Source organism: Microcebus murinus, chromosome 16, assembly GCF_040939455.1.
Source record: "Microcebus murinus isolate Inina chromosome 16, M.murinus_Inina_mat1.0, whole genome shotgun sequence".
Lineage (NCBI taxonomy): Eukaryota > Metazoa > Chordata > Mammalia > Primates > Cheirogaleidae > Microcebus > Microcebus murinus.
This window is the reverse complement of record NC_134119.1, coordinates 29,674,993-29,804,044: the sequence shown is the minus strand read 5'-3', so window position 1 is coordinate 29,804,044 and position 129,052 is coordinate 29,674,993. Positions and strand designations below refer to the sequence as shown.

Genomic DNA, 129,052 nt, shown 5'->3' with positions numbered 1-129,052 from the left:
CCGCACTAGACAAGGCCAGGCCACCCCCTCTAGCCCACCTGAATTATCTGGCCTTTCTGCTTCCATTCTTTTGTCCAGCTCTGGCCTGCAATTCATTTTCGCCAGGGGCCAAAGTAATGATTTAAACACATAAAACAGATCATGCCAGTCCCTGGCTAACACCCTTTAATGGAGTCCTACCACTCTTAGAATCAAAGTCAAAGTCCTTAGCACTTCCTACAAAATTGTTAAAACTCTTCCAGCCACACTGGCCTAGAAGGCCAGGTTCCATCCCCCTTAGGAACTCAGACCTGTTGTCCCCCACTAAATAGAAACTCCATGAAATCAGAGTCTCCCTTTGTTCACTGTTATATCCACCGTGTCTAGAACCAAGCTTAGTCCATAGTAGGTGCTCAATAAACATGTATTGCTTCTTGAATGAGTGAATACCAGGATTGCTCTTCCCCACCAACCCCCCTGCTTTTTACCTGGTGTGGCAACTATTGCTACTTGCTCTGGGAAACGTTTCTTCTTGCTCCTGGACACATAGCTCTACTACATTCCCCAGCCTTCCTTGCACTTCAGACCAAGTTCTGGCCAATTAAATGTGTGTGCCATTCTCAGGCCTGGCCCATAAAAACCTCCCATACAATTGTATACACTTTCTCTATTTTAAAGTGAAGTATTTTGCTGGGTGTGGAGGCTCTTGCCTATAATCCCAGCTACTCAGGAGGCTGAGGTGGGAAGATCCCTTGAGGCCAGGAGTTTGAGGCTGCAGTGAGCTATGATTATGCCACTGCACTCAGCCTGGGTGACAGAGTGAGACTCTTGTCTCTAAAAATACAAATAAATAAATAAACACATAAAGTGAAGGATTTTAAAGGACTCTGAGGCCCCAGGAGATGGCTGAGCTACAAAATGGGAGGAACCTACATCAATCAGATACCCCTTAAAGGACAACTGGCCAGAAAACCAACCAACCTGGATCATCCAAGTTGGAAGAAAATAAACTTTTATTGGATTAAGCCATTGGGATGTGGAGGGTTTTTTTTACATCAGTTAGCTGGCACCAACTAAGATGCCTAACTCTGAATCATCTATTGAGTCCCAGTTTACTTCTCTTCCCCTAGTAACCCACCCTACTCCTACACACCATTATTCTAATTATTAAGTCAATAAATAATATTTCCCTTTTAATGATTGCAGATATTATCATATATTGAGCCAAGTAATGTATGTATTTATGTTTACATTTCATTCTACTTATATTTCCTATCTTTCACATCTTTTGGTATTTTCTGAGGCTAATAACTGCCTCAATTTGTTTCCATTTTCATTGGTTTTCTTTGTAGCTATTGGTAATATTTCTCTGTATGTCCAATAAATCAGGTAAATACTTAGCAGTGATTTTTTCCAGATGCTAAACACAACAAATAGTCCATGAGTTTGTTTTGTTTTTTTCTCTTGAAGATATCAGCTCTAATCCAGACTGGTCCTCTCCAGGCCTACTGGAGATGCTGGGACTCAGTTTCCTCATCTGAAAAATGGAGCTAGAAATGCTACTGCTGAGGTTGGTTGTGAGGATTAAATAAGACATAGTGTGGGACAATGCCGGGCACTTAGTAGGTCCTCCATAAAGGATGGCTCTCTTTCCTTCCTTTATTGGGTGGGGTCATGATGTCCTCCAGTGAAACAATAATTGTAAATGTCAGGAGTCATGCTGGTAAGAGAGTTTAGTCTTCTTGGAGATTTAATGCCATTTGGGGAGGAGGGCTGAAAAGGGGTTGTGTAAAAAGACTGCAAGGGAATAATTTATTAGAATGCACGGAGGTGGCATCCCAGCGTCTATTTCAGGAAGAAGCAAGATGCCAGGCTTGGACTGAGGCCAAGCACCTGAGATGTGCCTGGTGGTTGTCACTTGGCTGAGTGCCCAGCTTCAGTATGATGGGACTCTGGGACCTGAGGGAGGCTTTAAGGGCTGGGAATCAAGCTAATGGCTTCTAAATTCACATCTTTGATGTTTTCTGATGAAAGCCAGACAGGAGTTGGCGGCTAATTGCTTCCTCCTCAGGCACTTAACTGGCTGTGCGGCTCTGGGTAAGTTAGCTCACCTTTCTGGACCTCATTGCCCCACTTGCCTCCTGCAGGGTTGCTGTGAGCATTTACCCTGGGAGTGAGTGTGAAATGATTTCCCAGCTGCAAGGCACTTAAATGGTGAGAGATGCAGAAAACAATGATATTAAAATCTTACAGCCAGAAGGAGGTCATGAAAGCCCCTGGCAGAACCAGGACTAGAACGTAGGTCCCAGGACTGGGTTATGTCTAACTTATTTCCATCTTCTATGCTTAGCACAGTGGCTAGTGCATAGCAGCACATAACACATTTATTTAAAAACATATATTTGGCTGGGTGAGAAGGCTCACATTTGCAATTCTAGCACTCGGGAGGCCGAGGCGGGAGGATCACTTGAGGTCAGGAGTTTGAGACCAGCCTGAGCAAGAGCGAGACCCTCGTCTCTACTAAAAATAAAAAAATTAGCCAGGTGTAGTGGGCATGCCTGTACTCCCAGCTACTTTGGGAGGCTGAGGCAGGAGGGTCACTTGAGCCCAGGAGTTTGAGGTTGCAGTGAGCTATGATCATGCTACTGCACTCTACAAGGGTGACAGAGTGAGACTGTTTCTAAATAAATAAACAAAATGAAAACCTCGTTGGGAATAGCAAAATAAGCAAATAAATGAAAATAAAAAATAAAAACATATTATGGCCAGGCGCGGTAGCTCACGCCTATAATCCTAGCACTCTGGAAGGCCAAGACAGGCAGATCACTTGAGGAAAGGAGTTCGAAACCAGCCTGAGCAAGAGTAAGATCCTGTCTCTACTAAAAATAAAAAGAAATTAATTGACCAACTAAAAATATATATACAAAAAATTAGCCGGGCATGGTGGCACATGCCTGTAGTCCCAGCTACTAGGGAGGCTGAGGCAGGAGGATCACTTGAACCCAGGAGATTGAGTTGCTGTGAGCTAGGCTGATGCCATGGCACTCACTCTAGCCTGGGCAACAAAGTGAGACTCTGTCTCAAAAAAAACAAAAAACAAAAAACATATATTATCATCATTCATTTCTCAAATTAGCAGATTATTTTTAAAAGCGTAATACCCAATGTTGGCAAGGAGGGAAAGGAGAGTACTTTCATCCCACTGCTAATGGTAGTGAGAAATTGGCACACATTGTAAGAAAAATTAACATGATGACTAAAAACTATTTGAGTCAGCCTATTCCATTTCTAGGAATCAATTTTGAAAAAATGAGATAATGAGATGCTCACTCCAGCTTCATTTGCAACAGGGAAATATTACATCCAACATTAGAGAAATGGATAGAGATGGCAGTAAGAGGGAATATTAGGCTGTATGAGGTATGTAGACTAGTCAAATTCATGGAGACAGAAAGGAGAATAGTGGTTGCCAAGGGCTGGGGAGGGAAAAGCATGGGAAGTTGTTTAATGGGTACAGAGTTTCAATTTTGCAAGATGAAAAGAGTTTCTGCAGATTGGTTATCCAAGATGGTAAGTTTTATGTTATGTGTATTTTATAAGAAGAAGAAGGAGGAGGAGAAGAAGCAGCAGAAGCAGCAGCAGCAGCAGCAGCAGCAGCAGAGGCAGGTTCTTTTCATCCTACTCCACTCGCCATCCTCAGCAAGTTCTCCTTTTGTCCTTGCACTTTTAACCTTGTGGTTGCACGATGGCTGTCAGGCATCACTCACTCACACCAGCATCTCAGACAGAAAGAAGCATGAGGCTCCTTCTTTCTATCCATGTAGGGGAGCCCTCCCCCACATCTACCACTTGTGTTTCATTGGCCAGAATTGGATCACATGCACACCTCCAGGACTGTCCAGTAGAACTTTACACAGGACAGAAATGTCCTATATCTGTTCTGTCCAATATAGTAGCCAGTAGTCATGAGTGGCTTTTGAACATTGGAAACATGGCTCCTGCAGCAGAGAAATTATATTTTAAATTTTATTTAATTTTAATTAATTTAAATGTAAAAAGCCACACATGGGGGATGGTAACCATATTGGACAGTACAGCAAAACAATATAGAAGCAGAATGAGATTGTTATGATTGGTCCACACCAGTCATGATTCATCTCCCAGGACAGGCTGAATTAAGATCAAGGCAACAACACGACTACCTAAAAACAAAATTGGAGTTCTGTGAACAGGGAAGAAGGGGGTGTGTGTGAATTGAATAGATAATCAACAGCGTCTGCCAGCTAGGTATGTTACTCTAGCTATTTCATGACCACACATTGGGTTTAAAAAGAAAAGTATGTGTGTGTGTGGACATGTATGAGCATGTGTGCTGGCATAAAGAAAACCGGAGGGAAATACATCAAGTATTTATAGTGGTCATGATCTTTGGGTATTAGAATTATAGTTGATTCCTATTTTCTTCTTAACACCTTTTCATATTTTCTAAATTTTATATAGTACACAAGAATTATGTGTATATATATTTTTTGAGACAGAGTCTCACTTTGTTGCCCAGGCTAGAGTGAGTGCCATGGCGTCAGCCTAGCTCACAGCAACCTCAAACTCCTGGGCTCAAGCAATCCTCCTGCCTCAGCCTCCCGAGTAGCTGGGACTACAGGCATGCGCCACCATGCCCGGCTAATTTTTTTTATATATATTAGTTGGCCAATTAATTTCTTTCTATTTATAGTAGAGACGGGGTCTCACTCTTGCTCAGGATGGTTTTGAACTTCTGACCTTGAGCAATCTGCCCACCTCGGCCTCCCAGAGTGCTAGGATTACAGGCGTGAATTATGTGTATTGTTAAAATGAAGTATTTGTTTGTGTCTTAATGAAGGTCACCATTAGTAACTCCACCATCTTGGATGTGGTGACTCTCATCCTGGGGTGGCCACCACCTGGAGAGTCAGGAAAGTCCATTAGGTTATGGTCACTTCCCCTTCCCTTCCCAGAACAGCAAGGCCATTTCCAGTGCTTTAAGCACAACCAGCCGGGCGCGGTGGCTCACGCCTGTAATCCTAGCTCTTGGGAGGCCGAGGCGGGCGGATTGCTCAAGGTCAGGAGTTCAAAACCAGCCTGAGCAAGAGCGAGACCCCGTCTCTACTATAAATAGAAAGAAATTAATTGGCCAACTGATATATATATATAAAAAAAATTAGCCGGGCATGGTGGCGCATGCCTGTAGTCCCAGCTACTCGGGAGGCTGAGGCAGAAGGATCGCTCGAGCCCAGGAGTTTGAGGTTGCTGTGAGCTAGGCTGACGCCACGGCACTCACTCTAGCCTGGACAACAAAGCGAGACTCAGTCTCAAAAAAAAAAAAAAAAAAAAAAAAAAAGCACAACCAGACTTAGGCTGTGCAGGAAGCTGGCATGGGACACAGGAGGGGCCAACCCATTAGGAAACATTTATTGAAACAACTGTGTGGAGGACATCACTTTAGGAGCAATGAGGCCCTTTAAAGTGGCTAAAATGTGGAGTTTGCAGAGGGCTAGGACTCTAGAAGCATGGAGAGTCTCAGATATACCAATTCTATGTGGATTTGGACAAGTTGTTTTCTCTCCCTGAGCCTTCGTTTCTTCATCCATGAATTGGGAGTCACTCCTGCTGGACGACCTCAGAGAACGTCTGCAATCCAGCTGATAATGGAGAGCTGCAGTGAAATGCTCCAGGACTTCATGGCCACGTGGGAGCAGCAGGTGATTCCCCTAAAGGGAAAGTGGAGACTGGGGAGTGCAGGGCTGGGGAGATTCGCCAGGGCTGGCTCCCAGACCTGCCACCCACAGCGTGGGGCCTGGGCCAAGAAACTTGCTTTCTCACAGCCGGTGAGTAGTGGCCCAAAGAGCCCAGTGTGGTATAAAAGTTCATGAGCTTGACCCGGATTCAGATCCGATTCTACCATTTATCAGCTGGGCGTGACCTTTTGAGTTTTTTCCAAGGAGCATCAGAAGTAAATAAATTCAAAGGTACATTCTTGGCCCACAGGAAAGTGGGCTCAGGGGGTAAAAGGGAGAGCACGTGGGGTGGAGGGGGACAGATAATCCACAGACGCAGTGTGGTGGCTGAGGGCAAGGACACCAAGAAGAAGGCCACTGAGAGAGCTGAAGTTCCCACAAACGGCATGTGTTGAGCACACGCTCCCCTCTGCCTATACCCAGGTGGCTCCAGCGCAGTCCCTTCCCCTCTTTAAAGTCCTCTGCAAATATTCGGTGTATCTCTAGGGCAGCAAGATAAAAAAGTTCCTGTTCCCCTCCTCCCTGGAGGCTCCCAGACTCGCAGAGAGGAGACACAAACACCTAACTAATTTGAGACAGGAAGCACATTCAGCACGTTCAGTGCCTTGCAAACCATGCTCGTTCTCGGCTATCCCTGCCTGTTTCTGCAGAACTGCCCTGCTCAGAACTGCCTGGTGGCTTCCCACTAGCCAGAGGAATAGGCTGTCAGTAGCCTTCTGTCAATACCAGGCCCTACCTCATTGTTGGCTCTATTGCCCTTTTTTCTCTGATTAGGCGCCGTGAGCTCACCAGCCTCTATACACCTTTGTGTGACAGAGACAGAGTCTCACTCTGTTGCCCAGGCTAGAGTGAGTGCCATGGTGTCAGCCTAGCTCACAGCAACCTCAAACTCCTGGGCTCAAGCAATCCTCCTGCCTCAGCCTCCCGAGTAGCTGGGACTACAGGCATGTGCCACCATGCCCGGCTAATTTTTTCTGTATGTATTACTTGGCCAATTAATTTCTTCCTATTTATAGTAGAGACGGGGTCTTGCTCTTGCTCAGGCTGGTTTCGAACTCCTGACCTCGAGCAATCCGCCCGCCTCGGCCTCCCAGAGTGGTAGGATTACAGGCGTGAGCCACTGCGCCCGGCCTGCATTTTTAATAATTAAAAACAGGCTGGGCATCTAGCACCCTAGGAGGCAAGTCAGGAGAATTGCTTGAGGTCAGGAGTTTGGGACCAGCCTGAACAAGAGTGAGACCCTGTCTCCACTAAAAACCGAAAATATTAGTCAGACGTGGTGGTGCATACCTATAGTTCCAGCTACTGGGGAGGCTGAGGGAGGAGGACCACTTGAGCCCAGGAGTTGGAAGTTGCAGTGAGCTATGATCATGCCATTGCACTCGAGCCTAGACCTCAAAACAAGATCCTGTCTCAAAAAAAAAAATCCCCCAAACCTTGGGATGTACCTCAACCACTCTTATCAAAAATGACCTGTGAGCCGGGCGCGGTGGCTCACGCCTGTAATCCTAGCACTTTGGGAGGCCGAGGCAGGTGGATTGCTCAAGGTCAGGAGTTCGAAACCAGCCTGAGCAAGAGCGAGACCCCGTCTCTACTATAAATAGAAAGAAATTAATTGGCCAACTAATACATATATATAAAAATTAGCCGGGCATGGTGGCGCATGCCTGTAGTCCCAGCTACTCGGGAGGCTGAGGCAGCAGGATTGCTTGAGCCCAGGAGTTTGAGGTTGCTGTGAGCTAGGCTGATGCCATGGCACTCACTCTAGCCTGGGCAACAAGCGAGACTCTGTCTCAAAAAAAAAAAAAAGGCCGGGCGCTGTGGCTCACGCCTGTAATCCTAGCTCTTGGGAGGCCGAGGCGGGCGGATTGCTCAAGGTCAAGAGTTCAAAACCAGCCTGAGCAAGAGCGAGACCCCGTCTCTACTATAAATAGAAAGAAATTAATTGGCCAACTGATATATATATAAAAAATTAGCCGGGCATGGTGGCGCATGCCTGTAGTCCCAGCTACTGGGGAGGCTGAGGCAGAAGGATCACTCAAGCCCAGGAGTCTGAGGTTGCTGTGAGCTAGGCTGACGCCACGGCACTCACTCTAGCCTGGACAACAAAGCGAGACTCTGTCTCAAAAAAAAAAAAAAAAAAAAATGACCTGTGTAGTGGCTAGGTGTTGTGGCTTATACCTATAATCCCAGCACTTTGGGAAGTTGAAGTGGGAGGATCACTTGAGGCCAGGAGTTTAAGACCAGCCTGAGCAACATAGACCCCATCTCTACAAAAAAATTTTTTTAAAAAAATTAGCCACATGTGCCTGTGGCTAATTTTTTAAAAAATTGGCCACAGGCACAGACCTGTGGTCCCAGCTACTTGGGAAGGCTGAGGCAGGAGGAAACCATAAGAATTCTAGAGGAAAATGTAGGAAAAACTCTTCTAGATATTGGCCTAGGCAAAGAATAAGACCCAAAGGCAATCACAGCAACAACAAAAATAAATAAATGAGGCTGGGCGCCGTGGCTCACGCCTGTAATCCTAGCACTCTGGGAGGCCGAGGCGGGTGGATCGTTTGAGCTCAGGAATTCGAAAGCAACCTGAGCAAGAGCGAGACCCCGTCTCTACTATAAATAGAAAGAAATTAATTGGCCAACTAATATATATAGAAAAAAATGAGCAGGGCATGGTGGTGCATGCCTGTAGTCCCAGCTACTCAGTAGGCTGAGGCAGCAGGATTGCTTGAGCCCAGGAGTTTGAGGTTGCTGTGAGCTAGGCTGACGCCACGGCACTCACTCTAGCCTGGACAACAGAGTGAGACTCTGTCTCAAAAAAAAAAAAGTCTAAAAACGATAGATGCCAGCATGGTCACAGAGAGAAAGGAAGGCTTATACACTGTTGGTGGGACTGCAAATTAGTACTATCTCTATGGAAACAGTATGGAGGTTCCTCAAAGAACTAAAAATAGACCTACCATTTGATCCAGCAATCCCACTACTGGGTATCTATTCAAAGGAAAAGAAGTCTTTCTATCAAAAAGACACCTGAGGCCAGGCGAGGTGGCTAATGCCTGTAATCCCAGCTCTCTGGGAGGCCGAGGCCAGAGGATTCCTCAAGGTCAGGAATTTGAAACCAGCCTGAGCAAGAGCGAGACCCCATCTCTATTAAAAATAGAAAGAAGTTAATCAGCCAACTAAAAATATACAGAAAAAATTAGCCGGGCATGGTGGCGCATACCTGTAGTCCCAGCTACTCGGGAGGCTGAGGCAGAAGGATTGCTTGAGCACAGGAGTTTGAGTTGCTGTGAGCTAGGCTGACGCCATGGCACTCTAGCCCAGGCAACAGAGCAAGACTCTGTCTCAAAAAAAAAAAGACACCTGAAAAAAAAAAGACACCTGCACTTGTAATGCAGCACAATTCACAATTGCAAAGATGTGGAATCAACCCAAATGTCTATCAAGTCATGAGTGGATTAATAAAATGGAGTATATGTATACCATGGAGTACTACTCACACATAAAAAGGATGAGTTAATGCCTTTGGTAACAATTTGGATGGAACTGGAGACCATTCTCCTAAGTGAAGTATCTTAATATTGGAAAATCAAACACCACATGTACTCATTATTAAATTGGAACTAACCAATAAGCAATGAGCACACATGTGCATAGAAGGGAGTAAAACTCAGTGGAAATCAAGGAGGGTGGAGAGGGGAGGAGAAGAGGGGCAAAAATCTCCCTAATGGGTACAATGAACACTATTTGGGTGATGGGCACACTTATAGCCATGACTCAAACATTACAAAAGTGATGTATGTAACCAAAAACATTTGTACCCCTTTAATATTTTGAAAAAAAATATTAGCCAGATGTGGGGGCACATGCCTGTAGTCCCCAGCTACTTGGAAGGCTGAGGCAGGAGGATCCCTTGAGCCCAGGAGTTCAAGGTTACAGTGGACTAGGATTGCACCACTACACTCCAGCCTAGGTGACAGAGCAAGACCTTGTCTCTTAAAAAAAAATTACTTTTGTAGGTAGAGCTGGGATCAGTGGATGGAAGCCTCAGAGAAGCCCTCATAATAGTTTATTTATTTACTGCAGTTATTTAACAATGCATATTTATTTATAAATGTTCATTTGTTTGTTTATAGCACTGTATCTATTGGGTACTTCCTGGGTGTCAGACACTGTGGTAGGTGCTTTATAGACTATCCTACTTTTCACATATTTGCCTCTTTAAGAGGTAGGTGCTATTATTATCCCCATTTTACAGATGAGAACTGAGGCTACAATTAGCCAATGAGTAAATTGCAGAGTCAAATTCAAACTCTGTTCTAACCCAGCTTCAAAGCCTATAACTGTGGCCTCCTTGGGGCTCAAAAACCTGTGAACTGTGGGCAGCATCTGCCTGCACCTGTGTTTTGTTTGGCCTGCTTAGTGTTTTATAAAATAGAGAATTAATTGCCAATGTTTAAAAACCAAGAGATTTCCCATAAAATTGGAATGTTTAGCTTCTCCTGAAATAGCCAAAGACCTGGGTTTCCACATGGCAATACTTGGCTGGAAGGAAGAGCAGTTGCTCTTGTTGAACAGGATGTTTGACTCCACTTTGACATATGTCCCCCATCCCCTTCCCCACTGCACTGACCTGCCTCATTCATTTTTATTGCCTGTCTGGCCCTTGGAAGCATTTGCAATTGTGACTGTTGGGTCTGTATTTTCTAACAATTGGTATTGCCTTGCAATGTACTGAGCTCCCCACCACTGGAGATGTGCAAACTGAGGCTAGATGGCTACTTGGTAGGGGTGCCAAGGAGGGATTTCAAGAGCCAGTAGGAAATTAGATCAGATAACATATATAATTCTTCCCAGCCCTGCAATGCCAAATATTAACTTAAGATTCGCGGTATATAATTTTAAGAACTAACTTCCCCTCTGGTTTCAACTTACTGTTTCAATCTTCCTTTTCCCTTTCCCTTGGTTTCTTGACCTATTTATATATTTTTAATCATATGATTATACTGTGTGAATTCCTGTATGCTTCCTCAAATCCTTTTTGGAATAAGGCATGGGGAACAAATAAATCTATACATAAATATTTACCCAAAGGGCTTGGTTCCAGGTACTGAAAAGAAACAAAAAAAGAATTATAAATTGCAACTGCCAACTTATCACAGGTTCTCTGAGACTATCGGGCTCAAGGAGGTAAAGGACAGAAAGAGCTAAGAGTCTGGGATGCGAGCATGTGCCTAGGTGCGCCCAACCCACTGTCTCAGGAAAGGCAGCCTCAGAGTTTTATCTCCTACTCTTTGTTTAAAATAGATTTTTAAATTCTATAACTAACTGTGGCAGTTTTAAAATAAATGGCTGCAAATTCCTTGACATCCTTCCATTGTGGGGTAATCTGTGTCCTCTTTCCTTGAATCTGGGTAGGCCTGTGGCTGATCTCACCAACAGAATACAGCAGGAGTGATGCTATGTGACTTTTGAGGTTGGGTCATAAAAAGACACACAGCTCTACCTGGTCCTCTTGGAATACTCTCCGGTTGCTTCCGCCTGGCACACTTCCTCTTGGAACACAGCTTCCATGCTGTGAGGAAGCCCAAGCCACACCGAAGGCCATTTGTAAGGGTCCTAGTTAATGGCTCTAGCTGAGCACAACATACTAGTCATCCAAACCCAGCCACCAGAAATGTGAGTCCCTGCCAGCTGTTCTAGTCTCCCATCTCGGAGCCAAGACAAACCAGTTCTGCTGTGCTCTGTCCAAATTCCTGACCCATAGAATCTAGGAGCAGAATAAAAGGATTGTTGTTTTATGCCACTAAATTTGAGGTGGTTTGTTATCTAGTAACCAGAAAATTAGAATAGTAACCCAAGAACACACTATAACTGCAAACAATTCAACCACAAAGAAAAGATATAAAATAAAAATGATAGATTCCCTTTTTACAATATGCCTTTTTATAATATTCCATCTCCCTTTCCAGGGGTGACACTGTAACAGTTTAAAGTATATCCTTCTAAATTATTTTTCTATACATGTACATATGTATGTATAATAGAAATATATAGGTGCTGTGCTTTTTAAAGTGAGCTTATATAAAAAGGCAACTTGCCATTTTTCTATTAATAATATGTCTCAATGACCTTTTTAAATTTGCAAAAGAACTTGAATCTGTAATACATTCACATGCTTCCAAAATGGCCTTCAATGACATCCACCTCCTTGTATTCAAATCCTTCAGGAGAGAATATTCTCAAGCTACATATCCAATAAAAGGCTGGTAACTAGAATCTATGTAGAACTCAGGAAAATCAGCAAGAAAAAAATCAAACAACCCCATTAAAAAGTGGGCAAAGGATAATGAACAGAAAATTTTCAAAAGATGACAGACTAATGGCCAACAAACACATGAAAAAATGCTCAACATCTCTAATCATCAGAGAAACGCAAATCAAAACCACAAGGAAATATCAATTTACTCCAGTGAGAATGGCTTTTATCAAAAAGTCCCAAAACAGGCTGGGGGCGGTGGCTCACGCCTGTAATCCTAGCATTCTGGGAGGCCGAGGCGGGCGGATTGCTCAAGGTCGGGAGTTCGAAACCAGCCTGAGCGAGACCCCGTCTCTACCAAAAATAGAAATAAATTAATTGACCAACTAAAAGTATATATACAAAAAATTAGCCGGGCATGGTGGTGCATGCCTGTAGTCCCAGCTACTCGGGAGGCTGAGGCAGGAGGATCGCTTGAGCCCAGGAGTTTGAGGTTGCTGTGAGCTAGGCTGATGCCACGGCACTCACTCTAGCCTGGGCAACAAAAGTGAGACTCTGTCTCAAAAAAAAAAAAAAAAAAGTCCCAAAACAGTAAATGTTGGCATGGATGCAGAGAGATAGGAACACTCATACACTGCTGGTGGGACTGCAAACTAGTGCAACCTCTGTGGAAAGCAATATGGAAATACCTCAAAGAGATACAAGTAGATCTACCATTTGATCCAGCAATCCCATTAATGGGCATTTACCCCAAGGAAAGCAAGACATTCTATTAAAAAGACATCTGCATTAGAATGTTTATAGCAGCACAATTCACAATTGCAAAGATGTGGAAACAACCCAAGTGCCCATCCATACATGAGTAGATTAATAAAATGTGGTATATGTATACCACGGAGTTCTACTCAGTCACAAAAAACAATGGTGATTTAGCACCTCTTGTATTATCCTGGATAGAGGTGGAGCCCATTCTACTAAGTGAAGTATCACAAGAATGAAAAAACAAGCACCACATGTACTCACCATCAAATTGGTATTAACTGATCAACACTTACGTGCCTATATGGTACTAACATTCATCAGGTATTGGGCAGGTGGGAGGGCAGAGGAGGGGATGGGTATATTCACACCTAATGGGTGCGGGTGCACCCGTGTTGGGGATGGACATGGTTGAAGCTCTGACTCGGGTGGGGCAAAGGCAATATACGTGACCTAAACATTCATACCCCCGTAATATGCTGAAATTAAAAAAAAAATCCTTATAAAGCCCCTTTCCACACTGAACCAGCATTGGCCTGTGAGATCAATAAAATATGGCAGAAATGATGTTATATGCCACGTCTGAGATTAGGTTATAAAAGATACTGCAGTGTCCATCTTGGTCTCATGCTCTCTCTTGGGGCCCTTGTTGTGGGGCAAGGCGGCTGCTGTATGGAGAGCAGTCCCAGAGAGGCCCACATGGGAAACAACTGAGGCCTCTGGCCAACAGCCAATAGCCAGGTGAGTGAATCTTAGAAACAGACCCTCCAACCCCAGTCAAGCCTTCAGATGACTACAGCCATGGCCAATGCTTTGCTTGCAACCTCATGAAAGACCCTGAGGCAAAACCACCCAGCAAGGCCGATTCCAGATTCCTCACCCTCAATAACTGGGTGAGACAATAAATGCTGTCCTCAGATGCTGAGTTTTGCTATAATTTATTTGCAGCAATAGATTACTAATGCACATGGTTCAAATTTTGTTAAGGTCTAAAAAAAAGGGATGTAGCAAAAGCTCTTTGTCATTCCTACTTCTAAACGCCCTTTCCTTCATCCTCTGCCACCTCCTCCATCCAATTTATGGTAAGTCCTTGGGAAATGTTCAATTTATTGCCTTGGGCACAGAAGCAGACGTCCCCTTGAGTCCTCTCTCAGATCGTCTAACCCAGGACATGCTGTAGCAGTGTGACATTCCCTTCCAGCTGCTGCAAATCATACCTTCTTTCTCCCCAGGAACTGAGCTGTTGGCCTTTTCAGGTTAGATGCCACCTTCTCTGCCAGCGCTGTAGACACCTACAAGCTCCCACATCCTGTCTCAGGGCTGGGGGTGGGGGCTTCCTCCCCCTTGCACACTAGTGGAAAATATTACCTGGCCTTTTTCTTCAACCCACAGAAATCAGAAACCAACCACTCACCTCTCAACGTCCAGGCCCAGCCCATTTCCCCGGCTCCTCTCATGGTAATCACCCTGCATCCTGCCCAGCCTTGCACCTTGAACTTAAGAATTCCCAATGTTTTTGTTTTTGAGACAGAGTCTCTGTTGCCCAGGCTAGAGTGCCGTGGTGTCAGCCTATCTCACAGTAACCTCAAACTCCTGGGCCCAAGCAATCGTCCTGCCTCAGCCTCCCGAGTAGCTGGGACTACAGGCATGCGCCACCATGCCCGGCTAATTTTTTCTAGATATTTTAGTTGACCAATTAATTTTCTTCCTATTTTTAGTAGACACAGGGTCTCTCTCTTGCTCAGGCTGGTTTCAAACTCCTGACCTTAAGCGATCCTCCCACCTCAGCCTCCCAGAGTGCTAGGATTACAGGCGTGAGCCACTGTGCCTGGGCTCAGTCTTAGACTTTCTAGCTTCTGAAAGTTTAAGAAATATATTTCTGTTGTTTATAAACCACCCATTCTATGGTATAATACTTTGTTATAGTAGCCTAAATGGACCAAGACACAGCTCTATTCACAATTTCCCCACATTGGAAACAACTCCTTCAATGGGTAAATCAATAAACAACCCATGGTGTATCCATACAACGGAACGCAATTCGGCAATAAAAAGAAATGAAGTATTGATACAACAACTTAGATGAATGTCAAAGGCATTATTTGGGCCAGGCGCAGTGGCTCACACCTGTAATCCTAGCACTCTGGGAAGTCGAGGCAGGTGGATTGCTCAAGGTCAGGAGTTTGAGACCAGCCTGAGCAAGAGCAAGACCCCATCTCTACTATAAATAGAAAGAAAATTAATTGGCCAACTAATATATATATATATAATTAGTCGGGCATGGGGGCACATGCCTGTAGTCCCAGCTACTCGGGAGGCTGAGGCAGGAGGATGGCTTGAGCCCAGGAGTTTGAGGTTGCTGTGAGCTAGGCTGGTGCCACAGCACTCTAGCCAGGGCAACAGAGTAAGACTCTGTCTTAAAAAAAAAAAGGAATTATTTGGAGTGAAGGAAGTTTTAAGTCTATGGCCATACCACTTTCAAAAGGTTACATACTAAGTGATCTCATTTGTATGACATTCTCTAAAAGACGAAATGGTAGTGATGGGTCTATAGTTACTATAGGTCGAGGTGGGAGGAGCGTGTCACTACAAAGGAAACATGAGGGTTTTTTGAGGGTGATGAAACTGCTCTCTGCATCCTGTTTGTGGTGATGGTTACGCAAATGTACTCTTGTTAAAATTCACAGAACTATACACGTATATGCCAAAAGAAGGAAAAAAAGGAAAAGAGTTAAATTTTACAGTATGCCAACTAAAATAAAACACTTGTGGCAGCCAGCCTCTCAGATGGTCCACAGTCATCCTCACCTCTTCCCTGTACCAATGCCCTCTCCCATTGAATAGGGCTAGCCTGTGTGACCAATAAAAATGGCAAGAGAGGGCCGGGCGCGGTGGCTCAAGCCTGTAATCGTAGCACTCTGGGAGGCCGAGGCGGGCGGATTGCTCGAGGTCAGGAGTTCGAAACCAGCCTGAGCAAGAGCAAGACCCCGTCTCTACTATAAATAGAAAGAAATTAATTGGCCAACTAATATATATATATAAAATTAGCCGGCGTGGTGGCGCATGCCTGTAGTCCCAGCTACTCGGGAGGCTGAGGCAGAAGGATTGCTTGAGCCCAGGAGTTTGAGGTTGCTGTGAGCGAGGCTGATGCCACGGCACTCACTCTAGCCTGGGCAACAAAGCGAGACTCTGTCTCAAAAAAAAAAAAAAAAAAAAAATGGCAAGAGTAACAATGTGTGACTTCTGAGACTAGGCCATAAAAGACGGACGTTGCAGCTTCTATCTTGGTTTTTTGAGTCACTCATTCTGGGAGAAGCCGGCCACACTGCTGTGAGGACCTTTGGGAAACCCCATGGAGGGGAACTGAGGCCGTCCACCGACAGCCAGCCCCAACTGGCCGGCACAGGAGTGAGCCACCTTGGAAATGGAGCTTCCAGCCACAGTCAAGCCTTCAGATATCGGCAGCCCCGGCTAGTATCTGCCCACAACCTCCAGAGAGACCCTGAGTCAGAACTGCTCAGCCAAGCCACTTCCAGTCCTGACCCACAGAAGCTGTGAGAGATAAAACATGATTATCATTTTAAGTTACTACCTTTGGGGGTTACTTGTTATGCAGCAATAGACAAATAATATAAAAGTTTAATCAGATACATCACTCCTGTCTGCCCCAAACCTTCCAATGGCCTCTCGGGTCACTCACAAAAAACCAGACGCAAGGTCCACTATGATCTGGCCTCACCTCCTGTCCCCCTCCCTGTCCTTGGAACATGCCAAAGTCATCTCCGCTTCAGGCCTTCTGCACTGGCTGCTCCTTCTACCAGGACTACTCTCCCCCAGTATCCACATGGTGCACCCACTCACCTTTCAGGCCTCTGCTCAAATGTCACCTGGACACAGAGGCTTTCCCTGGCCATCCCAGTCACTTTTTCCCCTCTTTACCCTATTTCATTCTTCTTCAATCTTCATCACCTCCTCACACATATTTATTGGTGTCTTATCTGTTTCTCCTCCACTAGATGCAAGTTCCACGGGAAGAAGACTTAATTCATAATGGTGCAATGGCTTACTATGTATTCCCATTTTACAGATGTGAACACTGAGTTCCACATTTATACGGTGGATTAATGCTAAAGCTCCGTCTTGCACCCACACCTTTAGACTCCAACCTTAGTGCCCTTTCCAAGGGGTCACGCAGGTGAAAATCGCCCTCACTTTACAGTTGAAGAGGAGCTGAGTTCAGAGAGGGCCAGAGTCTGCCACAAAGAGGCAGTTCTCAGCTTCTGCCCGCCCCCTCTGCCCAACATCATTGGCCAGGGCCTTGACTCCCTCTGAGCCCTACTCCTCTGAAGCCTGATCCTTTGGGTGGGGGGCTGGTTCTCCTGCTGGGCTGTCTTCCCTGCAGGCTAAGTGCTCAGGGTCCTGTTTGCTCACTGGCGACAGCTGGGAGAAGATGGTTTCACTGTGAGCAAACACGAGCCTCGCAGGGCTGCCAGAGCCCAGTAAAGCTTAATCTCCAGTATCTGAGGCCCTCCTAAGACTTGCAGAGCATTTTCATGCACTTTGAAATCTCTCTGGCAGGCCAGGCAGGGTAGCTCACAGCTGTAATCCTAGCACTCTGGGAGGCCAAGGTGGGAGGATCATTCAAGGTCAGGAGTTTGAAACCAGCCTGAGCAAGAGCAAGACCCTGTGTCTACTAAAAATAGAAAGCAATTAATTGGCTAACTAAAAATACATAGAAAAAATTATCCGGACATGGTGGCGCTTGCCTGTGGTCCCAGCCACTCGGGAGGCTGAGGCAGGAGGATTGCTTGAGCCCAGGATTTAACCAAAAAAATAAAAGTACAAAAAAGAAAAAGAAAAAAGAAATCTCTCTGGCAGCCCTGTACCAACCGCTGGTTCACAGTTGAAGAAACTGAGCCTCAGAAAGGCCATACAATTGTGCTAAATAATAACACACTCTTATTATTAAGCATGTGCTATGTATTAAGTACTATCGCAATATTAGTTCTTTAAATTTTCACAACCCTACAATGTAGAATGGAGTTATGTCATATATGAGTTTAACACATTAGAGCAGAAAGAATAAATTTAGTCTTGAAACTTTAGGACCTGTCTTTAAAGTAAAATGAGACTTAACACGAAAAACCAGGCACTATGCTGGGGAGGGGTATGAAGGGGCACAACTTCTTTGGAGGCCAATGTGGCCATGTCAATCAGAATGACAAACACGCCATACCCTTTTGACCCACCAATTCCACTTTAAGAAACATATCTTTTGTTTGTGATGGCTAAAAACATCAAACTTAAATGTCTTACAATAAGTTAAATGCGTTACAGTCCATTCATATTATGGAATATTATTGATATGTAGCAGATAAAGACTGAAAAAGATCTATATATCTGATATGCAAAAAGCTCTAAGGTATGTGAAAAAAGTAAGAGCCAGACAATACATTGTGTGTGCGTGTGTGTGTTTAAAGGATATACATACACATGGCCTACACATGGCAGGGGAAACTTCTGGAAGGCATACAAGAACTGTTAGCAGTGTTTGCCTTGAGGGTGTGTCTGGACTAGCAGGGAGCACTTCTTTTTCACTCTACAGGTATACTCTTTTCCACTTTTTGAATTGTTTACCGTGTACATGAATTTATTTTCAAGAAAATTTTTGAATAATTTACACAGCCAGAGCGCTGCCTTTTGGCATTGCCCTCGAGGGGCACTATGGGGACCCTCCACTCGTAGATGCCTCAAGTGGCCCCTTGGTGAGCCCCCCAAAGCCCCTGCTCCCCCCTCACTGCATTTACTGGCCCTGGACCCAGAGACAACCCCTGATTGAATACCCTCGGTTTAAAAGCCTCTTCTGGCTCCCCAAGGGTAATGGCCAAACCCTTAATTTGGAGTCCCAGGCCTTTGACACACAGCTTAAACTTCCCAGGTCACCTCATCTCCCGTCCCCACCGCCCTAGACCCACGTGTGGCCCTGCTTGCTGCTCCCCACGGACTCAGCTCCCAAGACCTTAGCTCGTAGCGCCTTGATTCATGCAATTCCTGCACCCAGAATTCTTCTCCCCACATGTAGGTGTTGAGATCACAGTCGCCATTCAACTCAATTCTTACCTCCTCCGTGAATCCTCTGTGATGCCAGAGGCCAACTCCCCTGCCCAGACCTCTTTTTCTGCATATTCATTTGTTCATCTCATCTGTAAGGGACACTGGTATAAGCCAGGCACTGGGTTAGGTGCTGACACACGGACATACATGAGGCGTGGTTGCTGGTCTAGGTGGGGAAACAGGTTAGCTGACAATGTTGCCCACCAGGCGACGTGACACCAGAGGCTGCATGGTGCAGGGCTGCACGGTGCCAACTCTCGCCCCAAACTGCCAAGGCCTGAGTCCCAGCAAGCGCTATGACTTTAAAGTAGGTGCTTCACCTCACTGCACCTCCGTGCCCTTGTCTATAACACGGACATCATAAGAACAACCTCTTAGCTTTTCCCTAACAAGGTGAGTCAACTTATATAAAGGGCTTAGAGTGCAGCCTGGCACATGGTAAATGATACGTGTCAGTTATTGTAATACATGTTTATTATTACAGTTTCAAGGTGCTAAACATTAATGAGTATGTTGTGAGCAGGGGGAAAGCCTGGACAATAGCTGGAGATGAGAAGAGTGAGCGGGGTTTCGCTTAGGAGCCCCTTGGGTCCTCTTTTGCGGTGATCTGGCTGAGTGAGGGTCAGGGTCTGGCTGAGTGTCTCCCAAACTTCACCTCCATAATTCATGCCATATCATGTATTTAATATTTTTCTCTGAACCAACTCACTTTTTGTAACCTAAATAAGCTTCTTAAAAGGAAACTTTAAACCATATTTGTTGGAAAAAAATAAAATAAGCCATATTTGTAAGTGTAAAAGCATAAATACAAAATACCAAAAAATAAGCATAATGAAAACAATGTCATTGAATGCCAGCTAGCTAAGGTCGTCTGACCCTGAGGTTGGCTCTCTCCACTACAAGGGCAGCTTATTAGCAAGCCACATAGAGGAGTGAATGACACATTGGCATCGAACTGAAACTTTCTCTTTGTCGTTATTAGCAGGACTTAGAAAAACTGCAAAGATACTTCTTGCCTTCTACTAGTGCCTTCTACTAGCACCTTGTACCTCCCAGGCGTGGGGAACCTGTGGCCTTGGGGCCACATGTGGCCTTCTGGATCCTCGACTGCAGCCTCTTCGCTGAATCCAAATTTTACAGAACAAATCCTTTTATTTAAAGGGGTGCAGCAGAGAAAGATGAGGCTTTTCTTCCCTCCTTTGGTGCTTAAAAAAGATTAATCTTCCAATCAGAAGGCTGCAGGTTCCAGACCTAAACCCTCTTGCAGGCTGTTAGAGAAGGGATACATTCCCCATGCTGGAGGGGATGAATGTCAAATGGATCAGTGGGTTGCCATTTTTTTCTTAGAAAAGTGGATTTTCAGAGAGGGATGGGGTATCCTCTCTAGGGTGCCCCCTCTCCCTAGATGGGCTTTGTTCCCCCACTTCTGAGTCACTGTACTTGGGGAAGGAGGTTTCTGGGAAATGCCTTTTGTTGCTTCCCTTCTCACTGTTTACCTGGTTATGCTTGGCATCCTGGGCTAATGATCAATAAAGGATTAGACGTAAAAACAAACCAAACGTGCCTCCCTTAAATAATGTCATTCCAAGGGAAAGGTCTCAACCCTGAAAGAAACCAAGTTTCAAGCAAGAATTTGAATTAATTTTGATGGCATAATCCAGACAGCAGGATTTGCCTTCAGGCTATGAGTTTTGTTTTTTTTTCTGTCAACTCTACTGGGATAAAAAGAGAACTGAGGAGTGGAAGGGATCTTTATTTTCAGGCCAGTGAAAGCTCATTATTATTGTTGTTATTATTACAAATTATTAAATGAGCTTCTTTGAAGCAAACAGAAAATGGAAATGAAAGTTCACCTTTCTTTCTTCCTTCCTCTGTCCTCTCACTTCTTCCTTTTCTCTTCCCTTTCTCTCTCTCCCCCTTCCCTTCCATATTTCTGGAGATCTATGATGTTTTAGGACAGTGTTTCCCAGCTTTGGTTCCTTTGAAGAACAACGTCTCCATTTCTGCCTTAATCCACAATCCATCTCTATTAGTACTTAACTTTTAAAAAATTAATTCCCTTTGTTTACTTATATATATATATATATATATATATATATATATATATATATATATATATATAAATTTGGTCTCATCCTAATACAACAAAAGGTTTGACCATCTAGTTGTATATCCCAGTACAAAGGAAATGTGAGTTTGGCTGGGGGAGGTGGCGAATGCCTATAATCCTAGCACTCTGGGAGGATGAGGGAGGATTACTTGAGGTCAGGAGTTCAAGACCCCATCTCTACTAAAAAATAGCTGGGCAACTAAAAATAGAAAAAATTAGCTGGGCATGGTAGCACATGCCTGTAGTCCCAGCTACTTGGGGGGCTGAGGCAGGAGGATCACTTGAGCCCAGGAGTTTGAGGTTACTGTGAGCTAGGTTGATGCCACAGCACTCTAGCTTGGGCAACAGAGTGAGACTCTGTCTCAAAAAAAAAAAAAAGAAAAAAAGAAATGTGAGTCAATGCCAGCTGAGCAGTAGGCACCTCTTACAGCCACCTTGCTGATCACACTTGGTGGAACCAGAGATGCTGCCAGGAAAGGGCTGCAGAAGTGCTCCGTGACTGCTTGCTGGCTGTCCGCATCATAATTCCCCACTGCCTTCAGATCAGTTGTGCTCACACCTTAGCTCCTGAAGAGCTTGTTAGGACACACTGCTGGGCTGCATCCCCAGAGATCCTGATTCAGCAGATCTGGGCTGGGGCCTGGGATTCTGCATTTCTAAACAAGCTCCCCCAGGTGATGCTGATGCTGCTGGTCCAAGGACCACAATTTAAGCAGGTCTTGGGCCACTAGGCACCATCACTTGTAGGGGCTTGTGAAAATGCAGATTCCTTGGGCACTACCCACTAGACATTTTGATTCTTCAGTTCTGGGGTGGCTACCAGGAATCTGCCTTATCAACCAGCACTCCTAGGAATCTCTGAAGACCAGCTGCTGAGAAACACTGCCTGAACCACCATTAGCAGCTGTAATGCAGAGGTGAGGTATAGGGAAGTGAAAGGATCGGCTTGAAAGTCACTCTGCAAGTCAGGAACAACTTCTCCCAATTGCTTGAGCCCTAATCTTGGAGCATCCTGGACTCCTTTTCCCCTCAAACCCCATTCAGTATGTCAGCAAATCCTGTTGGTTCTCCCTTTGAAATGTATTCAGATTTTCTTTAAGACTCCAGCAAACAAACAGACTTAGTGGTGGGAGAGTAAATAAAATTAGACTGGTAAAATGTTGATAATTGTCAAAACTGTGAGTTCATTTTATTACTCACAATTTTTAATGTATATTTAAAGTTTTCCATGATAAAAAGGTTTATTTTTAAGTCTTTGATCCAACAAATCCACTCTTGGGAATTTATCTTAATGAACATTTTAAATAAAGAAAAACCCTTACAAATAATATATTTAAAATAATAACAGTGAAAAAATGGGAACACATTAAGTTCTCAAAATAGGAAAAAGATATACTATTGAGCATCTCTCAATGGAATCTTATGTAACTAAATGCATTTATTTAGGATGTATACCAACAAAGAAAATGATATACTATTACGTAAAAAACTAGGACATTAAATTGTATATACTGCATGATTAAAACTATGCAAAGATTTACATCTTTAAAAAAGACTGAAATTTAAAAATAACTTTATATATCTAGAATCTGAACATTCCAACCTTCAATGGAATGGCCTTTGCCTCTTGGGAGAAGAGAGCACTGGAGTTCTAGTCTAGGGGACACCTCCCCATCATCTCTTTCCTGTATCCCAGCAACAGCCCCACCGGGTCACTCTGCTTCCACCCTTCCTCCTCTCCTCAACCTCCTCTCCACGTGCTGGCTAGAGGGACTCAGAACCCTCTTCTGAAGGGTTCAGAACCCTGGGAAGGCTTCCCCTCTCTCTCCCACTAAAAGTCAACTCTAGACCCTCCAGGCTTTTGGAGCGTCATCCTGCTTGCTCTGTTCCCTGCCTCTCCCGGCCTGTGCCTGCCACCCTCGCCATGCTGGCCTCCTTTCTGCTCTTCAGGCACACACTCCAGCCTCAGGGCCTTCGCTCATGCTGTTTCCTCTCCTGGGAACGAGCTACTTCCAGATATCTGAACAGTGTGCTCCCTCTCTAAGGGCAGCTTTTCAGAGAGGCCTTAACTGGCTCTCGCTCTACACCCCCATACACTTTATTTTTCTTCACGGCAATTATCAACACCTCCCACGGTACATTTGTTTATGTCTTCCACTTTCTAGAATACAAATTCCTTGAGAACAAAGACTTTATGTTTGATTCTCTGCTGCATCCCTAGTACCTAGCACAGAGCCTGGCACATAGTAGTTGATCAATAAACATCTGTTGAATGAAAGAATGTCAAACGAAATAACTATCCAAGAGAGACTGTTAAGCTTCAGGTGGGCTGTGTCTGGGGTAAACTCCCCCTCCTGAAGCCTCCTGGCAGTGGCAGACCCTCAGCAGGTGCCCAGTGGAAGCTAAGGTGGTTGAGCGTTTCTCCCTTGGAGGCCTCCGTGGCATACAAGGTGTAAAGTGCTCTCTGTGAGCTGGAGGCCGTAGCGCATGGTGGCTGACAGAGCTGGCTTGGGAGGTCAAATCCTAGCTTTACACCACCAGCGGGGCAGCCTGGGGAAAATTATGAGAATTCTCTGAGCATTAATTTTTCCTTGTGCAGAAAGAAAAGAGCTCCTAATTCCCAGGGCTGGGACTAAACAAAGCAATGTCTGTAGAGTGCTCAGCAAGCACAGTGCCCAGCATGGGTAGGTACGCGAGGAGAGGCAGGCAGACTGATCGACAGCCACGTACACGCCTTTGTCTCTTTCAAGTTTACTGCGTGCTCTTATACACACACATTAGCTGATTAGAGCCTTTCAACCCTTCAGTTTTATCAGCACTTTATAGATGAGGAAACTGGGTCAAAGGGTAAAGTTATTGCCCACAGAACACAACTGAATCTGACTAGAACTCCAGCGTCCTTTCTTCCAGAACACAAGCTATTATTACTGCTGATGCTGATTGAGATGGTTTGCATGGCCCACTGGAGCCCCAGACTCTAAAGCGTGTGCCTCGTGTAAGGCTGTGGGTGGCAAATGAATTCAGAAATGGAATCAGCCATCAAGCCACTCACTTGCACCACCTGATAAAGGCAGGGGTGCCTGGGCTTCCTTGTCAGCAGCCCTTTCTCTGCATGAGGCTTGAGGACAAGTCTGGACAGGTGAACCATTTCTCTCAGTCCACCCAGGATTTAAAACATTTCACTGTTTTCCCAAGAGGGAAAAATACAAAAGCACTTCCTGTAGTTTCTCCTGCTTAGCATTGTGCAGCAAATGCTGATTTCAGTGTTTTGGGGGCCTTGATACCTCGAGATCTCTGACCTCTGACCCAGTCTGCCCTGACAAAGTGTTTCCTCTCAAAAGTAATTAAAGGAGAAGCCCCTGCATGGAGCTTGGGGCCTGACTTTCGGGGGAAGGCTCTGCCACCTTTCCAGGATCAAAGGCTGAATAGGTCACATGGCAGGGAAAAGATCTGCAGGTGTTAGATGTTGAAGTTTAGAACCGCAAGGTCAAAAAATCACGGGATCTCAGAAGTCATGGATTACTAAAACTGCAGCATCTGGAAGACAAAGAAATTCCCGACTTACCACACCGTAAGCCTCATAGCACTGGCAAGGATTACGTTGGGAAAAAAGGAGCAAAAGTTGCTTCCAACTGGAAATTCCAATGGCTCCTAGATCCTGGGCATCTTCTATGTGGTCAGAGACCTAGCAAAGACTCCCTTGTGAGAATATGGTCTGAGGGCTCCAGCTGCAGGAGGGAGGCTAGGAGAACAGGCTTTGGATACCAACCCCTGGGCGTGAGAGATCAGAAGGGGAGAGGGAAGACTCCAGAAAGATCCTGCCAGGCCAGTAAGCCTTAACCCCCAGTGACGCATTCCGCGACTCTGATGGTGCCAGGTTTGTGGCAACCACCAACCTCCGAAGGACTCTGAGAGTAATATCATGATCATCTTGCTTGACGGCGTGTGCTCCTTGCCAGGAACTCGCTGTGTGACTGGCATTTCGCCGCCCTAGCAGCACCATATAGCATCATGATTGTTAACTTCCACTTGCATAGTGTTTACAATGGGGAAGAGTATTCATGCCTCAAGCCCCAGAAATGGCCTAGGAAGTGGGACAACTACGGCTCTGGCCAGGCAGTGGGGATGGGTCTTGAGGGCCACTTTGGGGGACACCTGGAAAAGTGGCCGATAGACCCACCCAGCCCTGGCCTTATCTACATTCAGTTAAGGTCACTTTAGGTACCTACCTTAATGGACTTGACTGATATTTAAAAATGAAGGACAGTTCTAAGGTAGTCATGATCTTGTATCAAAACTATAAAAATCTGGCTGTAGTGGCTCACGCCTGTAATCCTAGCACTCTGGGAGGCTGAGGCGGGAGGATCGTTTGAGCTCAAGAGTTCAAGACCAGCCTGAACAAAAGCATGACCCTGTCTCTACTAAAAAAATAGAAAGAAATTAGCTGGACAACTAAAAATATATAGAAAAAGTTAGCCAGGCATGGTGGTGCATGCCTGTAGTCTCAGCTACTTGGGAGGCTGAGGCAGGAGGATTGCCTGAGCCTAGGAGTTTGAGGTTGCTGTGAGCTAGGCTGACGCCACGGCACTCTAGCCCAGGCAACAGAATGAGACTCTGTCTCAAAAAACAAACAAACAAAAAAAACTATAAAAATCTCTCTATATATGAAAAAATCTCTCTGGAGAGAGTTCAGCATCCCAGGCCATCCAGAGCAGGGCAGACCAAACGACAGAGGATGGACTGCTTTGCTGATGAGAAATTCCCAGGAGAAACAGCAGGAAGCACATGAGATGGGGAGATGCTCCTGCTCCTAGGAGCTCAGAAGTCCTAAGCCCTGGAGAGAGGGAATGTTTCCCTCCTCCAGGAAGTCCCTGGTAACTTTCTCCATCTCTAGCGTAAGAAGAGGAGCTTGCAATCCGGGGAGCACCACTGGCTGCCTGGCCCGGCTGGAGGGACCAGCTCAGACTGGTGGCGTGCTGCAGCCAGGATCAGAACTCATCCCGCAGCTGAGGGGGCTTGTCCATGCCGAAGAAAGAGGACGGCCTTCCCTGGAGGTCCCGCTCCCGCTTCACAAAGGCGGTGAAGGAGGAGACACAGTTGCCAATAAAGTGGTCGGCTTGGCCGAGGATGTACAGGTCGACCTGGGCCACCTCAGGGTTCAGGCTCACCACCTTCACCTGCAGGAGGAAGGGCAGAAAGTATCAGCCAGTGTGGCTTCAGGCCAAGGTGGCTGCCTCAGCCAAGCCCACAGTTCACACCCCAACCTTCTTCCCCTGGGCTGAAGTTACAGACACAAAAGGAGGAGCGGAGAGGATGAAGATGTGGGCTCGGGTGTCTAAGAGCAGTGGTGCCCAGCTGCTGCCAGGCCACCCCCCGCCCCCAATCTCCAGAAGCCAAACACCATTCACACTTCTGTGCCCTGGTTTGTGTTGTTCCCTTTGCCTGGAATGTCATTTTCCCGCCCATTCAAGTCCCTGCCAGACTCTCAAGGCTCAGCTCACGTTCCACCTTCTTCCTAAAGCCCTACCTAGCCTGCCAGGCTTCCCCCACCAAACCAGAGATTGGACCAAATGGGGCCCCACCGATCCAGTTCTGCTGCTAGATGCTTCCTTCTCCCACATACCCCAACTCCAAGCCCAACATCCTGTCTGATCTACCCCTGAGATATTCCCCAAAGGCGAACCCTTCTCTCGAGGGATTGCAACTCCCTGAGCCCAGCCACCACCATCTCTTGCCTGATTACACAGCCTCTTACCTGGTCCCCTCCCTGCCTGCCTAATCACTATACCAGCCTTTTCTCTGGTCCCCTCCCTGCCTCTCCTGGCTTTCTCACCACAGGCAGCCAGAAGAAACTTTTTGAGACACTGCCACTCTTGTCCTTCCTGCCCCAAGCTCAACATCCTCTAATGGTGCCCTTCAGATGAGCGTGACAAATTGTGAATGTGGTGTGCCTACAAGGTCCTGCTTGGGCCTCCTCTCATGCTACCCCACCATCTCTTGAGCTCCAGCCACTACCTACCAGGCTCCCCCCTCCTCAGGACCTTTGTACATGCTGTGCCCTCTGTATGGGGCACACCCCCCTTTAGCTGATTAACTGCTGATTATTCTTCACTTCTCAGCTTAAGGGGCACTTCCTTGGGGAAGCCCTCCCTGACCACTGGTCAGGGCTCTCTGCTCTGCACATTCACAGAACCTTGTTGCTCTACTTTGGAGCACACATCTTGGTTTATTGTTTTCACTCCTTAATGATTCTGATTAGCACTGTCTCCTGTAGCTGATTGGGGTGGGGCTGTGTTGGTTTGCTCTCCACTCCTGGCCAGGCCCCGCACAGAGCTTGCCACAGTAAACACCTACTGACTATACAAGTGAATGAACGAACCTACCTACCTCCCCACCACGCTCCTGAGCCTCGCTTGTGGCCCATGTTACGGCTCTCTGCAAAGTCTCTCTTCCTAGGTCTGGCATGTGAGCCCTGGAGGGCAGGACCACATCCTATTTGTCAATATCCTGACTCACCACTGGGACAGCTTGATGGAGGAGCAAGGCTTAGTTGGAGAGTAGGATGGATCTGAGCCCACAGCAAAGGGGGCTGAGGAGTGGGGAGTGTGAAAAGACTAGCACAGGAACAGGAAATAGGAAATGGCAAGAGACTCAAGGCGTACAAATACATAGGCTTGAAAAACTCATAGAAATCTCCCTGGGACTCTCCAAATGCTTCAACTTCGACTTAGTATAGAGGTGTATGGGGGGGGGAGTGTGGGCACAGCTGGGGCTGAAAGTGCTTTGCTGTTCCACAGAGATGACTGAAGTAAGAAAAATTATCATCTTGCTATTTGGATTGTGTAGCAAAGAAATAATACCAGTTTGTTTAATCATGACCAAAATCCCCCAAACAATTCCACCCATACCCTGAAACTTACCCTCTCTGTGTCATGCCCACTATAATTAGCTCTGGGACATCTTGGGTAAATTCTATCCTTTCTTGCAACTTTGGTTTCCTCAACTATAAAACATATGGGTTGAGCCGAGTGTAGTGGCTCACACTCGTAATTCTAGCTACTCGGGACACGGAGGCCAGAGAACTGCTTGAGCCCAGGAGTTTGAGAGCAACCTCGACAATACTGCAAGATCCTGTCTCTTGAAACCAACAGCACCCAATGTCTGCCTCTTAAGGTCTACACAGCACACTCAGTTTTCATTCATTCAAGAAAGTCTTATTGAATGCTTGCTATTAATTCAGTCATTTTATCGATACTCATTACATATTCTTCAGTGATACAGTAAGCATCGGCCAAGAACATTCTATCATGTATTCATGTACTGAATACCTACTATTCACGGCTTCTTTAAGCATTTACTAAGCACAAAAAATCCTTTCCTTTATTTATCAAGAATAAATTTCTGCAATGGATAACATCTAACTTTACTGAGCACTTATTTTGTAGTAGGAACTGCTTCAATTTCTTTATATTTGATCTTCACAATTGCCCTATGACATAGGTACTATGCAGTCTCATTTTATGGATGAAGAAACAGAAGCACAGAGAGATGAAATAATTTCTGCAAGGCTGCACAAGTTCTCTGACTCCAGACTCTATGCTCTTAGCACCTCTGCCACACTGGCTCTCTCAGGTACTGTCCTAGACACTGGTGATGGCAAGGCAGGGTCTCAGCCACCAAAGAGGTCAAAGCACCAGGCTAGACACCAACAGGCAACAATGATTGAGCCTTGGCTCCTGCCTTCAAGGAGCCCACAACTCATGTGGGGAAATAAGACATGTTTCTACACTAGCCTCTATAGCTTAGAAAGTACCCCAAGAGAAGAAGTGATTCAGGCCTATACAGCTCCCAGGAGAGACACACGAGCTACAGGAATGGAGGAAAAACTGGAAAGACTCTGCGGAGGAGGTGTTGGAGCTGGGGCCTGAAAGAAGGGGAGGAAAAGGAGAGGAACTGGAGGAAATGTCCAGGCAAAGGCTGATGGGGAACCCATGATGCAAGCAGTGGGACCTCCCTGGCACTTTCTTTTCTTCCTTTCTCCCTGCATTCCCACCTGGCCCACGCATACCTTCCCTTTGAAGAGCTCTTGGATCTCGGGCACATAACTCTCAGAATCAGTGGCGACGTAGACTGACTGGGCATTCAGTGTCCCCACCCAGAGCTGCACGGCCCGGCTGATCTCGCTGAGGTCAGGCAGGCACATAGTCATGGTGAGGGGGGCCGCCGTGCTGCGGCTGTAGCCCACACACTGCGGAGAGGCCATGAAGTGTGAACCTGCAGTCCCGTCCTTCAGCATGGCGCAGGCGTTCCTCTACGCAGAGCAGAGGAGAAGGTTAAATACCAGCAACTGCCCTGGAACTCCAGGAGCAAGAATTGGCAAGTGGAAAAAGACAGGCTATACTGTAGGAGCCCAGCTATATTTAAGAAAAGAAAACATTGAGGGAAGAGAGGGAAATGCATCAAAACACTAACAGTGGTTATTTCTGGGTGGTAGGACACTGGCTTTTTGAGAAAAATATTTTTTTTCTTGGTCTTACTGCATTATCTGGGATGTCCAACTGTAGAATTCTGAACAGTGGCAGTGATAACAAGCAGCCTTATCTGATTCCTGACTTCAGTGGGAACACTTCTGATAGGTCCCATGAGGTGCACTTTGCTGTGGGTTTCGGAGAGATAGGCTTTATCAAGCTAAGGTGTGTCCATTCTATTCCTGGCTGTGAGTTTTTATCATGAATAGGTGCTGACTTTCATTAAATGCTTTCTTGGTCCTTAATGAGATGATCATATAACTTTTGTTCCTTGGGTGTTAATATAGTGAATTTGATCACATTCTTGGGATATACTTTACTTGTTTGTATCATATGTTCTTTAATGCATTATTGGATTTTTTACTTAGGATCTGTGCATCTGTGTTTATAAGTGAGAATTGTGTTGACCAATCTGATGGTGGTATTAGTGTTATGCTAGCTCTATAAAAAACAGCATCTTATATCTCTTGATGTTCTAGGAAAGTATAAATGGGAACTATCTATTCCCTGAATGTTTGGCTGAAACCACTCATAAAATTCCCTGGGCCTGGTTCCTTCTCTTTGTGGAAGGGGGAAAGGGTGAAAGCCTAGTGGGTAAATGTGAGATTACCTCATCAATTGGTTGTGAATTTTAATTTCAGTATTTTTCAAGTTTTCAACAATGCATATTTCTGACGTATCTATCTTTTTCCATAAATTAAGAAGACTGACTACATTGGATCTGTTATTTTCACACAGAGGGAGAAACCCCATCTGATGAGGTATCTGTACATTTAAAGAGCCTATAAATTCTGGGAAGATGACATATTCATTTCTCGGGAGCTGCACCCAATCTCAATAGTTCGTTTTTCAACAAGGAGTCTACTAGCTAAACCGTAAGCTGGGACAGAGGACTCCTGGGCCACTCTGGCTTGACAGACTAAGCCAAGCGAGATTCTCTGCTTTGGCTGGGACTTGGGGCCAAATGCTATAAGCTCGGGCTCTGCTCAGGGACACGTCCAAGTCAGCCAGTGAGAGGAAGGGGGAAGTTACCCAGTCGGAGCCAATGCGCAGATGAATGCCCACGTAGGGCCGGATGAGGTGGGCACGGATCTCGGCCTCTCCTGTCCTCACCATCTCGTCTGACCATACCACGTACTTCTGGAGCAGCCTATGTTCCTCCAGGACAGGGAACTGGGCTGGGGCCCCTGGCAGGGCGAGCACTGGATGTTCTTTCGGAGAAAATCTAGGCATGAGATGGGATGAGGGGAAGTCAGGCAGAGGACGCACAGACAGCTGGCTGCCACCCCCACGGGAAAAAGGATGGTGTTGCACCATGCCCTAGAGACCCTGCAGAGGGGCCCCTGTACCATGCAAGAAGCACAAGAGGTTGTGAAATACCAACGGGCTGATAAGAAACCTTGGCGGCGGCAACAGGCACAATAAGCAACACTGTCCCGCCGCACGGAATTTACAACCCTTTTTGCTTGTTTAACAATTAAAAATTTACAGTAGAGCATTCCAACCTTTTATATGTCATGCTGGCTTCCAATCTGTGGTGTGGTAATTCACTCCAGGGTGGGGTGTCTGGACCAGGCCTCTGCCCTTTTACCCACATGACAGGACTGGGACATGCAGCTGCTTACAGAGCCAACAGCCAGGTCACACTCATAGGGACTGTGCACACTGGATTGGATCATTCATTCAAAATCTAGCAAATATTTATTGATTGCCTACTATGTGCTGGGACCTGGGGGAGAACAAGACAGGCATGGTCCCTGCTGCATGCAGACCAGAGGTCTGCAGATGCCCCTATCACACCCTCCCAAGAATCTCCTGCCCCTTTTGTCCACTGTACACCTTGTAATCATTTCACGCTTGTCTTTTCCGTGGGACTCAGGCCTCTGAGGGCAGCACCTCTAGTGTGCCTAGAACAGCGTCTGGCACATCTAAGAGCTCAGTAAATATTTGTTGGCTGAATGAATGAGGAACAAACCTGTGTTCCCTCTTCAGCTAAACCCAGACTATATGTCAGCAACATGAAATATCTTGCTGTTCCATAAACTTGCAATGCATTTTCAAACTCCAGATCTCTGCACACTTCTTCCCTCCACCTGGAATACTTGCCCTCTGCCAGCCAAAGTTATGAAATAGGCATTCTGGAAAACAGTTTGGCAGTTAGGTTCTTATAAAACTAGACATGCAATTATCATATGACCGAGCAATTGTATTCTTGGCCATTTATCCCAGGGAAATGAAAACTTATGTTTACATACACACTTGTACACAAATGTTCATAGTAGCTTTATTTATAACAGCCCCAAACTGGAAACAGTTCAGATGCTGCTCAACAAGTATTATAAATAGCTAAACAAACTATGGTACATCCACACCATGGGATATGAAGCAAAACAGGGAATAAATTATCAATGCAGACAACTTCGTTGGATCTCAAAGCAATTATCCTGTGTGAAAAAAGCCAATCCAGGCCGGGCGCGGTGGCTCATGCTTGTAATCCTAGCACTCTGGGAGGCCGAGGCGGGCGGATTACTCGAGGTCAGGAGTTCGAAACCAGCCTGAGCAAGAGTCAGACCCTGTCTCTACTATAAATAGAAAGAAATTAATTGGCCAACTAATATATAGAGAAAAAATTAGCCGGGCATGGTGGTGCATGCCTGTAGTCCCAGCTACTAGGGAGGCTGAGGCAGCAGGATTGCTTGAGCACAGGAGTTTGAGGTTGCTGTGAGCTAGGCTGATGTCACGGTACTCACTCTAGCCTGGGCAACAAAGCAAGACTCTGTCTCAAAAAAAAAAAGCCAATCCTAAAAATGTACATAGTGTATGACTCCATTTCTATAATAACATTTTTTAAATGAAGAAATGGAGAAAAGAACAGAAATGGAGATGAGATTAGTGGTTGCCAGGGGTTAGGAATGGGGTGTGTGTGTGTTTAGGGAGGGAGGTGTGGTTATAAACTGGTAACGCAAGGATCCTTGTGATGATGGAACTGTTCTTAACTGTGGTGGTAGATACATAAAGCCACACAAGATAATAGTGAACAGAACTAAACACAAATATTAATACAAACACATACACATACATAGAAATACAAGGAAAAGTGAAGAAATCTAAAGATGGGTGAATTGTATCAATGTCAATATCCTGGTTGTGACTGACAGTTTTTAAAAATTATATACATTTAAGATGGACATTATGTTTTGATATACATGTACACAGTTAAATGATTAGTGCATTCAGGCTAATTAATAAGTTCATTCATTGGGCTGTTGAGAGGATTAATAAAAGCAAAGCATTTAGAACAGTGCTTGGCACAAAGAAAGCTCTCAGAAAATTCTGGCTATCATCATCTTCATCCTATTGCACGTAACCTAGGTCAACTTTTTAAAAATTCAACTTTCTGTTTTAGAGATTTGGTCATGTTACTTGGTTGTGTTAGCTTCTCTCGAAGTTGCACAAATAAACAGCAGTTCGCTTATCTATTCCCCTGCTGGACGGTGAGGTCGTTCCGATCTTCCCCTCACACAGCAGCGCGGCAACAGACATGCCACGCATTCTCCACACCCACCCCAGACATCTTGCTCAGCAAACACCTCCCAAACCTCCAAAATTGGTTGCCACTCCCAAGCCTCAGCTCCTGTCCCACTTCTTTGCCGCCCTCTGCACACTGTTGTGCTCGGCAGCCAGCCTCCCTGCTCATGGGACTGTCAGCTGGTGAGGGTACAGACCCTTGTGGCCTGTTTACCATTATTCCCACACACGCTGGTCCAAGGCCTATGCCAAGGAACCAGCAAGCAAGTGTTCCTTGATGGCCTGGCACTGTATGACAATCATCTTGCCAAACTCTAATTTTCTGGTTTTATGTACATACATGTACATTGCTCATTGGGCCTTATTATGTGACAGGCAATTCCCCAACTGCTTTATGTATAATTTATTTGATTTCCACAAGACCTCTTGAGGTAAACGTCACTATTATTCTCATTTTGCAGATGAGGAAACTGAGGCACAGACATGTAAAGTAACATGCCCAAGGTCACACAGCTAGGAACTGGTGTTTGAGTCCAGGCAGTGTGCTCCAGAATCTATGTTCTTAATTACTACACTTCACTGCCATCTCCCTACCCCAGTCAATAAGCATCTCAAAAGCTGTGGCTTATTCTTTTGATTCCTAGCCCCTAGCATAGGCCTTAACACACACAGGAGATACAATAAACATTTTCGGAATGAATGAGAGGAATTCGGGAATCTCACCAGAAAGACCAGATCAGGTTGTCAGGGGTTAGAGAAAGAAGAAGTTAATATTATCTGCACACCTACTATGGGCCAGATGCTCTCTCAAAGGATTTTAAAAGGAAAGCAAGAGATGTATATCCAAAAGAAGGGAATTCAGTATATTGAAAACATATCTGCACTTCTGTTTACTGCATCACTATTCACAATATCTGGAATTAACCTAAGTGTCCATCAATGGATGAATGGATAAAGAAATTTGTGGTACAGGCCGGGCACGGTGGCTCACGCCTGTAATCCTAGCACTCGGGGAGGCTGAGGCGGGCGGATTGCTCCAGGTCAGGAGTTCAAAACCAACCTGAGCAAGAGTCAGACCCTGTCTCTACTATAAATAGAAGGAAATTAATTGGCCAACTAATATATATAGAAAATATTAGCCGGGCATGGTGGCACATGCCTATAGTCCCAGCTACTTGGGAGGCTAAGGCAGGAGGATTGCTTGAGCCCAGGAGATTGAGGTTGCTGTGAGCTAGGCTGACACCATGGCACTCACTCTAGCCTGGGCAACAGAGTGAGACTCTGTCTCAAAAAAAAAAAAAAAAAAAGAAAGAAAGAAATTGTGGTACATATACACAATGGAATATTATGTAGACATAAAAAATGAAATCCTGCCATTTGCAACAACATGGATGGAACTGGAGAACACAATGTTAAATGAAATAAGCCAAGCACAGAAAGACAAGTCTCATATGTTCTTACTCATAGTGGGAGCTAAATATTAAAAACAATTGATGTCATGGAGATAGACAGTAGAATGATGGTTACCAGAGACTGGGAAGGGTAGCGAGTAGGGAGGATAAAGTAGGGATGGTTAAGGGATGCAAAAATATAGTTAGACAGTTAGATAGAATGAACAATATTTGATAGCACAACAAAGTGACTATAGTCAACAATAAGTTAGAATATACTATAAAATAAATAAAAGGGTAGAATTGGAATGTTCCTAACATAAAGAAATAATAAATGCCTGAGGTGATGGAATGGATATCCCAATTACCCTGATTTGATTAATACACACTATATGCCTGTATCAAAACATCATATGTACCCAATAAAGATATATAACTATTACACATGAATAATTAAAAATAAATAACCCTCCCAAAACAGTGCTAAATCATGCTGACAATACCCATTATGATATGATGTGAAAATATGGGAATGGCACTGTAACTTTGACTTTCTTCCCCAAAACCCATAACCTCAGTCAAATCATGCAAAAAACAGGTCACAAATCCCAGCTGAGGGACTGTTTACAGGATACCTGATCAGCACTCCTTAAAACTGTCAAAGGTAGGTGAGGTGACTCATAACTGTAATTCTAGCCCTCTGAGAGGCCAAGGCAGGAGGATTGCTTAAGGCACGAGTTCAAGACCAACCTGAGCAAGAGTGAGACTCCCATGCCTACTAAAAACAAAAAAATTAGCCGGGCATGGTGGTGTGCACCTGTAGTCCCAGCTACTCGGGAGACTGAGACAGGAAGATCTCTTGAGCCCAGGAGTTTGAGGTTGCTGTGAGCTATGATGATGTCACTGCACTTTAGCTGGGGCAACAGAGTGATACCCTGTCAAGAAAAGAATCTTTTCTTGAAAAGAAAGAAAAGACAAGACAAGACAAGACAAAACAAAAGAAGGCCAGGCCTGGTGGCTCACGCCTGCAATCCTAGTACTCTGGGAGGCCAAGGTGGGAGGATTGCTTGAGTTCAGGAGTTTAAGACCAGCCTGAGCAAGAGTGAGACCCCATCTCTACTAAGAAAAAAAAAAAAAAAAATATATATATATATATATACACACACATATATATATATATATATATAAATTAGGTGGGCGTGGTGGCACATGCCTATAGTCCCAGCTAATTTGGGAGGCTGAGACAGGAAGATCCCTTGAGCCCAGGAGTATGAGGTTGCTGTGAGCTAAGCTAATGCCACAGCACTCCACCAGGTGACAGAGCAAGACTCTATCTCAAAAAAAAAAAAAGGAAAAGAATAAAAAGAAAGTGTGGAGGATGCAAGTATACATATCAAAATGCTAATAAAGACTTTTTTTTGAGGGATAGTGGGATTATGAGCAAATTTCTCTTTATTAAAAAAAAAAAAACTCCCACCAAATCTGTGGCTGTTTATCCCAAGAATAGAGTCTATATTCATTCCAAGAAAAGAGATGCTTAACCTGGACTTAAACTTTGTACAGTTGGGATTCCATAAAGAAAATGGAAAAGAAAATACAAAACAGCTGCCCAGCTAAGTCCAGTTAACCCTTCAAACCATGGGAAATAATAAAAAGTTGTTGCCACCCTACTAAGTTTTGGAGTGGTATGTTCCTGCATCATAGCCTGTGCTCCTGACATTCCCTCTGTGACCCACCTTCCTGCCAGTTTTTGACACTGCTAGCTCTTTCTCATCGTTTAGGTATCAGCCCCATCAATCACAGATCACCTGCATGTATTCTTCACAGCACTATGTCATTCTGGAACTATCCTATGTTTATTCACTATCTCCCCATTAGACTATGAGCTTGACCAGGACAGGATCCTCATCTGCCTTTTTTTTTTTTTTTTTTTTGTCACAGGGTCTTGCTCTGTCCCCTGGGCTAGAGTGCCATGGCATCATCACAGCTCACTGCAACCTCAAATTCCTGGGCTCAAGTGATCCTCCTCCTGCCTCAGCCTTCCCAGTAGCTGGGACCATAGGCGTGCACCAGTATACCTGGCTAATTTTTCTGTTTTTTTGTAGAGACAGGGTCTTGCTCAGGCTGATTTTGAACTCCTGACCTCAAGCAATCCTCCTGTCTCAGCCTCCCAGAGTGCTAGGATTATAGGTATGAGCCACTGTGCTCAACTCTTATTTTTGCCTGTATCCTCAGCATCCAGACCAGTCCTTGACACTCAGGAAGTGCTTCTTAAATATATAAAGGAAGGTAGGCTGGTGCCCAGGGGCCCCTAACTCCCTCAAGTTCCCTCCAGGGACCTCCTCTTCCCTACTAGTTTTCCTCTCCCAAAAGTTCAGCTGTAAAGCACAAGCTTCCTCAAAGCCTATGCAATTCTTACAACTCAGTGAACTCAAACAAGGCTATGAAGCAATGAACAAATGTTTCAGCAATATTCCCCAACTGAAGCATCCATGTGGCGTTGTCCCTTGCCTTCCTATAAGGATTGTGTGCTTTTTCTGGCTTTTTGGAATTTGCTTTTGGAGCTACTTTTAGAGTCAGAGGCATTTTTTCTTTTTTCCTGACACATTGTCAATAGGGGCAAATCTTCATCCTTTGAGGGCAGCTCTGCCTTCTGGCAGTAGCTCCATGTCATTTGGAGGTGAATGGGGAGAACCAAGCAGGTGGAGAAATGGGCATGGCCTAACTGGGATCAACAATGAAGGAGATTTGAACCTCCATGACTGAGTATCCTCAGTAACTGATAAACTAGCTCTCAAGACAAGTCCCAGAAAGGACTAGGAACTAGCTATTAAAGGCACAGCTATTTAATCCATGATGATTAAGAATGGGTGCTTTGGAGTCAGAATGCCTGGGTTCAAATTCCACCTCTGCTACTTCAAGCTTCATGACCTTGGGCAAGTGACTTCACTGCTCTCTGCTCCAATTTCTCTATGTGTAAAGCAAAGATGACAATTACATCTATCCTACAGATTTGTGGAACAATTAAATGAGTTAATACCTGGGACAATGTAGAAGAGTATCTGGCACATAGTACCCACTAAATATATATTAGCTCTTATTATTTGTTAAAGATTCATATACAGGTCTCAGCTGCCCACTCAACAGCTCTATGACCTTGGGCAAGTTATTTAACTTCACTGAACTCAGTTTCTTCACCTGTAAAATAGGAATTGACAATAACATCCATTTCATAAAATTTCTCAAAGCCTTAAATAAAATGTAGCCATGTGGATAATAATAGTGACAGCTAACATTGGCTGGCTGCTTACTATGTGCATGCGCTTTGTGCAGTAGGAGTGCTCTTTCCATTAAACCAAGGAAGACGCTTGGCCTGAGAGCATGCTCAGAGGCACCTAAGAGCAAGCCAGAGCTGGGCCAGGGCTTGGGGATGTCTTACTTCTGAATCTGTGCTGGTTTCTCTTTATCAGTCTACCTTTGGCCTCCTAAATGCCAAGTGCTATGACCACACATGAATTCATGTTCCTCATACTTCCGAACCCAAGTCTGACTTCTCAGCCCATGATCTTTCCTGTCATGCTATAGCATCGAGGGTAAGTATGCTATGTTAGTTATTGTCACTATAACTAGACCATAGGTCCCTGAAGACTGAGGCCAGGTCTTCCTCATTTTCACAGATCACCTTTGGCCTCTGAGTACCATGTCTCACACATGACAGACGCTCTATAAATATTTCACAGCCTGTGCCCATGCCCTGGTGACCTATTTTTTTTTTTAACAGGGCCTACAGGAGTGCAATTAATAAAGCACATCCAATAATTATGAGGATGACATCATTTCTCAATCTGCACCTGAAGCTGTTCCTCTCTAGAAGCTGGTTCCAGTTTTCACCTTGTGAAGAGGAAGGTAGCAGGGGAGTGATTCTCACGCCTAGAGGAGGAAATTGAGATTCATGTGACTGCACAATGTTCTTTTTATGACATTCCTTATCAGCCGATAAAGTGTTGCTCAACCTCGTGGCAGGTCAACGTCCCACCGTGTCAGGTGTTGAGATGGGAACAGATCACATAGGGTCCCAAGTTCAACAGACAGAGCGCCCGTACCTTTGGTCTCATACATGGGGGTGGGGGGTGCGGAAAGAGGGCCATGAAGGTGCTGAAGCCTGTGAGCCCCAACCCCTCCCTTAAACCCAGCAGTCCCGCCCCCTCCAAGTACCTCTGGATCCATTGTTCTTTGTAGGAAGCACTGAAGGAAATGCCTGTAAAAAGCTCCGACTTATTGAAACTCACACGAAACTGATCCCAGAATGGGCCAAAGGGGTTTCCTTCCTGCAGAAAGAGAGTAGTGGAAGGCTTACTGCGGGGGAGGGAAAGCTATCCAGGGATGGGCCAAGGGATCTGATAGAGGAACCCTGGGTTGATTTGACTCAGGCTGAAACACTCCCACAAGGTAGCCCAGGAGGAATGTCACTTTGCAATCCCTGGGCTGGAGCTGAGGAAAATGCCTTGCCTCAATTCTGGTTTCTAGCAGTTGTTCACCACAGTGTCTGCAGGAGTCTTTCCCACTCACATGCCACACCCCGCTGACCCTGCAGCACTGGGGGCGGTCTGGGGAGGAGTGGATCTTAGATTCAGAACCACGAACTCAAGCTTCAAGAGACCTACAAATGCTAATTCAATGCCCTCATTTTCCAGATATAAACCAAGACTCAGAGAGGGTAAGATACTAGTCCAAGGTCTCACAGCAGTTGAGGGCAGTGTTGGGGCTGTGAACTAGGTCTCCTTTCCAGCTTTTCTAACCACTCTCCCCAGACTTTAGCACATGCACTAAAAGACATATCTGGGGATTGTCTTATTCCCAAAGTGCCAGAAATTTATAAATTTCTATTAGTAAAATACAACAACTTCTCATTTACCTGTCAAGAGGTAGGAAAGTATTCAAGTTAAGAGGGTGGACAATGAAGCCAAATGACCTAGGGTTGAATCTCAATTCCATTACTTGTTTCCTGTGTGACCTTGGGTAAAATACTAAACATCTCTGTGCCATATTCAGTGTCTTTTCTATAAAATGGGGATATTGTTAGTGCTTTCCTCATGGAGTAGTTTGAGGATTAAATGAGTTAATATGCATAAAGCTCTTAGCATGGTGTCTGACATATCATAGTGCTATGTGAGTATTAGTTATTATTACTGATATGGCACTTTGCAGTTTATAAGCACTCTTACACCTGACCCTCATGACACTTTGTGTGTGAGACAGAGCAGGAACTGGCATCTCTATTTTGCAGGTAGAAATAGAAGTTCAGAGAAGAAAGTCTGTTACCCAAGGTGACACAGCTGACAAATGCCAGAAATAGTACTTACATCTCCATCTTTCTATGCTAAACCCTTCCTGGGCCTTTCCCCACATGGTACCATCATAAAGCCCCCATGGCCTAGAGTATAACAAATAGGCAGAAAGGGCCTCCAAATCCCAGGGACCCACCTTCATGGGGCACGTCTTCTTATCAGGGCTTCGCTGGGCCGCCACCTCAAAGCAGTATGCTACCCGCTTCTCAGGGGGCCAGTGGGTAGGTGCCAACTTCTCCATGAAGTCCTCTAGGCTGATGACCCGATGGTAGGCCTGGAGGGGCTCCAGCTTGAAGTATTTCTGGTAGGACACATGGAGCTACAGGGAAAGGAGGAAAAGGAGGGGCTGATGTCCCTCCACGGTGTCCTACTGGATGTTTTAGAGACATTTATTAAAACCATACACTCCAAGACCAAGACAGCTCAGACTATATGACGATGAAAAACTTTTGTCAAAAGACACCAAGGTTAGGACAGAGACAGCCTGGGAGAAGATATCTGCATACTAAAAGACAAATAGTCATATCCCTCATATTAAAAAATGCCTGCTGATCTATAAGAAAAAAAGACAAATGATGTCAATAGAAATTATGGCCAGGGGTCAGGGGTAAACAACTCACAGCAAAGGAAATTCAAATAGCCAATACGCTCAAAGATGTGTAACCTCACCAGTATTTAGGAAAAAGCAAATTAAAACTATAACAAGGCATCACTTCTCATCCTTGAGACCAACAAAAATTTAAAAGCTTAACTCTAATTGTTGGAAAGGATATGGGGAAATGGGCACTCTCATACATGGCTGGTAGTACAAGTGTACATTCTGGAGCAATCACTTAGGAATGTAACCTGTCAGTAGAATTTAAAATGTTCCTTGGACCTTTGGGTATTTACCCTAGGGAAGTTCTTGCATTTTGCACCAGAAGATGGGTACAAGGATGTTTGGTGCCACAATGAAAGTATAAGAACTTGGAAGGAGTCACACCAAATACACTAAATCTGTGATAGTGGTTAAGGCACTAGGATTAGCCACAGGAGCCAAGAGAAACTTTATTTTTCATCAACTTATCTGGAACGCTTTATTTCTTTTATTAACAAACAGAGAAGATGAAGCAAAGATGAGAAAGTGTTAATGATTATCACTTCCAGTGGTGCTGGATGCTGGTTGTATTCACCTTTGTATTTTTCTAGATTTTAAAAAATTCCTTAGAATACCATGAAACAAAATTTGGACTTTATTCTACAGGTCCAGGTTTTCCAAGCATGTTCCACTAGTTCAGTTGGATAAAGGGTTCTGCAAAAAACAAAAGTCTTCAGAGTTAAAGAGGCCTGGGAAATGCAGTTTTAAGCTGGTTTCTTTACTGCAGGACTTCTCAGGGCCTTTAACATGCTAATGCATTGGGAATCTACAAATTTAGGAGGATGGAAAATTGAGAATATAATTTCCCCAGCTGATTTAACTACTCACCTTCCTTCATGAGCTATTGGCATTCCAACGAACAGACTTTAGGTACCTTAACTATTAGCAATGAGGTATCATGCTGAAGGATTTTAAGCAAAAATAATAAGAGATTTGCCCTTTTTGAAAGATCGCTCTGGTGACAGAGAAGAGGATGTTATTGATGGTAGGACTAGAGGAAGGAGAAGAATTAGGAGGCCACTGCAATGGTCCTTTTATTTGTCAAATATGCATTCAACATGTATTTACTGGGCACTTCCCACACATCTAAGCAAGAAGTGGAGAGGCAGGGACAGGCAGAAGATGCAAAGAAAGGTGAAACAGAGGGTTTGGGGGTTGTGTGTGCATGTGAAGGCAGCCATTTAGCATGATCTCTGGGTTCCTCACTTGGTACCAAGTTCCCCACTTGGTACTCACCCACTTGGTGAATGGAGGGGACATAAACTAAGGCTGGGAATACAGATGGTGACACAGGTTTGAGGGGAAAGATGCTGAGTTCAGTTTTGGCTTTGGGAATTTGAGATATCTTGTAGACATCCAAGTGGACTCAAGGGTCTATGAGTCAGAAATGTAGGCCTGTGGTCAGAGCTACAGATAAATTTGGTCTAGGCTACAGATAAATTTGGGAGGTACATGGTGAATAATGAAAGCCACAGAATCAAAATGTATAGCAAAGTAAGTAATGGTAATAATAGCAACTAATATTTACTGCATGCTAACTTAGTGCCATCTGCTGTACTGACCACTTTACATAGATTTGCTCATCTAATTTTAAGAGGTAGGAAAATAATCATCTCCAGTTTACTTATGAAGAAACTGAGGCATACAGAATCTAGATGACTCATCTGAGGTCACACAGCTAATAAACACAGAAAGGGAAGGAACACCAACATCTAAACAGTGGGTGGAGAGAAAAGAGCCCCTGCTACAGTGCTGAGAAGTCAGGACTATAGCAGAAACTACTGATGTCTCAGAAGCCAGGGGAAGAGGGAAGTTCAGGAAGGAGAAAGGTTCATGGGGCCAGGTGTCACTAGGAGGTCAAGTGAGAAAAAGACTAAGAAATGACCCCTGGATTTGGCAATTCTGAGTTTCCTGGTGACCTCAGTGAAAACAATCACAGTAGGGAAGGGGAGCCTAACTAGGGCAGGTTAGTAACCCATAGAAAGAAAGGAAGTGGAGTCTCAGAGAGACAACTGGCTAGGAAGGCAAGGAGACAGAAGGCAAAGGAGCCATAGGGACATAGATAGGCAATATCTAAACTACAACAGCTAAGTGCAAAAAATCAGAACATCAATGGCTCCCAGTAACTGAGGACTTCCTGTGTCCTTGGCTCTTTACATGGATAAGCTCAATTGATTCTAAGAGGGAGGAATATGACAATGTTCAAGGCATGTTACCATCATTAACACACTCAATCCTCACCATGAGAGGTAGCAATAATTATTACCAGCCTATTTTAAAGGTAAAGAAACTGAAGCACGGCCGGGCACGGTGGCTCACGCCTGTAATCCTAGCACTCTGGGAGACCGAGGCGGGCGGATAGCTCGAGGTCAGGAGTTCGAAACCAGCCTGAGCAAGAGCAAGACCCCGTCTCTACTATAAATAGAAAGAAATTAATTGGCCAACTAATATATATATAGAAAAAAAATGAGCCGGGCATGGTGGCACATGCCTGTAGTCCCAGCTACTCAGGAGGCTGAGGCAGGAGGATCGCTTGAGCCCAGGAGTTTGAGGTTGCTGTGAGCTAGGCTGACGCCACGGCACTCACTCTAGCCTGGGCAACAGAGTGAGACTCTGTCTCAAAAAAAAAAAAAAAAAAAAAAAAAAAAAAACGAAACTGAAACACAAAGAGGCAAAGTACCCTGCCCAGGCCACACGACTAGTAAGTGGCCAAGGCAGCCTAGGATCTCAAGTACTCTGGCTTTTAACCTCTGTTAGCAACCTCTTTAAATATTAAAATGCAAAGGGAAAAATAAAACCTATGCAGAGAAAAGGTTGTAACAATGAAATGAAGTGTTTTGTACATATTGAGTATAATTTCTGATATCTATTCAAAAATTGTTAAGTCAATGCATCAAAGATTAATTAAGTTCCCCCTATCAGGCCCCTAGGGACACAATGTGAACAAAGACAGACAAAGGGTTACTAGAGGACACAAAGTATAAGCAAGGAACTAGAGGATGCAGAGAGTTACCACAACAAGGGAGCCCCTTGATGGGGTGAGGCTGCACTGCAGCAAGACTGCCTGGGTCATGGCCTTGGACACCTTGTTAACTAACCCGTGCCTCTGTTTCTCCTTTAAAACTGATAATAGCATCTGATGGAATGCAAAGAAGGTGGGCTCGATCAGGGCTGGAAATGGAGGCTTTAGGTTCAAATCACAGGCTCTGGAGTCAGACATGTGCTTGAATTTCAGCTCCACTACTCACAAGTTGTATGATCTTGGGCAAGTTACCTAATGTCTCTAAACCCCAGTTTCCTCACAGGGAAATGATGAGGGTGAAATGAGCTAATTCTCATGCAGTGCTCAGAACAGTGTCAACACACAGCAGGTGCTGAATGAACGTTAGCCATTGTTATTCCAGAGAAGACAATTGTGGGTGGGAGGTAGAGTGAGCTCAGAGGAGTGGGAGGTAAAGCCCAGAGAAGGATTTGGGGGCGAAGCAGAAGCAGGTAAGACTGGGGAAGGGCAGACAGGGCCAAGGTCAGTGGCAAGTACTCACATTGGTGAAGGGAGGCTTGTGATGCTGGTACTCGATCCAAGGAGGAACAGCCAAGGTGCGGTTTAGCAGCTTTGCAAATGCCAGGGAGCCCAAGAAGTGATCAGCCTGGTTCCCAAAGCGCCCTGGAAATGGTACATTGTGGGTGAGGTGAGGCCTGGGGCATTAAGGGCATGGGGCATGCAGGGCTCAGAAAGGACGTGGAGCCAGGGGTGGGGAAGGCTGGGACACCAAGGAGAGCTAGGGGAGCCAGCAGCATGAAAGCAAGTCTGGACTCCTGGGTCTGAGACCCACGGCCCTTCACGTCCTGCTCCAACTGCCTTGGCCACTCCAGGTTCCTTGCTGTTTCCCCAACATGCTCTATAATTCCCACCCCCACCTCATACCTCTGCTCTTGCTGTCCCCTCAGCCAGGAGTGCCCCCCCATCTCTATCTCCATTCGCCTGCAGGTGAAGGGGCAATTCTAACGCCTCATTCACTGAGACCCTTTCACCAACCCTCTGCCATACTCACTCTTCCTCCTCTGCCTCCTACCTTGGATTTGAGTTACATACATTCTTCTATTTTCCTCAAATGTCTTTTCATACTTCCTGGCCTTTGTACTGGCTGTTTCCGCAGCCTGTGAATGCCTCAGGGATAAGGACCCTGTCTGATTCTTTTTGTTAATCCCAACAAGGATCCACTCATTCATTCCGCAAATATTATTGAGAGGTCACAATGTGTCAGGCTGTAGGCCAGATGCTGGGACACAGGAGTGAGCAAGAAGGACAAGGTCTCTGCCCTCAAGGCACTCCCAGTCCAGCTGGGTAGATGTTAAACATGTAAACAAATATATAGTAATTAAATCTAATAATTTCGAGAAAGAAAACTTTTAGTGATGGGGAATTATGAGGAGATGACTTGAGTATAGGTCAGTGAAGTCCTTTCTGGTAACATTTAATCTGAGATCTGAAGGATGGGAAGCAGTTGGTCAGGCAGAAGTGAAGGAGAGGGCAGTCCAAGTATAGGGAATAGCACCTGCAACAGCACAAGCCAGAGGACCTGAGTATGTGTGAGGAACAGAAAGGAGCTAAGTGTGGCTGAGCTAGATAGAAGATCAGGGAAGAAGGGAGCTGTGGAGATAGGGGATAGGAAAACCATGCAAGGCCTCAAGGCCATGGTTAGGAGTCTGGAAGCCATTGGAGGGTTTTAAAAATGAATGACTTTTACAATGATGATCCACTGCACCCCATTTAAATTGTACCTCTCAGTGGCCCTTAGATTCTCCCTTACCCTGCTCTCTTTAATTTTCCTATAGCATTCATCATCTACCAAATTATGTACTTATTTATTACATTTACCCTTTATTGTCTTTCCCAAATGAAGACAGATGAAGGCTCTACAAGGGTATAGGGTTTACCTGTCTTATACAGCACAGTGGGAATACAGGCACAGACTAGGTGCCCCATAAATATTTGCTGAATGAATGAAAAATCGCCAGGAGCCAACGTGGATCAGTGACATCAAGTCCTGCCCCACTAACTCCATTTACTGGACTCTAGGCTGGCTTAGACCTCAAGCAAGTCACGGAACCTCTCCCAACCTCAGTTTTCTCATCTGTCAAATGGAAAGCTAAACACAGCGGCCTCTCTGTGCCCTTGCAACTAGGGCAGAGAAGAGAAGAGAAGGCTCTGCCCTGCTCTTGGGTTCTCTCCTGGATCTGTCAAGTGTCTCTGGGCGCCTCAGAAGAGTGGCTTCTCCTCTCCAGGCCTCAGTTTCTCCATGTGAGCAGAGGGCTCGGGAGGCCTTACCCATGCAGGGACAGTAGAGCAGGTAACCAGCCGGGTCCCAGGAGCCCGCGGGCAGTCCCGGGAGCGACAGAAGCAGCAGCAGGAGGGACATACGCAGTGGCAGGGGCAGCAGTGCCCACGCGGCGGCGCCCATGTCGGCTCCGGAGCCCCAGCGCGCTGCTGGGCGGAGGATGGGGGGTAAGGAGGGACGCGAGCGTCCGCCCCGCTCCCGACTGTCCCTGCGCGCCGCCCGCGCGTCGCCCGGGCCCCTCTAGCCCGCGGGCGGGCGGGACCATAGAGATCCCGCGGCACCGCCCCCTGCGGCCCGAGTGCCCGCTCGCGCAGCTCCCACAATGCACCGCACAATGGCCCGACCGCCGCCACTACCGGGGCCTGAGCTGGCCTGGCGGAGCCCGAGCGCGGCCCGGCCCGCAGCGCGGGACCCCGAGCGCGGTGAGTGCCGGCGAGGGCCCCGGGGGACGGCGGGGAGTGGGGCGGGAGGCCGTCTCGCTGCGTCCGCGCGCCCTGTACGCGGAGCGGCGGCGCCCCTCATCTCGGGCCCCTCAGCGCGGTCGCCCACACCCCGAACTGGGGGCCCAGCTTGAGCCAACCCGGCCCCAGATAGGCCCCAGAGTGACGAAAACTCTCCTTGGACCCAATACCTGTGTCTGGGGAACCCGAAGAAGCCCCACTAGCCCCCTCTCTTTCGAGATCCTGAGACGCAGTCCTGAGAGTCCCCCACTCCCGACCCCCAGGTTCCCTGGAGACCCAGATAACGCGTTGCTGACCTTACCAGAGACCTGGGTCTGGGGGACGCAGATAAGCTGCACCTGCTCCCTCCTTCAGACACGCCTACCCAGACCCACTTAACCCCGTTTCCTGCTCCAGAAGATCCGCTCTTTACCCTGTTTCGTTTTCCAAACTTACCGAAGCCCTTTTGAGGCTTCCCACAAATACCTGGGTCTGGAGAACCCGAATAAGCCCTACCTGTAGTTCCCTACTCAATGACCATATTCCCAAACTTCAGACATCTTCCATCCGGTTACCTTTGAATTTCAGACTATCTTCAGCTATCTAGCTATCTTCAACCCCTGGAGCCCTCCAGCCGGTAGAATCTCCCTATCTCTTTCTTTAGGGGGTCCCTTAGAGACCCAGATACCTTGCTCATGATTCCTTACCATACTTGCTCTTCTTTCCCATCCCTGAGATCCCTTCCAGACTCCTCCCTGAATTTCCCTTCTTTCTCCAGCACCGGTCCACTGCCATCTCTACAATCGGGGGGAAATTTAACCTTTCCCACCACACAGTGGGGTGGTCCAGAAGCTGGCTGGGAGCCAGGCTGTTTCCTGCAAATCCAGTCCCATGCTGTGTCCCAGCTTGGTGGGGAAAAGGGGACAGCTGCATGGGGGAATTGGTGCTCTCACCTGCAAGTGTAGCGTGTCTCCTGGCTTGTGTGTTTTTCCACCTGTCAGCCTTGGACTGTGATAGAGTTTAGCCTTGGGTTTCTACTCCTTCTGTCTTAATTAAGGTGAGGCCACCAAATTGGGGGGAACAGGGGTGTCTAATCAGGTTTCCTCTCTGTGAAAATGTTGCTGTGGTGAGTTGCAGCCATTTGCTTAAGGCCTCCCCAGTAGTGGGAGGCAGCAGGAATCTGAGGAAATAGTGAATCAAAGGGACTCCAAAGAGGGCCCATCTACACTGACAGAAGAACTAGCAGCCTGAGAGTAAATCTAACCCCTGCTAATCCTGTTTGATGTTTCTTGGAATGATGCAAGTCATTGAGACTCTCCAGCCTCCCTGTAATTTAATTCTCCCACCACTCTGGAGTGTGTGTGTGTGAGAGGCATGCGTGAGGGGGGCAGCATTCCCATTCCCCCCTTTCCTTCTCACTGTTTTCCAGTCAACCAGTGTGTCTTTTGGATTTGTTTCTTTCTAGTACCCAGGTCAGGACCTGTTTTTTTTTTTTTTTCTTTAAGTCTATTTATAGTTTCCCAGTTGCTATTTTGGGTTCTGCTTAAGGGAAGATTCTACCCCAAGAAGTTCCTGGGTGTATTTCCTCTGGCAGGTGTTGAATTGAGTTCTTCAGATCCCCAAGTAGTTCTTGGGCAGGAGGGATAAAAGCTATTTTAGGGTAGTCACTGAAGTGGAGCTGTTAATCCTCTGTGGGTCTCTTTAGTTAAGAACACTCAGAGATTAACCCTTTCCTTGCTGCAGGGGTGCTATCTCTCAGTAGTTTTTCTTTTTTTTTTTTTTTTTGGTGGGGGAGAGAATTGTGAGATTTTGAGTGTGGCAGAAGGTGGGAACATGCAACTCAATACAAAGACAAAGATAATAGCTCTCTTTTGTTGGGCACTTATAGCAAGCCAAGCCTTATGCTGAGCCCTTTGCATACCTGGCTAAAATAATCCTTACAACAAGCCTGTGAGGTAAGTATTTTTAGCTTTACAGATGAGGAAATAGGCTAATAATGGAGAAAGAACGCAGTTTCTATAGAGATGATGTAACACCATAAAAACTATAGTTTCATCAGAGGGCAGCAAGCATCATGGCATACAACAGAAGACGGACAAGCTAGGAGCAATATGTCTCTGTTTGAGCTTCCAACCAGGGTCATATGTAGTTTTTAGCCAGCATTCCTATTTGGGGTACTGAGCCTTATTAGAAGAGGGTATAAGAAAGTGGCTATCTAGGCAAGAGAGAACTCTGGCCCAGGAGATGGTGCTGGAGGAAGGTAAAGTAAGAGGCTGGTTAGAGGGGATGTGCTGGGGGTTAGTTGTAAGGGAAAAGGGGAAGACTGCATTCTGGGGAGATGTTGGGAAAGGAAGTAAACTCACTCTGAGCCCTGAGAAGTAACATTGAAGGGGGGAAAAGAAGTACTACTCAAGCCTTATGCGGAAAAGAGGCAGACCTCAGAGCACGGCATGTATTCTGCATACATTTTATGTCAGACGCTTACAAGAGCATTATTTCACTTAATCCTCTGTAAGAATCTTATAGGTAAGGAGAATAAATCTCTATTTTAGAAATTGAGGAAATAGGTTCAGAGAAATAAAGTAACCTGCCCATGGTTTCCCAGCCAGTAAGTGGCAGCTTTTCTGATAGCAAGTCCAAGGTTCTTTCCTTGCTACCTCCCCTTTCAGATCAGTCACCAGAAAGAATCTTAGGCTGAAAATATACTGAGTTACACCAGTAACTGGGAGGGATTGTGTTTGTTTTATGGAAACAGGTTCTGTCAGCTTCTCTATAGTTGTTAAGGTTAGAATGTGAGACCAGAAGAGCAGCTTTGAACGAGAAGTAGAATTCTTTCAGTTTTGCTGAGGAAGGAGAAGTCTGAAGGAACAGGCCTTCTGATTATGTGAGACAAATCCAAGAATCTTTTGGAAGAGAGGAGTTTGCAGGCAAAGGGCAGAGGGAGACAGAGGACAGACTAGATCCCCAGAAGGATTCTTTTTAAGGCCATATCCCCATTAAATGCAGATCAAGGCAAGCACATGGCTGCCACTTTCCTCCTTTGGTTCTATCAGTACAACCTCGTGACCTCTTCTTAGCCACCACCAGCCTCTTTCCTAGAAGCCCATTACTCACTCTTTCAGTAGCAGTGTGCTAAACTGCTGTGTCTTGTTTGTGCTTGTTCAGGAGAACAGATGAGGTGGATGTGTGGGAGGTGGGGACATACTGTTCTGTTTCTGAGTTTGTGTGGAATTTCCAGGGCTAGGCTACCCTGTCACATCAGCCAAAGTGATGTGACTTGTTTCCTTCTACTGCCATTCCCAACTTTCCAGAGGCTGAGATGCATGATTTCAGATATGAAGGGGGAGCAGAATTTGACTTTGAAGATAGGAGTAATTCCTTCCAAACTAAACATGCATACTTGAGCTCACTCTTCCCAATTCCAAGGTGCATAGTAATCACTGGTATTATAAACAGGTAATTCCACCCTTGTGAAGGAGGAGGGGACTTAAACAATGAAAGCTAGACATCAGAGGCCTTTGAGGTTTATAGTGAAGTAGGCAAATATGCCATGAAGACTTGAAGGCTCAAGTGGGACTAGTTTTTAGTGCTACCTACTCCTCCCAGCATGTGATTCATGCAAAATGCAGTCACCTTTATGCAGATCTTTCTAGGCAAATCTCTACTCGTGATGGGGAAATGTTTATCATGTTACATTGCAATGTTTCTTCAACAAGAGGAATGGTTCCTGAACAGGATATAGCTCATGTTGATGATGAGCAAAGCTCTCTGGGGCATGAACCCGCTGATCCCATCATCTCGTTCACGGCCAGTCTGTTGGATGAATGGTCACTGTAAGCAGCAGGTGCTAATGAGCTGAGCAAGCATTCTGTGGCCCACAACTAGTTTGTGCAGTTGGAGCCCTCCCCAGATTCTGGTGGACAATCCCCAGACACCCTGTTCTCTCTTCACATGGAAGAGCTTCATGACCAAATTTTGGCATATCTTCAAAGGGAATCCCCTGTTAAGTAGATTGTATTGCATTTTGGTAATCTGTGGTAAGTTTGTGAGTATGAATGAAGGTCTGTTGTCCCCTTTTGAGAGGCAGTACAATAACTCCCATCCTCTTTCTCTGAGTTGGTGTCAGGAAAGAATTTGTGTCACCTTACATCAGTCCCTCTGTCCCCCAACAAGAGAAGTAATCAGACCTCAAGATTTTGGCTCTCCACTTTGAAAGGGCTGCAAACCTGGTTTTAGCCAGAACTTCCTGGGCATAAGTTAGTCTCTGAGAATCAACTTGTATTCAATACTGATTTACTTATCTAAAAGAAAGTTGAGATTCCTTTTCTAGATATTAGGTATGTGGAGATGAAAGAGATGTGATTTGAGTCCTCAAAGAATCAGTGTATGGTGGTGAAGACTAAATTACAATGCAAGTATGTTAACCTGCTCATAATGGAGAAGTCCATCTGTATGTACTCTGAGGGTCTGTAGGGGAGCACTCAGCACCTTGGAATGTTGCTAAAGAAGCATGGTCTGAGGCCGGGCGCAGTGGCTCACGCCTGTAGTCCTAGCTCTCTGGGAGGCCGAGGCAGGCGGATCGCTCGAGTTCAGGAGTTCGAAACCAGCCTGAACAAGAGTGAGACCCCGTCTCTACTATAAATGGAAAGAAATTAATTGGCCAACTAAAAATATATACAAAAAATTAGCTGGGCATGGTTGTGCATGCCTGTAGTCCCAGCTACTCAGGAGGCTGAGGCAGGAGGATCGCTTGAGCCCAAGAGTTTGAGGTTGCTGTGAGCTAGGCTGATGCCACGGCACTCACTCTAGCCCAGGCAACAAATCGAGACTCTGTCTCAAGAAAAAAAAAAAAAGCAGCAGCAGCATGGTTTGGGCCCCAAGACTCAGAGGTGAGGATGGGACCAGTACTGGTTGCTAAGAGTCTGCTATTACCACCTCAGATAGAACCTACTGATGTTGATGCACTACTAAGAAACACATCTGGTTCAGGGGCTGACTTTCCAGCAAGTAAATTTCCTAAGTAAAGGCTTCTCCTTCCTTCTCTTTTGCCTTTTGGGCATTTTATTGCTCCTTCGCACCTCCATGAGGAGGAAAATTGTGGAAAGTAGTGGATGAAGAGGTGCTAGGGTAATTAGGAAGAGGAGGAACTGCTATCTCTAGGTTTAGTGGAAAGGATATAAAAGTGAGGTCCAGAAGAGAAAGTTTGAAGTTTTAAGTCTTTTAGTTTCTCAGCTTATCTCATTTCCTTTTTTTTTTTTTTTTTGAGACAGAGTCTCACTTTGTTGCCCAGGCTAGGGTGAGTGCAATGGCTTCAGCCTGTCTCACAGCAACCTCAAACTGCTGGGCTCAAGCAATCCTCCTGTCTCAGCCTCCCAAGTAGCTGGGACTATAGGCATGTGCCACCATGCCCGGCTCATTTTCTCTCTATATATTAGTTGGCCAATTAATTTCTTTCTATTTATAGTTGAGATGGGGTCTCGCTCTTCCTCAGGCTGGTTTCGAACTCCTGACCTTGAGCAATCCACCCGCCTCGGCCTCCCAGAGTGCTAGGATTACAGGCGTGAGCCACCGCGCCCGGCCATTATTTCATTTCTTATTGGCCTAGTTGGTAGTAGTAATAATAGTTACCACAAAGCACTTACTGTGTGCCTAGGCTTTTGCTGAATGCTTTATATTCATGATCTTATTTAATCCTTAAAACATCTGTGTGATTTAGAAGATTATTATGTCCATCTTATAAATGAGGAAATAGCCAGAGAAGTAAGTAATTAGCTGAAAGTAAATAACTGGCTGGAAGTCACATAGCTTCTAAATAAAAGGGCTGGGGTTGAAATGGGATGGATCTGTCTGCCTCCAGGGCCTATGTTCTCATTGTATTAGGCTCCCTAACACCAGGTGTTCTGTGTTTCAGGTGAAAAGATTGTTTTCTGAAGGCTGCATTGAAGGCTGTGACAGAGCAGAGAGTCCGTGTGAAGCTGATGGGGAGGCTTTCTGATTAACATGGCCCTTCGCCATTAGCCTTGCCATGACCACATTTTTCACCAGCGTCCCCCCCTGGATTCAAGATGCAAAGCAGGAGGAGGAAGTGGGCTGGAAACTAGTTCCCAGGCCTCGGGGCCGAGAGGCAGAGAGTCAAGTGAAGTGCCAATGTGAAATCTCGGGGACACCCTTCTCAAATGGGGAGAAGCTGAGGCCTCACAGCCTCCCCCATCCAGAACAGAGACCATATAGCTGCCCTCAGCTGCACTGTGGCAAGGCTTTTGCCTCCAAATACAAGCTGTATAGGTAGGTGACACTCTCATACTTCTTCCTGCCCTGACATTTCCAGAAGACAAAGCCAGAGACACCCTGCTGAATGTGGGAAGACTGGTGTTAAGAAGAGTGAAGGTTAATTTGTCCTAGAAGTGTATCCTAAACACCAAATATTTGATATCACTCACTAAAAAGTATTCAGATCACTTGATTCAGACACTAGTTACCTGGTGGCTACAATATGAGGTACCCATGAACAAATTAGACTCAACATTTTTATCAGTATTCCTTTTCCCACCCCTGTCAGGTGGTGGTTAGAATTTTAGCCAGAAATTATGAATCAGTCTTAGAACTTCAGGACTAAAAGTAGACCCTCTGGTCTGTAAATTTTAAAAGTAGAGGCTCAGAGTGGGGACATAATTTACCCAAGATCACATAGCATCTTAGGTCCTGCAGTGCCTCTTCCACTGAATCAGCCTGCTACCCAGGTGATTATGTCTATCTCCCTGGTGCCCCCGGGCCAGCTGCTTTTATGAAACATGAAAGCTCAAGAATTGCTACTTAAAGCGAAACAGAATGTGAAAGCCCTTGTGTAGATAAGGCAGAGCAGCTTTGGTTGCTTTGGTGGGGGACAGAGGCCTGGTTGAAAGCAATTTTGATTTTATCCTTGCCTTTCTATTGGAGGAATCATGAACTTGCCCTTTACAAATGAGATAGACCAGCCTGATGTGCAATCATCCAACCATCCATTCATCTATTCAACTATTATTTATTGAGCTCCGGCTATGTACTAGTCACAGTGCTCGGTGCTAGGGACAGAGTAGTGAGCCAGACAGAGGAGGTGTTGGCCCTCTTTGAGTTTATGGTCTTAATGGTGTGGGCAGACAGTAAACAAGTAAATACATGAACAGGATGACCACAGAAAGCCTCAGTTCCTCATGTGGAAAACACTTGATAGGAAGGAACTAAAATAGGCGGCAGGGTAGTGTGGTAGTTAGGATTGCCCTCGTGACAGTTCTGCGATCCTCAGGAATGCTTTCATTCTCCGTGTGCTCCTATGTCTTAGGGGACTCCAGTCAGGGCCATCCTCTTAGACTTTCTTAGTGATGGTCTGGGTGCCTTTAGGATGCTGCAGGAAAGGTCCTGGTCCAGGAGGCAGGAGCCCTGACTCCACCCTGTAATTTACTGTGTGATCTTAGGTGAGTTACTAAACCTCTTTGGGCCTCAGTTTCCTCACCTGCAAAATGAGGGAAATGGACTGTAGATGACTCAGCATCTCCCTTTTATATGTTATCATGTCAGTTATGTCTTAGGAGGTTGATAGCAACCCACATCGCCATGAGCACTCGAGCATGCACATGTAGCATGAGGGTAATGTTTGATACCCTCCAGGTAGAAAAGACCACTGGGTGCTATACTAGAGACAGCTGTGGCATATCTGAGTGAACTCAAGTCTTAAGAAGGTTGTGTTTAAATCCAGCCTCTGCCACTTACTGACTGATAGGTGGGGCTGTCCTGTGCTTCAGCCTCCTCTTCTGGAGGACAAGGTTAATGACAGCTTATGCAGGGCCTGGCAAACTGTGGCTGCTGAGTCGATTCTGAATGCACTGTGAAGTTGTGGATTGCAGTTCCTGCATTTGGAGCTGCTTTCCAACCAGATGACAGCAGGTAAACCAATGGACACTGAGGTGCCATACCATTAAAACATTTCTTAATGTGTTACTAGTTTACGTGGCAAGCAACTCAAATGGTACAAATGGTCGTTCAGTGAAAAATGAGTTGTCCTTACACTTGAAGCTACTGTTCTCCCTAAAGGCAGCCACTGGGGCTAGTTTCTTGTGTATCCTTCCTGAGACATTCAAATATGTCTTCCCTTCCCTTTTTATGTTTAAAAGGGATTATATTACATACACTTTATTGAACTTCCTTTTTTGACTTAGCCCTATATATCTTGGGAATTCATTCTATTTTTTTTTTTTCTTTTTTTTACAGGACACCACTGTGTGAGGAATTCATTCTAGATCAGAAAGTATAGATAAATTTCATTTTCTCTCATGTCATTTTAAATTATTTAAGTGTAACTTTTTGAAAAGGAAATACATTCATATAATTCATAATTCAAAAAGGCACCTAAAGTTATACGATGAAAATTCTTTATCATACCCACCTAGAAGCTGTCTAGTTTTTTCTACGTGGGCAGCCAGTCATGTCAGTTTCTTGTGTATCCTTCCAGAAATGTTAAGCATAGATAAGCAAATGTCACAAATATTTTCCCCCTTTTTACATACTGAGTACTATTCTACAGGCACTATTCTGCCTCTTTGCTTTTTTCCCCACTTATTATATCTCTTAGGAGTTTGTTCTGTGTACGTACATATAAAGCTGCCTCATTTTTTTAAAAAAATTGAATCATTTCATAGATATAATTTATGTAACCAGTTCCCTATTCATTGGATGTTCTGATTGTTTCTGATTTTTTTTCTACCACAAATGATGCTGCTAAGAATAGCAGTACATACATGATTTTGCAGGTGGCCAAGGATATCTCTAGAATATAGTTGGCATGGTATTCTATTGCATGGCTTTACCGTAGTTTGTGTATCTAGTTTCCTGTTAATGGACACATTGGTCGTCCATTCAGCCCTTATGATCTTCCCTCTTTTCTGGTTTCTCCCCATCCCCCTTCCCTATCCCCAGGCACATGGCCACCCACTCAGCCCAGAAACCCCACCAGTGCATGTACTGTGATAAGATGTTTCACCGCAAGGACCATCTGCGGAACCACCTGCAGACTCATGACCCTAACAAAGAGGCCCTCCATTGCTCTGAGTGTGGTAAGAATTACAATACGAAGCTGGGCTACCGGCGCCACCTGGCCATGCATGCTGCCAGCAGCGGTGACCTGAGCTGCAAGGTGTGCCTGCAGACCTTTGAGAGTACCCAGGCCCTGCTAGAGCACCTGAAGGCCCACTCACGCCGGGTAGCAGGTGGTGCCAAGGAGAAGAAGCACCCCTGTGACCACTGTGACCGCCGGTTTTATACTCGTAAGGATGTGCGGCGGCACCTAGTGGTGCACACAGGCCGTAAGGACTTCTTATGCCAGTACTGTGCCCAGCGGTTCGGCCGCAAAGACCACCTGACGCGTCATGTCAAAAAGAGCCACTCGCAGGAGCTGCTCAAGATCAAGACAGAGCCAGTGGACATGTTAGGCCTACTCAGCTGCAGTTCCACGGTAAGCGTGAAGGAAGAGCTGAGTCCTGTGCTGTGCATGGCCTCTCGGGACGTGATGGGGGCCAAGGCCTTCCCTGGCATGCTGCCCATGGGCATGTATGGCGCCCACATCCCTACTGTGCCCAGTGCAGGCGTGCCACACTCCCTGGTGCACAACACGCTGCCCATGGGTATGAGCTACCCTCTGGAATCCTCACCTATCTCTTCCCCAGCTCAGCTCCCTCCAAAATACCAGCTTGGATCTACCTCATACTTGCCCGACAAATTGCCCAAAGTGGAGGTGGATAGTTTTCTGGCGGAGCTTCCTGGAAGCCTGTCTCTCTCATCCGCTGAACCCCAGCCCGCCTCACCTCAGCCGGCGGCAGCTGCGGCCCTCCTAGATGAAGCACTGCTCGCCAAGAGCCCCGCTAACCTCTCTGAGGCCCTCTGCGCTGCTAATGTGGACTTCTCCCACTTACTGGGCTTTCTTCCACTCAACCTGCCCCCGTGTAACCCACCTGGGGCCACAGGAGGCCTGGTCATGGGCTACTCCCAGGCTGAGGCGCAGCCCCTGCTCACCACTTTGCAAGCTCAGCCTCAAGATTCCCCGGGAACTGGGGGACCACTGAACTTTGGGCCTCTGCACTCCTTGCCTCCTGTCTTCACCTCTGGCCTGAGTAGCACCACCCTGCCTCGTTTCCACCAAGCATTCCAGTAGCCCCTACGGAGGTCCTCAGCTCAGTCTTTGGCTCTGTCCAGGAGCCATAGTACCCACCCCGTCCGTGTCCCCGATGAAGGCAGCTGAGCTTTCAGAGCTGGGTTCAAAAAGAAAAAATTCCAGTGTCTGTATGGAGCACTTGGTTTAGGGGTTCAGGCTCCAGGATCGATACCACGAGGAGCTTTGAGTCCCAACCCCGTGAAAAATCTCACATCATAGGACTTCAGGTATTTTTACTTTTTTTTTATCTGAATCGGGAGCCACACTTAGTCCTCTTCCTCTCCAAAGCGTCAGAACCTCCTCCTCTTTGGAGAAGGGGGAGGCCTCTTGGAGACACAGAGGGTTTCCTCTTGGATGACCTCAAGAGAAATCGCCCAAGAAGCCCGCCTTCTGGTCCTAACCTGCAGACCCCACAGCAGTCAGTTGGTCAGGCCCTGCTGTAGAAGGTCACTTGGCTCCATCACCTGCTTCCAACCAATGAGCAGGAGAGAGAGCCTCTGTTCTTCCCGACCACCCCAATCCCTACTGTACCAGCACCTCCGTTTCCAGTCAGTGTTGTCCAGCAACGGTACCGTTTACACAGTCGCCTCAGATACACCATTTCACCTCCCTTGCCAAGCTGTTAGCCTTAGAATGATTGCAGTGAACACTGTTTACACACCGTGAATCCATTCCCACCAGTCCATTCCAGTTGGCACCAGCCTGAACCGTTTGGTACCTGGTGCTAACTGGAGCCCTGTTTACAAGGCGGAGTCGGGTCTTACTGACTTCTCTTCACTTGAGGTCACATTTTTCCCCCGTGGGGAAATAAATTGACTTTGGACTGCTTCAGTCTCTCCCATCTTCGATGACTGCATCTGTTCCTGCCTTCCTCGGCAGTGTCCATAGGAGACGGGCAAGAAGATCGGAGCAGTTTTCTCACAGGTCTACAGTTCTGTTTTTCTCCAAGTACATCATGACCCCTTCGTCCTCCTTTTGAACTGGAGAGGGGAAGAAATGAAAGGCACGCATACTTCTATCGCCTCCCCATTCCCTAATCCCCACCCTGAACATCATGTGCTGTTGTTATTTGTCTTGGAAGGAGGGACTCTGGGTTCTAGGTTGGAGTGGATAGCAAAGGAGAGGGTATGAGTCCCTCGTTTGTCTCCCTCCTATCTGTCCCTTTTCCAGGAAGTTGTGGAATTGTTGGAAGAAGAGTTTTCAGAAAGTTAGGACTGGGCAGTTAAGTACATTGTTGCCCCCCATACCAAATTTTTTCTTAGCCACAATGTCCCTTCTGTCTCTTCCACTTTGTAGTCCCCATGGACTCAGGCCACTGTGCATAGGCTTCTCTGCTCTCCATCAAAGAACTTCAACCTTCTTGTGGCCCCTTTCGGTTTTGCTCCTAATATCCAGCAAGGTTTCTTGCAACAAATGATTAGTTCTCTTCTGACTTGGGGGGCTATTGCTACAGACAGCAAAGCCCTTGCCCAGAACCCAGACGAACCCCATCCTTGCTTCATCTCAGTTCTGCATGGGCTTCGCACTTCCCACTTGAGGAAGGGAGGCACCTCAGGGACCTCCGTTGTGGGACCCTCTTGAGACACCTGATTCAGAAACACACTTCTACCTCTTTACTGTTAACTCCTACAGATGCAGCCAGCAAGTTCTGGGCACTTCTCTCACTGAGTGCCTATTGCTGGCTTCTCCACTAGGGTTTCAGGACAAACTACCAAGGAACTGCCTCAGCCTCCCATCAGTCCTCCCCACGCCCCTTCTGTCTAGACTCACTTTGGTTTTTCATCAGGAACTGAGCAGGTCCAAGACTCAGGCTTCTGCTTCAGCCCAGGCCAGTACTCCTGTTTGAGGTGAAAGCCTTAAAATTTAGCTCCCTGGCCCTTGATTGGAAGCAATGTGGAGTAAGTAAGCATGTTTTGATTTAGGCAGGGTAGTTCAGGATACCTTTAAAAAAAAAAAAACCAGATATAAAAATGTCTGGCAAGATTAGAATCAGACTAGGCGATTTGCTTCTAAAAATTAGTTTCAGTGAGTCCCAGGGACTAGTTAAGGTTTATTTTAAAAAGCGTCTACCTTGGTACGCAGACACCTCCTGCATGCTGTGCATGTTATTGGGACTCGTATTATAGGAAATGGTATGTGAGAATCCAAGTAGGACTTGCTGCTGCCATTCTCCTTGTTGTATCTGGTCTTCATCACTAGACCCAGCAACCCTCCTTCCCTTGCCTGCCACCTTCCCTGCATCCTCAGTTTGTAGAGGAAAATGGGCCTCTGGCCACAGAATATAAAGTCCTGGGCTGTTAGAGGAGTCCTGTCCTCTCTGCCTGCTCTTTCCTGTCCCTCCCTTGAATTCTTTCTCCCCATAGGAGATGCTGGGAAACTAAGAACCGGCAAAGCAACTATTTAAAACCTTTTCACTGGGACCTACTCCCACCTCCTTCTTGTCTTCTTGCCTCCCCCCACACACACTCCTGTCTCTTTCCTTCTATCCTTTCCAATTCCCTCAGTGCCCTCACCACCCACAAGGAATTTTCCCATCACTGTGAATTTTGCTGGTGCAGAGGAATATTATCTGCCTTTACCTCTTTTTTGGACCATAGCCACCCAGCCATTTCTTAAACCCCCCTTCCCAAAATTAAAAAAAAAAAAAAAAGCCTTATTGGCCTGGTTCTTCAAAGGATAAGAGTCTCTTTATCCTACACTCATTACCCAGACTCACTTCAGTACTTTACTGAGGCCCGAGAGCCTGAGGGACATCTGCCCAGGACAGGAGCCATGGCATGTGGCAAAGACCAATCAGGGACCAGAAAAAAGGAGTGATGTCCCCCCTTCTCCACCACTTCCAGCACCTGTCAGTGATGAGCTGCCTGAACAGTGGGGCAAGCACCTCCCACCCCACACAGTAGTTGGTCAGGGCTGAGTGCAAGGGATGACATGCCCAGGTATCAGCTCAAAAGATCTCTGCACCATCTTAAAGAGGTGGGAGGCAGGGAAAGGAGCACCAATGAAATTTTTCCCTTCAACCTTTTGTTAATGGAAACCGGGGAAGCAGGTGTGATTACTTTTTTGCTCATAGATATTGTCCTAAGTTGGAATTCTCCTACTACCCTAAACCTTCCCTAGTAGTCCTTTAAATCCCACCCTCCCTTTTTGGTAGCTGTTTCCTCCGCCCTCTTTCCACCTCCCCTCTTATCTAGGAGCTGTTTTTAAGCACGATTTTTTAACAGGTTATATTGTACAGGATCAATATTTTGCTTTTTAACAAGGATATTTATGTAATAAGAAACTTTGCCTTAGGCAGGTGTTGGCCAGAAAAAGTCCAGATTCCTCTGGGACCCCACCCTGGCCTCTCCTGGAGCTCTGAACCTGCTGTGGAAGGAATTGGCTGTGACCTTCACCACTGGAGAGTAGGGTCTGTGGCGAGGGGAAGGGGTGTTCACCGTGATTAATCTGGTGCCTCCATGGAGAGGTTTGGAAGAATTCAGTCCAGTTTCTTCGTGTGTCAGCTGACTTCCTTAGCTGATTCTCCCCATATGCACCTCTCCACCTCTGCGTATTTGGCACTAGAACTCCTGAAACACCACTTCTCATGCTCCTCCCTCCCTCCCAGCGGTCAAGGCTTTGGAGCCACTCTTTTGTAACGCCAGATTATTTAAAGAGAAAAATACAAGACAAAAATCTTCTAGCACTTTGTAAACACAGTGAATAACCTCTTGGAGTATTTTTGGCTTTATATAAAACAAGGTTTTTAATTGTAAAATATAAGTGCCATTAGAAAATGCACAGGGCGTATCTTTGTTAAAGTAGATTTTTCAATGTTTTACAGAATTACATTTTCAAAAGTTTTTATAATGAAGTTGTTTATTAAAAACTTCTGAATGATGTGTTTGGAAGTTGTGAACCTGTCTGATTGGGAAAGGGCTGAAGAGAGCCTGGAATTGGGAAGAATTGGAATCTTCAGATATCTTTAGCATCCAAGGTGATGGTGAGTATAGGGTAGACAGTAACAACCCTTTCCATTAACACCTATAAGCTTTGTACTTTGAAATTAAAAATCTTATTTGAATGCCTTTGAGGTAAGTTGGCATCATCCTATCTATCAATCATCTTGGATGCAAGGGTCAGAAAACCCAAATCAAGTTGGCTTTAAACAGTGAAATTTCATGTAACTGAACATGCCAGGGCAGGGCACAATGGTGCATGCCAATCATCCCAGCACTTGAGAGGCCAAGGAGGGAGGATCACTTGAGGCCAGGAATTTGAGACCAGCCTGGCAACATAGTGAGACCCCATCTCTACAAAAAATAAAAATTAGTGGGGCCTGGTGTTGTGTACCTCTAGTCCCAGATACTCAGGAGGCTTAGACGGGAGGATCACTTGAGCCCCAGGAGTTTGAGGCTGCAGTGAGCTATGATCATCCACTACACTCTAGCCTGGGTGACAGAGAGAGCTCTCTTAAAAAAAAAAAAAAAAATGTTTGTTTTTAAATGCCAGATGAGTGCAGTTTTTAGGTTAGGCTTGATCCAGTAGCTCAAACATGATTGGCCTTAGCATTCCTTCCTATTTCTTTCTGCCCTATCTTGTGTACTTGTGACTTCATCTTTAGGCACTAAAAAGTAGGTTCTCCCTTTTTGTAGGAATAGAATGCTGCCATGATTCCAGGCTCTTAGGAAAGAGGACTCTACTCCTTTTATTCACAAAAGCCCCAGTAAGCATCGTGTTTCATTGGCCTTGATGGGGTTCTGGCCATCCCACAAGCAGTCACCATAAGCCAGTGCGAATAAGGCTGAGACAAGGGGAGGAGGAGTTTCTCAAAGGAAATTTGGGGTACTGTTAGGATGAGGAATGGATGCTGGTTATACAAGACAGATGTCCACCATAGTCACCCACTGTTTGAGGTTCACAGCTAGCTGATGACAGACCTAGAACCTGACCTTACACTTGTGCCCAACCATTGGGTGCAGACCAAATGTTGAGAGGCTGACATGGCTTCACCTGACATCCATTGCTTGGCCAGTTTCAACAAAGGGAGACACCATGTTCCTGGGCCCCACCCCTTGTGCTGAGACCCTCTCATTAAGGGCTCAGACTGAACTCAATTTCCCCTGGTCTGGAGCCAGTGTTCATAGCTAAGGAATGCACTTGGCGTCCAGCCCAAGATCCCATGGGGAGGGACATCAATAAGTGGAGGTGTTTTGTGTACAAAGGTAATGGGTTGGCCCTTCATCTCTTTGGCCTTATGCTTACTGGACAAATGACAACTGTCTACCCCAATGGGTCAGAACCCCAGCTAGGACCCCAAGGCAATCCACCTTGCCCTCTCAGAGGTGTATACCCCAGTATAGGTGTGGGAGCTCAGATGAGGAAGCTGTTGTATCCATCAAGGAAGAGAAGACTGAAGGCTTTCTGGAGGAGGTGGCAAGGACTTCCAGGCAGAAGTGGGCATTAGGCGTACTGACCTCACAAGTTTGGGAGCTGAGACCACAGATAAGGACTACAGAGGCTGGTCCAATCTAGTCTTAGCTTACCTAAGCCAGCAGGAGTGGGGAACCTGCGGCCTTCTGATTTCAAGATTGTTCTTTTTTAAGCACCAAAGGAGGCAAGAAAAGCTTCATCTTTCTCTGCTGTACCCCTTTTAATGATTTGTTGTGTAAAATTTGAATTCAGTCAAAAGGGCACACTTAAGGACCAGGAAGGCTACATGTTTCCTTAGGGCCGCAAGTTCCCCACCCCTGGAAGGTGAAGCAAGGTCCTCCTGGTTTCAGCCAACCAGCCCAGGAGTACCCAGCTCCTGTGGGGGAAACCCCAGGCAGATACGCACTTGCTCCCTGGTATGCAGCGTTTAAGACCCTCCCTTGTCCTTTGCCCCAGATCCTTCCACTCCTGACCTTGCTTATTCTCCCCACATGAATATTTCAGTCACCTTCATGTGCCTGGCAATTATTGCCATTATCTGTAGTTCGCAGTTTGGGTCTCGTCAGTCTTTGCACGGGATACCTTTTGACCCTCTGCAGTGCCAGGGTAATTGATCCCTTGCAAGGCTGCAAGTGTTCTACAGCTGCCCCAAAGCACCACTCGAGCGTGGGAGCTGGGCGACTCCCACCTGCCCACCCTAGATCTGCTAACAGCAGTCGCTCAGCTTGGCGGCTGTGAAGGGAAGGTTATAACTGTCCTTGACTGGGGTGGGGCCTGTCTCCTTGCGTCTGGTCCTTGACTGGGGTGGGGCCTGTCTCCTGGCGTCTGCTCTGTGCTGCCCCTTGCTTGGCACACTCTTCTCCCCACCTCCATGGACAGCGTCCGACTAATCTGCGAACAGTTCTACCTGGCGCCTGCGGTGGCGTCCCCCCGCCCGGCAGCCCCCTTCCCCTCCGCCAGGCCTCCAGGCCGAGGGACCCTGGCGAATCACATTCAGAGGGGGTGAGGGGCGCGAGGGGCGGAGCTTCCCGCCCGCGGTCGCGCCGCCGTCGCCGCCGCCGCCGCCACCGCAGCAGCAGCCGCAGCAGCCGCCAGCGCCTGCCGCCGCCGCCCCTCGCGCAGAACCCGCAGTCTTGCCCGCGCGCCGCTAGCCTCTCCCGGCCGGAGGCATCCGCAGGTGATGGCGGACCATCCGCAGGGGACGGGAGCCCGGGGAAGCGCCGCGCGCCCGCAGCCCGGCCCTGCGCAGGAGCGGGGCGCGCGCCCGGTCCCCGCGATCCGGGCCCGAGAAGCCATGGAGCGCTGCCAGGCCGACCCCGCAGCAGGCCCCGGCACTGCAGCGCATCCACCCGGACGCCGGGAAGCCGCGGCCGCGGCGGCCGCCCCAAGCCGGGAAAACAGCCTGGTCAGAAAACAGGCCCCAGAAACCCGTGGCGCAGAGGGCCGGGGGGCTCGGGCGGGAGCCTGCGGGAAGGCCGAGGAAGTGACGACGGAGCAGGGCGCCATCTTCATGCAGCAGGCCGCGGAGGAGAAGCAGCAGCAGGTGGGGGAGGAGAAGCTGGCAGGGGAGGAGAAGCTGGAGGGGAACGCGGAGGCCCATGAGGCCCAGGCACCCCTGAACCTGGATGGCCTGATTGTGGATCTCCAGTGGGAGCTGGCGGCCGTGCGTGCCCAGGCCGAGAGGGCCTACCTCGGGCTCCAGCGCAGTTTGGGGCGGATGCGCAGGCTGCACCTAGCTCGTAGAAGCTTCATCATCCAGAATATTCCGGGCTTCTGGGTCACGGCCTTCCTGAACCACCCGCAGCTGTCAGCCTTGATTAGCCCCCGAGATGAAGACATGCTCTGCTACTTGATGAATTTGGAGGTGAGGGAGCAGGCCAGATCAGGTTGCAAGTTCAAGTTCCGCTTTTGGAGCAACCCCTACTTCCGAAACAAGGTGATAGTGAAGGAGTATGAGTGCAGATCCCCTGGGCAAGTGGTGTCTATTGCAACTCCTATCCGATGGCACCGAGGCCAGGAACCTCCGGCCCTGGTACAAAGAAACCGGGATGCTGTCCGAAGCTTCTTCAGCTGGTTTTCACAGCACAGCCTCCCAGAGGCCGACAGGGTTGCCCAGATTATCAAAGATGAACTGTGGCCCAACCCCCTGCAGTACTACCTGCTGGGGGATAGGCCCTACAGAGCCAGGGGAGGCCTAGCAAGGTGGCCCAGAGAAGCCCTTCCTAGGCCCTACGGATACCAGTCTGGCTAAGTCCTGCCCTAGGATGTGGTGCCTACGTAAGACCCCCTTTCACCTGTGGACCTGGGCTCAGGCCAGTGGCTAGCACTTTGCTGTCTGCTTTCTTTTCTGTGCACACTGGCTCCTCTGCATGTTCGTGGACTGAGCTCCAAGATTGTGGCCCTCGTGGCCAGTCTCTACTGTTTCCACATGGCCTTCATGCTGGGTCAACATCACGTGACTGCCATAAGCCACTGCATCTACACCAAGCACTCCATGCTGTGGACGTGTACTGCCATCATCTTCATGGCCTGGACCTATCTATATGACAGTGGCCTTCCCACCCATTTTTGACACAGGCACCTACAAGTCATCACTAGGAGGACCAGTCCCTCTTTGAGGTGTACTGCTTCAAGGCCACAACATACTGGGCTTCATATTCATGCTGGCTGTGCTCATCGTGGCCCCACACACTGGGTGTGGCAAGCTGAATCTCATTACCCAAGATGAAGGGTGTGCATTTGGTGCCGGCTGCCAACCAGACTTGGACATTCCATGGCTTCAGAAGCACAGGCCAGGCTACCACCAAGTGGACTTTTGAGCATCTGGCAGCACATTCATTGTGATCATACTGCTTTCCTGTCCTGTTTGGTCGTGTATCACAGCCTGCTATCAGCTTGTGAAGGTCTGTGCTGTGCCCCACCAATGCCTGACTGTCACCTTTTGATGAGTTTTGCCTGGGCTATCAGCCCTGTTGCCTGCTCCTAGATCTACGAGTACCTTGAGAACTGCCTGTGGACCCAGGTGCACCACCTGCCAACGCCCCGGAGAGCCCCTAATCCCCCAGGAACTCTATCAGGCTGGCATATCTGGACATGTGCTCAAGACAGGAGCAAGGGTGGGATCCCTTCCCAGGAATCCACCCTCCTGAGCCCCAGTTACTAGAACTGCACCAGATCGAGATGCTTTGCGAGCTTCCCTGCCTCAACGTGTTTTCAGGCTGCCAGGTTGTGGGTACTGGGGAGGGGGTTTCTGGTCATGGGGCTTGTCCACACCTGCCCAGATCTCACATTTTTCTTTAAAGTGATGGCTCAGAAACAAAAACAACTGAAGAAGCAAGGTTTTTTACACACAGCTAAGGAGACAGACCTTCTTGTTGAATTTGCCTCCCTTTGTCCCCAAAGAGGGAGAGTTTGTCCTGTAGACTGCAGTGCTCTCTTAGCCCCCTCTGCTCCCTTGCCCCACCCTGTTCAGCGAGGCCTAGAATCTTCTAAAGGGGATAGTGCAAAGGCTGCTGAACAAAGAGACCAGGAAGTTGCCAGGGGCAAGACTAGTTAATCATTTCATTTTATGCTGTGTTCTTTTAGACTAACGTTAGCCCCAACTCTTTCTTCCTCCCCCACCAGGTCCAAACTCACCATGGGTTTCTTTTCTTTTTTCTTTTTTTTTTTTTTAACTTATCACTAACTTGAAGCTCACCATCATGGGTTTGTATAGGTACAATAGCCGAGCTGCCTCTCCCCTCCAAGTCCCCCCATCAGGCTGGCAGGGCTGTCCCTGTCATTTCATTTGAGGGGAGGAGGTGTGGTGAACACACCAGTCCCCTTCCCATGGAAGTCCTTGTCTTCTGCTCCCCAGGGCCTCGGGAGGCCTTAACACAAACAGTAGAGAGGGTGCTGTTGGCAGGGGAGTGCAGTGAGCCAGAGATAGTTGAAAAGGCAGGCGGCTGAGAGATGGTAGGAGAGCCCCTGATTTTTGCTTTTTCCATTTAGCAGTGTTTTGTAAGTTAGAAGAATAACAGAACACTGCAACTTTAGAGGTTTTCTCTCTCAGTCTGATCAAGTGTATGTAGAAAGTTAATGCTGTATGCTTTTTATTTTGCTGCTTTGAAGTCAGACCCTATGCATCCCCTCCTGTGTTTCAGCTTGCTGGGGGATTGAGCTGTACAGACCTGCTTGTTGCTTTTAGCTGAGAACATTCACAGGATTGTCAATGTACTTTTTCTGTGCTGTTTGAAAACTTACGTGACTATTCACAATTGTTATCAAGTTGCTGTGACCTATTACTATAACTCTGTAGTTAGGAGTAGAGTTTGAATAAGGAGGTTTTGTGGAACTTACGACTAGAAGTTATTACCATGTTCTGTAAAGATAACCTCCAGAAAGAAATCTGTAACTCTAATGGTCTTGAATTTGTGCCCTGGTAGCCGTGCTGTAATTGACATCACTGTAACTGACATCATTGTAACTGACATTACTGCTTCTAAACAGTGAAATACTCCTAAAATGGCTTTGTCTAATTATAAGGGGATTTGTGGAACTTGTCTTTGTCATATGCATGATGAAAAAATAAAAAACTTTCCGTCTGGAGAAAAAATAACTTAGATCATGTTACTCCCCCATTCCCTTTTTTTTTTTTTTTTTTTTTTAAATCCTAATTCCTTATTTCAGGTGACAAAGTGTTACATTTTCTGGCCCCTGCTAGCATCTCCTATTGATCTCCCCTTTGCTCTCTGCTCCCCCCACACTGGCCTCTCTGCTGCTCCTTAAACACACCATGCATGTCCAGCCTCAGGTTTTAGCACTTGTTTTTCCCTCTCTAGAATTTTCCTCCTGCAGATAGTTTAATCTCTGACTCCCTCAATTCATTTAGGCCTCAAAATCTACTTCAGAGGCCTTCCTTGCCCACCCTGTCTGACATAATCCTCTACTCCTCCCCATCTCTTCCTTCCTTTGGTGATTTTCTCCATGTCACTTGTGACTCCCTGAATGATCTTGTGTTCTTCTTTCCCCTTCACATGTGTCAGGAGAACAGGGACCCGTACATCTGCTGTTTTACCCAATGTGGTTCAGTATCCAATATCTAAAAAATTACTGAGGTGAGTGGATGACTTCATACACAGTCGGAGTACTGTGCTAGGCTCTGACAAAATAAAGAACAAGGCATGGTTTCTGCCCAAATGGTTTTAGTTGGGTGGAGAGGGGTGGGGGTGATGAAGGGTGGCCACATAAATAGTTGTCCAGCTGGAACACATCTGGGAGTGAAAGAGGTCGCTACTAATAATTAACACCAGGCAAGAGGCCTCACTGGCCACCTCAAGGAGACAGAACCCAACTAAGTCCAGCTTGGTATACAGTTCACCCCAACTGTATGTGATGATGTGGGATCAGAGGGTGGAGCCTTCTTTGAAGTTGGAACACTGGAGCTGGGCTTTGGGGAATACACAGGAGTTTAGAAAGTAGGCCTGTGGAAGGGAATTCCTAGTAGAGCAAACAGCATGCGCAAAGGCACTGAAGTATGAGATGTATGCTGTGTTTAGAACACAGCCTGTGCCCTAGGTTTGCTGCTTGGGAGAGGCAAGGCTGGATGTGTAGGCTGAGGCCGCTTTCTGAGAACAGGAACTCTGACCACCAAGCCCAGGCATTATCCTGGGGATAGTGGGGAGGGGCATCCACTGTGGCTCAGATGTGGGGTGATCTCACGGGGCAGCTGGCAACAAGGGAGGAGAGTGTCTGCACTTACAGATCCCCAGTATCTTCAGTGGGAAACTTATCTGTCCATCCAGGTTTCAGCTCTTCCAGGAAGCCCTCCGTGTTTGCCCCAGCACATAACAACCTCTGCTGCCTCCCAAGTACCGCCTAAAACCAGAATTTGGAGGCCAGGCGCAGTGGCTCACGCCTGTAATTCTAGCACTCTGGAAGGCTGAAGTGGAAGGATGGCTCAAGGTCAGGAGTTCGAAACCAGCCTGACCAAGAGTGAGACCCCGCCTCTACTAAAAATAGAAAGATATTAATTGGCCAACTAAAAATATATAGAAAAAATTAGCCAGGCATGGTGGCACATGCCTGTAGTCCTAGCTACTCGGCAGGCTGAGGCAGCAGGATTGCTTGAGCCCAGCAGTTTGAGGTTGCTGTGAGCTAGGCTGATGCCACAGTACTCTAGCTCAGGAAACAGAGTGAGACTTTGACTCAAAAATAAAAAAAAATAAAAAAATAAAACCAGAATTTGGGCATCAATGCCTGGCTGGGCTGTACCCTCTGGGTGTCTTGTGCCAAAGCCCTGTCCCTGATGGTCCCAGGGGAATCAGGGTGAGCCTCTAAGCATCCTGGGAGCTGGTGCCCCATGTGGTTTGCCTGGCCTGTGTCTGGGGCTGGCAGGTCAACCTTGGCTCCTGCTATACAAATTTGGGCCCAGCTGCAACCTGAATGCCCTTAGGTCCTGGACAATGGTACTTTATTAAAACAGGTGCTTACCTGCTCTTTCTGCTACACAGCCACTGGCATGCTTCCTTTTCACTTCAACAACTGCACACCCCCATCCATTCTTCTGGGGTGTGAGTTTTGTCCTCAAAACCCACTCCTGCTTGCTCACTTGTTCATGTCCTGGGTCACTCATTTGTTTATCCACAAAAATTTAGCACCACCACTAGGTGTGAGATACTGTTCTGGTCCCTCCCTTCAGTGAGCTCAGGGGTCCAGTGGTGAGGCTGCAAAACAGTGATAATAACCACCAGTGTTTATTGAGCACCTACTATGTGTCAGAGAAACAGCAAAATACAGCAGGCAGAGTGGGTCTCTAAACCTCAGTCAGACTACATCCTTCTCCTCCAAAGGCTTCAACCTCACCCAAGAGGAAGAGGCAACATGTTCTGCACGGCCTGCAAGGCCCTCATGATCTGACCTCTCTCTGGTCATCTCGCCTACTTCATCTCCTATGCTTCTTCTGCTTTTGATCACTTTCCAGCTACACCCAACCTCTTGCTAGTCTTCAAACCTAGCTCAACACCTTCCTGTTCCCTCTGCCTAGAACTTTCTCCAGATACTTGCATGGCTGGCTCCTCACTTCATTAAGGTTTCTTGGCTCAACTGTTAGTTTAGTTTCACTTGTTCAGGGGAAGCCTTCCCTGACCACCCTTTCTAAAATTCACCCTGTCACCCTCCCTCCCCTTTCTCTGATTTGGATTTTGTTAGAGCATATAGAACCACCTGATATTATATTGTATGTTCATTTATTCATCTGCCTTTTTCTGTACTCTCCTGGGGACTTTGTTTTACCTACTGCTGAATCCCTTACCTAGAATAGCACCTGGTACAGTTGGGGGCTTCATAATTCTTTGTGGGATGAATGAATGCTCCGCATCTTCGAGGTTCAGGAGGCCAAAGGAAGACAGGCAACCCTGGCAAAGGACAGCTTGTACAAAGGCATGGACACCTGCTGAAGAGCCTTCCAGGGTTTGAGTATCTCTGGGGATAGGAAGTCTCTACCGCCCAAGGCAACCCTTTCCAGGCAGTCTTGGAGTTGGGGCAGTAAATGTCCTCAGGCCCATTCCTGATCCATACTACCGAGAAGGCCATGAGGCTCATGTGTACTGCAAGGGTAGAGGAAGGAAGCCTAGCTAAGGAGGGGGTTTTCTGCTCTGGTGTGGAGAACAAACACAAGCCTCAGATCCGAGGGTTTTGCTCACCCCCAGTCTCAGATGCCTGCCTCGTTCTGTTTGCCTAGGAACGAACTTTGGACAAGTTTTCGATCTGAGAAAAATCCGTCCCGAAACTATGGCAATTACTTGTAATCTACAACTGCCTTGATTATAGCTCAGGGGACTTTGATATTTTCCTCCAAAGATACTATTTCAGCACAAAAATTCAGGGAAGTCGCCGGTGTCTGCTTGCCCTTGCTCTGCAGGAGAGCTAAATGTTGACTTGAGTGTGTCAACTTTGAGGCCCCACCTGCAGGCCCCACCATCAAAGCTGACTCAGGATCTTGGGGTGCAGGGCTGCGGTTGATCAGGTACCAGTTGGAAGGCTGATAGGCCTGCAAGGGGCTGCTGCCTGCTCTTGCCAATTCCCCACCACCTGGCCTTGGGCATGTCTTTTCACAGCTGGCAGGTGTTTACTCATCCAAAGGAGAAACTTAGAACTCCTTAGCAGGAGGAAAAATTCCATTCCAGGGGCCTCCCACTTCCCATGCACCTCCAGGTGGCTGGCTTAGTGTCGATGCTTTTGGTGGCATCTATTAGAAACTCTTAACTTTAATTGAGTTAAACAATAGCCTGTTTTTTCTTACATGAATATCCAGAGGTGACTTGTACAGGCTTCGGGGCTATTTCATTCATCAGCTCAATGATGCCTCTTCCTCTGATCTACCATCCTTGTTGGTTTCATTTTCATTGGTGCCAAGATGATAGCAGTAGCTCCAAGAGTCACACTGGGATGTGGCAGCTTCAGAGAAGGCTGTGTCTTACCATGACTCCTATTAAAATGGAGGAAAACTTTCCCAGAAGCCACTGTAGACTTTCCTGGTCCTGTGTCTTACTAGCTAGAACTAGGTCATGCGCCCACTCTTGAATCAGTTATTGGCAGGGTGGAGAGACTTGCTTAGACCAAGCATCAGAGGAAATGGATGTCTGCTCATAATGTTAGTGGGGCAGCTCAGAGCATCGCTTGTAGGGGCTCACAGTTACAATTTGGCCCTTTTATGGGATGCTTCTAGCTGGCACTTTCACCCAGTGATGGCTTTCAGGGTTAAAGGATGCTGACTTCTGGGCCAGCATAAGTCCAATTGCAAGATTTCTGGACTTAGAGATTTCCTTATGCTGAGCCAAGTCACTGCTAAACTCAGATTCCTAGGAGGCAGGCTCTTTAGACTCCCATTGGGTGGATGAAGCAGGAATAAATGATTAAGCACTTGCTGTGTGAGCAGCCCTTACACTTAGTAAAACTCAACACAGTCCTTCGCAGAGACCCTGTGATCTTATAGGGGAAAAAAGGCAGCTGTAGAGACTTCTGTTTCTAGCCAAGATGGAGTAACAGGGATCACGTTTACCTGCCCACCTGAAACAACCAGAAAAACGAGATAATAAACATGTAACAGTAGTTTTCAAGGCTCTGGACATTGGCCAACAGAGGACAGTAATTCTAGACTGATGAGAAACAAATGAGGTGAGCCCTGTGATAGCCCCCAGCCTTGAGAGGGTTTTCAGGCTACAGCATTGGGAGGGGAAACTAAAATGGAGCCAGTGAATGCCATGAGTTGGAGAGACAGAGAGCTCAGTGTCTGGGAAGACCAAGAGTGTACAGGCCAGAACACCAGAGAGGAGAAAGCTGCACAAAGAGAAACTCTTGGAGACTGGCAGAAGGTCTCCTTGAATATTCAGCAGAGTATGAGCACGTGTGTGTGAGGAAACTACCTATGGCCAGATAAAGAACCATCGGGGAAGATCCTTTTGTAGTTCATAAGTATGATGAATGGTTTTTTTTTGTTTTTTTTTTGAGACAGAGTCTTGCTTTGTTGCCCAGGCTAGAGTGAGTGCCGTGGCGTCAGCCTAGCTCACAGCAACCTCAAACTCCTGGGCTCAAGCAATCCTCCTGCCTCAGCCTCCCGAGCAGCTGGGACTACAGGCGTGCGCCACCATGCCCGGCTAATTTTTTGTATATATCTTTTTAGTTGGTCAATTAGTTTCTTCCTATTTTTAGTAGAGACAGGGTCTCGCTCAGGCTGGTTTCGAACTCCTGACCTTGAGCGATCCACCTGCCTCGGCCTCCCAGAGTGCTAGGATTACAGGTGTGAGCCACTGCGCCTGGCTGATGATTGGGTTTTCACACACATGCATGAACTGTGCCTGCCTCAAACCTTGTTACTATGTGGGCACATTACCTGTTTGATGTGAAACAGAAGAATAAAAAGAGAACCATGAGGAAGAATTAGAGGAAACAGTGCCTGCTTCTCACCTGGGTGGGAAATGGTGTTTGTTCCCACCAGCCATCATGGCCTAGGGTGTCACGGGGTATCAGGCAGGACACTCAGGAAGCTCTTGCTCAGTAGTGGCAAATAATTAGTTCTAGAATGAGCACTGGTTGGATTTACCTAAAAAAATCTTGTGAACAAGACCTGTAAAGATTCAACTATTTCCAAGTAAATTAACCCCGAAGAAAGCTCAAGAGGATTTATAAATCACAAATATTAGTATATCCAGCATGCAACAAGGTAAAATTCACAATGATTGGCATCCAATCAAAGATTATCAGGCCTGCAGAGTGGCAGGCAACACAATCCAAAATGAGGGAAATAATCAAAACCAACCCACAACTGAAAGAAATGTTAACCTGGGCAGATAAATACAAGTTATTCTAATTTTATTCCATAAGTTTGAAAAATTCAGTATACCCTCACATGTATGGTCAAAAGATTTTTGACAAGGGTGCCAAATCATTCAATAGGGAAAGGATAGTCCTTTTGACAAATGGTGTTGGGAGAACTGGATATCCACAAGCAGAAGAATGAATTTGGACTGTTACACCACATAAAAAACTTAAAATAGATCAAAGACCTAAATGTAAGAGCTAAAATTCTAAAACTCTTACAAGAAAACATAGAGAAAAAGCTTCATCACAGTGGACTGGGCAATGATTTCTTGGATATGACACTAAAAACACAGGTGACAAAAGAAAAAAAATAGATAAATTAGAATTCCTTTAAATTAAACTTTTGGCTGGGTGCAGTAGCACACACCTATAGTCCTAGCTACTTGGGAGGCCAAGGTGTGAGGACTGCTTGAGCGTAGGAAAGTAGTGCTTTATAATTGTGCCTGTGAATAGTCAGTCAACTGCACTCCAGCCAGGCCAACATAGTGAGATGCTATCCCAAAAAAAATTTTTTTTTTTTTTTTTGAGACAGAGTCTCACTTTGTTGCCCAGGCTAGAGTGAGTGCCATGGCGTCAGCCTAGCTCACAGCAACCTCAAACTCCTGGGCTCAAGTGATCCTCCTGCCTCAGCCTCCCGAGTAGCTGGGACTACAGGTATGCGCCACCATGCCCGGCTAATTTTTTCTATGTGTATTAGTTGGCCAATTAATTTCTTTCTATTTATAGTAGAGACGGGGTCTCGCTCTTGCTCAGGCTGGTTTCGAACTCCTGACCTCGAGCAATCCGCCCACCTCGGCCTCCCAGAGAGCTAGGATTACAGGCGTGAGCCACCGCGCCCGGCCTTAAAAAAAATTTTTTTTTTTTTTTTGAGACAGAGTCTCACTTTGTTGTCCAGGCTAGAGTGAGTGCCGTGGCGTCAGCCTAGCTCACAGCAACCTCAATCTCCTGGGCTTGAGTGATCCTTCTGCCTCAGCCTCCCGAGTAGCTGGGACTACAGGCATGTGCCACCATGCCCGGCTAATTTTTTTATATATATATCAGTTGGCCAATTAATTTCTTTCTATTTATAGTAGAGACGGGGTCTCGCTCTTGCTCAGGCTGGTTTTGAACTCCTGACCTTGAGCAATCCGCCCGCCTCGGCCTCCCAAGAGCTAGGATTACAGGCGTGAGCCACAGCGCCCGGCCTTAAAAAAAATTTTTTTTAATTTAAAAAACTAAACTTTTGTTCATCAAAGGACACTATTAACAGAATGAAGGCCAGGCATGGTGGCTCACGCCTGTAATCCTAGCTCTCTGGGAGGCCGAGGCGGGCGGATTGCTCGAGGTCAGGAGTTCGAAACCAGCCTGAGCAAGAGTGAGAGCAAGAGCTTCCCGTCTCTACTATAAAATAGAAAGAAATTAATTAGCCAACTAATATATATAGAAAAAATTAGCCGGGCATGATGGCACATGCCTGTAGTCCCAGCTACTCGGGAGGCTGAGGCAGTAGGATAGCTTGAGCACAGGAGATTGAGGTTGCTGTGAGGTAGGCTAACGCCATGGCACTCACTCCCTGGGCAACAAAGCGAGACTCTGTCTCAAAAAAAAAAAAAACAATGAAAAAGGCAACCTACAGAATGGGAGAAAATATTTGTAAATCAGATATCTGGTATGGGTTTAATATCTACAATATACAAATAACTATAGCTCAACAACAGAAAACCAACCCAATTAAGAAAAGGGCAGGCCAGGCAAGGTGGCTCATGCCTGTAATCCTAGCACTCTGGGAAGCAGAGGCAGGAGGATGGCTCAAGATCAGGAGTTTGAAACCACCCTGAGCGAGAGTGAGACCCCGTCTCTACTATAAATAGAAAGAAATTAATTGGCCAACTAAAAATATATAGAAAAAATTAGCCAAGCACGATGGCGCATGCCTGTAGTCCCTGCTACTTCAGAGGCTGAGGCAGAAGGATTGCTTGAACCCAGGAGTTTGAGGTTGCTGTGAGCTAGGTCGATGCCACGGCACTCTAGCCTGGGCAACAGAGTGAGACTCTGACTCAAAAAAAAAAAAAAAATAAAGAAAGAAAACTAGTGAATTCAAAAGAATAGCAATAGAAACTATCCAAAATGAAACCCAGCTCTTTTTCGTGGCGTCTCGGAGGCAATCAGCTGCTTCACGATGAAGCTGAATATCTCCTTCCCAGCCACTGGCTGCCAGAAACTCATTGAAGTGGACGATGAACGCAAACTGCGTACTTTCTATGAGAAGCGTATGGCCACGGAAGTTGCTGCCGATGCTCTGGGTGAAGAAGGGAAGGGTTATGTGGTCCGAATCAGTGGTGGGAACGACAAGCAAGGTTTCCCCATGAAGCAGGGTGTCTTGACCCATGGCCGTGTTCGCCTGCTACTGAGTGAGGGGCATTCCTGTTACAGACCAAGGAGAACTGGAGAAAGAAAGCGCAAATCCGTTCGTGGTTGTATTGTGGATGCCAACCTGAGTGTTCTCACTTGGTTATTGTAAAAAAAGGAGAGAAGGATATCCCTGGACTGACTGATACTACAGTACCTCGTCATCTGGGGCCCAAAAGAGCTAGCAGAATCCGCAAACTCTTCAATCTGTCTAAAGAACATGATGTTCGCCAGTATGTTGTGAGGAAGCCCTTAAATAAAGAAGGTAAGAAACCTAGGACCAAAGCACCCAAGATTCGGCGACTTGTAACTCCACGTGTCCTGCAACATAAACGCCGGCGCATTGCTCTGAAGAAGCAGCGCACTAAGAAAAATAAGGAAGAGGCTGCAGAATATGCTAAACTTTTGGCTAAGAGAATGAAGGAGGCCAAAGAAAAGCGCCAGGAACAGATTGCCAAGAGACGTAGGCTGTCCTCTCTGAGAGCATCTACTTCTAAGTCTGAGTCGAGCCAAAAATAAGATTTTTTGAGTTAAATAATAAATAAGACCATATACTAAAAAAAAAAAAAAATGAAACACAGATAAAAGAATCAAAACAAAGGAAAAGAAAAAGAAAAGAGAATCAGTGGTTGGACTACTTCAAGCAGCCTAACATATGGGTAATTACAATTGCTGAAGGAAAGAAAAGAGATGAGGGACAGAAAAAATATTTGAAGAAATAATGTCCTAAAACTTTCCAAGCTTCATGAAAACTATAAACACATAGATCTAAGGAACTCAACAAATCCTAAACACAAGAAACTTGATGAAGGACTAGTTTTTTCTAAAAAAAAAGAACCTTGATGAAAACAACACCAAGCCACCTCATAATCAAATGGCTCAAAATCAGTAACGTAGAGAAAATCTTAAAAGCAATCAGAGAGAAAAGACTTGATACATACAGAGGGAACAAAGATAAGGACAATATCAAATTTGCTGTTGAAGGCAATACAAGTGAGAAGAGAGTGGAGTAAGATCTTTAAAATACTAGGAAATAGCCAGGCATGGTGGCATGCACCTGTAGTCCCAGCTACTCAGGGAGGATCACTTGAGCCCAAGAGCAAACTATTAATATATGTTGCCTATAAGAAACACATGTTAAATATAAATAAGTTAAAAGCAAAAGGATGGAAAAAGATACTAGGCTACCCTTAGTCAAAAGAAAGTGGGATTGGTTATATTAACATCAGATAAAGTAGATTTCAGAACAAAGACTATTACTAGGAATAAATCCATCCAAAGGACAATATGCATCTAACAAAATACACATAGCAAAAACAGAACTGCAAGGGGAAATATGCAAATCCATGATTATAGTTAGAGATTTCAGGACCCTTCTCTCAATCATTGATAGAAAAAGCAGGCAGAAAATCAGCAAAAACTATCACAGACTTGAACACCACTATCAGTCAGCTTGACCTGATTGACATTTATAGAACACTCCACAAAAGAATAATTTCAGCTGCACACATGAGCTTTTTACCAAGATGGACCATATTTTGGGCCATAAACAAGTCTCGGTAAAGTCAAAATTTTTCCTGTCATACAAAGTCCCTGTCTACAACAGAATTAGAAACATGCACCTACCATATAATCCAACCATTTTACTGCTTCATCTGTTCAGAGCAACTTTATTTGTAATAGCCAAAACTGAAAACAACACAAATGTCTATCAGCAAATGAATTAACAAATTCCATACAATGGAATACTACTCACAAATAACGAATAGACTGTTGATACACATAAGCATATGGATGAATCTTAAATAAATATGCTGAATGAAAAAAGTCAGACAAAAATACACAACATATGATTCCATTTATATAAAGCTCTAGGAAATGCAAACTAATCTATAGTGACAGAAAGACCAGTTGTTTCTTGGGGATGATGCCTTAGTCTGTGTGTGTTGCTATAAAGGAATACCTGAGGCTGGGTGATTTATAAAGAAAAAGGTTTATTTGGCTTATGATTCTGATGTTTAGAAAGACCAAGATTGGGCATCTGTTTCTGATGAGGAACTCAAGCTGCTTCCATTCATGGCAGAAGGTGAAGTGCAGCTGGTGTGTGCAGAGGTCACATGGGGAGAGAGGAAGGAGAGTGAGAGGGGAGGTGCCAGGCTCTTTTGAACAACCAGCCATCTCAGGAGCTAATAGAGTGAGAACTCACTCAACACCAAGGGAGGGCATTAATCTATTCATGAGAGACTTGCCTGGGAGGCTGAGGCGGGCGGATTGCTCAAGGTTAGGAGTTCGAAACCAGCCTGGCCAAGAGTAAGACCCCGTCTCTACTATAAATAGAAAGAAATTAATCGGCCAACTAATATATACAGAAAAAATTAGCCGGGCATGGTGGCGCATGCCTGTAGTCCCAGCTACTCAGGAGGCTGAGGCAGCAGGATCGCTTGAGCCTAGGAGATTGAGGTTGCTGTGAGCTAGGCTGACGCCAAAGCAATCACTCTAGCCTGGGCAACAGAGCGAGACTCTGTCTCAAAAAAGCAAAAAAAGAGAGACTTGCCCCCGTGACCCAAACACCTCTCATTAGCCCCCATCTCCAACATTGGGGATCAAATTTCACTTGAGATTTGTGTGGATTATTTCATGGGTATGTGAAAACTTATTAAATTGTGTAGTTTGTATCAATTACATATAATTTCATTCACAAACACATATATAATACATATGCCTTTAAAAAGACAGCTATGGTATAGTGGTTAAAAGGACAGTTCTAGAGTCCAGCTCCTTAGCTGAATACTATTCCACCACTCACCTGCCATTGATTCCACTGCTTGCAATTGGAAAGAGTCCCACATGTTAGAGAGGGTGAGGTAAGTTGACAGTAAAGTATTGGGACTGGGAATCCAAAACCAGGTCTCAACTCCTACCAAAGCTCACACTCGATAGCCATTTCCTGCTGGTGGGATCAGAGGGCCAAATGCTTGCAATTGGGCATGGAGGGCTGAGCAGGCGGGAGAGGCTATGGACTCGTACCAGGCAGGGAATAGCAGTGGCCTGAGCCCTAGAAAGCCTGACAGGAGACTGAGCTTCAGGGGAAACCACTCAAGTCAATCCATTTGGGGATCCTATCTCACATTAGACCTCCAACTCTTGCATGAGATTTGAGACAAAACAATAGGACAATGGCATATTTATTTACAACTGGACCAAAAAAAGGCATTACAGGCATTTTTTTAATTAAAAATAATAATGATGATGATTAAAAAAGTCAGAAAAATTGATGATGTTTGACCCTTTATGAGGCATCTGTTTCCCCACTCCCCCCCCCAAAAAAAGAAAATCTCTCAGGGGGAAAAAAATCCAAGATTTGAATGAACAAGACTCCAATATCATTCTCTACAGCTTGGGTTCCCTTTTCTCCAACCTGATTCCTGGTGGACGCCACTTGGTGCTGTGGAGTCACTGTGAGGCAAGATTGAGAAGTTCACTGGTTTGATTGGTGGAGCTGGTGGGGGCTGCTGGGAGAATGTGGGGTGGCGAGGGGTTGGGCGTGTTCCTAGCTTACCCAGTGTCCTGAGCTTTGTCTCGTGGTGGGAGTGCCAAAAGGGCTAGTAAGGGTGAGTGGCTGCTACCTGAACCCTAATCCCTGGGTAGATTTTGTCTCTTGCAACTTAAGAGCAAATGTTTGGGACATGCATTGGGTGGGCAGAGGTTGGGAAGAGCAGGGGTTTATGGAGGAGCCAGGCCAGCCACGTGAACCCCCTTTCTAATTTAGGGAGACTAGGCTTCTTGACTATTCCTGGGAGTTGGGGAAGGAAAGACAGAACTTACCTTCCATCTTCCTTCTCACAAGCAGTTTTCTGGGTGTCCCAAAAAGGAGGGAAGAACTCAGGTGGAAGGTAGAGGGGATGGGTCTGGATAAAAGAACCAAGCATGGTCCTTGAGGCCAGGAGACATCAGGGAGGGAATGCCCTGCCACCTAAAGGGAAGGATCTGAGGTCTCCGGGCCTCCTTGTTCTGCCCTGAAGTGGGGGAGGAGAGGGTGTGCCACCAGCACACTTTGTTAAGAGTGGCAACCCCCTGAGGAAAGGGCTGAGGAGCAATCCTGAGGGGTGAGACCCCCAGCGACCAGAGCCATCCCTCCCCAGACACAGACAGGTGGATGCTTGGCTCTGGAAATACTTGGCCCCAGGTCCAGAGTTTCTTGGCACACACAGTCATGGTGACTGCAAGTCTCTTCCTCCTGTCGATCCAGCAAACTCCGGCTGCTCTGAACAGGGTGGTTCCTGCCGTCCTGGGGAACCTGGCCCCCATTACTTCCAGGGCATTTGCTTGTAGCAACCAAGACTTGGGCTTGCTCCTGGTGACAAGATGACCCAGAGGCCTGGCTGGAAGCCCTGCCCTGGCAGCCCTGGGAGGAGGCTGGGGAGGAGAGAAGAGGGAGGGAGAGGGGCTGGCAGAGGCTGGTTGGCACTGAAGGTGCTGTCCGGACCGGAGCTGTGCTTTGTCGCAGCGTCAGTGGAGAGGACGTGTGGTGAGAGGCTCGGAAACCTCCCTGAAGCCCCAGCATTTCCTCTTCCAGTTAGTCGTGGGGTGGCCAACAGCCCTGAGGAGCTGAGGTGGAGACAATGACCAAAACCCAGTATCTTGGTGCATTTATCCATCATGGATCCATTTGTTTAAAAAAGAAGGAAAAAACCCAAACCAAAAATAAACCTGAATAAACAGGTCAGAGAGTTCCCGCTGGAGGAAACTTTGTTAGCACTGAAGAGAAAACAACCCACAAAAAACTCATCCCCCACAGAACTGGAGTAAGATGAAGAAAAATGCATGGTTTATCTACAGGCCCTCCCGCCTCCCACGTGGCCCCAGGATCCAGGAACACTGTGCCAGGAGTTACATTCCAAACGAGCAGGAGTTATTTTATTTTGCGTGCCTGCAGTTCCCCACGCAGGGTGGCTTCCTGTCCGAGGACGCAGTGGGCCCGGCTGTGGTCCACCCTGATCAGTCTATCTTCACGGCAGCATAGATCTTCCGGACAAACATGTAGGCTGCGTAGAAGCCGATGGTGCCCGTGAGCAGCCAGAAGGACAGGACCATGAGGGCCGTGTAGCCAAAGTAGAGGAGAGAGGGGATGAACTCGACGATGTCCAGCTGGCAACAAGTAGGAGAGAAGGAAGTGGTGGACACTTAGTGCCAGGATGCCATGCAAACCGGGGCCCCCACCCTCCCACTGATATTGTGGGGAAACTGAGGCATGGTGAAAGGAAGGGGCTTGCTCCAGGTGGGCAGCAAGGGGCAGGCAGGGCTCACTGCCATGGCTAAACTTCATCTGTACCAAGGCCTGAGTACTGCCTCTCATGCTCAGGATCTTGGGGGGGGGGGACCAGAATGCCATAGGCAAGAATGGCCACAGCTATGCCCCTCTTGGTCTTCTGGTATCTAGAATGGTACAACAACTAGGTGGCTGGAGCAGCAGTTAGGAATGGGTAGGAAGGTAGAGGGAAGAGGTGTCCGTGGTTCCTAGCCTAAGGATCAGAGAGCCACCTTTGGCCTGCCTCAGCCTATACTCCTCTCCTCCCAAGAATGCTGGTCCCTTGTTAATATCTCCCAATGATGTTTATCTTGGAGCATTTTAGACTCCTTTGTAACTGGGGTAGAGTTTAGAAGCTTGGACAGAGATGCTAGGGATATGTGCTGTGGGTATTTGCTAGGACAATAGAAGGTAATCTGGAACTTTGTCTTTTTTTTTTTTTTTGAGACAGGGTCTCACTCTATTGCCCGAGGTAGAGTGCAGTGGCTTCATCATGGCTTACTGAAACTTCAAATGCCTGGGCTCAAGTCCCCCTCCTGCCTCAGGGTCCCAAGTAGCTGGGATTACAGGTGCATGCTACCACCCCCTGCTAATTTTCCTTTCTTTTTCTTTTACTTTTTTTTTTTTTTGTAGAGATAAGGTCTCGTTATGTTGCTCAGGCTGGTCTCAAACTCCTGGTCCTCCCGCTCTGGCCTCCCAAAGTGCTAGGATTACTAGCATAAGCCATTGCACCCAGCCATAATCTGGAACTTTGGTATCAAGATATGCCTGGTGCACCAGGTCTGAGTGGGACATGTCTCAGGACTCACTGGCAGACACATGGTCATAGAATGCCAGGAGCCCAGAAAAACAATAAAGAAACAAAACAATACAGGTTATTATTTGAGGCCTTCTCCTAAGGGTGAAGGCCACATTTTCAGGCTCAACCCCTCATCTCTCTTTATAAGCATTCTCAGGAAACCTCCTGAGAGCTCAGGCAGGCCAAGACCCTCATTTTATACACAAGGCACTGGGGCTGGAGGAGGTGTTAGGGCACAGAAGGAAGACTGGGGCAGAAGGGATAAAAGAGAGGAGGCTGTGATGTGATCTCCAGCTTTTGTTTGCCTAACAGTGTTTCCGGTCTTCCCTCTTCTAGGTGTTCTAAAGAACACACTCAAAACACCTGGTCCTACTGGAGCCATCAATCCTAGCACAAAACCGAAGACAGTTGGCTGGGCATGGTGGCTCATGCCTGAAATCCTAGCACTCTGGGAGGCCAAGGTGGGAGGATCACTTGAGGTCAGGAGTTCAAGACCAGCCTGAGCAAGAGTGAGACCCCCTTTCTATTAAAAATAGAAAAAATTAGCCAGCCAACTAATTTTAGAAACAAAGAATTACCCAGGCATGGTGGTGCCAACCTGTAGTCCCAGCTGCTTGGAAGGCTGAGGCAGGAGGATTGCTTGAGCCCAGGAGTTTGAGGTTGCTGTGAGCTAGGCTGATGCCATGGCACTCTAGCCCAGGCAATGGAGCCAGACTCCATCTCGCAAAAAAAAAAAAAAAAAAAAAAAAAAAAAAAAAAAACCACACCTAAACCAGTTGACCTGAAACCTGAATATGCCACCCTACTGGACCTGGTGAATAGTGAGCAATGGGCATGTCACCTGAATAGAGCCAACAAGAGTCTTTGCTGGGAGTGGTATACGATGGAAAGGCATTCTTTTAGCTCTAGGGCTGCAAAACTGAAAAGAGTAGACTCTACGGCTGACACTGGCCAGGTTTCTACTTTGTGGAAAGATTCTGCCTACAGAGTGAGCCAAAAACGGACACACAGAGCTAAGGTGTGCGCGCAGAACTGACATCTTTTGAGACCCTGGGTCTAATCATGTCTAAGGCTAGAACTCCAATTTCTTAAACTTTCCAGTTATATTAGCCAATATATTCTCTTTTTGTTTAAGCTGCTTTGAACTGGGGTTTGGTCATTTGCCACACACAAGAGTTCTGATTAATATGGGCTATAAAGGAGGGAGATTAGATTTGTTCTGGATGATCCCAGGAATAAGACTGAAGGCTGAGGATGGGAGTTACAGGGAGGCAGACTGCAGTGTGAATCAAGAAGACCTTGCTAGTGACAGGCACTGTCCAGGAAGAGAATGGGAGTGTCAGGAGAGAATGTCACTGGATGTGCTAGACCAGGGGTCAGCAAGCTTTTTCTGAAAGAGCCAGATTATAATAAATATTTTAGGTTTTGCAGGCCACATGGTCTCTGTTGCAACTGGTCAACTTTGCCATTGTAGTATGAAAGCAGCCACAGATGATATGCAAATGAATGACCGTGGCTGTGTTCCAATAAAACTTTATTTATTGAAACAGGCCTGTTGGCCCATGGGCTGGAGTTTGACCTCTGAGCTAGATGATCATCTGTTTGCTTGTGGGCTTTGGAGACCCAAAGTACCATAGGTAAGGTCAAGTCTTAAATGTTAGCTTTGGAGTTGAGGGGCCACCAGAGCTCCCCCAAACTCTACCCAATGGCCCATCTGGTTCATGTATTGTCAAAAGTGTTACTGGGACTGGTTTGTATTCTTACCCCTGCCACTCTTTTGGGGACAGTGAGCTCTGTGAGTGCCCTAGTTGGTTACCTAGGCTTCCTTTTATTATCAGACCACACTTTACTATGTGGGCTCACATAGCAAGGAGGGCTCTAAGATGCAAGCGAAGCCCCTGCCCATCCTCTCCTTACTCTGCAGGACTGAACTGTACTTGTGTGAAGAGAAGGAAGCCTCCAGAGACAGGATGCCTAAGGTCCTAAATTAGGGGTCTAAAGGCTATTTCAGCATTTCCTGCTTTTATCTTTATTAGCTCCTTTCATCTATTTTTCTTTCATGTTACTGTTCTTTTTTTCCTAGTTTCTTGAGGTGAATATGGTATTACAAGTTTGTCTTATTTCTTGTAGAAAGCACAGCAGGTGACATACTGCCTTTGAGTCCTGCTTTGGCTGTATCTCATAAGTTTGGCATGTAGTATTCTCACTGTCATTTATCCTGATGGCTTCTGTCTCTCAAAAATACAGAACACAGATTCTCTTTTTCCCAAAAAGATGAATGATCTAGAGCAGAAACAGTTCTAGATGGCTTTGGTCCTCCCCATTCTAGGTGGGAAAGTAAGATTCAGACCCTTGGCTTTTTCTACCAGCATCCTTCTCTCAATCATCCTGCCCTGTGAGGACTATCCATGTGAGGATCCTATCAAGGAGGGAGGTACCTTGTTAACAAAATAAAAGATTGCATAAACCAGGACGTAGAATGCAGAGCCCCCGGAGACTAGGAAGTTTCTCCACCACCAGCGGTAATCCTGAGGAGGAAACAGAGGAAGGGTCATTGCTGACTCGAGGCAGAACCTCTTCCTGCCAAAGTTCATGGGTACCTGAAGGGCCAAAGATTCTGGGTAAGAGTAGTAATATTTGGGGTGATGGAAATGTTTTACAGCGTGACTGTGACAATGGTTACATAATTGTATGCATTTCTAAAAACTATAGTATTATAAAATAAAAAGGGTGAACTTTACCGTTCATAAATTATACCTCATTAAAAAAAATCAACAACAAAAAGAAAAGCAGTAACAACATTTCTTGAGCAAACGCTTACCACACGCCAGGCACCATCCTAAGTGCTCTACGTGAATCTGCTCATTTAATCCTCACAGCAGCCTCCAGGTCAGGCCCCATCACTATTCCTGTCGCATGGAGCAGGAACGGATGGCACAGAGGTTAAGCAATGTGCCCAAGATCCAGAGCTACTAGTACAGGACACAGGATTCTGATCCAGGCTGTTTGTCCCACAGCCCTTACTTCACCTACTTTGCCAAGAGCTAGTCTCCAGAGGGAGAGCAGGTCACCCAATCTGTATCAGCCTGCTGGAGAAATTTCTACTGCAGTGGACTTGGCACTGACAAATCTACCATCCTTTTGTCAAGATGTGGTGACTACCCCACGCAACTAAGCTGTGAGGTCTCATTAACTCCAGGTTGCAGCTGAATACATGAGGCTTGGAGGGGCAAAGCAATATACCAATCCAAGACCTCACAGCCAGAAGAGGGGATCACGTAGGAAATGCAGATCTTCCTCTTTGCACAGTCTCAACAGCCTGTTCAGTGCGGGATCTAGCTCCGCCCCTCCCCACACACCCTGGGCCCCATTGCTCTCACCTCTGCACACAGCTGGAAGTATACCATGACAATGCTGATTTGTGAACAGGACACCACCAGGATGATGAAAACGAGGAACAGGAAGCCAAAGAGGTAATAGAACTGATTCTCCCAGATTGCCTGTGGACACACCACAGTGGGCCTTCAGCTGGCCTGCTCCCACCCCACTGTCCCTTCCGCTGGCATACCACCTGTCACCAGGGCAAGAATGGAGACACCATCATATCATCGGGGCCTGTGGGTCTGGCATGTGGCTCTGACCAGCACTTCTTCCCCAGACTAGGGACTGACCCAGGCTGTTGTTAGGGAGGGGCTGGGGCACCACTGACCCTGCTCTTGGCAGCTTGTAGAAAATGATGATTCCTATTCTAATAAAAATTATACAGCAGCTACCACCACTCAGGGGCATGTTTTATACACATCGCCATATGTGAGCCTGTGAAAGTTTGGCCTTTTATAGCTGAAGAAGTCAAGGCTCAGAGAAGCTGCTGACTAGCCCAGGGTCACACAGATGGAATAGAGGTGGCCTCCTTGGAGGGTATGATTGGGCCAAAGGGCCCCCAAACCATCCCCTGACCCTTCTAGGCAGGCCTGGGTGGGCAAAGTGGTCTCAGTAGGAAGGGGCTGGAGCACAACTCTGGAACAGCAGATACTTGTCTGGCACTGACTTGGTGGAAGGCACCACCTGTGCCCTGGGCACAGAGCTGGGTCAACCAGACACTGACGGCTCCAAAGAGTCCTCCTGACACTTTCATCTTGGCACTTCTGGGCAGGAGTCATTATCATTACAAGAGCATTTCCTGAATGCCAAGAGCCTTTACAGACATTACTTGTCCCAGCCCCACAAGGATCCTGACAATAAGGTTCATTCTGTCCGCTTTTTTCTGGGAGTTTTGAGTAATGCAGACAGGTAAAGATGTACAGGGACCCAGAAACCAAAACAGATGCAACAATGCTATTAATCATGGTGGTGAATGACTGCAGTGTCACTGAGCAGCTTCTATTTACTGAGCCCTTTCCACACACCAGACCCTGTACCCATGACACATCTCATTTAACTTTCAAAGTTGTTCTGAGAGGCAGGGCTGTTACCCGACTCCAGGTGCAGAATGGGGCTGAGAGGTTAAATGGCCTGTCTGAAATTTCACAGGCAGTAAGTAGCAGAGCACCTGAGTGTGTGTGTGGGGGGGGGACGCGGGGGGGGGGGAGGGAGACACCAGGCTGTGTGGGTAGAGGGGTGGGGGTAGGCCGCAGTACTCACACTGAAGATGAAGAAAAGCTCGATGAACATGGCGCCGAAGGGCAGGATCCCAGCCATGAGGATGCTGCTCCAGAACGAGAGGGTTAACACTGCTAGGAGACCCAGGCCATCAGGAAGTCCCAAGCTCCCTCCCAAGCCAGCAAGAAAGGAGAGTGCCTACACAGCTGTGGTGGTTCTATTTCTTCTGGTATGCTTTTGTACCACTATGACCTCTTGAGAGGTAGGCAGGATGGACATTATTCTCCCCACTATATGGATAGGTTGTGGGGTGGGGTGACCTGCCCAAGGTCCAAGTCATGGTCTTAACCTGTCTCACCATTCCCTTCCATCCTTTCCTCCCCTGTTTGTCCTGGTTTCTAGGCTGACACCAAGTCTGGCTATAACCTGGTCCTCTTGATTTTTGAGTAAAGCTAAGCTTTCCTAAAGTCTATTAGAGCCAGCTGGAGCTGCAGGAACACCGGTCACAGCACCCTTGGGGGAAGGATACCCTCTCCTATCTACAAGGAGATAGCTCAGGGGAGTGTTGGCCTCGCCCACTCCAGAAGCCCCCTACTCTTGCTCCTGCAGGAAGACTTACCCCACAAATCGGTTCATGTACCACCGCTGTTCAGGGATCTGCCGGGGAATCTGGTTGGTGCGCACGGGGTTGTCATATGGCTGCTTGCGGAAGCCGAAGTAGTAGCCCAAGTAGACGAGGGGCAGGGAGATCCCGAACCACATGCACAGCAGAGCCACCATGGTAGGAAACGGTACCTGTAGACACAGTGCTGTGAGGCCCACAAGACTCTGATGCCCAGGATGGGGACTGTGCAAGGGCTCAAGGGACCTTCTGGGCTCCAGGGAAGAGAGGCCATATGCACAGCAGAGTCACTGTGGTAGGGAAGGTCCTGCAGAACCCCCCTCCCCCCCCAGCCTGAATCTCTTAGAGCTGACCCTAGACCTGGGGCAATGCAGAGTACGGATGGGGGCTATTTGGGCTCCCAGTGAAGAAGTAACCTTGGTATCCCAGAGGAGAGATGGCTCCTCATGTAGGGAGGAAGTGGGTAGGAACAGGGAAGGAAGGGAGTGAGAACACGAAGGAGAGACAATGAGGACAGAATGAAAAGAAATTACGTGTGATATGTTAAGTGAAGAAAAAAAGGGAAAAAACAAAACTGCACAAAGCGATCTTGATTTTATTAGAATAAAACACTATAATATATTATTAAGTAAAAAAGAATAGATTATAAAAATGTATGTATAGAGGGACTCTATTTCAATAAAAACATAATACAGCCAGCCCTCTGTATCCATGGGTTCCAAATCTGTGGATTCAATCGAGGATCAAAAATATTTGGAAGCTGGGCGTGATAGCTCACGCCTGTACTCCTAGCACTCTGGGAGGCCAAGGTGGGCAGATTGCTCAAGGTCAGGAGTTCAAGACCAGCCTGAGCAAGAGCGAGACCCCGTCTCTATTAAAAATAGAAACAAATTAATTGGCCAACTAAAAATATATAGAAAAACTTAGCCAGGCATGGTGGCACGTGCCTGTAGTCCCAGCTACTTGGGAGGCTGAGGCAGAAGGATTGCTGAAGCCCAGGAGTTTGAGGTTGCTGTGAGCTAGGCTGACGCCACAGCTCTCACTTTAGCCCGGGCAACAGAGTGAGATTGTCTTAAAAAAAAAAAAAAAAAGGAAAAAAATACACTAACAATAAAAAAAAAGACAAAAAATATAGTATAATGACTATTTACATAGTATTTACAATACATTAGGTATTATAAGCAATGTAGAGATGATTTAAATGGGAAAATGTATGTAGGTTATATGCAAATACTACACCATTTCATATATAGGACTTGAGCATCCTTGAATTTTGGTATCCACGGGGGTCCTGAAACCAATCCCCTGGGGATACTAAGGGACAACTGTATTTGCTTGTTAATGCACCTGGAAAGGCCCATACCAAAAAACTAACAGTACTTCCTCAGATGGGGGATTAGAACTGATTTTTCATTTTCTTCTTTATCCTCTTCTATATGGTTATTGAGTTTTTACAAGAATTATACCAAAAAAATAATATACATAACGTGCTTAAAACAGTACTTATAGCAAACTAAGCACAACATGATTGCTATTATTTTGTGATTTTTTTTTTTTTTTTTGAGACAGAGTCTCGCTCTGTTGCCCAGGGTAGAGTGAGTGCCGTGGCATCAGCCTAGCTCACAGCAACCTCAAACTCCTGCGCTCAAGCAATCCTTTTGCTTCAGCCTCCTGAGTAGCTGGGACTACAGGCATGCTCGACCCATGAGCTGCTAATTTTTTCTATATATATTAGTTGGCCAATTAATTTCTTTCTATTTATAGTAGAGATGGGGTCTCGCTCATGCTCAGGCTGGTTTTGAACTCCTGACCTCGAGCAATCCGCCTGCCTTGGCCTCCAAGACTGCTAGCATTACAGGTGTGAGCTACCGTGCCTGGCCTATTTTGTGATTTTTAAATTACATAATTTCATTTTAATTACATAATTTCAAATACCCACAAAAAGGTATATAATTTCATATACCCACAAAAAGGGAAAAAGCCTATAAAAACCAAATTAAAGATATACACAGTATTTATCTCTGGGTGGTTGAAGTATGGGTTATGTAAAAACAATTTTTTTTTTTTTTTTTTGAGACAGGATCCGTTGCCTGGGCTAGAGTCCAGTGGTGTCATCATAGTTAATTGCAACCTCCAACTCCTAGGTTCAAGCGATCCTCCTGCCTCAGCCTCCTGAGTAGCTGGGACTACAGGTGTGTGCCATCACACCTGGTTAATTTTTCTTATTTCTTTTGTAGAGACAGGGTCTCACTATTGCCCAGGCTGATCTCCAACTCCTGGTCACAGGCAATCCTCCCACCCTGGCTTCTCAAAGTGCTAGGATTATAGGAATGAGCCACCATGCCTGGCCTATTTCTTTCTCTCTCTCTCTTTCTTCCTTCAATTATTTATTTATTTATTTATGGAGACGGGGTCTCACTCTTTCTCAGGCTGGTCTCGAACTCCTGACGTCAAGAGATCCTCCCACCTCAGCCTCCCAGAGTGCTAGGATTACAGGCATGAGCCACATTACCCAGCCTTATTTCTTCTTTAACTTCTCTGTACTTTGTAAAATTTCTACAATGAGTGTTTATAATGAATAGTTGTAATTGAGAGGAAAATGCTGAAAGAGAGAAGGAACACAGGTATTAAAAAAGAGGAAGTGAGTGGAATGGCATGACTTCACGTTTCCTGAGGATGGCTTACTAAGTTGCTGGGTAAAAACCCTGTTCTCCGGCTGCCTGGACTTAAGACCTCATGCAAGGACCTTTAATGGGCACGTGCAGGTAAAAGGCAGGCAACTCCACCTGCTAAGGTGGGTGGCAAATACCTGCCTCAACTCTACTGCAGGCCTGCTAATTGATGGAGACTCCATCCCCCACCCTACCTGAGCTCAAAATCCTACTCAATGAGTCCTGGACAGCTGTTAGCAACATACTGGACTGGGGCTGGTGGGATCCCCACTCAAATGATAGGACATTAGCTTCTCCTTCCTCTCTGCCTCTACCTGCAGAGGCTGGTGCTGCAGGGCAGGGATGCTGAGGAAGACAGCCCTATATTGGGATATCCTCACATGAGGCAGCTCTCTCTTGGTCAAGACAAAGGGAAATTCCCCAGTTGGCCCTGGACTGTGGAACCTCCCTTTAGAGAAGTGAGCTTTGGCAGTTGTCTGAAAGAGCCCACAGGAAGGCCAGGGCCAGGGCATGGGACATTCGGTAGGGTGGGGAAATCCCTGCCAGCCTGCAGCCCCAGGGCTAGGAAGAGAACTTTGGGGACTCAGAAAAGGGAAGGGGATAGCAGGAAGTGGCCTTTGGGAGTGGGACTGAGCACAGCTGGCCCTCTCTTGCTAGGGAGGGAGGGCACTTACCGCTCCTGATGAGTGCTTTCCCCAGATGAAGCAATTCAATACGAAGCAGATGCCAAAAACCACGCCAGGGTAGAGTGTTGCCGTCTGGGAGCAAGAGGGGCCAAGCTGAGGAGCTGCATCCAGGGAGCTCCCCCATCCCAGTGTGGGGAAGAAGTTCTCAACCCCTCCTTGTCCTCTAGACTCAGCTCAAGTATCATTCCTTCTAGAAAGTATTCCCTGACTTTCAGACTATGCAGACTCCCTGTTCTATGCTCTCTTAGGTCTCTGAAATTGCCCCTTCCTTATTCTCATCCCAGTTTGTAATTATGTATTTTTGATACCCGATCAATGTCTGCGTATCCCTGATAGACCATGAGCTCCTTGAGAAGTGCATGTCCAGCCTTTTCTCTAATGTACTCCCCTCACTTAGAACACAGTAGCTATTCAATATATATTTGTTGAATAAATGAATGAATAAAACTTTACAAACATGTATGTCTGGGCCCCAAGCCAAACCACCAAGAATGATGGTTAGGCTGTAACTAAGCCTTGGGGATGGCAGTCGCTGGGCTTTGACTACATCATCTCACATAATCCTCGCTGCAGGTCTAGAAGGGGAGGACTAACGTTATTCCTTTTAATGAGGATACTGAGGCCCAGCAATGTTAAATACCTCTCCTCACAGCCTCACACAGTCTGTTAAGGGGGGAGTAAGCTACAAACTTGGGCCCATGCTCTTGACATACTGTGGTGTACTCAGTCAGAATTTCTTGGGCTGGGGTCCAGGCACAGGGAACCAAAGCCCCAGACTTACAGCTGAGTTGCCTCCTTGCCACGCAGTCACTACCTGGCCAGAGACCACTGTGGCAGCGTGAGCATCCAGGTGGGTCAGTGACCACAATGACCAAGGCCCTCTGCAACCTGGTGCTCAACCTCCACTGCCAGTTCCATCTTTGGCCCACCACCACTTGTACCCAACAACTGCTCACTGCTTCTGCACGTTCCTATCCCTGGGCCTTTACATAGGCCATCAACAGTTGACGGTATCTGCCTCCTGGGTGCTAGCACTGTACCACAGGCCTTACGTGCAGTCTCTTTCCACTCATAAAACAACTTTGACAGGTAGAAGAAGTAATCCACCTTGGAGAGATGGGGAAACTGAGGCTCAGGTGCTAGTCAAAGTTATCAACAAAGAAAAGAACAGAGCCAGGATTGGTGATTCCAGAACCTGAGGCCCCTATGCTGGCTGTTTCCATGTGAAATCCTCCTCTTTAAGGTCCAGCTCAAATGTCACTCCCTCCTTTCCTTTGTGTTCCTGTTTTACGCGTAGAGTAACCTCCTCTGCCTTTCTGGCTGAAATTTATCGACTGGGCACTGTGCTAGACACCAGGGATACAAAAAGGAAAAAAGGCAGACCCATACATGGAGAACAACACACATAGCACTGCTTCACTCTGCCAAGTACTACTTAGCTTTTACCAAGGCTCTGTCCAGCTCCTCTGGAGCACCAAGGAGCACATGAGGGCAGAATCAAGGGAGGCAGCAGCCTCCAGAGGAGTGACGCTGGAGCTCAGACTTAAAGGTGAAGTGACACCAACCAGGAGAGGAGGGTGAGGGGTGGTGTGGCCCAGGCAGAGGGGGTGGCACAAGCAAGGGCAGAGGAGAGAAGGCAGTTGGGCACCCACATTGCAGCGGGCTGTGGCAAAAGGCCTAGCTGTGGAGGGAGGGCAGAATCTTGTGGGGAGACCACGGATGGCCAGGTCAGTCCAACAGAGAGGCAAGAAGCCTCAATCTGGGCCAGAACCTCAGAGATGAAGAGATAGGGGATTTGTGGGTCATTTGGCAGGAAAACCCACGACACTTGATGTCTAAGAAGAGGCGAGGCACAAGGGAGGAGGAGGACAGGCAGCTTCCTAGGTTTCTGGCCTGGGCACCCAGATGAATGATGGGGCCACCCGACACAAGGGGGAAGAGACTAGGTTTGGTTCAGGACCTGTCGAGGGAGAGCCTAGTGGGTGTCTGGAGGGGGCTTTATCAGGAAAGACTCTCATCGGGAGAGGGGAGTGGTGGATTTTACTTCTCTCTAGATCCCTGGCTCTTGGCACACAGTGGCCTAAGAAAAATATCTGAATCATCAAGAATGTGGGAACTGTTCTTTGATCCTTCCAGAGCAATCACAATCACAGCTCTTCTTTACTGAGGGCTTACTCTGTGCCTGAGGCCTGGCAGCCAGAACCAACACAGCCTGAGTTCCCCTGGAGCTTTCGACAGCTGTGAGCATGTTTCAGAGTGCTGGCTCTACAGGCTTCTCTGAGTGTGGGCACCCAAGAATGCCCTGGTCCTCTAAGGGATTCACTGGCTCTGGGAGAAGCAGCTCAGGGGTCCCTGGGAGGTGAAGTTGACCCCAGACTCCTCTGGTTTCTATGGTTTTTTCTGTTGCTAAGATCTCTCCTAACCCCCAGGAGGACAGAGAAGAGCAGGAGCTGTCCTCATGGAAGAGGAATGGAGGCACCAAAGTCTGGTGGACAGGCTGACGGTTAACATGGGCCTGGCCTCTTCTGTCTTTGGCTGGGAAGACCCTCTTTACTCTGTTGGACAAGATGTCTCCCAGCACCCCTGCTGTTCTAAATCCTGCTATTCTGAAGCCTTAATTTCTTCTCTTGCTTGAGCCACTGGACAATGTAGGTTAAAAATCACCTAAATTAAAATCCTGCATTTTACAGATGGTGAGTTAAGACCCTAAGAGGTCTTGCTGCGGGTAAGAGCTCCATATTCCTGACCCCTGGCCTGTGCTCCTCCTGCTACATCATGCTGCTGCTTAGACTTCGGCCCCAAAATCTCCACCAGCACCTGCCTACACTCTTCCTGAGCCGTCCAGGAAAAAGCTTCTTAGCTCCCCACCAAACAGCAGGAGAAGGTTTAGAACACTTACACAGAAGGCTCCTTTCTTCCAGCGATGGCCTTTTAGAGTGCGGTATAGACGGCCGGCAGAAAATCCACCAAACACTCTGTGGAGAAATGGCAGGGATTCACACCAAGGGGAGCTGTTAGCTGGAGTGAAGGAGGCTTGTGCCAGCCCCCATGAGCCCACTCAGACACACCTACCCCATGAACATGAAGAGGAAGCAGGCTGTGGTCATGAGAGCTCCCCGGCTAGAGGGCGACAGCATCCCAAGCATGGCCACAACTGTGGAGGGAGGGAGGGCAGGGCAGAGAAAGTCAGGGGGCTGATTGCCAGATCCCCTGCCCCATCTTGGACAGGCTGACCAGGACACTGGGCAGAGGGGGCTAAATGAGGTTCTCTTCTCCCTTGGTCTCCTCAACAGTCTAGTCCCTTCCTCTCTACAGGAGAAGACTGATGTTAGCTGGGGCTCAGAGGGGTGCAGCAGCTGCTGGGCTGCACCTGGCCAAATCTCTGAAGCTTCCAGTCCACAGGGCACTTGCAACGAGCCAGGTGCTAGGCTGAGTGCACCACAAATGTCGCCTCACTGATTCTGCCCTGTCAACTCTGCAAGGTAGTGATCAGTTTCCCCCCTTCTCAGACAAGGAAACTGAGGCTCACAGAGGTTAAGTGGCCTGTCCAATATGACAAAGCTTGGATGCATGAGGCTGAGATACAAATCTAGGCAGAGTGATTCCAGGACTATCTGAAACTACTATATATTAGTGGGTTTTTCTCAGATTAAAAAAAGACCTGATTCCAGTCCTGATCCTGGTACTGACTTTCGGTAAGTCACTTACCCTCTGACTACAAAAGGCTCATCTCACAGCAGTGATGTGTGGCTTCCCTGATGGAGCAGACATGGTGGGCTCTATAAATGGTGCTGGGAAGGAGCCCAGCTGGTAAATGGTCCTGGGCAGGGGCTATTGTTGGGGTGGACAGCTGTCTGGCCCGGACATACTGACATGCCCTGGTGCTGAGAGCTTGGCCCCCTTCTCCAGGGAGGGAAGCCCACCCTCCTCTCCTTGAGGAACATGGAAAAGGCAGCCATGCCCCCCATACCCAGCCCCGCTGAGCCCACTCACAGATGACAATGAGGATCATACAGAAGAGCTGAATGCCTGAGCCCAGCAGGGAGCTGAGGATCATGGGGTACTGGGGGGGCCTGAAGACGTCACCATGCACCAGCTTCCACCCAGACTCTTCCATGGTATCTTCCTGCAGCAAAGGGCCAGAGAGTGAGGCTGGAGGCAGCTCCTCCAAGGACCACCCCTGAGGACCCAGGGTCCCTCAGCTATCAACCGGCTCTGCTCTGACAGGAGTACAAGGGAGGTCACAAACATGACACCAGTAGCTATGTAAAGGAAAATCTTCCCAAATTCCACAAACCGAGTGTGTAGGAAAATAATGTAACACATCACAACAATAAAACGTTAACTGTAATAGTTCTTGGATAGTGAGATTTAGAAGCAATTTTTTTTCTGATTATAAAAGAAATTAAGTATTCTTATTTGTGTAATAAAAAATAAGTAAAAAGGTTTTGTGTTTTCTTTTTATTTTTCTACATCACTATGACCTTTGCTTGGGAAGTAAAAAGGTTTTGGTAGACTAGGTGTGGTGGCTCATGCCTGTAATCCTAGCACTCTGGAAGGCCGAGGCGGGTGGATTGTTTGAGCTCAGGAGTTCAAGACAAGTCTGAGCAAGAGCGAGACCCTGTCTCTACTAAAAAATAGAAGGAAATTAGCTGGACAACTAAAAATATATAGAAAAAATTAGCTGGACATGTTGGTGGATTCCTATAGTCCCAGCTACTCAGGAGGCTGAGGCAGGAGGATCACTTGAGCCCAGGAGTTTGAGGTTGCTGTAACTAGGTTGATGCCATGACACTCTAGCTGGGCAACAGAGTGAAACTCTGTCTCAAAAAAAAAATTTTTTTTTTGGTATATGGCATGAAATTCAAATGAACAAAAAGCAATAAATATTATGGAAAAAATTTAAACAGAAAGATGTTAAAAATGACTTATACTCCCACTTAAGGATATTGCTGTATTAATATATTTCCTTCGGTCTTTTATGTATGTATGTTTATATGTATGTTTTAAACAATGAAATTGGGATCATATTGAGTACTTTTGTTATTTTCAGTTGATATTTGATTGTAAGCATTTCCTCATGTTAATACATACTCTTTGAAATTAAATTTCAAAGTTGCAATAAGTATTTCTAGATCAAGTCTTTGTGTTTTTTAATATTTCCTTAGGAAAATTCTAGAATAATTTCTGTGTCAAAGCAAGTTGCCTATTTTACAGTTTTTCATATGTATCGCCAATCACTTTTCAGAAAACTACCAATTTACACTTGCATGGGTAGTATGGGAAGGTGCTTATCCCATGTTAACCTTGCCAACAATTAGCACTATTAAAAAAAAATCTGTGCTAATTTGATGGTCCCAAATGGTCTTATGATTATTTGAACCTGCATTTTCAGGGGTTATTCCTGAGGTAAAAAACAGTTTTTCACATGCTTACGTGCCATGTGTAGTTCCTTGTCTATAAGTTTCTGTTCATCATTACATTAGAGATTTAGGTTTTTGGTTTTTTTTCCAAAGAGATTTTATACAAATTCTTTCAACTATACTACTTTTTTAAAGTTTGTTGCAAATATTGTTTTGCCACTTCCTTTTTCTGTTTTGTCTATGTATTATCTGACAGGCAGAATCATTTTTAAAATATTAGTGTCAATCAATCAACTTTTCTTTCTGTGATTTCTTCCATTGCTTTTATGCTTGGAAATTAGAAAGCTCATCCTCATCATTTTGGGTGATTAAAAATATTTTCTCCTTTTCACCTTCATAAGGTTTCCTCTATGAGTGATAACAGACACATATACCCTCCCAGTGTGGTAGGCCCAGAGCCCTACTGGTTAGATTGCCCTCCCTCTCCAAGTCCACCCTCCCCAGCCAAGACCTCGTACAATGTCATCCTCCTTGTTGTAGTTGGCGATGTCCTTCCGGAGGGTCCGAATGATAATCATGCTCAGGATGCCTGAAACAGAAAGTGGTGGGAATGAAGAGTTGTTGGCACTGCCAGCAGTCCTCTGTGCTCCATGCTCTCCTGGGCTTGGTGTTTTGCTGGCAGACATGGCTTGTTCCAGTAGGAACTGGCTATCTAGGACCTCAGGTCCTCTTCTAGGTGGAGCTCCACTCCAGCTGTGCACTCCACCAAGGGAAGGCTGCACAGAGGAACACTGTCCAGGCTGGGGAAAGGATGTGTCACTGGGATAGTTGGGGGTAGCCAAAGGATATTGCTTTTTGTTCTAAAAAGCATCCCAGCTCTTCCATGGCTTGATTCTGCCAACTTCTCCAGCCTCATTTCTCCTAGGCTCACTTCTCACTCTACCTCTGGTTATTTGCTGCTTTGAGCCACCTAGTAGTTCACAGCCTTGTGGCTCTCTCACCTCCATGCCTTGCCCTTTGTCTAAATGCCCCACTCTGCCCTGACTCATATTCATGCTTCAAGACTCACTGGAGACATCTTCAACTCTCAGTGCCTCTCAAAAGTTCAGAAATCCCCCACCCCCATTTTATTTCCCTATTTCCCTCTCTAGGCAGCAATGCAGTGGTTAGGAGAATGGGCTGCATGACCTTGAGCTCACTTAATGTTTTTAGGCTTAGCTCATGAGGCTTCAAGGATTGAGGTATTTGTACAGTGCTTAGGACAGCAGCTGGCCCCTTCATGTTTAATAAACAGTAAGTAGCTAGCATTATATTCACTTCTCATATGATATTGAAACAATCAGTGTCATTCCACCTCTGCCCACCACCCTCTTGCCATCTAGCTTCTTGCCAAGCTTATCTCACTGCAGGGGCATGACCCTCATTGAAACAGTCTTTACCTGGGTCTCTGAATGATGGCTCTTCCTCCTCGTTCAGAGAGGGCTTCACTAAAGTAGCATTCACCCTTTCCTCAACTGTTATGTATTTGGTCACCCTGTTTATCTGCTTCATAGCACTTATCCCTATATGGAACTCCACTATTTACTTGCTTTTTTGTTTCTCTCCTATCGCCAGAATACAAACTCTGTGAAGGCAGAGACTGGGGTGGGCTTGTTCAACACCATATTCCCAGCATCTGGCATAATGCCCGACACAGAATGAGCAACACCGAAGTCCCATTGGATCAGTGAACACATGCCCGTGCAGGTGGATGCCTCAGTCACTCAAAACCAAACACATCCTCTGCACCCTTTAACCCACAGGTCTCTCACCTGACAGGAAGAAGACCACCACAACGGAGTTAATGATAGAAAACCAGTGGATCTGCACATCACTCATGGTCAAGTAAGTGTCCCAGCGAGAGGCCCACTTGATGTCACTTTCCTGGGAGTTGGGAGGAAGCATGCAGAGTCAGGCCTGCCCAGACCAGAACCCTCCTCCCTTGCCTGTGAGCTATAGCCCTACTCACCTCCCAGTGTACAGAGTAGGTGAAGTACAGCTGATTCTCCTTGTTGGGGTCAATTTCTTGGGGTGAGGAGTTGGTACTCTCAGGTAGGGTGCATGAACTCTTCTCATCTGCTTTGAGATCTGTGAGAGACAGAGACTCAGTCTATTCCTGTGGCAGCCAGTGCCACTACCTAAGGGTTGTTTCGAGGTTGAGGCTGCCTGCTGCTGGGACCCTGGCTTCTAGAGTCTGGAGTGGAGGCTGGGAGCAGTGGGCAAAAATTGATTTTCAAAATTAGGCTGGTCTCGGTGGCTCATGCCTATAATCCCAGCACTTTCGGAGGCCAAGGTGGGAGTTTTACTTGAGGCCAGGAGTTTAAGACCAGCTTGGGAAATATAGTGAGAGCCTATTTCTACAAAAAATAAGAAAAATTAGCTGGGCATGGTGGTGTGCCTGTAGTCCCAGCTACTTAGGAGGCTGAGACAGGAGGATTGCTTAAGCCCAGGACTTTGAGGCAATAGTGAGCTATGATGACACCACCACTGCACTCCAGCCTGGGTGATGCAGTGAGATTATGTCTCTAAAAAACAAAACAAAACAAAAAACAAATAAACAAAAAAAACCCCAACAATAACAAAAATTATATTCCCCAGGGCCCTGACCTTCCAAAGGCCTAGGGACTGCAGAGAGACCTGTACATGAAAGGTCTGAGTCTGAGTCCCTCCTTTAGTCAATTAGTCTCCCTTCATTAAACTCAAACACTGACTTACTCATTCAGTCAGTCCCATTTAACAGACAAAACAATACTGATTCATTCCGTCATGTTTACTCACTTAGTTCATCTCCAAAGTCCCAGCACTTTAGTAATTCAATCACTCAGATGCTTTCTCCATTCATTTCCTCATTTTTCCATCCTGTCATCTGTTCTTTCATTCAACCAACTCTAATAAGCACCAACTATGTGCCAGGTGCTGTGCTGAGTGCTGGACATAAAATGGTGAGGAAAGGAGACAGAGACTCTAAGCTCTCAAAGAGCTGGTGGGGGAGCAGATGATCTTGAAACTGTCATATACACAAATAATGCAGAACTGTGTTTAGGACACGGATAGCAGGAGATGCAGTATGGTGCTGTTAAAGTATTGGATCTATGATTCAGACTTCTGTGTCCAATTTTGTTTGAAAAGTAGGTTCTGCAACTTAAAAAAAAAAAAAAGCCAGAAAACTACCACCGTGGACAAAAGGCAGGGCTTACTGCTTAATTGGAGAACATGCTGTGGTAAGTGAGGGCTGGCAGGTGAGGTGGTGCTGGACCAGGTCCTGTGAGGCCCAGCAGGACTAACCTGGGCTCTCAAACTGCAGAACAATGGCTTATCCTGGGCAAATTCTGGTCTCTGCCAATCACTCCCATAGTGGGAAAGAAACAAAGAAACCTGCTGCCCAACAGTTCTGTCTGGGTCCTTGCCCCTTATTCTTCAACCCAGAATGAGCTGGCTGGTTCTAGGGAAGAGGCTCCACCAAGCCCCAACTTGCTGTTTGGTCTTGGCCATGTCACTAACCTCTCTGAGCCTCTGGTTTCTTAGCTATTATCACTACATGTCTACTTCCTATGGTTGCTGGGAAAGGGTAAACTAATAAGGTACCTAGTCTGTGCCACAGCAGACGTCATACTGTCAGCTTTCCCCTCCAACCCACCTTCTCTAACAGGATACCATCACTCTACCTCGGCTGGACGCAAACACCACACCTGCGCCTGTTAGCCAGCTCAGGAATGTGAGGCGTGAGAAGATCCTGGGTATGGAAGCCCAGGCCCATCCAGCCCTGCCCTTCTGGTCACACCTCCCCACTCACCCTCCAGCCTGATGCTCTGGGGAATCACCTCGAAGCGGACGACACGGTATGTGTGCTCCTGGTCCTCTTCCATGTCCTCCCGGTGGTAGTAAAGGATGAATGAGAGGTGATTGTGCAGGTAGATCTAAAATGGAGCAAGAGACAACAAAACAACTAATAGCAAGAGACAATCAGAAAATCACTCAGGGAGACTACCCAGGTGTCAGGTCCCTCTCTTCACCCAGCATGCCTGGCTGTACCAACCTTCCAACAACACTATTCTCCTCTTATCACTGTCCTGCTCAGAAACCCTCAAGGGCTCCCTGGAGCTTAACAGATAAAAGCCCAATTCTCTTAGCCTGGCATTCAAGGCCTTCTATCATTTGACTCTAAGACGCCTGGCTGTCATCAACTTTTAAGTCACGTGAGCTCACCGGCCTCCCAGACCCTCCCTACCTTACATCTGTTTTTACCATATTCACTCCAACTAGAATGCTACCCCAACTCCATTCTGCAAAAGCCTACCTATTTTCAAGGCCCACCTCCTCGGTGACAATGTAAATGCACAATGAGCATCCTCTGAACTCCACTGGCATTAATAGTCAGTGAAAGGCAATTGGTACTTAAGATCTAGGGTCTTACACTGTCAGTTCTCTTCCCAATTAAGACAGAAGCCCTTGCAGGACAGGCTGTGCTTCAAAAGAAATGTTACTGTCTTTTACTCCCTAAGTAATATGTGCTCAGTGCAGAAAATCAGAAAGATAAGTAAAGAAAATCACAGTTATAATTCTCATCATTATTAGCTTATTCTCAGGGGCTGTGCTGTGAAGTGCGCACACAATCTGATTTTTCTCTGCATAACAACCCCAGAGGGTGGCCATCCTTATTATATACTTTTGATAGATAAGGAATCATAGGCTCAAGGCCGCTCAGATAACCAGTAACTGGTGGAGGCAGGATTCAAGCCCTGGTAGTCTGCATGCTCTTGACCACAACCTAGCCCTCTCTCCTACATACTGATGAAGTGCCAGATTTCTTTTTTGTTTTAATCTTATAAAAAGAATCTGACTTTTTAGGGACTGTGCCTTCACCTCCTTGTAGTATCTGCCAGAGTCTTGCCCAGAGCACTCAGACCTCTGAGAGACCATCATGCTCAGGGGCACAAGGAGAAACCCACCAAGGCGATCCCCAAATTTTCTGTTACAAGCCTATAGCTGAATATTTCCCCCTTCTCCGCTCCTGACTCATGAGGTGTGGCTCCCCAGCCCTGTGGGCACGCCAAAGACACTATACCTTGTTGACATCCATGAAGCCGAGCCGGTAGCCATGTTCAAACTGCACATCTTTTTCCTTCTTCTTGTCATCGCTGTCTCGGTTGGAGTAGAGCTCCAGCCGGGTGGCCACAGGCAGGTTGTCAGCAATGCTGGAAACCCAAGGCCCCGCTCAGTCCCTCTGCACTGCCTCTCCCGTCAGTGCCCTCCCTTATGTGACTCTGAGGCCAGTAGGGAGCAGAGGACAACTTACAGGTGGACATAGTAGTCTTCTGTGATCCGCTCGGCCACGAGCCGGCTCTGCTCCACTGTCAGGGTCACGGGCTTGTTGGACTGGCCACACAGAACTTCACACTTCTTCTCACTGTTCATGAGAACCTGGAAAGGGGTGTTGACAATCCGATCCCCTCTCAGCACCTCTCCTGCCGTAAGAGAGACAGATCCGAGCTCAGAGCTTCAGCCCTGAGGTTGCTGAGGTTAGCAGAGTCACAGAGATGCAGGACTGCAGCGCAAAAATGGACTTCCAAGGAATTCAGCAGTACCCAAGCCTGGCAGTGAATGCCCTTCCCATCTGTTCAAGTGTAGCTGGCCCAGCTAACCCCCACCTGTCGTCTGCCCCTCTTCCTTTGTGCTTAGGACCACTGGACCCCATCAGAGCTCATCAAACATATCACACCCTTCCATGCAGCTGGGCCTCAGTCACTTCCTTTGCCTTGATTGCCATTCCCTGCCCCATGTTCCTGGCTGCAAACTCGATAATCATTTCACTCTCTCTGGCAAGTCCTTCTTGACTCCTTCAGGACAAGCTCATCACTTCCTCCTCTTATTTCCCTCTGTGCCGAAGGAGCATCAGGAAGGGAAGAAAGAAGGCTCCAACTCCAGATCACCTGCTATTGCACCCTGTCCCTGCCATTTACTAGCTTAGCAATCTTGGGAAGTCACTCAACCTCACTGAGCCTCAATGTCCTCATCTGTAAAATGGGTAACAATAGTACCCACCTCATAGGGTTACAGTGAGAAATAAAGGAGTTAATCTAAGTAAACTACTAGGCACAGAGCAGACAAGCAACCAACACTAATTTTATCATTAGCACCTTTTCATATGTCAATGATGTTACTTTGTATGATGTTCTGATATATTTATGTTTCTAGCTCTCCTACCTATGAGCTCTTTAAGGGTAGGTTGTTTCCTATCTATCCCTGTGTCTTTAGATCCTGGTTTAGGCAGGGAGGGTGAATTTAGGAGGCAAGGTGAATCCAGCACCAGAGGTTTTTATCTGAAACATCTTTTTACTTAGCAAACTGGCAGGCCCCTTGTGTGCCTGTTGCTTCAGAGTAACCTGCTGCCAGACCTCATGCTAACAGGCACTGAGCAGTTAGAGACTGTCAACTAAACCCAAAGGCGCTTTCATTCTGAGCCATTCAACAATTGATTCTACTGTGATGATGTGACACTGGGGCAAGCCGAAGGAGACCAACCAGAGCTAGGACTAACGCCTCCACATGCACTTGGTCTAACACTTGCTCATCAGTATGGATCCACTGCCTACGGCACTCTCTGCCTAGTCATCTAGTCATTCATTCATGCCCTCTCAAACATGTACTGGGTACCTACTACATGCCAGGCCCTGAAGATACAAAGTTGAGCAGACATACTCATAAAGCTTATCTTTTTTTTTTTTTTTGAGACAGAGTCTCACTTCATTGCCCAGGCTAGAGTGAGTGCCGTGGTGTCAGCCTAGCTCATAGCAACCTCAAACTCCTGGGCTCAAGCAATCCTGCTGCCTCAGCCTCCCGAGTAGCTGGGACTACAGGCATATGCCACCATGCCCAGCTAATTTTTTCTATATATATTAGTTGGCCAATTAATTTCTTTCTATTTATAGTAGAGACGGGGTCTTGCTCTTGCTCAGGCTAGTTTCGAACTCCTGACCTTGAGCAATTCACCCGCCTCGGCCTCCCAGAGTGCTAGGATTACAGGCGTGAGCCACCGCGCCTGGCCTCATAGAGCTTATGTTCTAGTGAAAAGACCGACTTTGATTAAATAATCAGCAAAATGAGAATTTATGGTATAAATTGCTGTAGACATGGAGGAGTAGGTCTAAGAAAGCTTCCCTGAGGAAATGCTACTTGAACTGAGCTCTACAGGAAGAGAAAAAGTTAACTAGGCCAAGAGATAAGGGAATAACATTCTAGACAGAAGGAATAGTATGTGCAAAGGCCCCATGGAGGTAGGGGTTAGGGGAGCAGTAAACTTGAGAGGACTGTGTGGCTGCAATGCAGAGAGCTGGGGAGAACGACTGGGTGAGCTGGAGAGGTGGGCCAGAGCTGATCATCAGGGGGCCCATGAGCCACACATAGTTTGATCTTTACCTAAAAAGCAACAAAAGCCAATGAAGGTTTCTGACTGGGGTGGGGGAAGACTTATCTGATTTTGGTGACAGAAAGGTGGCTCTGGCTGTTTTGTGAAGAAAACAGAGGCAGCAAGGAACTGGCTGGGGGTGATGGCAGTCAGTCATGCAAATGAGTGATGCTGGTAGCTAGAACAGAGGGTAGTGAGGGTGGAGAAGAGGACACAGACTCAAGAGCTACTGAGGAGGTGAAATCTAGGGGCTCTGGTGCTGACTAGATATAAGGGATGAGTAAGGATGGTGCATGTTAGGAATACCCTGAGATTTCTACAACCAGGTTCTAGGTGGGAAAACAAAGAACAGCAAATTTAGATTGAAGGCATTTTCAGGGGTTTTTTTGTTTGTTTTTTTGTTTTTGAGACAGAGTCTCACTCTGTTGCCCATGCTTGAGTGCTGTGGTGTCACCCTAGCTCACAGCAAAATCAAACTCCTGGGCTCAAGCAATTCTACTGCCTCAGCCTCTCGAGTAGCTGGGACTATAGGCATGCGCCACCACACCCGGCTAATTTTTTCTATATATTTTTAGTTGTCCGGCTAATTTCTTTCTATTTTTAATAGAGACTGGGTCTCATTCTTGCTCAGGCTGGTTTCGAACTCCTGACCTCGAGTGATCCTCCTGCCTCAGCCCCCCAGAGTGCTAGGTTACAGGCATGAGCCACTGTACCCGGCCTGGCATTTTCAGTTTGACACGACAAGTGGGCAGTTAGATATCAACATTTAAGGCTCAGAGGAGAGGTCAGGGCAGAGGGGGAAGTTGTGAGTCATCAGCACATAGAAGGTAAGTGGCAGGGCCATGAGCCTTGCTGTTGTAGAGGGCGGCACTCAGCTGTGCAAAATAGAAGCCTTGGCAAGAGATGCTTCAAGTATGGATGAGGATGGGGAGGCAGTCCGCCTCTCATGTACCCAACATTAAATTGGTACTAATCGATCAAAACTTACATGCACATATGGAAGTAACATTCACTGGGTGTTGGGCAGGTGGGAGGGGGGAGAAGGGGATGGGTAAATTCACACCTAATGGGGACAGTGCATGCTGTCTGGGGGATGGGCACGTTTGTGACTCTGACTAGGGCAGTGAAAAAGCAATTTATTAATATGCAACCAAAGCATTTGTACCCATGTAATATTCTGAAATTAAAAAAAATACATTCTATAAATGAAGTATTAAAAAAATATAAATAACATATATAAAAATTGAACTATCAAAAAAATTTATGTATGCAAAGAAAATTCGATCAACATTTTCAACAAAACAAAATTATTAATCATAAATTTAAAATTTGAAGAAGCTTGCAGTAAATTTCATAACAAATTCCGAATAACCATATTGGGAAGAAAAAACTATCTTTGAAATGTGCCAGTGACAGGTTATCACAAACATACACAGGTAAGAGATGATTTTGTGACTGTTACCAAGATGAATTATTCTGCCTTTATTATCTTTTGATGCTAAGAGCCAAATTAAAAAATTTGCTTTACTATACATTATGTAAACATTGTGTAGCTGCTATTTTATTTTTTCAGAAACATTATTTTTAAAAATAATTTTGAGTAGAATTTTCTATAGGCTCACCAGTATAATAAAATCAAGCTATGCATGCATAAATATTTCTAAAATTAAAAAAAAAGTGTGGATGAGGCCACTGAGGAGAGGAAGATGGTGAGGAGGGGCCTGGATGAAGGTCTCTTTCCCCTCTGCCCTATTTTGGAATCCTGGCAATGTAGGTGAGCATGCAAAACCCAGGCATGGAATGGCCAGTTAAGAGTGAGGACATGGTAAGACATCTGCATAGCGCACTGCTGAAATGTATTTCACAGATGACAAAGCTGTGGATGACAGGGGCATAGTGGCTTGCCCATGACCATATGAGGGGCTGTGGTAATGCCAACCCCTTGGGCTCTTTCCTCTATACCACATGCTCCTGCCCACTTCTCTGGTCAACAGTGATCTTGCTTGAGGAGAGAAACAACCATTGAGAGGGGAACAGGGCTACAGACCAAGTAATGTGGTATCACTTCTTGATATTTAGAAATTAAATTTAACCCAAGAAAGAGGACATACTGGTCAGGAATGGCTCTTTTCTAATACAGAAGTATTCCTTTTAACAATGAGCAAGAAGTCATGAATGTGGACCCTCTAAGAGAGCCCGATGTAGTACTCAATCACGGGCCACAGCTGCTCTAACGCACACACCATGACACAAATCTCTATTCATGTGACAACCATGAGCACTGCCCTCAGACAGCCCAAATGAGCCTTCCTGGAGAAGGCAGCCTGGGATCACAGAAAGAACTCTGGCTTTAGAGTCAAAAAACCTGTGTTAAATCTCAATTCTTCCACCTACTGGCCATGTGACCCTGAACGAGTCTTTCAAACCCTTGAAGTTGCTGTTCCCTCTACTATGAAGTGAGGATGATCATAATCAGCTTACGGAGTTACTGTGAGACTCTAGGAAGATAGTGCACAGAGTGTGATGCTTAAGTGTCGATGAGGACCGGAGGCAGTCCGCCCCTCATGTACTCACCATTGGTACCAATCGATCAAAACTTATGTGCACATATGGAAGTAACATTCATTGGATGTTGGGCAGGTGGGAGGGGGGAGAAGGGGATGGGTAAATTCACACCTAATGGGGACGGTTCCTAGGGCTCTGCCATTTACTAGATGAGTGACCTGGGGCAAGTGACTTCACCTCCTTGTGTCTCACTTCCCTTATCTGTAATAAGGAGATAGTAAGAGAATCCACTTCAGGGTTGTTGTGAGAATTAAATGAGCTAAAGCACAGAAATGCTTAGAATAGCGTCCAGCTCACAGGAAGAGTCCTACAAGCATTAATAGTGGTGGTGGTGGTCGTGATGATGACGATGATAATGTAGAGTTTACATTTTTACATCTTTCCATTATAATGATTGGCTTGCAATCGAACAGACATTCAGTCAAGGATGTTTTTGCTCCACTTAGGTAGGACATTAACATTTCCAGAATGCCTACTATGTGTCAGGTCCTGGGCTAGAAGCTGAAAAAGGAATATAAGACATAACCCCTTGAGTCAAAGAGCCCTTAGGTGATGAAGGGAAATATTATTACACAATGACAGACCGAGATGCAGTATGGCAGGATGACGTTTATAAACAGAAGTCTCCATTTCTATGAGGCAGGAACATTCCCCAGCTTCATGCAAAATTCAGCAGAGGTTCAGAGAGGTTAAGGTTAAGCACACTGAAGAATGCTTAACTGCAGAGCGTTGGACTGCCAAAGAATCCACATTAGCTCCCAGGGGGAGGGAGAAATAGCTGTGAGGGACCTGGTATCAGGACCCTGGAGGACCAAGTGGGTCCAGCTTCCCAGGCAAAAGCAAGGTGGCTAGAGCACAGCAGTGTGGAGAGGAAACAAGGGAAACGGCAGGCAGGAGGCAGCGGGCAGGCATCAGCATACAGATGGTCAGTGGCAGCATCATGAGCTGCATCACTGCATAGTCAGTGGAAGCCAGCCCAGGCTCTGAGGCCAATCTCTGTTTGATACCACAAGGCAAGATGTAGGCAAAGCTGGTGTTTGGGGGAGGTGGTGCAGCCCACTTTTGGTTAAACTAGTTCCAAGGCCTGTCTCCAGCTGGTCCAGGTCCCCTAATACCTGGCAGAGATACATTTATCAGCTAGGGGTTCTGGAAACATCTATGCCATGGGTAGCCCTGACAGAAAAGGAAGCCCTTTCAGGGGCCTGCTCTTGCCTTTCTCCTTCCTAAGGTATAAGAAAAGAAGAAAGTCTCTTAAGTTCCTTGAGTTCAGGAAGAGCATCTCTCCATGTTTTTATCTCTAGAACTTAACAGCAGGCACAGCAGAAGCACCTGGAGGCAGGCACAGCAGAAGCACTAATAACCGTGTCCTGAAGAGATGCCTCCAAATGCCTTTTCCTTTAAGCCTGAAATTCTACCAAATGGAGAATTGTTTAAATTAGAATAAAATGGCTACTATTTATGGAATACTTGTGCCAGACACTGTGCTGGGCGTCTCATATTATTTGAGGCAAGTCTTGCACAGCTTAGCAAGAACTATGGTGACTTCTCTACTTGCTTTTAGAGCAGAGATAATCACTCACTCTTTCCATCAAAAGCAGAGCAGATGACAAAAGCCAGGAGAGAGGAGAAATCTAGAAATCCAGACAAAGCTGGTCTGAGTAGAAGCCAAGTACTCCAACTCTAAAGCCTGACTGCTTGGATTCAAAGCCCAGCTTAGCCATTAACATTAGTATAACCACAACCAAGTCACTTAACCTGCAAAATGGGAATAAATGGGAATAAATGACCCCTTCAGGGTCATTATGAGGCTTAAGTAAACTAATAGGTATGTAAACTATGTATAATGGTGCCCAGCACACAGCAAGGCTAACTGCTATTATTGTTATAAAATCATGCTGGATTCCCCTTGGGGACAGGTTGACAGCAGTATAAAAGCAGCACTTACCCAAATTCTCTGCCTTGTAGGTGATTTTGCTGGGCTGGCAGAAGGGCAGTGAGTAGTATTCATAAGGTAGCTGGGTTCGAGAGCTGGTGAGCTTCACAGCCTGGTGGGAGAAGAGAGGTTGTTGTTCCACCATCCAGCAGAAACCAATAATCCTCCATGGCACCCACACATCTTTAGTTCACTTAGTAATAGTATCTATTTTTTTGTTTTTTTTTGAGACAGAGTCTCGCTTTGTTGCCCAGGCTAGAGTGAATGCCCTGGTGTCAGCCTAGCTCACAGCAACCTCAAACTCCTGGGCTCAAGCGATCCTGCTGCCTCAGCCTCCCGAGTAGCTGGGACTACAGGCATGCGCCACCATGCCCGGCTAATTTTTTCTATATATATTAGTTGGCCAATTAATTTCTTTCTATTTATGGTAGAAACAGGGTCTTGCTCTTGCTCAGGCTGGTTTTGAACTCCTGACCTCGAGCAATCCACCCGCCTTGGCCTCCCAGAGTGCTAGGATTACAGGTGTGAGCCACCGCGCCGGCCAGTAATAGTATCTCATAAGCAACTAATTGTAGCAGACATAACTATAGTATACTATACACTGTACTGTCCACAATTCTGAATTATTTCACATTTCATTAATTATAGATTGCATTATACATTTAAACTCACAACCAAATTCAATATACAAAATTTTACACATATTGCTATCCATTGACCTGATATTTTTACTTCTGAGCATCTTTCCTAAGGAAATAATTTCAATAAGGGAAATAAAAGCCTTTAAGAACAAAGAAGTTCACTTCTGATTCACAACCATCGTGGTCTTCTTCAGTTCCTTGAGCTAGTCAAGCTCTGACCCAGGCTTTGAACCTGCTGCTCTTTTCTGCCCTACTCTGTGCACATGTGGCTTCTTCTTACATTTAGGTCTCAGCTGAAATCCCGACCTGAGTCCTAATGGAACTAATGTATCTAATGGAAGTGTATCTAATGGAACTCCCATTGTGCTCTACTTCAACACTCTGTTTCCTTCACTGTATGTCTAAGATATAATCATTTTGTTTACCTATTTTTTTAAAAAATCACTTTCCCCCACTATAATCTAAGACTTAAGCTCCATGAGGGCAACGACCACGTCTGCCTCAGTTACCTCTGTAACCCCAGTGCCTTAGAGCTAGGTACAGAGTAGGTGCTCATTAGATGTCTGCTGAATAAGAGAAGACAGAAAACCAAAAAACAACTGAAGGCCCCTACAATGGAAAATTGATCAATAAACTATGATATATTTATTTAATTAAATATTGTGTGGCATTAAACATAAGGTTTAAGAAGATGATGGAGAATGTTTAGGAAATGATGCAAGCACACAGGATATAGCACTAGAAACGGTAGTATCACAGGAAACCCCTAAACCACAGATAATATAGAACCCATCAAAATGTTACAAAAATAAAAGTTTAATCTAAATATAACTAAAATTATTTTTACTATTTAGGAACTATTGAGCATTCCTTATACTCCATCTAAAAGTATAAATAACTTTTAGAATCCAGGTCTACAACCCTTATTTAAAACTCTTGCTTTGGAATTAGGAATTTTCCAGGTTTTAGAAGGGTAATGTGGTATACATACCATAGGTTTCCTAATACCCTCAGCTGAGTCTGGAGCAGTACCTCATGTTCAATGACCATTTGTACAGAGAAATGCAAAAATAGCCATACTGAGTGGAGTAAGTCAATAAATAGCTTCATGTTCGGTTCAGGCCAGCTCTTGCCTCCAATGAGCTTAGAAAAACTTTGAATTTCAGAGCTTTCTGGACCTCTATTAAGTGTTACATGAATTGCTTGAGAAAAAAAATGGTCAAAAAGTTATCATCTGTTATAATAATTTTGTGTTTCTCAGCATTCTCTCTTGGGACAATCAGAAAAGAATCCATATTATAAAGAGATGAGTCCCACACCTTTATGTTCCCTCCTACTCTCTCTCTTCCCACATCCTCAGCTAGGCAGGATAGGAAGCCAACCCCCATAGCCCCTCTGCCACAGCTTTGCTCTTGGGGGGGGGGCTTTTGGCAGAGGCAGTGGGAGGCTACTGCAGCGGTTAAGAGATGGGGCTCTGGACTAACCCTATGTCTTCCTCACCATGTGACCTTAGGCATGTTGATTTGTTTCCCTGGGTCTCAGTTTCCTAATCTATAAAATGTACAGGAAATCCATAAAACATATAGAATTCACCTCAGAGGGTTCTTGGAAGGCATCCTAAGCATAATGTCTGGCATGTAAATAACCTTCAATAAATGTTATTTTACTGCATGTAGATTTAAATAAGAAATAAAACTTGTAAAATTGTGACATTTCACATGGAAATGCTGCCTAATCTTCACCAGCTTCAGAAATCTGACCTTTGCCGATGCTGCAATAAAGTGTTGTAATTAAAATAAATAAATAAATAAATGTTATTTTAATTACTGTTCTTGCAAGTTACAAGTCTGATTGCCAAGGAAGAGAGATGTTTACAATATATGAACAATATGAGCAGATGCTATGAGTTATGCAGAGAAAGTTGGTGACAGAGAAGAAGATAGAGGGAGGCAGAGATGCCAAAGAGGAAGCAGGTGGAGAAAGACAGAGATGCAAAAAGAGATGGGCATGGACACATACACACAGAGAGAAAAGAATGTTTGAGAGCAAAAGTGAGAGTGAGAAAGAGATAGAGATGCAAATGTACACAAGCACACACAAAAACAGAGAAAAAAACGGAAATGGAGAGAGGATATGAAGAGCCAAAGGTACAGGGAGAGAGAGCTGAAGAGGCAGGGGTAGAGCTCCCAGAATTGCAGGGCTTCCGGAGACACTCTAGGACACTCTACTTCCAGGCTGTGCAGCATGCAGTGAACCCTTTCTCCCAGGACAACTGGATGGACATGCATAGCTCCCCATGGTCCTCTAGCCAGGCTGCCTAGTGCAGAGAGGTTCCAGCAGCTCAGGAACACACTTACCTTGATCTCTACAGGGTCGTTCTGGTGGAAGTTGATTGGCGCAACCCCAGGGACATAGAAGGCGCTTGATTCACATGTGAGAGAGAGAAGCAGCAAGGACCACGGCAACCAATCCTGCTTGGAAGAAGAGAGACCACAGGTGAAATGGGGAAAAGAAGTGAACATCCCCTGGGACAGATCAAGTCACACCACCTTCATGTCTGCTTTACCTGACCCAGTGTTGTACTCTGCTCCTGGAACCTGAGGACCTCATAAAGGTTGCCTCCCAAACGCCCCCAAGAGCACCACAAGACAATTTTGCACTTCAGGAATGAGCCACAAAATGGGTCAAGTAATTAATATCTGAGCAAAAGGGAAAACTGTTACACAGGAGCCACATCTCCCCATTTCTGGATCAATCTTTTAAACATTTTATGGTGTATCACTCTCCAGGATAGCTAGTGGAAATAAAGGTCTGCTACATTCCATTATTTCCCATTTCTCCTTATAGCAACAGGCTCACTTTGTCAGGAAGCTTCTATGTTACCAATATATTTTCCCATAAGCTTCTCCAAAACTCTTCTGGCCTCTCATTGCCTCCCATTCTCCTCCTCACTCAGCTCCAGCCACACAGGCCTCTTTGTTGTCTCCTGACAAGAAGCCCTTCTCCACCCCTCAGGCCCTTCATCTTTACAGTTCCCTCTGCTAGAATGCCCTAACCACAGATACCTGCATGGCTCATTTCTGTCCTTATTTCATTTGGGTCTCTAACATCACTTCCTCCAAGAAGCCGCCATTGACATCCTATCTGAAGAGCATCCTCAGGGCTCCAATTACCCATGTCTCCAGCCCCTTGCCCTACTTTATTTCTCTTCATGGACTTATCTACTTGACATGTCTGATATGCATTTGTTTACTTGTGTATTGATGTCCCTTCCACTTGAATGTAGTCTCTGTGGGAGCAGGGACTGTATCTCCAGCACCATGAATGAACAGTGCCTAGCACAGAGTGAGCACTCAGTAAATATCTGCATGCAGGACAGTCACCTGGGAATCTAAGGCAAGATAGATCAAATTCCGACCTCAAGAAACCTGCCCCATCAAAGCATCTCTTTCCCTCCCCTTTGAATAACCAGAAGAGCTGCCTGATTCTCTTGCTTCTGAACAAGGAACTTTTGTCATCCACATACCTGAATCACCAACTCAAGTGTGTTTCTGCATTTGCCTTCTCTCTCCACCCTTTCACTGTTGCTGGATTTCAGACACTGGCCACAGCCCCTCTGTCCATCAAGTTCCCCCACCCCCAACACACACACATACTCAGATGATTCTTTCTGAAACTCAATTTTATAGCTTGGGCAAAGTCTTGAATGCAATATATTCACAGAGTTCTTCCCCTGATTTATTGTGAACTTTTAAGTTCACTTAAAACTTTTAATCTGCCAGCTGATTAGCATTATGAATAACAGACCCTGATAAAAACAGTGCCATGGTTAAGACAGGTGTATTGTATTTTGTAATCAGGAGGTCACTGGAGTTAGAAGATAAAAAATTGCCTCATGATGTAGGATTCCATATAGGAAGACCGTACTTTTTCCCCCTTTCTCCTTTTTTAAAAAAAGAAATTTTATTTTTAAATAAATTTAGATTTATAGAAAAGTTATAAAGACACTATAGAGAGTTCCCATATACTCTTCACCCAGGTCCCTTAATGTTAACATTTTATATAACCATGGGGAGTAAGGCTTTTAAAAAATAACTAGCTGAAATTTTTTTTTATTGAAATTATTTTTTAAAAAGTAAAACATATATAGTAAATAATTCAAAGAGTACAAATGGGTATGCCATGAAAAACAAATCTTCCTTCGACTCCAGGTCCCCACATACAACTGCTATCACCAGTTCCTTAAAAATCTCTCTAGAGACTTCCTATATAGGCACAAGGGGAAGGGTTTCATAGTATGGGTTTGCCTGAATACAAAAACTTTTTTTTTTTTTTTGAGACAGACCCCCAGCTAGAGTGCAGTGGCATCATCATAGCTCACCGCGACCTCAAACTCCTGGGATCAAGTGATCCTCCTGTCTCAGCCTCCCAAGTAGCTGGGACTACAGGCATGCACCACCATGCCTGGCTAATTTTTTCTATTTTTAGTAGAAAGGAGGGTCTCACTCTTGCTCAGGCTGGTCTTGAACTCCTGAGTTCAAGCGATCCTCCAGGCTTGGCCTCGCAGAGTGCTAGGATTACAGGTGTGAGCCACTGCGCCTGACCTACATTTTTTTTTTTTAATAGAATTTTTTTTTAATTTCCGCATATTATGGGGGTACAGATTTTAAGGTTTCAATAAATGCCCATTTCCCCCCCTCCCCCCAAAAGTCTGAGTCTCCATCATGACCATCCCCCAGATGGTGCACATCTCACTCATTATGTATGTATATACCCACCCCCCTCCCCCCTGCCCAATACCCTATTACTGTAGTACCTATGTGTCCACTTAGGTGCTTGACCTACATTTTTATTCTTTCTCTGAATAGCGATGGGAAGCCTACCCACTGTAGGCTGAGCACAGCATCTGATTTCCTGTCCATCAGATTTCCTCCACTTGACCAGTTATCTGAAGATTCTGGCCCTCCCTCATTGGAACCCTTTGCTCCCTGATTTGCCAGTTGTTAGAATGTGAGTGCCACATGGGAGAAATTAACTCTGCCCTCTTTTCCCCTCTGCACCTGAATTCTAGTTAATCAAAATATAAAGAAGGCAAGTCCTATATTACTGGCATAAACTGCCATCCAAAAGTTGTTTAAAAAAAAAAACCTGAATGTTTTAAAAACAATGCAGAAAACAGACAATTCTCACACAAAGATACTATCAATAAACTACAAACCAATTTATCTTAGAGGAAGGATCAAGAGATGAAAAATGGCAAAGGATACCTTCATAGTATGCTAGAATCTTTGAATACAACTCAAGTTGACAACCAAAAGCAATTCAGAAGTTCAGCTTACAACTAATGACTGTCAGATGACACTCTTCATTTCAGATATTAAAATGCCACTGGTGTGGTATTCTTATCTAGCTGGATAGATTATAAACAGAAACACTTCTGGGGGTCAATTTGGCACCCTGTATTGCTTTCAGAAAGCCCCCCATACTCTTTCATCCTATAATTTTAATTCTAGACATGTTAAGAAAAACATGGCAATGTGCCAAAATGTGTATATAAATGGGTGATCATTATAGCATTTAAAATAGTGAAACTGTTCATGACTTAGTATAATAAAACAGGCCATATTAGTGGAATGGGTTAAAATATGATATGTCAATTTATCCATTTAAGTAGTCACTAAAAATGATGATATATTTCTTGAATGGGAATGTTCAAGCTTTAGATTTAAGCAGGAAAAGCAGAGGATAGAACACTGTACGGTAAGAGTCCCATTTTTTTAAAAAAAGTTATCTTTAGGAAAATGCTTAGGAGGCAAAATGTGTTATCTGAGTAATGGATGGTTTCCCTTTTTGTGTACCTATATTTTCTAATTTTTCTTAAAGGATTATATAGTATTTATACCACTTCATAAATGAGATGAGAGAAAATACCACTGTCTGAACAACTAGGTTACAGTAATCCTAGCTTGGTATGGAGGGACCTCCACTTGCTGGCCCTAATGCCTTTCCAGAAACACCTCCCACCTGATCTTTGTAAGCCTTCAGGGAGACACAAGGATTTTCCCTGCCCTTGGTGAACAGACTCATTCAGGTTGTTTCTTTTTTTTTTTTTTTTTTGAGACATAGTCTCACTTTGTTGCCCAGGCTAGAGTGAGTGCCCTGGCTTCAGCCTACCTCATAGCAACCTCAAACTCCTGGACTCAAGTGATCCTACTGCCTCAGCCTCCCGAGTAGCTGGGACTACGGGCATGCGCCACCATGCCCGGCTAATTTTTTGTATATATATTTTTAGTTGGTCAATTAATTTCTTTCTATTTTTAGTAGAGATAGGGTCTTGCTCAGGCTGGTTTCAAACACCTGACCTCAAGCAATCCGCCTGCCTCGGCCTCCCAGAGTGCTAGGATTACAGGCGTGAGCCACCACGCCCGGCCACTCAGGTTGTTTCTGACATATGACCTCGCCTTATTCAATCCCTACCTACTCTTGAAATACTTCTTCCTTTAAGAATACCCTCATAGTCTCACAGAGAGAATTAGACACTTTCTTCCTTACTTTTCAAGGCATTTTATTAAGTATCTCTATGATGACACTAGAGGAAGAGAATGGAACCATTATCTAATACCCAAATGAACTTTAACATCTCCACATGCTCAAAGACTGCTGCTTAAGTTGTGTGGCAAATATTTAAATGTGTGTTCATTTAAGCTCCACCTTAAATGAACACTCCTAATGGTGAGTTAACCTGCACTAATCGCTTGTCTGGCTTTGTTGATGGGGGAACTCAAATCCTTCTCAAGCAAATTAATAATAAGCACCAACCAACTTCTGATCTATGAAAATATGAAACCATCTACTCATACATAGGTTTAATATTAGTCTTTGCTGTATCCCCTTGAGAACCTGATTAAAAATAAAAATTCCTCACATTTAAGTTCTTGACACCTCCCACCTTTCCATGTGTCCAAGAACCTATGTTGAGAATCCCTGAGAACATCTAACCCCTAAACCATATTTGTATGTCTAGGACAGTGGTTCTCAATTCACTGGGGAGCTTTAAAAAATACCAATGTCAAGCCCTCATCCTAGACTACTGGTTACCCTAACCAATTATAAGTCAGAATCTCTGAGAGATAGGGCTCTGGTGTCAGTATTTTAAAAAGATATCTAGATCCTTGCTGCTCAAAGTGAGTTCTGTGGGAAGCAGCATCACCAATACCTGGAAGCTTATTAAAAAGATGCAGAATCTCAGGCCCCTTTCTAGAATAGTGAATCCGAACCTGCATCTCAGCAAGTTCCCCAAGTTAAAGTTTAAGGATCACTGCTCTAGACATCCTGAAAGTGCAGTCAGAGAAAAGAACCACTGCTCAGGTAGAAGTGATTACCCTACATGATACAAACCCCTTAGGAGGAGGGTGGTAGGCCTACATTTCTCTATGAGTAGGTTTAAAACTACACCCTGACAATCAATAGGGGGGCAGCTGTCATATACTGGAGAAAGCATAAGCTTGGGGGCCCAAAATAAATGCAGGGAGTTGGATCCTACCCCTCAGCTGTGCAGCTTTGGGAACACAACTTTGCTGAGCTCTGTGTCCTCCTTGATTAAGACAGACTCATATAGTAGAAGTGGAGCTCAAAAGAGAACATACCTCTGACAACACTTATTAACCTGTAAGCCACTACCCTTATATATAAGGTAGGATTTGTTGGAACAGCATGTGGTCTGAATTTCTCCTCCTAGGAAGCCAGACACGAGACCTTTTTGCCTTATCTGATAGGTTATCTGAAGCCAGGGCAGAGGATTACAATCTCCTCTGGTTATCAAGCCAATTAAATCTAAGAAGTTACTTCAGTTCTACTTTCTACTGAAACAGAATCCTCTAGACTTCGCTCAAAGACACCACCCTGGGGAACACGAGGGCTCCCTGAGAAGCACAGCTTGCAGAGGAATGAAAAGCAAATCCTGAAAGACTTCAATACACGTTTGTTCCAAAGTCTCAAACCAATGGACCACCGTCCTCATTAGTATAGTGGTGAGTATCCCCGCCTGTCAAACCAATGGAGCAAGCACACAAATAAAAAACAAAAACAAAAGACACAACAACGAGGATAATACCCTAGTGGGAAAACCACACTAAAAAGCAGCAAGAAGCCAGAGTCACCTAAGTACAAGGCATTGTGGCAGACACGGTCCCTTCCTTCCATTTACCACTTTCTGAGTCCCTGTGTTGTGCCAAGCACTTTCCACTGATTTGTGCCATTCTCACAACTACAACTACAGGGAGATTTTTGTCACTAGTTTTGTAGATGCCTCAGTTACTCTGAGACCCAGAGGTAACATAACTTGCTCAAGGCCATGGAAGTCAGAGTATGGAGGAACAGGTAGGCTCTTTTCAAGCAGGAGAGCTGCATTATAACAGGACACTATAACATGATGTTGATAAAGTGGCTAACATTTACTGAATGCTGATTATATGTACAGCACATTTCTAGGTCCTTTTCATGTAATAACTCAATCTTTACAATAATCCTATGAGATAGGGACTCTTATTATTCCCATTTCACAGATGAGGAAAGTGAGACTTAGAGAGGCAACTAAGCAGGGTTTAACCTGGCTGACTTAGGGTTTGTACCAGGCAATCTGAGCCCAAAGCCCATGTATTACCAGTACAGAAAATAGTTCACCAACTACTTTTTAAAAGAATTTTTTAGAGACAGAGTCTCCCTCTGCTGTCAGGCTGGAGTTCAATGGCATAATCATAGGTCACCACAGCCTAGAACTCCTGGGCTCAAGTGATCCTCCTGTCTCAGCTTCCCGAGGTGCTAAGACTACAGGCATGGCTACCATGCTCCAGCTAATTTTTAAATTTTTTGTATAGATGGAGTCTTGCTATGTTGTCTAGGCTGGTCTCGAGCTCCGGGGCTCAAGCAATCCTCCTGCCTCAGCCTTCCAAGTAGCTGGGACTACAAGATGCCGGGCTAATTTTTCTATTTTTAGTAGAGACCGGGTCTCCCTATTGCTCCCTATTGGTCTCGAACTCCTGAGTTCAAGTGATCCTCCTCCCTCAGCCTCCCAGAGTACTAGGATTACAGGCATGAGCCACCATGGCCTGGCTTATATAGAAACAAATTTTTTTTTTTTTTTTTTTTTTTTGAGACAGAGTCTCACTTTGTTGCCCAGGCTAGAGTGAGTGCCGTGGCGTCAGCCTAGCTCACAGCAACCTCAAACTCCTGGGCTCGAGTGATCCTTCTGCCTCAGCCTCCCAGGTAGCTGGGACTACAGGCATGCGCCACCACGCCCGGCTGATTTTTTATATATATATCAGTTGGCCAATTAATTTCTTTCTATTTATAGTAGAGACGGGGTCTTGCTCTTGCTCAGGCTGGTTTTGAACTCCTGACCTTGAGCAATCCGCCCGCCTCGGCCTCCCAAGAGCTAGGATTACAGGCGTGAGCCACAGCGCCCGGCCTTAGAAACAAATTTTTAAAAAGCATTTATATACTGAAGGTTATGAAACACTGCTAAGAAAAATGAAATAAAATCTAAGTAATTGGGGGCCGGGCGCAGTGACTCACACCTGTAATCCTAGCACTCTGGGAGGCCGAGGCAGGCGGATTGCTCGAGGTCAGGAGTTTGAAACCATCCTGAGCAAGAGCGAGACCCCGCCTCTACTATAAAGAGAAAGAAATTAATTGGCCAACTAATATATATAGAAAAAAAAATTAGCCAGGCATGGTGGCGCATGCCTGTAGTCTCAGCTACTCGGGAGGCTGAGGCAGTAGGATTGGTTGAGTCCAGGAGATTGAGGTTGCTGTGAGCTAGGCTGACGCCAGGGCACTCACTCTAGCTTGGGCAACAAAGTGAGACTGTCTCAAAAAAAAAAAATCTAAGTAATTGGGGAGACTTTCCATGTTAATGGATTGGAAGACTCAATAAAGTTAGGATGTCACTTCTCCCCAAATTGATCTACAGAGTCAATGCAATCCCTATTAAAATTCTAGCAGCTTTTTTGTAGAAACTGACAAATTGACTCTAAAATTTATATGGAAATACAAAGGACCCAGAATATCTAAACTTTAAAAATAAATCTTTATATTTACAGCAAATCGATTTTCAACAAAGCTGTCAAGGCAATTCAATAGGGAGAGGATAGTCTTTTCAACAAATGGTTTTTGGACAATTTGGGAGCCACATACACACGGAACCTCAGACCATATACACAAATTAAGTCAAAATGGATCATAGACCTAAATCGAAAGGGTAAACCTAAAAAACATAGGAAAAAAAAATAAGAGAAACTCTTCTTGTTATCCTGGGTTAGGCAAAGATGTCTTATATACAACACCAAATGTTCAGTCCACAAAAATGTGAATAAATTAGATTTCATAAAAATTAAAAACTTTTACACTTCCAAAGATATCATTAAGAAAATGAAAAGGCCGGGCGCGGTGGCTCACGCCTGTAATCCTAGCACTTTGGGAGGCCGAGGCGGGCGGATTGCTCAAGGTCAGGAGTTCGAAACCAGCCTGAGCGAGACCCCGTCTCTACCAAAAATAGAAATAAATTAATTGACCAACTAAAAATATATATACAAAAAATTAGCCGGGCATGGTGGCGCATGCCTGTAGTCCCAGCTACTCGGGAGGCTGAGGCAGTAGGATCGCTGAGCCCCGGAGATTGAGGTTGCTGTGAGCCAGGCTGACGCCACGGCACTCACTCTAGCCTGGGCAACAAAGTGAGACTCTGTCTCAAAAAAAAAAAAAAAAAAAAGAAAAAAGAAAATGAAAAGATAGGCTGCAAACTAGAGGAAAATTCTTTGCAAATCATATATCTGATAAGAGATCTGTATCCAGAATATATAAAGAGCACTTACAACTCAATAAGAAAATGACTGACCATCCAATCAAAAAATGGACAAGGCTGGGCACAGTAGCTCACCTCTGTAATCCTAGGACTCTAGGAGGCCGAGGTGGGTGGATTGCTCGAGGTCAGGAGTTCGAAACCAGCCTGAGCAAGAGCGAGACCCCGTCTCTACTATAAATAGAAAGAAATTAATTGGCCAACTAATATATATAGAAAAATTTAGCCGGGCATGGTGGCGCATGCCTGTAGTCCCAGCTACTCGGGAGGCTGAGGCAGAAGGATTGCTTGAGCCCAGGAGTTTGAGGTTGCTGTGAGCTAGGCTGATGCCACAGCACTCACTCTAGTCTGGGCAACAAAGTGAGACTCTGTCTAAAAAAAAAAAAAAAAAAATGGACAAAAGATTTGTTTAGACCATTTCACCAAAGATGTAAGAATGGCTAATAAGCACATAAGAAAATGCACATGTTAACAGGGAAATGCAAACCAAAACCACTGTGAGGTACCACCACATACCTCCTGGAATGGGACAAGTATAGACCAGGATGTGGAGAAACTGGTGGCAATGTAAAATGGTACAGCCACTTTAGAAAGTTTGGCAGTATCTTAAAAAGTTAAACATAAACTTACCATACTGGATAGTATTTCCAACTCTAAGGCATTTACCCAAGAGAAAAAGACATGTCTATATGAAGACTTGTATGTGAATGTTGATAGCAACTTTAATCACAATAGTCCAAAATTACAAACATTCCAAACACCCATCAATTAGTGAATTAAAAAAAATGTAGTACATCTATACAATGAAATACTACTCAGCAATGAAAAGGAACGAACTACCAATATATTACAACAGGGCTGAACCTCAAAAATGTTATGCTAAGTAAAAGAAGCCAATGCAAAAAGTCTATATGTTGTATGATTCTGCTTACATGAAATGCCCAGAAAAGACGAATCTATAGAGACAGCTATAGCTAGTTGTGGGAACAGGAACTGACTGCAACTGTCAATCCCTTGACTGTAAGGAAACTTGCTGGAGCAATGAAACATTCTAAAACACTGTATCATTATGGTGATGGTTGCACAAGTCTATACATTCACTAAAATCCAATGAACTATACACTTACAGTGGGTGGTTTTATGGTATTAAATTATACCTCAATAAACCTAGGGGAAAAAAACTAGTTAGGGGGAAGTATAGATGAAACAAGTTTGGCAACATAATAATTGTTGAAGCTCAGTGATGGGTAATGGGAGTTAGTCAATACTATTTCTTCTACTATTGTGTATGTTGGAAATTTAAATAATATAAAGTTTTTGAAAACCAGACACTTATAAAAGTGCATAAAAATGTTCTAGAGAAGTAATAAAAATATCAAAGACCTCTGATTAATGGATTATGGGTAGGCCGGTGACTTTTTCATTTTACTGCTTTTTAAAAATTGACATAAAAATTATATGTTTTTTATGTTTTAATATTTTATAGCTTGTTTTAATATTTTATAGCTTTTTTATACTAACTTTTTTCCATGTACATGGATCACCTTTATTCTAAATAAATACACTTATATTTTAAGAAGGGAAGGAAATGGGTGCCTCTAAAAATACTAGGATGAGTTCCATCGAAGAGCTACAGAAAGTGGGAGACATAAGGTAATGACATAGATACAGAAGGGATTCTAGCACTAGACTGGTTGGTAACCAGACAGATCAGTAATTCTTAACTTTAGATATGGTGTCACAAAGCCCTCTGAGAATGTTATAAAAGTTAGAGACCCTGTTCCCAGAAAAAAAATATTCCAATACGCAGAATGTGACATACCTTTCCAGGAGAATCAAGGACCTAGAAGTTTATGGGCCCTTGATAAGACCCCTGTACTAGATATTGTTCCAACTTTTTGTGATTCTATGACTTCATTACCCTCTACAGTGCTGACAGCCTGATAATGGGTGTATGACCCACAGTTCATTTCTGTAAGGAAAGTAAAGAGTAGCAAAGTACCTGCTTATCTGGAAATTTCTTTATATCTTCCTTTAATTTTTAATTGATCAACTCAGTAATCCCCATGTCAAGGTCAGTCTAAAAAGTCAATTAAGTGTTTAGTAACATCTTTTGCATGTTCTGAGCCATGAAAGGAGTGGGAGTCCTAAGGGATGTGAACCAGCCCTTTCAACATCATTTTGCTTTTACTACTTGGTTTCCAAGTCACGAGATGGCAAATGCAGCCTGTCAAGGAACAAGGTGATGGCAATCTAGAAGTCCTTTGTGGTGTAATCTAACACTTCATCACTGGCAAAGATATGGGTGACCTGGAAAGTTATAAATCTCAAGAGAAACAAGAATCAAGGTCTTTCCGTCCCTGTTTTATTCTTGGGGGTTAGGCATTCAGAAAAATCTCTTCTAAAGAGCCACCCAATGAAGAAGGGTTGCCAGGACTAAAAAATACCCTAACCACCCCAGATTTACCTCCACCCCGTTTGCAAGGTGTGAACAATTAACTTCTTCCAAAGAAAAGAGGAAGTTTCCCTTAAGAACTGAAAATTATTTCATTCACTCACATTTCTCTGTAACCAGAAGTTAACTTTTTCTTTTCTGGAACCCTATGTCATGCAATCTCCTTTCCCATAAATAGTGTCACATAGCAATCCAGTCTGGCCCATCAGAATAGCCTTATTGGTTCCTGTTTCATGCTTTTCCTGTGGCAAAAGCAGCACCTTCCTTAACAGGAGGCTAGATTCTTCTTTTTCTTAAAGATACAGTCACCATTTTAAGACTATGTAACTGCTCCCATTTTATAAAAAAAAAAAAAAAAAAGAAGGAAAGAAAAAGGCTTTGGGGGTACAGTTTACTAACAGTTAACCGAAATCAATTACCCAATCAGTTAAAGCTCCCTAAGAATTCAATCACACATGAATGAAGGCTAATAACAGCCAAAGACCACTTACCAAGCAACTCCATGGAGCTAGAGAACTCACAGAGCGAAAAACAAAACCCAAAGCCAAATCAGCCACGGGAGACTCTGAAAATGTACCCTTACTTCAGAGCCCATAGAACACAGTAGCTGTAGAGCAGAGAGATTCATAAAAAGGCTCAAAAACTGTTATTTGGGAGTAGGGAAAAAGCTGCAGCAGGCTGTGGAAATCCAGGTGAAACTAATAACCACCCTTGCAAAGCAACAGGCACCTCGAGGCCAGAAAGTGCAGAAATGCACTGTTCTTCCCTCTCCTCACTGCGTATTTATAAAAGAACTCTCAGCTAGCCCAAGCAACAGGCTTAGATAGTTCACCTCAGGCAGATTTCAAACCTTGGAGTAAAGTTACAGAGCACCCTCTTTGTGCCTCAATCTCACATTTCATTTAATCATCACAACATTCCTTTGAGGAAAGTAGCATCCTGTTTCAAAAATAAGGAAACTGATTCAGTATGAGATGATGAAAAAGTTCTGGAGATGAATGGTTGCATTCAGTTGCGTAATAATCTGAATGTACTTAATGTCACTGAACTGTATGGTTAAAATGGTAAATTTTATGTACAGTTTACTATAATAAAAAACTTTAAATAAGGTAATTGAGGCTTAAAGGGGCAATAGTTTGCCCCAAATCACAAAACCAGCCCAAAGTCACAAAAGTAGTCATAATGTCACAGTTAGGGTTCTAGCTCAGATTCTAAGTCTAAGACCAGGATTTCAAACTCTGGGAGGTCTGTCAGTTTAATGCAGTAAGGCATAGGTGAGAAACCATGTTAGGAAGGCAGAGAAGGAAGTAATGAAGAGGAATGAGACAGAATTGAGAAGTCCTGGGTGTCCCCATCTATGCCCCATTTGGGAAACACTAGTGTCAGCAAATGGTTCAGGGATCAAAGCAGGTATGAAGGTGGTAGGTGGCTCCTATTATTCATCTGTGGCCAGATGGCCCTGCTCATCCTGGGTCCTTCCCACCTTCGTGCCAGTGCCCAGAGATCAAAACTCAACTTTCTCCAGCATTCTGTGACCCGCTTCTTTAATGCCAAGATCAAAGGAGAACGTTTGTCCAAGTTGTAAAACAGAAACCAAGAAGCAAGTTAATGCTACTCTACCTCCTTTGTACTTCCTAAGGGGATTAAGGGTACTCCTTTAGAGAGACTCCTCAGAGAAACACCAAGGCCTGGTGTGGGCACCTCAGCTCCAAGGACACCATGGCTCCTGTACAATATATGCCAGGTGAGGCAGTTCAAGAGATCGGACAACACAACCAAGACAAGACAGCAGCTTGGAAAGATCACAGGGACCATACTCATGGGGAAAATAATTGGATTTTATAGGCATATTAGCAAAAGTCACCTTAAGTGCAAGTATTCTAAACCACAGAATTTTCAACTTAGAATTTACAAGTCATCAAGTCCAAACCTTAATTTCATATATGACACTCGGAAAATAGACCAACAAAGCCAAAGTAATTTGCCCCAGGCCATGCAGTGAATCAAGGGAGGTGTTGAGACCATGCTCAGGCTGCTGACTCCTGCTCCAGTGCTCCTTCTTCAATCAGCTAATGCCCACTCATACATGAGGTCCAGAGGAAATAGCAACTTCCCACACACGAGACTGGTGGCAGAGTCCAGGCCTTTGCCCCCCCCCCCCCCCCCCGTTCCAGGACTTTACCATCTAGCTGCCCTAAGATTAGCATCAGACTCCACCACTAAAAACAGTTCTCTGCTTTTGACTGGCACTGGGGGAAATGGCTGGCATTGCCTCCATCCGCTCAAAGGAACCTCAGTGTCATTCAGTCCATTTCGCTGCTTCTGGACTGGATCAAATCCAAGTAACCTCAAAACAGTGTGAAATGACCTAACAATTACATTCCTAGGTATATACCCAAGAAAATGGAAAACATATGTTCACATACAAAAACTGGCATATGAATGTTCACAGCAGCATTATACATAACAGCCAAAAAGTGGAAATAATCCAAAATGTCCACTAACTGATGAATGGCTAAACAAACTGTGTTAGACCCATACAATGGAATATTAAGCTATAAAAAGGAATGAAGTACTGATATATGCTACAACATGGATGAACTTTGAAAACATTATGCTAAGAAGCCAGGCACAAAAGACCACATATAATTCCCTTTATACGTAATGTCCAGAATAGGCAAATCCATAGAGAAAGAAAATAAATTAATGGTTGCCAGGGGTTAGGGGAAGGAAAGAGTGGGGAGTGACTATTAATGTTTCTTTTTGGGGTGATGAAAATGTTCTGGAATTAGACAATGGGATGGTTGTATGACCTTGTGAATATACTAAATCACAATAAACTGTAAACTTTAAAACTATGAATTATATCTATTAAGAAGCTATATATATATATATATATATTTTTTTTTTTTTTTTGAGACAGAGTCTCGCTTTGTTGCCCAGGCTAGAGTGAGTGCTGTGGCGTCAGCCTAGCTCACAGCAACCTCAAACTCCTGGCTCAAGCAATCCTCCTGCCTCAGCCTCCCAAGTAGCTGGGACTACAGGCATTCGCCACCATGCCCGGCTAATTTTTTGTATATATTAGTTGGCCAATTAATTTCTTTCTATTTATAGTAGAGACAGGGTCTGGCTCTTGCTCAGGCTGGTTTCGAACTCCTGACCTCGAGCAATCCGCCCGCCTCGGCCTCCCAGAGAGCTAGGATTACAGGCGTGAGCCACCGCGCCCTGCCTATATATTTTTTTTTTGAGAGACAGTCTGGCTCTGTTGCCCAGGCTAGAGTGCTGTGGCGTCAGCCTAGCTCACAGCAACCCCCAACTCCTGGGTTCAAGCAATCCTTCTGCCTCAGCCTCCCGAGTAGCTATGACTACAGGCATGTGCCACCATGCTCAACTAATTTTTTCTATATATTTTTACTTGGCCAATTAATTTCTTTCTAATTTTAGTAGAGTCTTGCTCTTTCTCAGGCTGGTTTTGAACTCCTGACCTTGAGTGATCTACCTGCCTCAGCCTCCTAGAGTGCTAGGATAACATGCGTGAAAGCCTTATAAAAAAAACAAAACAGTGTGAACAATGATATATGTGAAAAAGTACAGAGTTTGATTCTCCAAAATCAAGTTTCTAGATTCCTGAGATGCTTACAAATGTACTCAATGGACATGTCTCAAGTTCCAACAAAATAATATTCCCAAGAACGATTTTCCACAGAGAAAGATATGTGCCTGCCTCTTAATTCAGACTCAGCTAGACGAACTCCTTATCCTCTAACTTTATGCAGCAGTCTAAATCCAGGGAAGGAGGAAGGCAGGAAAATCAAGAACTTGTTTACCCAGGCTGTCTTCTTCTATGGTGGAGAAGTCTTGCCCTGCAGGTTCAGGAAACATACACTATGCTAACACAGTCCTGGGGGATGGCAGCCCAACCCTTGGGGGAGAAGAGCCATTCACCAAGGAAAGGGAGGGAGGGAAAAACCCATAAATACCACTTGAAACTTGTAGCCACAACCCTAACTTTCTTTTTTTTTTTCCCCGAGACAGTCTCGCTTTGTTGCCCAGGCTAGGGTGAGTGCCGTGGTGTCAGCCTAGCTCGCAGCAACCTCAAACTCCTGGGCTCAAGCAATCCTGCTGCCTCAGCCTCCCGGGCAGCTGGGACTACAGGCACGTGCCACCATGCAGGGCTAATTTTTTCTATATATATTAGTTGGCCAATTAATTTCTTTCTAACTATAGGAGAGATGGGGTCTCGCTCTTGCTCAGGCTGCACAACCCTAACTTTCAAAACAAAAGAATCAACCAAAATCCCTGTCTGTTCCCACGGCCACTGAGTCCACTAGCTCAGTTCCTTTTTGGTTGTATGACTTGCCTCAGAAACCTATACACTCCAAAGTAGATCTACACATCCCCACTCCCAATGGTTGTGAAATGAGGGTGTGTATGAGGGTGTGGGGACTGTTCTGACTTCCCTGTAATAAAGTGCTGACACAGCCCAAACTTAAATCTATCTGTAACTTAACTTTGCCCCTTACATACTCCTGCAATAAACTGCTTCTATGCGTTTTCACTATTGCACCAAATAGGAAGTTTCTCATATGCACTCCCCCCTCCACTGACTTTTATTTTTTTTTGAGACAAGGTCTCACTTTGTGGTCTGAGCTGGAATGCAGTGGCATCATCATAGCTCACTGCAACCTCAAACTTATAGGCTCAAGTGATCCTCCCACCTCAGAGTGCTAGGATTACAGGTGTGAGCCATTGCACCCAGTCATATGCACCCTTTAAACTGGCTTCTGTGGGTCACCATATACATTACACACTCAGTTTCTTGAAATCAGTTACTGTTTTCAGCATGGAAGCATAGCACAATATTCCCAGGCAGCACAACAAACAGTAAATCACTGTGCTTAGAATACAATCCAAACTCCTTTCCATGGCCTCTCTGCTGACTAAGAACAAGCTGGCTCCCCTAAGGTATTGTTCTTGAGGGGGTGGGAAGGGGAAGAAGCCTTAACGGATTTCAAAACACAATCCACAGACTGCAAACTGTAGATGACAATCCAATCCTATTACAGGAATGCTTCTAGAAATACAGTTGCTCTTGCCTCCCTCCAGTTTCATTTTGTATCATTCTCTCCTACCTCCAACCCCTCACCATGCTTCAATCCCTCCTGCTTTTTTTGTGTACCTCAAACATACCAAGCTCTCTCCCACCTTAGCCCTTTAGACTTGCCATTTCCTTTGCCTGGAACACTCTTTGCCTGGCTGGTTCCTTCTTGTCAATTAAGTTTCAACTCATGTCACCTTCTTTGAGAAGACTTCTCTGACCCCTCAATTCAAAGTAGTTGTGTCACCCAGTCACCCCCAATAACTATTACTTCACTTTGCTGTCTTCATAGCACTTACTCGTGACATTATCTTGCTCATGTATTTACTTCATTGCCTGTCTCTTCAGACTAGAAAAGCTCCACAAGGGTAGAGAACCATGACCGTCTAATTCACAACTACATCCCTAGTTGCTGGAAGAGAAGGCACTCAAATATTTGATTAAATAGCTGTGTACTAGAAATACATATTGGTAGCTTACAACCTCTTAATCTCTGAACAAAGCAGGAATTTCCCAGTACAGTGCTATAAATACCACTTTAATAAACTTTTTGCCTATGGCAAGAGAGGGTGTGACTTCCTGTAAAGTTCTTACACCATCCTTGTTCTGAATGTGGTACGAAAACAAATGGGTTTCAACATACCACTTTTGAGATTTGCCCCACTCCTGGTTCAGACTGAAGTCTGAGACCACAGAAATTAGGTAAGGCTGTGAAATCTTTTACCTGACTTCTGAAGTTCTAATAAGGAACCCCTCATTAAACAAAAAAGATAAGTTATCAGTCAGCTAACAGAAAGAAGGAAACCTGTTACCAGTCAATAATCTACCCGTTTGGAGAAAACCAACTCTGAAGAACTTAAACAAGAATCTTCATTTGCTAAAGCAAGTGTCATTTTCTTTTCTCTGTATCTTCTTTGTCATTCACTCCCAGGATGAACTTATCTGCTGAGGAAGCTGTATATAGGAAGATCCAGGAAATAATTTTGGACTAAGTGACTCCAATTTTAGTTCTGTGTCTTGACAAGCAGAATTTAAGCTTAACTTCTGGAAGAAAGGCCAGTCCTTCAAAGATTTACTTCTAGGGTTCTGTACCAAGAGCCTGCAAGTTCTGAAACACCTTCCAAGCACAGTTCTTAACTCCACCCTCATCCACAAAGAGGCTTCATCCAAACAAGCAAGCTTCATCATAATAAGCCTTCATCCCCAAGGAGCTGTGTGTGTGGCCTTGCAGGAGCATGGAAAGAGGAGGCAGCCAGCTGGGGCTAAAGTGTTTTTCAAAACCTAGTTCACAGACCACCTTCACCATAATCACTGGAGTGCTTACTAAAGTACAGATTCCTGGACATCACCTAACCCTACATAATTAGAATCTTTGGGAGTGGAGCTCAGGAAATTGCATTTTTTAACATGCCTCCCCACATACAGCTGAGATTCTTAGGCAAAGTTTGAGAACCAATGAGATTAAAGGTCCCTAGGAGACAGGCAGGGAGTTGAGAGAAGACAGGAAGGATAGGGGAGAGTCTAGGGATGGAAGATGGGGGTGGGGTAGGTGAAGACATGCTCTGGAGTAGCGGCAGTGAAGAGGGGTGAGCGAAGGGGACAGTTGTAGGTGGAGGTGAAAACAGAGCTTAGGCTGGGAGTCTAGTCGGAGAGGTCACATCCGCGAACTTGTCAGGATGGCAGGGAGGCGGGGAAAGCAGCGTCTGGACGTGAGGAGGAGGAGCGAGAGTGGGAATAATGGGGGGTTCTTCGGCAGGGCCAGGGCTGGGAAGCGAAAATGGAAAATCAGGGTCACAGGGGGCGGGGACCAAAGTAGGAATGGGAAACGGTGGAGGCAGTAGCCGAGGCCTCCCTCCGAAACGGCGCCTCCCGCAAAACTCCGGGCCTTGACAAGCTCGAGTGTGGGGCCAAGGCTGGGGAGGGGAAATTTGGGGGAGGCGAGCCCAATCAGAGATGGCCCTCAGGCCTGAGCCAGAGCTCCTGGAGGTGGCTCAAGGCCAGGCATGAGGTGCTGGAAGGTCCTAGGATACCCCGGAGGGCCCCGCTTCAGCTCCGGTTCCCGGAGTCTCCTTCACTCACCATCGCCGCCGCCATCTTGGATCCACGTGTCGGCGTGATGACGTCAGCGGAAGTGCTGCTTCCCTGGTTACGGAGTTTAACACCGCAAAGTGGTCGCCCGGCTTTCATCCCTCCGTAGTAGCAGTCAGCAGAGGGGCAAAAGAGATTTAGCTTCTGCTTGACAACCTAGTCTGGGCAGTCAGGTCGCTGATTAGGTGAAGAGAAAAAAACGGTGTAACTATGGGAGCCATATTAGCTCCTGGCAGAGACGGCTCTTCCCATACACCGCTGCATTGTGGGTAATAGGGGTGTGTGGAAACGCACTTATTCTCTGGGTGCCATCTTTACTGTTGGCAGGAAGACCCGTTGCCAGGGTTACCTGATACCTTGATTTGAGGGAGAGGGGTAGGCATGGGCTCCAATAGCAGCCTAACTCCTAGAAAAATTTGTAATTATATATTTAATTATTTACTTAAGTATCCTGTATCCCTTCTAATAGACTTTAATCTCTATGAGGGTAGACCCTGTCTTTTATTTAACCTTGCTGAGCCTCATTCTCATCTGTAAAATGGGGAGAGGATTATTTTACTGTCACCATAGGCTTATGGTGAGGATTCAGTGACACAATATTACGTAGCATGTAGTCAATAAATAGTTGTCAGTATATGCTTTTGTAGATTCCTTTGGGAATATGGTAGGTCCCCAATACAATACACTATTAAATGAATGAATGAAAAGCAGCATGAGGGGACTTCAAAAAGTCCCACTAGTGGAAAAGTGGAATTAAAAGATAAAAATAAAGTATAAGCTTTATTTCTCAACAAAATCTCTATGAAGTTCAAGACACTTTTGTAAGTGATGATACCAGCCATTTAGTACATCCCTAAAGAAGTGAGGGTCCTAGGAATTTAACCATGTCGATGCAGTCTTTTTTACAATATTAACTAAAGAACGTTTCCTTTAAAGATTTTTTAAAATTAGGAAACAAAAAGAAGTCAGAATGAGCAAAATTAGGACTGTAAGGTGGAGGGCTAATGATTTCCCATCAAAACTCTCACAAAATTACCCATTGTTTGATGAGAGGAATGAGCAGGAACATTGTCACCGTGGAGAAGGACTCTCTGATGAAGCTTTCCCAGGCATTCTTCTGCTAAAGCTCTGGCAAACTTTCTCAAACATTCTCGTAATAAACAGATGTTATCGTTCTTCGACCCTCCAGAAACTCAACATGCAGAATGCCTTGAGCATCCCCCAAAATTGTTGCCATGACCTTTGCTCTTGATCAGTCCACCTTTGCTTTTTTTTTTTTTTTTTTTTTTGAGACAGAGTCTCGCTTTGTTGCCCAGGCTAGAGTGAGTGCTGTAGCATCAGCCTAGCTCACAGCAACCTCAAACTCCTGGGCTCAG

The 129,052-nt window shown here is 45.7% G+C and overlaps 4 protein-coding genes and 2 pseudogenes across 8 annotated transcripts; 4 read left to right on the top strand and 2 right to left on the bottom strand.

Annotated features, from left to right (window-relative positions):
• Window positions 1-22,155: 22,155 nt before the first annotated feature.
• POFUT1 (protein O-fucosyltransferase 1) lies at window positions 22,156-45,991 on the bottom strand. 3 transcript variants are annotated; one of them, XM_012755194.3, is made up of 7 exons: window positions 45,757-45,991; window positions 43,970-44,091; window positions 39,927-40,109; window positions 38,658-38,770; window positions 30,556-30,748; window positions 29,064-29,306; window positions 22,156-26,172 (listed from the first exon to the last, which is right to left on the bottom strand). In XM_012755194.3, exons 1-7 carry the CDS (start codon window positions 45,887-45,889, stop codon window positions 25,984-25,986), a joined length of 1,176 nt encoding a protein of 391 aa, XP_012610648.1. In that variant the 5' UTR covers window positions 45,890-45,991; the 3' UTR covers window positions 22,156-25,983. The 3 variants fall into 3 exon arrangements, with proteins under 3 accessions (XP_012610648.1, XP_012610650.1, XP_075867137.1); XM_076011022.1 differs by lacking the exons at window positions 22,156-26,172; window positions 29,064-29,306; window positions 30,556-30,748 and adding exons at window positions 35,629-37,412; window positions 38,294-38,372; XM_012755196.2 differs by lacking the exons at window positions 22,156-26,172; window positions 29,064-29,306; window positions 30,556-30,748 and adding an exon at window positions 35,627-38,372.
• An 86-nt stretch (window positions 45,992-46,077) lies between these two features.
• Window positions 46,078-60,267, top strand: PLAGL2 (PLAG1 like zinc finger 2). The gene is made up of 3 exons (XM_012755193.2): window positions 46,078-46,188; window positions 52,118-52,491; window positions 55,156-60,267. The coding sequence occupies exons 2-3, from the start codon at window positions 52,232-52,234 to the stop codon at window positions 56,384-56,386; spliced, it is 1,491 nt and encodes a 496-aa protein (XP_012610647.1). The 5' UTR covers window positions 46,078-46,188; window positions 52,118-52,231; the 3' UTR covers window positions 56,387-60,267.
• Window positions 60,268-62,623: 2,356 nt separating this feature from the next.
• LOC105865940 (putative testis-specific Y-encoded-like protein 3) lies at window positions 62,624-66,395 on the top strand. The gene has a single exon (XM_012754983.3). The coding sequence runs from the start codon at window positions 62,979-62,981 to the stop codon at window positions 64,047-64,049; it is 1,071 nt and encodes a 356-aa protein (XP_012610437.2). The 5' UTR covers window positions 62,624-62,978; the 3' UTR covers window positions 64,050-66,395.
• Window positions 66,396-71,581: 5,186 nt separating this feature from the next.
• LOC142861546 (uncharacterized) lies at window positions 71,582-71,679 on the top strand (annotated as a pseudogene).
• A 2,597-nt stretch (window positions 71,680-74,276) lies between these two features.
• On the top strand, window positions 74,277-75,097 carry LOC105865941 (small ribosomal subunit protein eS6-like; annotated as a pseudogene).
• A 2,615-nt stretch (window positions 75,098-77,712) lies between these two features.
• TM9SF4 (transmembrane 9 superfamily member 4) lies at window positions 77,713-127,857 on the bottom strand. Of its 3 annotated transcripts, none has more exons than XM_012754986.2 (18): window positions 127,668-127,853; window positions 109,535-109,648; window positions 106,549-106,648; window positions 99,930-100,054; window positions 99,699-99,828; window positions 98,427-98,550; window positions 96,603-96,721; window positions 96,406-96,517; window positions 95,113-95,183; window positions 93,225-93,357; window positions 92,304-92,385; window positions 92,131-92,206; window positions 89,220-89,303; window positions 85,871-86,046; window positions 85,294-85,357; window positions 84,033-84,152; window positions 83,091-83,180; window positions 77,713-79,693 (listed from the first exon to the last, which is right to left on the bottom strand). In XM_012754986.2, the coding sequence occupies exons 3-18, from the start codon at window positions 106,609-106,611 to the stop codon at window positions 79,544-79,546; spliced, it is 1,719 nt and encodes a 572-aa protein (XP_012610440.1). In that variant the 5' UTR covers window positions 106,612-106,648; window positions 109,535-109,648; window positions 127,668-127,853; the 3' UTR covers window positions 77,713-79,543. The 3 variants fall into 3 exon arrangements, with proteins under 3 accessions (XP_012610440.1, XP_012610439.1, XP_075867135.1); XM_012754985.2 differs by having other exon boundaries at window positions 99,930-100,098; window positions 127,668-127,852; XM_076011020.1 differs by having other exon boundaries at window positions 79,558-79,693; window positions 85,294-85,382; window positions 99,930-100,098; window positions 127,668-127,857.
• Between the last annotated feature and the right edge of the window lie 1,195 nt (window positions 127,858-129,052).

Excerpts from the sequence above, each read along its gene's own strand:
- LOC105865940 (XM_012754983.3), top strand. The coding sequence starts at position 62,979 with ATGGCGGACCATCCGCAGGGGACGGGAGCCCGGGGAAGCGCCGCGCGC.
- PLAGL2 (XM_012755193.2), top strand. The coding sequence starts at position 52,232 with ATGACCACATTTTTCACCAGCGTCCCCCCCTGGATTCAAGATGCAAAG. Across the intron at positions 52,492-55,155 it reads TCCAAATACAAGCTGTATAG|GCACATGGCCACCCACTCAG; the intron begins GTAGGTGACACT and ends CCCTATCCCCAG.
- POFUT1 (XM_012755194.3), bottom strand. The coding sequence starts at position 45,889 with ATGGGCGCCGCCGCGTGGGCACTGCTGCCCCTGCCACTGCGTATGTCC. Across the intron at positions 40,110-43,969 it reads ACAAGCCTCCCTTCACCAAT|CTCCATGTGTCCTACCAGAA; the intron begins GTGAGTACTTGC and ends CTTTCCCTGTAG. Across the intron at positions 30,749-38,657 it reads AAAGAACAATGGATCCAGAG|ATTTTCTCCGAAAGAACATC; the intron begins GTACTTGGAGGG and ends TCTCATGCCTAG.
- TM9SF4 (XM_012754985.2), bottom strand. The coding sequence starts at position 127,775 with ATGAAAGCCGGGCGACCACTTTGCGGTGTTAAACTCCGTAACCAGGGA. Across the intron at positions 89,304-92,130 it reads GGAAGAAAGGAGCCTTCTGT|ACGGCAACACTCTACCCTGG; the intron begins GTAAGTGTTCTA and ends TCTTGCTCCCAG. Across the intron at positions 86,047-89,219 it reads GAAAGCACTCATCAGGAGCG|GTACCGTTTCCTACCATGGT; the intron begins GTAAGTGCCCTC and ends CTGTGTCTACAG.